At 40.8% G+C, this 117,778-nt stretch overlaps 7 protein-coding genes and 1 long non-coding RNA gene across 12 annotated transcripts; 4 read left to right on the top strand and 4 right to left on the bottom strand.

Annotated features, from left to right (window-relative positions):
* Window positions 1-3,420: 3,420 nt before the first annotated feature.
* arsb (arylsulfatase B) lies at window positions 3,421-14,864 on the bottom strand (the record flags this gene model as incomplete). The annotated part of the gene is made up of 8 exons (XM_079551405.1): window positions 3,421-3,680; window positions 5,830-5,955; window positions 7,783-7,853; window positions 8,605-8,848; window positions 10,168-10,375; window positions 11,361-11,551; window positions 13,307-13,493; window positions 14,604-14,864. 8 exons carry the CDS (start codon window positions 14,862-14,864, stop codon window positions 3,421-3,423), a joined length of 1,548 nt encoding a protein of 515 aa, XP_079407531.1.
* Window positions 14,865-16,886: 2,022 nt separating this feature from the next.
* Window positions 16,887-26,681, bottom strand: dmgdh (dimethylglycine dehydrogenase). The gene is made up of 16 exons (XM_079552052.1): window positions 26,523-26,681; window positions 26,161-26,329; window positions 25,436-25,534; window positions 25,194-25,358; window positions 24,629-24,833; window positions 23,251-23,499; window positions 22,971-23,169; window positions 22,733-22,902; window positions 21,027-21,180; window positions 20,363-20,528; window positions 19,813-19,943; window positions 18,985-19,202; window positions 18,755-18,912; window positions 18,598-18,657; window positions 18,357-18,491; window positions 16,887-17,414 (listed from the first exon to the last, which is right to left on the bottom strand). The coding sequence occupies exons 1-16, from the start codon at window positions 26,642-26,644 to the stop codon at window positions 17,190-17,192; spliced, it is 2,625 nt and encodes an 874-aa protein (XP_079408178.1). The 5' UTR covers window positions 26,645-26,681; the 3' UTR covers window positions 16,887-17,189.
* Window positions 26,682-33,039: 6,358 nt separating this feature from the next.
* Window positions 33,040-35,379, top strand: LOC306960048 (betaine--homocysteine S-methyltransferase 1-like). The gene is made up of 8 exons (XM_079552315.1): window positions 33,040-33,127; window positions 33,273-33,405; window positions 33,482-33,594; window positions 33,742-33,933; window positions 34,009-34,156; window positions 34,460-34,642; window positions 34,710-34,938; window positions 35,012-35,379. Exons 1-8 carry the CDS (start codon window positions 33,107-33,109, stop codon window positions 35,184-35,186), a joined length of 1,194 nt encoding a protein of 397 aa, XP_079408441.1. The 5' UTR covers window positions 33,040-33,106; the 3' UTR covers window positions 35,187-35,379.
* Window positions 35,380-36,372: 993 nt separating this feature from the next.
* On the top strand, window positions 36,373-52,160 carry jmy (junction mediating and regulatory protein, p53 cofactor). The gene is made up of 10 exons (XM_079582957.1): window positions 36,373-37,677; window positions 44,012-44,185; window positions 48,137-48,287; window positions 48,537-48,706; window positions 49,423-49,588; window positions 49,665-49,855; window positions 49,936-50,022; window positions 50,749-50,835; window positions 50,912-51,398; window positions 51,479-52,160. The coding sequence occupies exons 1-10, from the start codon at window positions 36,802-36,804 to the stop codon at window positions 51,787-51,789; spliced, it is 2,700 nt and encodes an 899-aa protein (XP_079439083.1). The 5' UTR covers window positions 36,373-36,801; the 3' UTR covers window positions 51,790-52,160.
* A 477-nt stretch (window positions 52,161-52,637) lies between these two features.
* On the bottom strand, window positions 52,638-63,255 carry homer1 (homer scaffold protein 1). Of its 2 annotated transcripts, XM_079582904.1 has the most exons (10): window positions 62,883-63,255; window positions 58,676-58,832; window positions 57,521-57,652; window positions 57,359-57,451; window positions 56,312-56,362; window positions 55,896-56,038; window positions 55,115-55,274; window positions 54,932-55,042; window positions 54,778-54,858; window positions 52,638-54,680 (listed from the first exon to the last, which is right to left on the bottom strand). In XM_079582904.1, the coding sequence occupies exons 1-10, from the start codon at window positions 62,885-62,887 to the stop codon at window positions 54,492-54,494; spliced, it is 1,122 nt and encodes a 373-aa protein (XP_079439030.1). In that variant the 5' UTR covers window positions 62,888-63,255; the 3' UTR covers window positions 52,638-54,491. The 2 variants fall into 2 exon arrangements, with proteins under 2 accessions (XP_079439030.1, XP_079439031.1); XM_079582905.1 differs by lacking the exon at window positions 56,312-56,362 and having other exon boundaries at window positions 52,640-54,680.
* A 10,913-nt stretch (window positions 63,256-74,168) lies between these two features.
* On the top strand, window positions 74,169-76,070 carry dtwd2 (DTW domain containing 2). Its single transcript, XM_079551280.1, has 6 exons — window positions 74,169-74,372; window positions 74,661-74,751; window positions 74,887-74,981; window positions 75,062-75,254; window positions 75,321-75,449; window positions 75,548-76,070. The coding sequence occupies exons 1-6, from the start codon at window positions 74,206-74,208 to the stop codon at window positions 75,725-75,727; spliced, it is 855 nt and encodes a 284-aa protein (XP_079407406.1). The 5' UTR covers window positions 74,169-74,205; the 3' UTR covers window positions 75,728-76,070.
* A 164-nt stretch (window positions 76,071-76,234) lies between these two features.
* LOC306959222 (cytotoxic granule associated RNA binding protein TIA1-like) lies at window positions 76,235-83,849 on the top strand. 4 transcript variants are annotated; one of them, XM_079551274.1, is made up of 12 exons: window positions 76,246-76,463; window positions 78,409-78,505; window positions 80,100-80,198; window positions 80,967-81,021; window positions 81,125-81,212; window positions 81,281-81,356; window positions 81,436-81,541; window positions 81,624-81,719; window positions 81,798-81,882; window positions 81,986-82,124; window positions 82,203-82,348; window positions 82,422-83,848. In XM_079551274.1, the coding sequence occupies exons 1-12, from the start codon at window positions 76,438-76,440 to the stop codon at window positions 82,558-82,560; spliced, it is 1,152 nt and encodes a 383-aa protein (XP_079407400.1). In that variant the 5' UTR covers window positions 76,246-76,437; the 3' UTR covers window positions 82,561-83,848. The 4 variants fall into 4 exon arrangements, with proteins under 4 accessions (XP_079407398.1, XP_079407400.1, XP_079407399.1 ...); XM_079551273.1 differs by having other exon boundaries at window positions 76,251-76,463; window positions 82,200-82,348; window positions 82,422-83,847; XM_079551272.1 differs by having other exon boundaries at window positions 76,235-76,463; window positions 81,986-82,348.
* Window positions 83,850-100,035: 16,186 nt separating this feature from the next.
* LOC306959233 lies at window positions 100,036-101,517 on the bottom strand. Its single transcript, XR_013792608.1, has 3 exons — window positions 101,298-101,517; window positions 101,126-101,209; window positions 100,036-100,085 (listed from the first exon to the last, which is right to left on the bottom strand). It is a non-coding gene; the product is annotated as an uncharacterized lncRNA (long non-coding RNA).
* Window positions 101,518-117,778: the final 16,261 nt, after the last annotated feature.

Genomic DNA, 117,778 nt, shown 5'->3' with positions numbered 1-117,778 from the left:
TTTCTGGAGTTCTCAGATTATGGACGTGGCATGTAAACAGCATAATCTGATATATCTGTTATAATCTGATGTCTTTCTGATCTTTCACACGTGTGCATAAACTAAACAGGAATATACAGCAAAAGATATTATGGAAAGACTGAAAGTATTTTGGTTAAAAAATGAAATAAAAACACAAAAGTTGACAATGAAATAAATGTATAATTTGTTTGTGGAAAAACTAGTTTGTTTCCAAGTCATTGAGGGGCTGCACATATGGCAGATTTTTACTCCATCCTCAGTGTTGCGAGTTCAAATCCCAGCTATGATTATTTACCGTTTATCAACTCCCTTCTCTTCACCCGCACATTTTTAAATAGAAGCCATGACCAGGAACATTCAAATTAATGTAAATGTAATGTAATTAACTATGCATTTACCAATGACAACCAAAGGACACTGTAGGAACCAAACGAACAAATGAAGCAATGTCCCATGTGTAGAATGAGCCCAGACCTAAGTGCTGCTAAATGTCCACACTGTCATTCAGAAGGTTGGTATTTCGGGCCAAAATACCAACTATCTCCACCGTCATGCACGAGCTTAACGACTGCAGTTATGCATAAGACCTGAGGTGGCAGTAGCGAGTAAAACACTTACTACTGCCATCTAGTCCCTTTAAGCCACGTGGCTCATTTGCATATAGTCTGCTGTGAAAGAAGACAGGATTTGGTGGAATATTTGTCCAGAGCATGTTATTTCTGTGACGGCGCTGTAGCAGCAGAGTCGAGGATGAAACAGTACATTTATCTTCAGTCTGTGTTGTTCATGTTTGAAACTTTCAGAGTCAGTGATAATTGACAGTGAACAGTGCAATTTATAAAGAGTTGTTTATTTGACACATCATTCAGACATTTGTACAGTTGCTGTGATTATATTTGTCTCGTTGGTAATTGTCATTAAAGTCCTTGCAGTGCGAGGGTATGGAGGGTATGGAGCGCATATTGCACGACGTAGCTTCCTGGTTGTTCCCTCCGCTGGGTTAGGAAGGTCTCGGTCCATCTCCACCTGGTTCTGCAGGTAGGGCCTGATTAAAGGGAGGGGCTGGGAGATATTTCAGTTGCTCTAAAATATCTGCACCGGCACATGTAGAACCCAGAGTTTTGGATTCTCTCTTTTCTGAAGAGAATGTAAACGCATCAGATCTGATTATTGGTTTATCAGATTTTTCTGACCATGTAAACGCAACCAGTGTGGTGCCTCCTCCACAAACCAATTACAAAGCCATGCTATCTTGGCTATCACATGACTGTATGCGTTAATATATAGGCCATTCCTTTATTACTTCACAGAAAGCAGCTGAGAAAGATTATATTTCTGCCCCGTCTCATGTTTCTTATTTGACAAAAACGTATGCCGACACTCATTATTAGCCCAGATAAGCCATTGCACATTTTGTTACATCTCTGCAAATTGTGCAACTGTTCTGAGCAGGATCAGAATATACTGTAGTAATGTGCTATAGTTTTGTGGTTCCACATCATACAGCACAGTCAGAAATACATAATTTTAAAGAACAATGGTCTCTGTTTCCTCTTCTTTGTACACTAATGGTGCATTATTCAACTTTTAATGTAGAAAGAAAACACTTGATATTTGTGCGTATTTTACCTATTTGACCATGACCAAGCGGCTGTGTGAGTGGTCCGCATGGCGCCTTTACTTTCCATCACAGTGGTTCTAGGACGCTCCAGGATCAATTGTTTGGAAAGTTTTCACTGCCGACTCTCACCTGAAAACCTACAAAACAATTGATCCTGGATCGTCCTAGAACCACCGTGACGGAAAGTGGGGCGACAGTGGCGCAGATGGTAGAGCGGGTCGTCTCATTATCGGAAGGTCGGGGGTTCGAATCCCACCTCCTGAAAGTGCACACTGTCGTAGTGTCCTTGGGCAAGACACTTCACCCACATTGCCCCCAGTGTCTGCGCACATTGGTGTATGAGTGAGTGGATCCTTGCTGTAAAGCGCTGTATAAGTTAAGACCATTTACCATAAAGGCGCCATGCTGACCACTCAAGGTCAAACACGCACAAATATCACCTTTTTTTGCCACATAAAAAGTTGCCTAATGCACCTTTAAATGGACAAAAATGTGCATAAATTGTGTTCCACTATTGACCATGAGTCCTGATCATTTAGAATATGTACAATCTAATATAAAATAAAACCAGTTTTATATTTATAATCACTTTTCATTACAAAATGATGTAGAAAATAAAAGATTTGACAGTGCTTGAAGAAAACAAAAAGCAGGGCTTATGTTGTGTGAGTCTTAAAGTTAAGTTTCAGGGGGAACACGGTAATTGCTTGCATTTTGCTTGTCTATTTACAAGAATGTCACATGACTCCTTTTAAATCTTATCTTCCATTTACAACATAACTCAATTTCTATGGCACAAGATAGTGACGGTCACTATTCCCGGAATGTCCATCTGAACTCTCTGTGCTCTGTCGTGGCCTCTCTTCATTAAGGGACCTCTTAGTCCTTTTCAAAACTTGCCGAACTGTTGGATTTTTTCAAAGCTCCAAGTTTAACACATTCTTCTTTCACATACAGAGAGCACAATATTGTTTGGAACGTACTGCCCAAATAGTCTTTTCTTAAATGGATTCTGGGGTAGATAACATAAAGGCACAAACTGTGACTGAAGCGGCACCTGTATAACGACACATCCAGCAAATCCCACAAGTGATCCATCCAGAGTCGCTTTACAAGGCACGCCACACAGGACTGAGTCAAAGAGCAGGACTATGGGTGAAAGAAGCTCTAAAGCAGCTTTTAAAAGTATGCAGAGAAGGCAAGTTGGGGCACTGAGGTTATCAGCTCATAATGAGAAGAGACGATGGAATAACAATGTATATGTATAATAAATGTGTTAGATAAATGGTAAGCATTTGCTAACATCCTGATCCTGAAGTCATCCTGAGGTTCAAAGATTAAACAAGTTCATTGCTTTTAGAATGAAATAAAGACTCTCACCATCATTCCTATATTGCTAAAACCTCAGTTCATATTCCATCTGCCACCCAGCAAGCCTTTCGAAAGCTAATATACAGGATTCAGTGGTTTCTGGCCAACACAAGGGCTTAAAGAAAATCCTGAGATATCGAATTGAAAACTTCCCATAATAAATATTTACATGAACATCTTGTAATTTGTACAGGATAGAGATGATCATTCAATCACCTGATCTTATGCAGCTTTCAAATCTTAAAAGCGTTAAAACAAATGATTAATCAATAAAAACACTTGCACTCTTAATTGGTGCAAAAAAAATCTATCAACCGGTATCATGAGCCATGAAAAGGTTGGTAGTCCAGACTGCCGTTATGTGCTGGTTGGGCAAAAACATATGCACCCTAATGAGTGAATTATTGCTAGGCCCATGGTCCCCAAGCTCCGTCAGGGCCTGGGTCGCACTTGGGGTCATCATCAGGAAAGGTTATTGGTAAAGCCTGTTTCTGATAGGCGTAGAGTCGACTCAGGAGGTTGTCCACTACTGAAGGAAACTTTTCAGACAGCTCATTTCTCTCCTCAGGATCTTTCTCAATATCAAACAGCATGACAGACTTCAGTGGACCCATTTCAAGGACATTTGACTTGTTGTCGTTAGGCTTTGGGAACCAAATGTCACAACCTGTAACCAAGACCAACAACAGTACATTAATGAGAATATTTCCCAAAACCCATATAGAGCTCAACAGTCCAGGCTCCTGTCTGGTGCCGGAAGTAAAACTCTGGTTCAAAATCTCCATAGACTTTTCCAAATCAAGGGTTAAAAAGAACAAAAGCAGGGAATCAGTTAGGTGGTGACTCATGGACATTAGATTTATCCAAAACGTTAAAAAACAAGGAGCTACAAAAGCATTTTGCCGGATTCTCAAGTATTTGGTATTTTCTTGGTTTTTCACTGGTAAATAGTTAGCACATGGTTGTCAAGCCTTTGTGGTGCTTTTAAACTCTCAGGGCCTGATTTACTAAGCCCGGTGCTACATTGCGAGTTGCAAAATGAGCAAGTGCTATTTCATGGGTGTGTTGCACCTGATTTACCATTAAACATTGTGCAAATTATTAGTGCTGCAAATGTGAGATGTGAACGAGTTAATAGCATGAGAGGCTCCGCAAAACTGTTGCTGCTCTTACTGAGCGCCTTTGAGGAAAGAGCCAGTCGTGATGGATAAAGTACAAAATTCCATTGATAATATTTATGACTTTATGAAAAACAAATAATAATTATTACAGCAAATCAATCTTCTTATCTGACTGTTTGGATTTAAAGAAACAGGCAAAGCCTACCGCCCAGACTTGAGTCCATCTGCTTCAAATATTTTATGTCTATATTTAAATACTAGTTGTTCTTGATGTTTACACTGCGCTGATGGTGCATGGTTGGGCGCAGGGGGAGGGGAAAACAAAACAAACCCTGAGGCTCTCCGCAGATCCACACTGGTTTGAGCTGAGGAGCATCTCAGGTGTGGAGCCCTTCAGTGCACACAGGCTACGGCCATATAATTAGGAGGTTTTTATCAAAGACTCCTCGAGAGCGAAAAGAAAAGAAACGGGACAGCAGGAACATGCGCGGCTCGACGTTGGAGACGCCCAATGGGATGAAATGAACAGGCGAGAAGCGGAACAGGACTCATGTCTTCTTCAGTATCGTCAATATGCTGCACACAGACCCTGTGCTCTTCATAAGGACTTTAAAGGACGTTCAGATGCTGTTACTGCTCCAGTTCAATGGAATACTGGAGAAAGCCAAAAGACTTGCAGGTAATGTGCACGTTCTTTATAACCCCATACACCATTAACACAACACTATTTTATTTATCTTTGTAAATGAGCCAAATACAAACATTTCAAAATGTTATTTTAACCCCGTATTGGTGCGCAAACTGCACCATATTGTCCTGCACAAACGTTTATACCTTTTCTCACTTCTCAAACATGCTCACTTTTTGAAGTCAATGAGTCAATGAGATGACATCACCCACTACACAATATCATTTGCATTTTCTCCAACTCAATTTTTGCACATTGAGACAAAATTGACATGCGCAGCGGCTTCAGGTGTATTAGACACAACTGCTTTAGTACTATCTATCATGTTTGCATGTGTGCAAACGCTTAGTAAATCGGGCCCGTAATATTAACCCATTTCAAAAAGTCTATGGAGAATATGAATGGGAATTTTACTCCCGGTACCGGGCGGAGCCTCAACTGTTGAGCGCTATTGGCTCATTGCACGACTCGGCTACGCTCGCTCCGATAACCTGAAGTTGTGAGCGGCAGTACCTCCTGTTCATTTCTAACTACAATGATCTTAGAACCATTTAAACAAGCATGTTTTCTAAAGATTACGTGGTGGGCAGCAAATTCCTGGTAGATGATCACTTGGTGCGTATGAAAAACTTCATGTAGGATGTAAATACTTCACCGTAGGACATCTACACTAACATGCAACAAATTACTACAGAAAAATAAATAAAAACTATAGGCAAGACGATTGTTTTTGTTCATATTTGTGGCACTATTTTAATAATTCAAGAAATTATTGTGAGCCTTTAGCTTCAAGACACACTTGCCGCCCAAGTATTTGTAAGAAAGTAATCACCTACCAGGAATTCGATGCCCTACCATGAAATCTTTAGAAAATAAAAACTAAAAAATACTAGGATAATCTGAATAGAAATGAACAGGAACAGGAAGTATTGGCGCTCACAGCATCAGTCATCAGAACTAGCAAATCGTACAAGTCAATTCACTTGGAGCGGACAGAAGACACAGACCTGGATAGCCAGTGAGAAGTTTCCAATTGGACGATCGAATGGCTGCGTGAATGGATACATTGAAGCCAGAATAAGCCCAGGAGGTTCCCTCGTCCGTATAAGATGACTTGCTTTTTATGCCAGGGCCTGTAGGAAGAGGACAGGGCAGATAACGGTCATCCATTAAAACAAACAAAACTGCTGAATGAGGCGATATTGGATATTAAACTTCACTGTGGATTTTAAACATCCACGAGGGTCAGATACTTAAAAATAAACATCAGAAATATGGGCTGCTCTTTGAAAAGCAAAAGAAGCACAACCAATGTAGCAAGGATTTAACAAGTTCAAAATCAAACTGTCCTATTATCAACAGTGAATGTTTCCTGAGAGTTTCAAACTCTGGAATGGGTTGAATATAAAAACATAATGGCAAGAGTGAAGTCACGCCGCACTATATCTAGCATAATCCGCACACACTCTAAATGGTGAATAGTCATAATGTTTGTAGTGCTTTCCATTAAGGAACTTAATGCCTTTGATCTGATTGATTAATGTGTTAATTGTAAACTCTGGATATATAGTCTGATCAGGTACGATCAGGCTAAAATAGGAATTAGGAAAAAACTCTATAATGAAAACACAGAAGTCAAATTCACCTAATTCTTCCCATCAGTTTGCCTTGTTCTGTGCAGTGTCTAGAAATCATTAGGTCCTTGTGGAATGAGCTATTTCTGCTCTTTCTGAAAATACTTCCCAGAAGTGAGCACATGTGTCTGGGGTTTAAACAAAGAAGAAGTGGCCTTGGCAGTATTTTCAGGTTCACAGTGTGGTTGACCTCAACAATATGGTCCTGATTAGGCAGATTTGCAAGTATTTCTTTTTGCTCTAGCACTGACAAAAAAGTATGTCCTCACATTCTTTGCATACATCTAACCAGGTCTCCAAGTTTCACAAAAGTTGTCGTGTTCTAATTGAAGCTGGTTTTATAGGCGTGATCCACCACAATGACGTGACTCGAGAAATTAAATACATTTCCGATCTGAGCGTTTTTGTGGTCCCAGAGAAAAAGGCTCAGGGTGGATTTGACCTTAAAATCACTGACAAAGAGATAGAACCGCAGTTTTGAAAAAAAATATAATCAGTGTTACCAGTTACTTTGAAAAAGTAATGATTACGGATTACTTCTTTAAAAAGTAACTTAGTTACTTTACTGATTACTTGTTTCAAAAGTAACCAAGTTAGATTACACATTACTTCATTCGTTTCCGTTGTAAGATTTGTATTTTGTCCAGTAACAACTAGACGGCTAAACTATTTAGAACACGGTCTAAAGCTTGTTTGAAAGATGGCATTGCATCTGCTGCTGTCATGTTGGATTCGTAAATAAACTTTTTTTTTTAATCCCTAAACAAATTACAAGCTTCCGTATGTCAAATAGCACGTTATTATCTTGCCGTGCCTCCTCATTCTGTGATCGGTCCCAAATCCATGTGAAGATTTCGGCCAATGGTCCCCAGGCTGCTGTGCAGTTCCAAATGATTCGGCACTACATGACTGCTGATTGAGTTGTATATATCTGTATTGGTTTATTTGGTGTGACGGTGCATATTAATGAACACACCATACCAGATTGTAGCCATGGGCTAATTTCCATCAATCGTAAGTAGGGATTGGACGATAAACGAAAATATCGCTTATCGCGGTAAAAAAAAATAAAAAATTAAAGTGAGATCATTGTGCTAGAAGTTAATCGCTTAATACACCCAGCCATCCCCGCTGGAATCGTATTCCTCACTCTACCGGTCGAAATAACCTGCATTCAAATGTTCAAAATTCAACACTGTTGACGATTTTCAACAGTCTCTCAGACACTGTGACAGAAAACGCAAAAATATAAGGCGCATAATTGATATGGTTGCTTAATGACAAAGTGAAGCAGGATGGGATAACTATGGTAGAGCATGAACTTACATGGACCAAGGTCTTTAAACAAAGGGTCAATGTTGTGCAGAAGCTCTAATCTGGGAGAGGCGTGTCCTTTGCTGTAACACAAAAGCACATCCAGTGTTAACAGAACACCCTATCATTGTCCAGCCAGGAGGTCGGGAGCGACCAGCCCTTTAAGTAGCTCCCCAGAGGATTTCTACATCTGTACATTTATGCCAAAATGTACATGACCCAGTGTTGGGTAATAAATAAATAAACAAATATACACATGCAGTTAGAATACGTGTTTAGAATACGGTTTAGAGTTACTGTGTACAGGTGCAGTAACCATTTCATTTGAGGGTATTTAGAACTGTTACTTTTTACTTAATTTCAGCTTCATCTTGTTGGCTACATGATTTTAATCTTACATAAATATATAACGCAAATCAACATAAAAGTATTCTAAGTATTCAGAACACAGTACTGTGAAGTAACAGAATATGTTACAAAATACATTTTAAGGTGAGTATTCAGTATTCTGTAACTAAATACAATTTCAAAGATATCTTTGTTCAGAACAGGTCGAAAACAATCAGCAAATCGTTAGCCACATAGCATAACTGCCTAAGTCATTTTGTATTGTTAAAATGGCAATAAGAGAAAAACAATGTGTTTCCTATAAAACGTCTTTTTACATGTTTTCCAAAATCAAAACAAAAATGAGTTGTAATGCTATGTGGCTAACTAAATGTTTTGGTAAATATAAACAAACTCTCCAGTGTGAGGTGAACTTGTTGTATGCCCTTTTTGTTATGTAAAAGAAAAGTCTGTGGACGCCTGCATGAGCCACTTCACATACATCACCTGATAGTGTTCCAGACGTTGAAACCATCCAGGGGTTTACTGGAGTTGGTCCTTCCTCCTGCCAGTGCCACTAGTGTGGGCAGCCAGTCTGAGATGTGGATAAGCTCTCGACTCACAACGCCTGGTCGATTTAAGAGAGGACTAGCAACAAAGCCCACTCCCCGGACACCACCTTCCCACAGGGTGGCCTTCCTCCCTCGTAGGGGCCAATTGCTGCCACCATACAGGGTTTGACCACCGTTATCTGTTCAAAAGGAGGATCATGAATCAGGACAAAAATATATACTTTTAAGACACAGGCGATGAAAAAAATGTCACAGGTGGGTCTCACAATGATGAAAAAAGTAGTCTTCAAAAAGTCATGACACATTGATATTTGTCCCTTCAGGCATTAATGAAGTTTGAATGTACTGTGAACCAGAGCAATGAAGATGAAAACAAAAGTGCTGTCTCCACATCTGTCATAAAGCATCTCTTTTCTAAAGCATTTACACATGCTCGAAGTCTCAGCTGTCATTAGGCCGGCGGGTCGACCAGTGTAAACACGCGGGCCAATCACAGTCAAGTCTCACTTCAACAAATCTGGGATGAGTCAGCAGCAACCAGTGTGCTCTATAATGCCTTTTCAAGGGACAAGCCAACTCTTCAACCTTTCCATTATCCTGAATTCATTTGCGAACAGAAACAAATCAGTGAGACAATCAGCAGAGAATCATCAGACTGATTTCAGTCAATGACTCATTTTTTTCTGTTTAACTGTTATGAAATATGGCCATAACAATAAATGGTAAATGGACCCAACTTATATAGCGCTTTTCTACCTTTATCAGGCCCAAAGTGCTAAGGCACCAGTCACCTATTCACTCTCTCATTCATACACCAATGTGTGCATACACTGGAGGCAAGTAAGGTGAAGTGTCTTGCCCATGGACACAACGACAGTGTGCATTTGTGGGTGCTGGGATTCGAACCCACGACTCTCCGATCACGAAAACACCCTGACTAATTACATTATGAGCAGTATCCCATTAAGAGTTCAATAAAGAAACTTTTTTGTAAGAGTTTTGGAGGCTCTTGCACAGAAGCAGGAAGTACTCTCCAGACGGATGCATCGCCCGCCATATTCGACTCTTCAGAAAAATGTGACTGAAAGCGAATAAAAGACCAACTACTGCAGCCCCAACCTTACCAGCCTCAAACTTACACTTATTTTTACTTTTCTTTGTTGGCAAGTCCCGCTGAGATTTACATTTTCTCTTTCAGGGGAGTCCTGGCCCTAGAAGGGATCCTATTGTACATGTTTTCAGGAGAAACCGGAGCAAATGGAGGAAACCTAGCAGCATGTACATTTTTCTGAGAAAATAATTTGCAGTTTGACCAAGTTTAAAGAATCACGTTTCAAAAACTGAGAGGCATCGCCCACTGCTGGATTTGTGAAGTGGTGCATCTATCAGGGAATCAGAAAGTTGACATACAAACCTTACACACATCGATAAATACATACTCAACTTTACGTGTAAAATAGCATTTCACATATTTTTGAAATACTGTTAGTGATCATACCTGTTGAAAAGATTAGCACCGTGTTTTCCCAAAGCCCGTTTTGATTAAGAGCCAATGTAATATTGCCAACCGCTTCATCCATAGCAGACACCATGCCAGCATAGACTTGCCGATTGTGGTCTTTAATGAAACTATAGGGCGTCACGTAGCGCTGTGGGACCTGCAGAGGTGAGTGGATGGCTTGCAGTGCAACGTAGAGGAACAAGGGCTACAAATAAAGAACAAGAGACAAGAACTGTATGAACAGAGTTCACAGGATTTCCATTAAAATGGCGGCAGGTTATAAAGGAATGAAAGATATGGGTCGTTCTACTTTTTTCTATTAATCCTGTTAAGTTAAAAATATATACATAAAAGAGAGAAAGGGGGGGAAACATTTTGGGCAGAGGTAAATTACCAGAATACATTACAGCACATGCTGCTCGCCGCTTTGGAAATAGAGGATGTAGAGATGTGCTTGCATCATTTTCATTCTAAACTGAACACTAAGTTCCAGACTGAGTGTAAAAACAAATAACATTTAGGGCTGGGACAATATATATATTGCAATACTTAATGACAATTTGCATAATGAGTCTGCTGGTCTCTTAGCCATGCAGTCAGTAGATGATAAGACTTCAGCCTGGGCAGGAGAGAGGGCGGCACTACCTTCATGCACTTGATGAGCCAACACTATGACACAATTTGAATATTTGGAAACAAGGTTTATGACATTACTAAGCCATACTTTTAATGTGTCTTTACTAGGGCTGGGTACCGTTACATTTTTTATTTTATTTTTTCGATACCGGTTAACGATACTTGGCTTTCGGTTTTTATCAATTATTTCAATATTAGTCTCAGGCAGTGAACATGCCGTGAACAACACATTGGCTTTTAAATCCAGCTAGCCTTGTAAAATAAAGACTTTTTAAATATTCTTACATTTTTTCGTGCATATTTTTTTTATGCATTTTCCCCCTTTCTCCTTTTGAATGCTTACTGTATTGCAATATGAATCCAGATATGATAAAGCATTGTAACGACTTCAAGACAACGTGAAGAAACTTGTCATTATTTTGTTTTGCCACAGACACACTGGTAATGTAACTCTACTCAAATTGTTTTTGACAAATAGTAATCATTTCTTGGAAGCCCAAAGGTCACTTTTTGTCAACAACAGCATTAAGTTCTACTCTAAATATGTGTTTTACCTTATTAGAATTGTGATTTTGGATTATGTTGACAGCCCTTTCACTAAACAGCTCTGTGGAATAATTTCCTTTATATGCAGTGGCCACTTCTTCTCCATCTCTCAAGTCCAACGCGCAGCGAGTTTGATTCAAAGTGGGTAAAGGAACACACCGATAATGGCTGTAATAATCCTCACTGCCAGTCAGATATCCTGAAAACATGGACAAAAGGCATTTCAGCTTCAAAGTTAAAGGGATATTTCAGGATTTTTGACATAGGGCCTCATTTCCTAGTTATCCAGAGTGCTGTTGATTTCTGGAGATTTTTTTATTTTTTTTTAATTCATGCAGTCTTTATATTTGAAGAGTTTCGTGGCGCGAGGCTAGTGCTAGGCTAGTGCATGTCTATGGTAACTAGTAGCCTGCATTAAAAACCTTCAAAATCCTGGGGTCGTCCTCCAAACATTACCATATCTGATTTGTAGAAAACTCCTTTGTGAATTCCACGTGTAGTAATGCGGCCGCAGGTAAACAAACTACTGTAGATCCGGTAACCGAGCAGATCACTCCGCCGCTGCCTAGCTTACAACCAGGAAGCTGATGCTGCTCAAATGTAAGTCTTTTAAAAGCAAAATGGTTATATTTCAAAAATGATTCAGTCAACACAGATATTTATGTGATCAGTCTGGTGTTATAAGTGATTTGCCTCAGGTGCACTGTGCTTGGGTCAGACTGTTTTTAATGCTACTAATTACCATAGACATACACTAGCCTAGCACTAGCCTAGCGCCACTAAACTCTTCAAATATAAGGACTGCATGAGTTAAAAAAAAAAAAAAAAAAAAAATCTCCAGAAATCAACAACACTCTGGATAACTAGGAAATGAGGCCTCATTTCCATTTCCTACTTATCCAGAGTGTTGCTGGTACCTGGAGATATATTTTTTTGTAGTTCATGCAGTTCTTATGTTTGAAGAGTTTCGTGGCGCTAGGCTAGCGCATTCCTATGGTATCAGCTAGCCTGCATTAAAAACAGTCTGACCCGCTCCACAGAGCACCTGAGGCAAATCACTTATAACGCCAGACAAATAAAACCATATAAATGTCTGTGTCGATCGAATAATTTTTACCATTTTGCTATTAAAATACCTTATATTTGAGCAGCATCTGCTTCGTGGTTGTATTGTCATGATTTGTCTTTTGTTCCTCTGTTTTGGTATGTTTTGTCTTTGGTCTTGTCCTGTTTTATTTTGACATGTGTTCTGTCCTTGTGATTTAGCTTTACTTCCCTCGTTACCTGCCTGCCCTGCCCTGATGTGTTTCACCTGTGCCCCGTTTCCTCTTGTATTTATACCCCTGTGTTTCCCTTGTCCTTTGTCGCGTCATTGTCTATGTCAGCCCCGGTCTGTTTCAGTTTTGTCATTTTGGTTTTCATCGTTCATTAAACATTGCCAGTTTTTGTTGCAGTCCTGCATTTTGGGTTTTACTTTCTTCACTCCACCACCATCCATGACATGTATAAGCTACGCAGCGGCGGAGTGATCTGCTAGAAAATAGTCCCTCAAAATGTGATCATTCATGTAATGCAAGGTCAGCTATATTCCAAAAATTATTCTATGGACACAGACATTTATATGGTTAGTCTGGTGTTATAAGTGATTTGCTTCAGGTGCTCTGTGGAGCGGGTCAGACTGTTTTTAATGCAGGCTAGCTGACATCGTAGAAATGCGCTAGCCTTGCACAAGCCTAGTGCCACTAAACTCTTCAAACATAAGAACTGCATGAATTACAAAAAAAATATATCCAGGTACCAGCAACACTCTGGATAACTAGGAAATGAGGCCCTATGTCAAAAATCATGAAATATCCCTTTAATATTGATACTGGCGTAAAGAAATCAGATAGATGATAAAACCTATTGATATCAGACTCTATAAAATAAACAGCAGGAGTTATTTACACATTACCAAAGTACGAGTCGAAGCCCCTCCGTGTGGGGAGACAGTCTTTCTTGTACATGCCCAGGTGCCACTTGCCAACCATGTGTGTGGAGTAGCCGGCTTCTTTCATCCGCTGTGGCAGTAAAGTCTCATCCAGCGGGACACAGTACGGCTGACAGGGCCAGATGATCTCGTGCTGCATCCCAGTGTGGATCTTACAACACAAACACGGATGACAACAGACTCTGGTTAAAGCTTCTGCAACAAAAAGAGGACCAACTCTTATGAAACATGTGCACACTGACACACAAAGTTTAGGAGAGTCTGCTTTATAGATAGAAAATAGAGATTAGCAGCTGTACGGAGGTGTGTAGTACTGTAGTTACTCAGGTACATGTACTTGAGTAACTTTTTGAAGAAATTGTACTTTTTAGAGAAGTTTTATTATACGATACTTTTGACTTCTATTTGACTGAAATTAAAATTAAGTATCTGTACTCTTACTTGAGTAAAAAGTATTGTTACTTTTTTCCACTGAGTACATATTCAAGTGGCAGATGCTTCATTTTGATCTTTAAAGTAGATGTAGATGGTCTCGCGCACCTTGCTCTTAAGAATTATTAGTTTTATATATGGTGGGACTCGATTAAAAAAATGTAATCGAGTTAATGATGGCCTTTGTAATTAATTAATCGCAATTAATCGCATTTAAACATAATTTATTTATGGGTTGTGTTTGTTTTGTAGAGGTATATCTTATATTCTTCTCTGTATTTTCCTGCATTGTAACTCATCTGAAGTGGAGATGTGAAGCCTGTGTGAACATTTCAAACACTTTTTGGAGAATGATCTTTTTAAATAGGTTTATGTCGGCGCTTAACTGTGTGAATAAACATATCTGACACTCAAATTGTGTTTGGCTTTACGGGTTGTTTGTGCCTAAGCAACGTCTGCAGGAAAAAAAAGAAACTGAAGTGTTGAAAGTTAAGTGCGATTAATTTCGATTAATATTTTTAATCGCACTAAACCTTATGCAATCAATTAATCGTAATTAATCGAAAAATGATTTTATGTTTTGTTTCACTCACTATGTGGCGTCATTGAAAATAACTTTTTCGTTAGTAACTCAGTACTCACAGTACTCAAGTTACAATGTCTCCAAGTATAGGCTACTTTTTTACTCTTATCTAAGTAATTGGGTCCTTACTTTTTACTTGTAGTACTTGAGTAAAATCATTTAAAGTAACGTTACTCTTACTTGAGTCAGTATTTTGGCTTCTCCACCTCTGTGTCATAAATATATAATATATACTGTGTAACTTACTTGGTATCTCCCCGTCATGAGCTGGTTCCTTGACGGAGTGCAGATCGGCTGGACATAGTAGTTTTCCAGGCGGACACCTTTCGCTGACAGATAGTCTAAATGCGGGGTTTTAATCTCAGAGCCGTGGTAGCCGACATCGTGCCAGCCATAATCATCGGCAAGAATAAAGACTACGTGAGGCTGCGGAGCCGCTAAACCCGCTGTGATCCAGCTGAGGAAGGTAAGGACGAGAGGCGCGCTACATTGTTCATGAAGAGCCATGTTCCCTCTATAGAAAACACCACGCCTGCAGTGCTATAGGGACAGCATTCTGTAGCGTGTATAGCAGCAGTCTAAAATCCATAACCATTCAACTAAAGTACAAGTGCAAACTAAAGAGCCCCCTCCTGCAAACTTCCGCAAATGAGAGTTGAAAACGACTCACCTCGACTAAGCAACCAATCAGCTCCCTGCACTGGTAAGATCACGTGACTTAAATAAGGAAGCCTTCATGCACTTATGTTATGCCAAACATAGATATAAAGGCCTTTATATGATATTGAGTATAGTCAAAAAGCAGTTTTGTTTATACCTAAAACATTTTAAAGATATCTTAAATAAAGTTGAGTTTTAGATATATCTAATTAGAATTATGTCTAGTAAAAATGAGGTTGTAGATATCTCAAACTAGAGTTATTACTAGTTGTAATTCAGTTACGACTAGTAATAACTGAATTACGACTAGTGAAAATGACATCACGGATATCCATAATGACGTCACCCATAGAAATTAATGAGAAATAGGATGTCATTTACACTAGTAGAAATGATGACATCCAAAATTATATTGAGTATAGTGGAACTATTATTGCAGATATCTGTAATTATAGTCTTTACTAGTGAAAACTGAATTGGATATATCTGCATTACATATCCAGAATTTTGATTAAATGTTAAAAGGGCCTGCCATGGTACCACTCATTCATCTTAATATGAGGAGACATGTTTCAAACGTAATTATCTGCGTTAATGTGCCTCTTCTTCATGCTCCCTAACAGGATCTAGTGTTTTCTGCTGGGAACACATAGACTATATCCAATGACATCTGTTGCAGCGATAGTACCACTAAGAAGTAAGGTTAATCCATGGAAATATGTGTCAGATTCAGATTTTTTCCCCCCAGTGTACTCTGTCTGCATTCATGTAGCCTACAATTATTTATATATATTTTTAAAAACATTATTTGTATTCATATTTTCAAACCCTAAACTGTATAAAAGTGAAAGGCTGTTGGATTGAAGCGTCCCCGGGAGGAAGTGTGGTCAAAGCAGGATATAAAGCAATATTATTTATGCAAATGTCCCTCACATGAAATGGGAAGGAATTTGACATCTGAAAAGTCACAAATTGTGATCACTCTCAGTCTCAGCAGCCCTGATGAGCTTCGTCAGTGTTGACCATAGACCGACTTCGCTTTTTTCAGGCTCACTGCTGTAATGCTGTTTCACCACCAGATGGCGCCAATACAATGTAGTCCACAGTGTGACACAAGTGAATCATCTGCTCATCACTAATATACAGATGCTTCAATTGGTAAGCCTATTGAAATGATTAGTTAATGACGTCACTTTAAACTAGGGCTGTGTAATATTTTTAATTCTTATCACGATTACTCACTCTTGTGAAATTCGATTAATTGCGAATAATATTTCTCTACTATATAAATTTGAAATAAATGTCCAATATAAAGCATTTGATTATTGATTATTATCGCACATTTCATTTACCAAATATTCAGTTTCATAATTATGGGAAAAGCCCAACAGTTACCAGGATCTCTTCTGCCCAAGGCTTGATAAGTCACATTTTAGATAAATTGTCTTTGGTGCTTAACAAGTCTCACAGAATCTGCAAACTTTTAGGTTCATAAAGTAGAGTATATGGGCAAAACTTAAATATATATATTTTAAATAGCATAATTACCAGCCTTTTTGATTCATGAGTAGCTCTGTCGCTTTTGTTTCATAAAAGTACCTCATCCTGTGCAAAGATCGGAGACTCATGGTTTACAATATGTAGTTAATACAAGTGCTTTGTCTTTCAGGTCATGTGTGGCTCAGATACAGAAGGGCGTTTAGTCAAAACATATGATGCGATTAATCACGATTCATTTTGACAGCCCACATTTTTTGAGTCTTTGAAACAGTCATGAAGTCCCCCGACCCCATCCCAGATTTTAAAAAATGAATAAAATACAATGTCAAAGACGGAGGGAAAAAAAACATTACAATGTCCTTTTATCATCATGTATCAATTATTAACAATATCAATTAATAAAATAGATTCATATAAAATATGTGTGTATTGTACAATAATGCTACTGCTGGTTTAATTCTGTTATTTGCCACTTTAGGTCCTTATCAAAATCAACAAAGCAGAGTATAGCACATAAACAGACAAAATGTAAACTCTTTGTGGAATCAACACCATAAAACAGTTTTGTTTGGTGAAGAATCATCGCTAATAAAACATTACTTTCTTTTTAAGACGTTTCCTTCAAAATATGGACCTCTGTTCAATCTACTACAACAATCTATGTAATTAACTCTAAACAGCTGGTTTTGCTTTGCTCTTGGCCTTTTTCTGCAGCCTGGTCCGTGTGGGCTCAGTCAGGACCAGTGGTTCCTGAATGACCATGGCGGGATATTTTCTACCCAGTAGCTCAACCTCCACCTTTTGGCCCACACTTGTCAGGTCTATGGGCAGATAGGCAAAAGCCAGGCTCTGTTGGGAGCTGTAGCTGTAGGCTCCAGAAGTTGTATTGCCAACGACCTAAAGAGACGCATAATAATAATCCATTATCAACATTTCATAAATATCATTAAAGGTATGGGCCACCGTTTTTAAATAGAGATATGTTCTTACCTAAGCTTAGATGAGGTTCAGTAATATTACTAGGCCTTGCAATATAGTTCCCGCTTAGAAAATCGCCATGTTTAATTTTGTGTGACTATGGATCGTGTAAAGGCTCATGTGACCAATATTTAAAGGGGGGTATTATGCAAAATCGACTTTTTCAAGCTTTACATCATGTTATTATGTCATTCCCTCATTAAAAACATGCCTGAAGTGTTGCCTTGGCACATTCACGTATTTTTGAGTAATCTGTAAAGACTCTGATGGCGGCCATTTTAGGGATAAGTTTGCCTGAGTCCTCCTAGGAACGCCCCCACCTCCTGGAGACGCCTCCGAGCTTTCGTCACCAGCCGAGTAACCAACCACTGCTCCTCAGCAGAACCCCCTCCCCACTGATGCCACAAGACAGTGTGTGGAGGGGGCGTGTCGGAAAGGGTCAGAGGTTCTTAAAGAGACAGAGGCCTATTTCAAGACATTCACTGCAGCCATTTTGAGAGAGCAATTTTATACAAGGCAGTTATTCTAATTTACTGCATTTACAGACCAACAGAAGGTTTCGTCATCATTGTAGTGTGCTATAGACTGGTTCTATGTGATTGAAAAAAGCATAATACCCCCTCTTTAAATAGGAACGTGGAAGAGCTTGGTAGCTTCTAACTTCACCTCTGTTTGGAGCCATAGATGAGAAGAGCTAACGGCGTCTGTGCTGTTTACGTGACTGAGGACACGCATAAAGACCAGCTACATATCAACTCGTCCAAGCTAAGGTAAGAACATATGTCAGTATTTGAAAAGATGGCCTATTATTTTAATGGTTAATAATCATATACATCTTCATCTTCATTCAGTGATGCCTACCTTGTCATTGAGCCAAATGGTCTCATTCCCCTCAGGGTCAATGTCATCTGTGTCAACACTGATGTACGACAGCTTTCTCTTCAGACCTTTCGCTTTTATTTCCTGAAGAGCAGCCTTGCCGATGAAGTCAGCAGGCTGAAACAGTTTATTGCAGCTTAGTTATTTGCTCACAATTATACTAAATAGCCTCCTTAAAAGCAAGACCATATTAATATAACACATTGTTTTATCTCTACTGTACCTTGTTTAGTTTGATGAAATATTCCAGTCCAGCCTCCAGAGGGTTGGTGTCACAATTCATCTGTAAAGAACTAAATGCTAAAATGTTCTAGTCCACAGCCTAGTTACGATAAGGTGAAGCTGGTTAATCCCTCAAAGCAACATTAATTGTGAGTTACCTCAGCGCCCCAGCCCCTGAAGCCCTTTTCCAGTCTCAGGGAATTCATAGCATATGTGCCAAAATTGTCAATGCCATGAGCTTTTCCGGCTTCCATAATGCCCCGGTACACTGTTGCCATGTTCTTTTGGTCAACATAAATCTCCCAGCCTAGTTCACCTGAAATATGCAAACATGTGATACAAAGAACTGCTTCATTTAATTCAATGTGTTAGTGCTTTGAATAATTACCTGAGTAGGAAATCCTAATAGCCTGAACAGAAACACCCGCGAGTTCGATTGTCTTGCATTGGAGAAACTTGTAACCAGTGTCACTCATGTCCTCGTTGGTGAGCTTTTGGAGAACTGCACGCGAATTGGGTCCCGCGACACCAAGGACCCCTAGATCGTTTGTTATATTTGTGATCTCAACATCATATCCGCCCTCTGAAGCCTCTGTTTCTATCCACCTGGAGAAAAAAAAAAAAAAAAATGCAGTAGATTTTCATCATCTCTACCCTATGAGCCTGATTTACAAACCAGCGACTAAACTGCAAGCTCTTAAAGGTAGTAGTTAAATCAGGTGCAACACTATGAAATGACATGTACTACTTTATCATTAAACGGTTTATATTATTAGTGGCTCAAATCTGATACAAGAGTTTGCCCTGTGACCTTTATCAGATAAAAATGTAGCTGCTCCTGATTTTTGCACCACTTTAGCATGAACTATCTATTTTGCACATGTGCAAATGCTGAGTAAATAAGGCCCTCAGTCACAAACGCCACGTTGCATGACCTCAATGAACTCTGCAATTTGTTTGCCTGCCACGAGAGAGCGCTTGTAGCCTGAAATTCAAATGGACCAGCTGTATAGTTGAGCAATGTGGTGAAGAGTTGGTCACTGAGGGAATAGATAGGAATGTCAAAGTATTGCTTTGCAACTGGAGAGGCGCTGAGGCAACAACTGAGAGCAGTCATTTTCTTCTTATTCTTGCAGGCACACAAAGCATGATGGTAACTGAATGTATTTTAGAGCGTACATGTACTTGTACATGTGCAACCCCTGAATGGTTTTACCTGAGGTCATGCAGCTCTGACCCGGAGCCTGTGATCAGCATAAACTCTCCTGGTGAGGGCTGGGTGATGGTGACCTCTGCAAAGACTCTCCCAGAGGGCGTCAGCATGTGGCTGATATTAGTTTGACCAACCTAGGAACACAAAAGAAAAATGAATGAGGGAGAGGCAAATCAAGCCAAGCTCTTGATCAGTGATTTTCAACTATGTGAAGAAGCTGGAGTCTGAGTCATTAAATCATATTTAAATCAAGTACCACCTCATAAAATATATGACCTTCCAAATACCAACAGGTCTGTGTAAGAGAACAATTTTTGATACATTTCACTAAATTATATCTACACCAGGTGTAAACAATATGCAAAGCAGAAAAACAGCTAACTTAACTCCATTACAAAGCATACATGAAATTACATCTGATTAAAACAAAAAAATGAAATGACATGGGCCACAGTTGGAGAAGCACTGCTCTAGAATACAGTAGAAATGTATGAACAAAGAAGAGTGTATTTGTGCGGAAGCATAGCATGAGCTCAGTCATTAAAAGCTCTACCTTGGGCATAGTGTTGGCAAAAAGACGGTCCAAGAGCTTGTGGGAGTCCTTTCCTTTCACTCTAAATTTCCCGAACGGTGTGAGGTCAATTACTCCCACTCTCTCCATCACCAACTTACACTCTCTTCCAACTGGTCCAAACCAGTTTGTGCGTCGGAAACTGGGCCTAAACACAGAATCATAAATGTAATACACGGTGGACTCTTTGCGACTTTGACTATTGCTAAGTTGGGACATACGGACAAATTAAACTGTGACGACAAAATAGTACAACGAGTGAAGAACATTATGTGCATGAGCTCTCAAGAAAACACGCCTTCCCTCCTCTCACTTTCCATCCTGCTCGCTCAGCTCTATGTGAATGGTTTACGAAGTCTCTGTGCATGTTTATGTGGTCCACATTAAAAACCAATGAACATATACTGTATCCCAACATAGCCTGTATACAGTATCTTATGTATAGTATGTGATATTTCAGGTATAAGATAATCTCCATAGGAAATGAATAGGATGTGATTTACTGGCGCTCACAACTTTAGGATATGGGCAGTAGTGTTCTCACATTGTGCAATGAGCTAATTCAGGAGTTAAGCATTTAAAAATAAACACAGCCATAAATACACAGTAATAACTATTACATCTTCTTTGCCATCACGGGTCTTACTTATATCCAGTGTCATCTCCGGATTTGTAAAACCAGTGAGGTTGTTCCCATCCAGCATGAAAGCCCATGGAGCATTTGCCTTTTAGCAGATCGTAAACACCGCTTGTCCGCTCCGTTGGTCTGCCTTCAAATCGCTCCTCCTTTGGGTAGCCCACTACAAACATGACAGTGATGATGACAAACTTACTCCCACTTAAGCAAAATACAATTCTGATTGAAAGTTTAAGAGCAGTTCAAAAATGGCAAATATTCACATTTTGCAGGGTTGGATCTTATCACGGTTCCAAGGAGAACTTCAATATGCAACAAGGTCTTGGTTTTATAACGCTGTTCTGGAAAGGCCAATCAGATACAGCATGGCTCGGTTTGGCCCTCTTACTGTCCTGTGTAAAAGCAAAATTGAGAAATTGGTCCGAAATGCCATGAAGATTAATGGCAGGAAAGAGTATCCTTCTTTACAAACACTCTTTGAATCCTCGGCCATGGTACAGGCAAAAAACATTCTCAAAGAACCTTCTCAGGTGCTCTTTAATGAATATGAGCTTCTACCATCGGGGAAATGATGTTGGGCTAAAAGAGCCACGAGAAGCAACCGATAAAACAGTCTTTTATTCCTGTGGGGGTTGCTCTTCGCAGATAGCACTTTGTGTTCGAGTCTTTTAGGTTTTCTTATTGCCTTGATGAAACTCTGGGCAACATTGTGGCCTGAATGTGTAACACATTCTGTTGTAGTGTGATTGTTTTGGCACAGCCATAACATTCCACATTCCACTGTTGAAATGATGCTGAATGAGCAGACTGTGGTTATTTTTGTATTGTTAATGCCCTAATGTCATATATTGTTATTGTATGAACCACAGCATGGCAAGTCCAAGACAACTTTTCCTATTGGACAATAAAGTTTATCCTGATCCTAAGAAAAATGTTGCATAAAATGTCTTGAGTAAAGCTTAAAAATTAAACTGAAATAATCCGTTTTGCATCTCCGGATTAAGAACATTTTAAAAAGAAAAAATCTGTACAATAATGTGGATTCTGTGTCATTTTTTGTCAGGTATTCACACTGTCATAACGTCCTGATGGCAAAGGCTAAAAAACGTTCTTGTTTTGAACGTGGTCGAGTTGTTGAGCTGCATAAACACAGCCTTTCACAGGGTTCCTGAACTCTCAGGGTTATGGAACAAAAAAGTGGAAGACCCAAACAAAATTCACCACGATTGGATCTAAATCCAATGACAGCAGTTTCAGATGCCCTTCGTGAGGTCATCTTCACCACCTGGAGAACTGTTGCTACTCATCTCCTGAAAACGCTGGCATCAAGCATGTCACAACACCCATTGTTTGAAGTGATGAACAGTAACTGTCATCATTACGGAGTTCGTTGTTTGGACTTTTGTTTTGAGGGAATTTCGTTTCGTGCGTTTGTTTTTTTTCTTCTTTCTTTAGGTGTGGTGGTCCTCAACGTTTGATCAGCAGAATAACAGAAATTAAATGTTGTTCTAAATTAGTTTTGTCTCACTCACATTTCTTCTTGTTGCATATTGAAGTTCTACCTGGAAACTTGATAAGATCCAACCCGGCAAAATGTGATTTTTTGCCATCTTTCAACTAGTTCTGATTGGGACTGTATTAGGCCTAAACTTTCAAACCCATAAAAAGTGTTTTAAAAATGTAACCCTTGTGAAAACCTCAGATTTCTTACTTACCCACGTTGTTAAAGCCATACGATTCTCGAGCTTTGGCGCACATGAATGGTATGTCCGCCCATTTGCCATAGCGATTTGGGTCACACTCAATTAAATCATAGGGAGGTTCTCCGTTCCTGATCCAGTCACTCAGGAATTTCCCGATACCACCTGCATGAATGACTCCATACCTGAATGAAGACGATCACAAGTAAGGTACTCAAAAACTATCTTTTAACTTCTATCTCTACAAATGTACCCGAATCCAATAGCAGTCCAGTAGTTAGGAACTCCTTGGTGTGGCCCGACCATAGGTAGCAGGTCAGGAGTATATGTAATTGGTCCAGAAACAATGTTGATAATATCAGCCGTCTTCAGCACAGGGACCATCTCCATAGCCATTTCAACATGCTCCATTATACGGTCAAGATCTGACTCAAACAGTTCTTTACCAAAGCCTACATATCAAAAAGACGGGAGAAACGTTACAGTTGGTACAAAAAGACGGTTTAAACTTAAATGATGTTTTAAAAACTAACCTGGAGGTACCCCTTCTCTCACCCAGGAGTCCTGCAGCACCATTTTCTCCATCTTCTCATATGGACCAAATAGAAGGCCATCTCTTTCCTGGCGCAAGTAGTAGGAGGCCTCCAAGTCTCGGATCACCGCCAACTCCTTCTTCAGAGCCTTCACCTCGGGCACTGTTGCAGTTACTACGTACTGATGATGTACCGGGATGGTAGGATGATCAAAGCCAATCATCTGACCCAGCTCCCTGGCCCAAAAGCCTAGCAAAACATGCACTTGATTAATCACCTTCATTTAACAAGTGACAAAGACGCATATGTAGCCGCTGCTGCCCTGCGGCTGACTGACAGAACCGTGGTTAACCTTTGGATCTGAGGACGAACGCTTAAAGAAATAAACTTCATCAGGAAAAAAACGAGAAAAAAAATATTCTGTGTGAGTTTGATCCTGTGAAGGGCCAGGGGAGGCACTAAACAAACAACATTAGATAAGAGCCCAGTCAGTTCAGGCCAGAGCTGGAGTAAACGGGGCCTGAACACAGGGTACTTTCACTTGGGGGTTGGGGTGGGTTCTGAAATAGGCCAAATATTTTTTTATTTTATTTTAATAGAACACAATAGCATACAACACTATTTGTGTAACTTAAACTGTTGCATTTGATAAACAGCCCAGTGTGGGACAAATTGCCGACAAATCTGTTTTATAAAACCAAATGCCTCTTAGACGAATGGGCCATATCACAGAGTTTTGATGCAGACTTTTGCAGGACTGGTAACAAACTGGGGGCTTAAATCCTGGTCAGAGTACAAACCAATGGACAGCCATTCTATATCCAGATTTATGAAACTCGTAACAGCAAAAAACTGGGGGGAAATGTGTTAGGAGGTGTGCTGAACCGCTGCACTGAGATTGGATGAGATCTAAACTGCTGGCTTGTTGGGATTGGCTGTTGGACACAGAGAGGGCAAAAGACCAACATATCTGGTTTCATCTGGAGTTACTCAAACACAAGTTTAAAAATATGCAGCTAAAATCAAGATGAACACATCTACAGAACAACAAATCGTCTCTTGTTTATGGAAAGTGTTTTGAAACTTTCTCTTCGACAATTCCAGCTGCTTGCTGAACAGAGGGCAATGTAATAAACAGGAAAACAGCTGAACTGGAATAGTTTGAGTCAAAACGTTAAACCAACGTCATTGGTCAGTTTAGATTGTGATGGTTTGATCAAAGGTCTTTTCTTGTGACTCTTTGGATAAGACCAAAGTTGCACATTTGCAATAAATGTGACAATTATCTTGTAATCAGAAGGCACTGAATACATCAATGGTAAAATCAATGTCAATCAATCAATGTTTAACTGTTGGGGAAAACATACATGTGCTTTACCTGATGCGTTAACAATACGGTTTGCGCGAATGGTCCCATGAGGAGTGTGAACATCCCATTTGCCATCAGGAGTAGACTTCAGCGCCGTCACCGGGGCCGGATTGTAAATCTGCGCACCGTACATACGAGCACCAGCTGCTAGAGCCATGGTGAGGGAGTATGGGTCTATGTGGCCGTCACCCGGGGTGTATAGACCTGCCAACACCTAAGTAAGAACAACAGTCAGAACCACCAATGGGACTTGCATCCTCTACAGCAGTGGTTCTTAACTAGTGGGTTGAGATCCGAACTTCAATAGAGGGTCCTCGGCTCCAAATACCTTGGTCAAAAAATCCTGCAGATAATTATTTTTGTAGTTTCTGATTAGACCAATGCTTGAAGCAGCAAAAATATTGTAATTTTACCTATGCTTCAAAGTGATAAACTGCAAAAGAGTTAAGTTTATTAAGTGTAAATAAATATGATTAGGTTTGCGGCTTGACATGAGAGGTTGAAGATGGATTCTGAACCTACACTAGTTTAGTACCACTGCTCTACTGTAATGATGCCACGGCCATCGTCAGACCTTGTCCATGTTCAGGAGTGGAAACAGCTCATGCACTTTCTCTGGTCCAATGAAGTACTGTTCTGTGACATGCCAGTGCGTCCGTGTCATCTGATACTTCATCTCATCGACACGTGCAGCGGTGGCAGCTATACGGACACTGCCTGGGTTGTGAAAACCTACTGCCTGAAAAAATAAAAAACATGTTCAAAATATAGTCTTGATATCTGTAAAGAAAGAAGCTACAATGTGGAAAACAGCACCTGTCCAGTCTCAGCCTCCAACAACTCGTACAGTTTAATGCTGTCATAGTGGACTTTCTTGAGGTTGATACCTGGGTGATAGTACGTGGTCAAACCGGCCTGCAAGTCAACACAGAAGCAGACAGATGTTTGAAAAACCTCACTCCGTGCTTCACTTGTCTTAAAATGTCGTTCAAAGAGGTGTAAAGTGATCCTGAGATACTGATATCTCGAACATGCACTAAGTATATTTATAGCACTGAGGAGCAGTTCATGGAAGTAAGAAGAAGTTATCCATTAAGTGGGTCAAGTCCTCAGATGCCTTATAACATATACAGTGTAGCCTATTGTAAACATATGAATGTGTCATTGATCATCTTTATCCAAACAGACCTATGAAATGAGTGATCACAGAATTAGAAACTATGGGGGTCATTGGACAAGACAGGCGTTGAATAGCGAAAGCAACCCGGAAAATAGAATGTCGCTCTTTGTAGACACGTTAAACCAAATTTACCGTTTGAAATGATTCGTATTACAATACTAGAGCCTCAAATCTGATAAATGAGAGAATGCTGCCGATCCACTTTTGCATGTGCTACTTGTTTTGCACATGGGCAAATGTATCACATTTAATGGGGTTTGTGTGCATGTTAGGCTTTGTTCTTATCAGAGAATATAGAATACATTTAGGGTTTAAAAACTAAAATGCTGTTGTCCGCTGTGTGTGGTTGTGAATGACATACAGCATGCCAGGTAGATCCCGCAGTCAGCTCAGTTTTCTCCAGCAGCACCACATCCTTCATGCCACTTTTGGCCAAGTGATAGGCAAGGCTGACCCCCACGCAGCCCCCGCCGATGACCACAGTGTCTGCCGTGTCTTTCCATCGCTTACCCAAAATTGAAGATGTGTCACTAGAAAAGATAGAGACACTTATTTGATTAAAACAGACAGTTTCACAGCCCACGTGACACACTTATTTTCAACAATAAATAAATAGACTAAATACAGAGGCTACGTAAACAAATACATAGATGAGACAAAACATGCACATTTGTAGAAAGTTGTGGCGCGTGCATTTCTATTTTAACTCAGGTTGTGTCTCACCTTTGCCCAGATTCACGTCTTGAAGTGCAGCTTATAGTCCGCAAAGAAGAGCGAGAAATCGCACTGCGCGCCGTCAAATCCCTCGGCAAACGACTTTTGAGTAAATGTAACAAGCGCGACATGACGAAGCTTAGAATGAAGAGCGCCCTATAAAAGTCAAAGCATTTCCCTGTAGTCTGCTTCAGTCATGCTGCGCTACTTGCTACAAAGCTGCCACTTGTACACAAGCGCATTGGCACGCCCACAAGAGGACACAAGTCAGTTTGAGCTGGACTAAACCTAGTCCGACTCAACCCGCTGCCCCTATGTGGGTCACAAGTGGAGACCGGGGCTGGTTGTCGCACTTTCCCCCCCACGTCTCATCAACAGAATGTGGCATGAGGAGGAACTGCAGGTTATTGGTAGAGCTGTTGTCAGCAACGACAGGCCTGGGACAGTGCACAAAGCAGACACAGGTTTGTTTTACCTTAAGTAGGGGCAGAGACAGGACTTTTAACTAGGCTATAAAAATATAGTTTTATTTAACACATTTCTTTTTAAAGGTGCATTGTGCAACTTTTTATGTGGAAAAACAAGTTGATATTTGACACTCCAGGATCGATTGTTTGGAAGGTGACAGACCCTCTCACCACAAAACCTACAAAACAATTGATCCTGGAGCGTCCGAGAGATCAGTCAATCAATCAATCAATCAAACTTTATTTATAAAGCGCTTTTCATATTGAAAGGTATCACACAGTGCTTTACAGATTACAATATTTAAAATAATACGCCTGGGACAACCTCCCATATATATATTTTATATATTAGGATTAAATGAATAGACTAGTCAGTTAAAAGCTAAGCTAAAAAGGTGGGTCTTGAGCTGTTCTTAAAAACATGAACGTTCTCTGCAGCCCTGAACTCCTCCTCAGGTCGTTCCAGAGGCGAGGGCCGTAACATTGGAAAGACGCCTCACCATGAGTCTTTTTGTTGACTTTAGGAATAGGAGACCCCTGCCGGACGAGCGAAGGGGCCGTGACGCTTCGTAAGGTAAAAGCAGTTCTGAAAGACAAATGGTCATGTTCGAAGCAGCCAGAGGGAGAAACAATTATTTACAAATCCTGAATTATAAATAGATTTCTACTAAATATAGACACAGAAACATGGAGAAGAGCAAAGTGATTCAACAGTCCAAAAATACTAAAAAACGGACAATGCTAGCTAGGAAGCAACGCTAGCTTCATACTACATGGTAATGTTAGCAACGAGTTTGTTTTTGCTGTATTTGCTGTGAAAAAAACATCTGTGTGGACCCAATTTTGGCTTGACTTTATTGGTGTGTGATAAATATGTTTGTATTCTGCCAGAAAATGGTGAAAAAGTGGGAAAAGTTGTGATTCCATGAGAGGTTTTCTTGCCCCTAGGCTAAGCCACGCCCCCTTGTTTGACATGTTGGCTCTGCATTGAATGCTTTTGGCTTTCTCAGTCTTCTCTGATCCTCTGAAATGGTGCACCACCTCCTGGGTTTGTCCCTGTTGATGAGCGTGGTGTCCTGCACTGGTCAGCTTCCCCACCTTCTCCTTCATCTTTCTCCTGCAGCTCCGTCCGCTCCATAACTGTCTTTCACCATCTCCTCGTTTGCCCCTTTTTTGTTTCCTGTGGCTCCTCTTGTGACGCCTCCACGGTGCTGCAGGTGTGGGGGCTCTCAAAATAAACAAATCCACCAAACCTCCACATATTTTTTTTATTTAGTAGTAATACTAGTAATACTGTAGACAGATACACATACAGATAAAAGATTAAAGATACAAGATACAAGAAAAGAAGAGAAAAGAAAAGAAGAGAAGAGAAGAGAAGAGAAGAGAAGAGAAGAGAAGAGAAGAGAAGAGAAGAGAAGAGAAGAGAAGAGAAGAGAAGAGAAGAGAAGAAAGACAATAAATGCCATCAAACTGGCTAATATTTGTTGAAATGGGGGCTTAACGGAAACAGAAAGCCTTCCCCAGTCTCGTGAAGAAGCGAGATGACATGGATTTTCGCCGGTTCTGGAAGGCTCCCAGTTCAATCTTCAGATGTTTGACCACATCTTCTTCGAAAGCCTTGGTATCTTCAGCTGCAGCCTTCAGGAGTGCGGTGCCAGAGCCGTGCTCTTGCACCAGTTGTTTAGCTGCTTTTTTCCCAATTTTTTGCAGGTCTTCTAAGCTGATGTCGCATTCTTGACCAATCAGCAGTTCCTTCACCATCTCATTTAGGTTCATCGTCATATGTACACTGTCTTGTCTGTTCTGGGATCTGGCCAGTTCAAACACTTTCTCCACCAGCGCGTGACAGAGAATATAGGACACTGGACGTCCACTGGAAGAGGTAGGCGTATCACTCTCTCCAGGAACGTCCTCTCCAACATGTTCAGGTTGGTCAGCTTTAGTGAGGACGTAACACTCTGGACGTTCACTGGAAGAAGTTAATAAATCACTCCTCCCAGGAACGGGCACGCTGTCCTCTTCATCCCTTCCTTCTGGATCAACACCAGCCATGCTGATCACGACAGTGAATCTAGTTCTCTTCACAACTGATTGCTTTCCCTCATTATTGTTGTTCGGTACAATGTTCACATCAGTTGTGTCTGGTAGACTGGCCTCTCTTTTTTCTATCTTGAGTGCAGACTCTGTACTGCAGACATCCAACTCTTTATTAATGAGGTTTGTTTCCACCCCCATGAAATCCAGCAAGGGGTGGACTTCTGCTAACAGCTCCTGCAGTTCACGTGTGAGCTGTGCATTCAGGTCATCTTCTGAAGGCCAGTCATAAGCCTCAGGTGACTGTTGCTCTTCAACAGTTTCCGTCTCTTTCTGTGGCACCGCACTAACTAATTGTGAATAGTCCATCTGAACCTCCAGCTGAGTGTCATCCAGGGAAACGTCTGGTTCATTTTCAGCTGTAACACAGACAGGTTCCACAGTCTCCTCTTGGATCAGATTCACTGTTTTTTCCTGAGGTGGTGCTGGTTCGTCTTCAATGGCAGCTGTTCTGGTGCTTTCACTGACTTCAGATGCTTCTTCTGGGACAATATCACTATCTGAATCCAGTGATAACAAAGGTCCTTCCAGTTTCGCTGCTGCTTCAGACTCAAGCAACATCCCTCCAGCTAAGTCGTGTAGGACATGCTCTGGCATGTTCTTGGCATCTTGGCGAGCTGTGGATGTGTCGTCCTGAGCTGTCATCAGAGGTTGGGAATCCTCTGACTGAGAAATGCTATCATCTGGACATGCATCTTTATGTGTGACCTCCAAGCAGCCCTCTTGAGGAATAGGAGCCGAGTTTTCTTGGGTTATAAGTAGAAGCTTTTCATTTGTGTTTTGGGGTTCAAAACACAGAAAGCCGTAGCCATATTTGTTAAGCACTTTAGATGCAGCGTTTCTTTGGGCTTCTTTCTTGGAGAGCCCAGCCCCTATCACAGTTTCTCCTGCAACTGTTAGGCGAACGTACAAGACCCATGGGTAAAATGTTTTGTCCACATGGTCTACAGTGTATTCTGCGGGCTTTCCTTTCCATTTCGTGACGAGTTCATGTAGACACGTTATGGGGTTGTCAGACGGCTTAAAAGTAGGTAGCTCTTTCCACAGCTTGCTCTTCTTCGATGAGTTTCTGCCCAGCATTTTCTCTGGGAGAGGAATACTGCGAAGATCTGGCAATATCTGCTGTGCAGCGTGCGTTTTGGCAATACCTTTGGTCGGCCCTTGTGCCTCTGCAATGAATCTTCCAACCGTTAAACGGAAGTTGAAGATTGCCTCATGGATTGGCCCGTCTCTTTTGAGCTCCAGAAAACGAGGGTTCAAGCCATGTTGGGCTGCTAACTCAAAGACCTCACAGATCTCATGCTTGTAATTAACGTCAAGCTTGGTCTGTAGGGCCATTGTAAATCCTTGTGAATTCTCCATTTTTTGTAAAGTCTTGTGTTCGCGTTTCTGTCGTGAGAAATTCGTCTGTTCTCGGCAAAGGCTTTGCACTGAATGAGCTCGCAATGAGAAGCTGTTCACAATCTGCTAGTTTGGTGAGAATTCTCGGTGTTGCTATGACATCATGCTGAGATGGAAGCATGTTTTGGAATGACATCATCAGAATTATGCAAATAGGCATCTTTGGAATGACATCATCACTGACATCATCTGGAGACAGGAAGTGATCAAGAGAAATACGATTAAACTAAAACTAGCTATTTTAAGTGTAAAACTACAACTAAAAAATGTAGTCTTGTTGTGGCTTAAGGTGCAAGACCAACAGGAATGACATTTGAGATTGAACAAATAAGCTTTATTTGATATTTCCAACAACAGTTAAACATTTGTTTATCGTTACCGCGGCAACAGCTCCAATGGAAATAGATAGGAATCTAACTTCCTGTCTCCAGCTAAGCCCGGAGTGTTTACAAACAATTAAAGGGTCTAAATCAGGGGTGTCAAACTCAAATACACAGTGGGCCAAAATGTAAAACTTGAACAAAGTCGCGGGCCACCATTGAACAAATGAACCTTTTAATATGGACCCAAACAAAATTTGCTTTAACATTGAATATGGAACAAGCAACACTTATTACTATACAATATATAACTTAATAGTCCAGATAAAGAAAAAGAGAGAATAAAACCGGCCCAAGGACAGACCCCTGTGAAACACCGCCAGAATCTAGACAAAAGGATTTGAAATCATCTAAATTTACTACCACGTACTGTTTCCTGTGGGACAGATCAGATCGAAACCACAAAAGTGCTTGATCAGAGATGTTAAAGTCAACCTGGATATCAAAATCTGATGGTTTACAGAGTTAAAGGCTTTCTTCAGGTCTAAGAAGACGGCCCCAACACCAGGACTCTTGTCAAGCAGACCTTTTATGTTTTCTGTTTACACACACAGGGCACTGTCGGTGGAGTGATGGGTCCGAAAACCGAAATGTTGAGGATGTAATGGACGTTTTCCAGATGGGCCGCCTACAGTCTGACTACCCACTTCTCCGCTATTTTTGATATAACGAGAAGTATGCTGATAGGCCTATAGTTGGACATGTCCGTTTCTACACCTGATTTGAATATCGGTGTCACTGATTGCCTTTGTCCAATGAGATGCGTTAACATCACCTCGAGCCTTCTTGGAGACCTTGGGGTCATGCTTCTGATTGGCTTGACGGTCCGTTTATGACTGACTTGGGATTAACGCTGGAGGGACCGTGTCTGTGAGCTGGCCTGGTGTCACCTTGTGATCCCCCCAAAAGAACTGGAGGAGGTGTGCATGGATAGGGAAGTCATCTCTGCTCAGACTGCTGCCTCTGTGACCCGGCCCAGGATAAAGCGGAAGAAAATGGATGGATTGATAATTTGAACTAGCAGTTAGATTTTTGAACTGTATGATGCAGCAATTCATGAAATGCCCCCCATAATACCCTCTCTTAAAACAAAATATATATATTTTATGTATTAACACTTGGATTCAAGGGGAATTAGTTGAAATAGCCTAATAATAAAACAAAAACAGTCTGCTATATAGACATGTTTTGTTGAGGCAATTTGTGCCTTGAAAAACAAAATCAAAATGAGTCTGATGAAGACTTCAAAAAGAGGCACCACCTCGTGACATCAGCAGGTGGGTGTTTGTGTGTGATGTGGTTGGGGGAGTAATTATTGGCCGTATTTGCTTGATTGTTCACTCATAAAAAGTGCAAGCCAATATTATTATAACATTATTTTATTTGTGTTAATTTGTTTGTGTTGTATGCATGCTGGTTGTCAGTCAACAAATAATATAACATCATATTGATTATAATAAATAAAAAGAATCCCCATAGCCATTCTGTTGCATATTCTGATACTGATTCTGAGTAACCCTTGTCCCCTGCCCTTTTTCTGAGCGGTCCAGGCCTGAAGGCGTAAAGGCAGCAGGTGTTTAGTCCAGGTGAGCAGTGGTTATTGGATTATTATTGGATTCAGCCCTCCATCTTAGAACCTCTGGCCCTCAAGATGACTTTGAGGAACATAATTGCACAAATCAGAGATCAAATGCCTGCAGAAGTACTCTAGAAATGTGAAGAATCAATTTCAATCCCTTTCAAATTTCTGAGCAAAACATCCAATTAGGCCAGATGTACAGCCCGGGCATTTGTAGAAAGTGATGCTTACTTCGGCCTACAATTGGAGGGTCCGGCCCTAGGTCTTATAACGATGAAGAAATCTGGCCCTCCACCAAGCAAACCGGGTCTGCAGCTTTCCCCTACTCAGCAAACTTGCCTACCCCGATGTAGGCTATGCTAAAAGGCTCTTAGGTGCACTGCACATCGGTCCCTGGACATTGTGCTATATTGGCACAAACTGAGGTAACATTTATCTTGACTAATCCTTCAAACAAAACTTAGACAAGAGTGGTTAAAAATGGGATGTGGATTATGTACATTGATTTAAATATAATTCAATGTTATGTAAGGAGGAGCGGGTGGAACCAAATCAAAGTGACATCATCAGAACCGCCTCATAGCTTATAAATAAAGCATGGATGCTTGCAGAGGTCCTTTCCAACTCACGAGCTCTGACTGAGTGAGAAGGCCAGTCTCTGCTCAAACAATGGCACCCACCGGGAAGAAAGTAAGTGCGCTTTCCCTCGTGCTTTGCGGTTTAGTTGCGGGTTAAACACGGAGTCTTGAAGCTGAGAGTTTATTATATTGAATGAGTGCTTCCCGTAATCTTGCAGTGCTCTCCGGTGATGCGTTTGTGCACGTGTACTTTTCAGGGTGTTCTGGAGCGCCTCGATGCTGGAGAGATAGTTATCGGAGACGGGGGTTTTGTCTTCGCGCTTGAGAAGCGGGGCTATGTGAAGGCCGGGCCTTGGACCCCTGAAGCGGCCGCGGAGAACCCCGAGGCTGGTGAGGACCGAGGCAGACGGTTTTTTCTTTAATAAAACACTGTAGGCCTATTTGGACAGCTCTGGTTTGATTCCAGTACGGCAGCTGCACCGGGAGTTCTTGAGGGCAGGCTCCAATGTCATGCAGACATTCACTTTCTACGCGAGCGATGATAAACTGGAGAACAGGGGCCACACTCAGCGCTTCACTGTGAGAAATTTACTAGAAGGCTGCCTGCAGCTGTTCACGCATGCCTTGAGTCACAAATACCGATGGCATCTTGGCAGCACTGTGCGCAACTACAGGGCACACATTTAAACCCTCCAAACATAATATCTTCCACGTGTGTACCTGCAGGGCCAGCAAATCAACGAGGCAGCCTGTGACCTGGCCCGGGAAGTGGCCAATGAGGGGGATGCTCTGGTGGCAGGAGGCGTGTCCCAGACCCCTGCTTATCTCAGCTGCAAGAGTGAGAAGGAAGTCAAGGCTGTCTTTCAGAAACAGCTGGATGTCTTTGTCAAGAAAGATGTGGACTTCTTGATTGCTGAGGTGAGTGGGGCGTGTTTTATGTTGTCAATCTGGGCTAATTCAGATAACTACAGTTTAATGTGTGCCTGTCTTTAGTACTTTGAACATGTGGAAGAAGCAGAGTGGGCAGTGCAGGTTTTGAAGGCCACAGGGAAGCCTGTCGCTGCTACGTTGTGCATTGGACCAGAGGGAGATTTGAACGGCGTTTGCCCAGGAGACTGCGCTGTCAAACTTGTCAAAGCTGGTATGGCTTGCTCTATAAAGCTATACCTCAACATCACTCTTGCTTGACACACACACGCCTTGTGTAAATGATTTAAGATAAGATCGCCTTTATTGATCTCACAATGGAGAAATTAACCTGTTACATTCAGCTCTCAAACCCTCAGGGTGTGCTAAGTAGACATTTAGTTTGTGGATCATCAGTTATTGACAGAAGGTGACTGGCACCATCTAGTGGCAGAATAAAAACTTACAGGCAATGTGTAGATGGAAACTGACAATACAATAGTTTGTCTTTTCTGACTATTTTTTTGTTTCTCTTTAGGAGCTGACATAGTTGGCATTAACTGCCATTTTGACCCTGAAACATGTGTAAAGACTGTGAAGCTGATGAAGGAGGGGGTAGAAAAAGCCGGGCTCAAAGCTCACTACATGACCCAGCCTCTGGCTTATCATACTCCTGACTGTAACAAACAAGGCTTCATTGATCTGCCGGAGTTCCCATTTGGTACCTATCTTTATTTCCTGAAAAGCCTCACATGTCACACTTTTAGACTAAAAATATCTGCTTTTAGCTCTGGAACCAAGAATCTTGACCCGATGGGACATGCAGAAATATGCCAGAGAAGCGTACAGTGCTGGTATTCGTTTCATTGGAGGCTGCTGTGGCTTCGAACCCTACCACATTCGTGCCTTGTGTGAAGAGCTGGCAACTGAAAGGGGTTTTCTTCCAGCTGGTTCAGAGAAACATGGCTCTTGGGGCAGTGGCCTGGAGATGCACACAAAGCCTTGGGTCAGAGCTAGGTAGGGGTTTTGAATGCCCTTATAACAAAATGACGATTAAAGAAAGTTATTTAACATTACCTTTATTTTACAGGGCTCGCCGTGACTACTGGGAACAGTTGCCTCCTGCATCAGGTCGCCCTTATTGCTCCGCTTTGTCTCGGCCTGATGGCTGGGGTATTACCAAGGGTCATTCTGATCTGATGCAACAAAAGGAAGCCACATCCCAGGATCAACTGAAGGCACTCTTTGACAAATCTAAGCACTAAACCGACGTACAGTGACTGCCCTAGTCATCATTCCCTGTGTTTACACGCAAAGGAGATGGAAGAGGAACTTGTCTTAAGAACCATTTAATTGAAATTTGAATCAGCTAGATTGTATTGCATTTAAGAATGCTATAACAAGACTTCTATCAGAAGATTCTTTACGCTTCAAGAGCCTGAAACAATAAAATGTGAATTAGATGTCTGTAATCTGTCTGGTTTGTGGATCTTGCTTTTACGCTCACTGTGGTTTAACCATAGACTTTAACACTGAAGTGTTTGTTTGTTTGTTTACTTTATTGTCCCCGTGGGGAATTTGTTTTTGGGAAACATTTCGGTCGGATTTACACTTAATCTGATTTTAATGCAGATTGTGGCACTATTATTGATAGAAATGTTTAGCTACAAGAGATTGGCGAGTTTGTGGATCAAATCTTAAACCAAAAAGCAATATTTCTTTCGAAACAGTGCGTCACACGTGTGCCCCTGCCATCCCTCTGAAATGATGACCTCAAACTCTCTAAAGTCCTCTGTGTGTGTGTTCTGTGTGTCTGTGTGTTCTCTGTGTGTGTGTGTGTGTGTGTGTGTTCTGTGTATACAAATGTAGTTTTCCAGCGCTCTGAAAAAGGTCAAGAGTAACCGACACTCAGGTGACACATTCTGAAGATGTTATGGGGCGAAGGAAAAAAGGAGTTCAGATAAGTTTTCTTGTTTGAATTCGTAATTTGTAACTTGAAATTATATGGATAATAACCCACTTTCTAGTTGTTATACCACAGGGCTCTATGGCTCTATAGATGCAAACGTCAAGTAATAAAACACTTTGCCCAGAAGATGCTGTTTGCTCAAAGCTGGAAAGCCGAGGATTCATTTCAAAGTGTGTTCAAAACAATTGCGTTGATTCTCTTCTGAAAATCTTCTGAAAGAAACACCTGATCTTGGTTAACCTGACCTTAGCCTAGATCCACATTTGTAGGACATTTAGATCCGCCACATAGAAACTCTGTGTTGTCAGATGCAAACCCTGCGCGCACATCAGTAAGTCATTAAAATATCGTGTGTGTGTTTTGTTTTTTAAATAAACGTGCTTCCAAGCGCAGTTTCCGCACAGAGCCTGAACGCCACACACTTGGGGGAAGGGTTAAGTCCCGCCCCGGATTTGACAACACGTACCTTGACTGCTTGTAAACAGAGGCTCACACGTGACTCCGAAAGGCGAGCGGCGGCGCAGCGCTTTGTTAGAGCGGACAAAGAGCGACGCGGACAGCCCCAAAGTGGTTTCAGGTGAACCGGGCGACCGGGGGCGATGACAGCCCGTGACACGCGCGCCAGGGAGCACTATATGCCTTTTTAATCGCGCTGTACGTGGAATAAATGTTGAACTCTTCGACGTCCGCGAGAGGAGACAGCCTCGTTTTTCATCCGCGCTCGGGCAGCAAACAAAGCTGGGACATCTTTGTTTCGTCAGCGTTTGTCACTGGACGGTTCACGCGCGCCAGCACCGCCGAGCTTTCGTCCGGGGCCTTCTGTGTTGTGCTAACATCAGTCCTTAGCCCGGGGATCCGAGGGGATTTGTGGCTAACGCTAATCTACGTGTCCCTTTTATTGGCTGGATGAAATGTCATTCACCATGGAGGATAACTTGGAGTCGGAGTGGGTGTCCGTCCGACCGAAAGTCTTTGATGAAAAGGAGAGACATAAGTTTGTTTTCATCGTGGCCTGGAATGACATCGAGGGAAAGTTTGCCATAACCTGTCACAACAGAACGGTGCAAAGGAGAAGCACTTTCCAGGACCCTCTGCTTGAATGCAGCCCCGTCGACTCGCTTCCTGCGCACGGCGCCTCCGTGGCAGAGAAACACAACAAAAATGGAGTCAAACCCAGCACCGATGAAGAGGCCAAAACGAGACCGCATTCCTTCCCAAAAGGCAGATCAACAAAAGGCGATTCGTGGGACAAGACGCCTCCCAAAGCCGCGCGCTCCAAAACAGCCGAGCACGTTTATCACAGCATGGGCTCCTGGGACATCGTGGTCGCCCCCAAATCGGTGGACATGGAAATCCTGGAGCCCGTGGAAATGCAGGGGTTGTTGTCGCCTGTGGGTGTCGAGCCGGAGGAGAGTGAAGCCTGCGGGCTCGAGGACTTCAGCTGGGCCGGTCTGTTCTCCTTCCAGGACCTGCGCGCTGCCCACCTCCAGCTGTGCGCCGTCAACTCGGACCTGGAGCCGTGTCTCCCGCTGTTCCCAGAGGAGCAGTTCGGCATTTGGGCCGTGGTGTTCGGAGCCCAAGCCCTGTCGCAGCGAGAGAGGGACGCCCTGTGCTACCAACTGCAGGTGTACCTGGGTCATGCCCTCGACACCTGCGGCTGGAAGATCCTGTCTCAGGTGCTTTTCTCGGAGAACGACGACGCGGAGGAGTACTACGAGAGCCTCAGTGAACTTCGGCAAAAAGGCTACGAGGATGCTCTGGAGAGGAACAAGACACGCATGCAGAAGGTATTTATGTGTGTCCTGCTTTGGCTTGTTTGTATGACTGTCCCACTTCAGGTTGTCCAGCCTTTGACCCTCCATCACATCCATGTTGAAGATTCATTGATTGTGGAAACATAATGTCTATTCTGACTGGTTTATGCAGCAGACACACGTTCTGTACTTACCTTTCGACTTAAGGCGAGACACTGCAGGTGAACAGGGAAAAAATGTATATTTACAGATATCAATTTGAAACGTTTGCTGTAAATCACTGGCATAAATGTGAGGAAAAAATGCATTGCAAGTTTTCTGTCACTTTATCTTTTCATATAAGAACAAGGTGTTTTATGCCTAAAATGCCCCAAATTTCCCATCTTTTTGCCGACGAAATCTGAATAATGGATAGAGCTACATTCAAATTTGTTGTTTCATTTTATTGATAAATGAGCTGCCAAGACTTTTTCAGAGGGGATTTTGGATTTCTTGTTTAGTTTTAAAATAAGCAGTTTTTTAGTGAAAAAATGTGTTAAAAAATTAATTTTCGCCTTATTTTTTGACATTCAAAACTCAAAAAAATGGGGCTAGGGATTAGATAAGAAAAAAACACCTCTGAAAAAATCTTCCAAATATTGTTCAGTCCAAGGCTGGAAAATTTGAAGTCTTTAGGTCCGACTGACGTGGACATAGTGTCGCCACAATGACAGAAAAATGTGTTTTGAGAAAAAGGCCCTTGAAATTGCATTGTCCCATATAAGCCTATGGGGGAACATTGAATCAGCGCAATATTTAAACATGTTATTGTGAAGATTTGGCATATTTTCTGTTTCCGGGTGAAAGCTTGTATGTTCAGAGACCAATTTGGCCCAAAACCTGAAAACTGAAAAAAATAAGTTTTGCCTGTAGTGTCTCCCCTTAAATACTATAAATGTGTGCTATGAGGATAAACACTTAGTCTCTGTATGGTCACTCCTGAGAAAACAAACAACAAATGTGTTTTAAAGTTGAAACCTTTAGACTATTATAGGCCACAGCAGCTCTTTCTCCTCCTCTTCCTTTGTCCCCCCCTGTGATCTACCATCTGTTGCTGCACAGTGCACACTCACATGGCTGTAATATGATCCTCTCAGGCCAGACATCACATGGCAGTTGGCTGAACACATGGAGGGAGTTCCGCGGAAAACGCCACAGAACAATTAAAGGTGGAGTTGGTTGTTTCCGCAGCTGTTTTTCGAGATTCTGTTTATCTTGAAAACATCAGCTTTCAAACGGTTGCTTCCAGTGAAACGCAAGGCCACGCGTAGCTGCTTTAGTGCTATTCAATATGTGTCATTTCCTTTTTCAAATGTTTAAACAAAATCTGCCATCACCGGACGAGGACTGGGCAGTCATTTTCAGGAATATTTAGATAACGGACAACTAGATCATTCAGATATCGGTAAGAAATAATATGTAGTGGAGGCATTTTGAGCAGTGAAATAAAGCTTTTTTTAATAAACAACAAGCCATGTAGGATTTCTGGTTCCTCGTGTTGTTCCTGCTCCTGCATCATTATCACCAACTCTTAACTTAGTTTAGAGCAATGTTAATTTTGACAACATATTTTATTTTAGTTTTAGTCTTTTGACTAAAATGTAACTTAATTTTAGTCGAGATTTAGTCAAAAAAAACTTTTCAATTTTAGTCTAGTCAAGTTTAGTCAACTAAAATTGCATGTCAATGTAGTCGACTAAATTTAAGACGAATTTAGTCGACTTTGCATTGATGATATTCATTATAATCATATTTCTTCTTGTTCCTCTGCTTCATGGAGCTGCTCCACATGAACAAAACTCAGAGCTGCTCCTTTAACAGAGAATTTACATGATCTGAGGCTCTTTCAGACGCTCAATAGACGTTTGGATGATTTTAGTCTCTCCTTTTCATTTTTATTTAGTCTTATTTTAGTCGACTAAAATATCTGGACATTTTAGTCATAGTTTTAGTCTCATGAGAAACTTTTAATTTAGTTTTAGTCCAATTTTAGTCGTCAAAAATATCACTTTGACTAAAATTAAGACTAAATATTTTAGTCGACGAAATTAACACTGGTTTAGAGCGATGATGAGGCTTATTGGAAAATAATTGACTAGCTGTCAGGATGTAATCTGTTATTAGCTGTTTTGTTTTTTTTAGACGATGATTAGCTAACTTTGTTTCTTTCACGCCAAGTACCTCCTCAGGTAAGATTTAAAAATGTTTCCGGTTTAGTGGAAGTGTCTCTATGTGCATCTATAAATGTGACTTTCGGTACTCATCAGGCTTATGTAGAAACATGAGGAGCTATTGAAGGTCTGGAGAGGAGACCCTAGCTTTAGTGGTCTGGATTAGTGACTGTGCTAATTAGATACAATGCAAAGTCTAATCTTCTCATGTATTAGCATTGTCCAGCCTTTTGAAGCTGTGTTACAGAATATACTCTGTGACGACCGTGTTTTATTATGTATTCATTCCTGAAAGAGTGAAAGGTTTTCCGTTTTAAGTCTTTGCATTTTACCGGTGTCTGCTCGAAGAGTGTTTTTCAAATGGCATCTATGCAGACACTTTAATTGAAAAGCACCAGAATAGCTAAGAGTGCAGACAAACTGGAAGACTTGATGACAGGGCTGCACAAACCGTACTACAGCATTCCTTATCATTCTGCAGACCTCGCTCGATATAAACTATAAAGCGGTAAGTGTTGCACAATATGTGGGGTTCTTTTAATTAAAGACCCTGTAAATGTTTTCAAATAAAAAGCGAGAGCTAGTTAAAGGATCAGGTCATACTGAAATAAGTTCTTATCTGAGCTTAGATGAGTTGATGTGTAACTGTCTGGTCTTTGTGCGTGCGCTCAGTCACGCAAAAAGACCAAAGATGTTGTTAGCATTTAGCCTCTCCTCTATGGGGCCAAACAGGGATGAAGTTAAAAGCGACCAAGCTCTTCTACATTTTTCATACTTAAATACGGTTACATGAGTACTTACACGATCCAAGTCTAGTCACACAGAATTAAACATGTCGATTTTCTAAGTGGATAAAAAGGGTGCTATATTGTAAGGCGTAATAACACCTTAGGAGCACTTCTGCATCTGCGCAGAGAATTGACTGAATGACTGAGCGCATGCACAAAGACAGGCACACATCAACTCGTCTAAGCTCAGGTAAGAACATATCTCGGTGTGGACAAACAGGGGCCTGTTCCTTCAAGAAGTCAAGTCCTAACTTTCACACCTTCCTGCGGCAGAGCAGCAAATGCTCACAAGTAGGGAGAGTGGGGTGGGTTGGGCCACATAAGACATTTCTTAGCTTTAAGTTATGTAAGAAAGTAAGTGCTTTATTTGTCATTGTATAAGCGTACAACGACATAGTGTTCAGGTGTTAGTCCTGAGCTGCTGTGACTGAGCCGCACCGCCTCTGCGGGCCAACTTGACCCGCATGTTTTTGGAGGTCAGGGAAATCGTAGCACCTGAAGGAAACCTGGCTGGCTGCCTTCAGTCTCCTCTGATCCTCTGAAACGGTGCAGCGCTACCTTTGTCCCTGTTTCAGAGCGTGGTGTCCTGCACTGGTCAGCTCCACCTCCTGTGCAGCTCCCTCTGCTCCACGACAGTCTTTCACCATCTTCTGGGAAGAGCTTAGCAGTTAATCTGTTTTGTTCTCCAGTCAACGTCCATTAGCCAGAACAATAGAAGGCAATGCATGTGTGGCTTAGCTGTCTCGCCCGGATACCTCCTTGTTTGTCCCTTTTTTGTTTCCTGTAGCTCCTCTTGTGACGCCTCCTCTGTGCTGCAGGTGTGAAGGCTCTTGGTGCCTCTTCAGTGTCTCAGAAGAAGACATTTTTAGGTCTCAAATAGGTTTAGCTGATAAGCTAGCTGTTTACTTTTAAAAAGCTGTTTTCTTCAGGACCATTATGACTCTCTGCAATAAAAAAAAATACACAGATCCCCACAAAAACACGGCAAAGCTGTACAAAAGTATCCAGTAAAACAATGTGGAACACAGAAACCACAAATGCAGTTCGCAGAAGGCCAAGGCTTTCAACATCTTGGCCCGACACTAAGTACGAACACTCTCCAGAACCATGAGTAAAGAAGAACTCTAACCTAAGAGGCTTTAATAGTCAACAGAAACTGAATACATTAAAATTATTGCAAAGACCAAGTGGAGGGTTGGGTCACTATTCTGAAGGATTGACAAACTAATATTTATCTATGACCGGATGATATCTTATAGAATTATTATTGTTAATTTGGTAAAAGTTAGAATATTGAAACATGAAACATAGAAAACTATATCTTTTGAAACAAAACCCAGTAAACCGTAGTGTTGGTCATTACTGAACTTGACTTACCGAAGTTGATAACCACTAAGATCTACAGGAAACGTATCAGATCTGTCTGTACGTCCGATAAAGGGGAGCTCAGCATGGAAACAACGGTCTCTGGATTAATGACTCTGGTTCTAATAAGATCTAGGTTTGCAAACAAAACAGAAGATCCACAATAACAGACCATCCAGCACTTCTTCAGTCACTCTTCGTTTGGGACTTTACCAGAATATGTCATGGACGCCTCCACAGTCAGACATTTTAGATTTTTCCACCTACAGCCAAAAACCACCTGACATTTAGTCAATGATCAAGAACCTAATTAGTGGTTAGATTATACATATTAATTCTGGAAATTAAAGTTTAAGTTCTGCAGTGTTAAAGCTGACTCGCCGACCACCAAAAGTTTACAAAAGTTGGTATGTTCTTGTTCTGTTGCTCTGGTTTACTCACATTTCAAGCAGCTGCCATTTAGCATTCATGAACAGTTAGTGACACCGCACTCTGTGACCATGAGCTCTCAGTTTAGCCTGATCTCTCTTTTTAGCTCTAAAGCAGTGGTTCTCAACCTTTTGGAGCCGCGACCCCCAGAAAAACACAAGACTGTTTCATTAAGGCCAAACCAATGTCACACAGAAGTTATTTACCCGCAGTGCGGATCATTCACAAGGTTGGTTCCCTAGAACAGTGGTCCTCAACCTTTTGGAGCTGCGACCCCCATTATAACAGGTAAAGGGATTCGTCACCCCCCGCACGGGTCACACCGTGAGAAATAGGAACATTAACCTACATAATTCTTAAAAACCAACGAAAAAAAACAATTGGCTGAAATAAAATTCATCAAATTATACAGACAAATAATGGCCCTCTGGTAAAATAGCAAACACATGCTACAATAAAACATTAGATTATATGATAATGAAAATATGTATATTTTATCTAAATGATCTGATCTGGGGCGACCCCCCAAATTTGTCTTGCCCCCCTTGGGGGTCCCGACCCCCAGGCTGAGAACCACTGCTGTAAAGCACTGAGCGACCCACTGCTCCCCATGACCCAACCCTCCCCACTCTCCTCCACTATCCTGCACAAGGGTAATTGTTTTAGCATGTGCTTCTAGATTATTGTGTTGTTTGCTACATCACAAAAACAAGTAAGTCAAGACAAACATGCCAGTGTTCCTAATGCTCAACGAGACATTTTTGCTGTGAGTTATTAAAATAAAGCATTTTAATGCAGCCAAACATATTTGTTGCTTGACCTGCTTAGCTTAACTAATGATGTGTTGCACTGAACAAACTAAAGCCTAAATGTTTAACATAGAGGTCCAGCAAACTAGCTCAGTGGATTACTGTAGTTGGCCAAAGCAGGAATCAGATGGTTCAGGTCAGGGGTTTTCCTGGAGACTGTCCGGGCAGGATTTGGGATGTGGTGGTTACCATGGAGACGTGGTCCAAGGTAAACAGAAGGAGCAGTGTTCGAGCTGAATTGTGCAGTGTCTGCCCAGCCCAGACCCTCAGCAGGGCTTTAGAAAACCAACCTGAAGTTCATCTACCGGTAATAACAGCCCCATTCACGTCTTTTGCCTCAAGCAATGTCGCGTGTTTCATTGCTTTACATTCAACTTTGCATGTGCATATTTCAGCATTAATTGGAAGAGGCATACTGTACTGTGTGTAGTCTGTAGTCAGTAGGTCAGTGTTACTACGACATGAAACATGGGCATAATCTGTGGTCATACAATAGATGTGTTGATTGTTTCTATCACAAGAACAGCATTCCGTTTGTAACTACTTAGAATTGGAAACATATTATTAAAATCATACTTACTGACATCCCACACGGCCAATTAAGTCTTGTCTTAGTCTTTGTTTTAACACGTCATTCTTTTTTGTTTTCAGAACATTTACATTGTGCAGACAATTCTTGAGTCACCAGTTGATCTGTAAACATGGCTGTTGGAACCTAGTGGAAATAATCTAATGAATAATTGCTCTGTTATTGTGCTTCTTGCAGGTTTTGGAAAAGCACAAAGCAATGAACAGCATGGTGGAGCTGTTACAAGTCTATCCTGAAGAGGATGAAGCCTACAGTGAGCTGTTGGAGGCGACCACTCAGCTTTACCACTACCTGCTCCAGCCTTTCAGAGACATGAGGGAAGTGGCAATGCTGCGAAGACAACAGATAAAGGTGACACTCGAACACATCTCTACTACTGCACTGTAGTAACAGTCAGTAAAGGCAGAGCTTTAGTTTGGCCTTAACTATGACTTTGTATCTGGGGGCAGTGGAGGGCAGAAGATCAGTCAGAGGGGCTCTTTGTCCCCGACCAGAGCAGCTTAACAAGCAGCACCAGTATTACTACTGCAACTGCTAACCCACTTACATTCTGCACACCAGACACAACCGTAACACAGTGATTCACCTCCTGACTTCCACTTGTCTGATCTGTATGTTCAGATTCTTTGTAGCTGAATATAGACGGGGCCACTCAAACATTTGTATGTTTAAAATGTTTTTTTAATATAATTCCAGCTTTATTCTACAAGGTAGTAGAGAACTGACAATGAAGGAGATGGATAATAGATGCTAACTACAGTTGAGTCTAGTACTAGTATAGAACTACTACTGTGTCATATATTCCATTTACAGGGACTAGATGCACTGATGCTTTAGTCCAGAAAAAGGACCATCTGTCACTGTTGTATCTATAAACTACATAACACACGGTTTGCTGATCCAGCATTACTCGCTTACCGTTGGTTATCAGGGAGTGTACTGTGTAGTGTTTTAAGTCTGAATACTTTTATGTTTTAGACAAATTCTCAAAAACATGCATACTATGCTCCTGAGGTGAAACTCAGCACATTACTACTATAGAGTCATCCAGGGCTGCAAGGTTTATCGATATCAAATTGCAATCGAGGTTTTGACTGCTGCAATAACCTAATCTGAAGACACTGAGGGTTTTTTTTCCTTCTGTTTCTGGCATTTGAGTGATGGATGTTCACCAATCAGAAATGTGGAGCCTCTTATCTCAGGTTCAGCTGCAACAGATTAAAGTTTGTCTGAGTTTCCATAAAGAAGATTCTAAAGTGTTAAGATAGACGCTTTGTGATTCCATCCCAGACTTGTTTTAGTCACGTGGCTGTCCCCCAGGGGTACTCGATGTCGAGGAAACTCCTCCAGAAGAGGGCGCTGTCCACATAAAGCCAAATACTTTTGAAAGTAGATCATTGTGTATTGTTCTAATGTGGGGCAATTTGAGCAAGAATGTTGTTATTTGACAGTATAAAAGAAACACGATTCCCTTCACTTGTCACTTTAACGTTTTTTTGTGAAAATCATGCAGCCCTAGTGTCATGATCCTGCCACCTGCTCTTTGCCGAGTCGAAAACAAAGTATGCAAATGAATGCTTTATAGCAAAGGCAGTTGCCGTGCCTCTCACTGGAAGTCAGAGGTGAGGTGAAAAAGGCAGCGGCCCAGTTTTAGTGGCTTGCTAATTACTGCTTGGCTGGTTTTACCTGCAGGTGTGAATAAACACGTTTTCAGAAACACAATATAAAAAAAACCTGTATCTGTATGTTACTAAAAAGTAAAGTGTTCACTTGATGGATGTGTCATAGAAACGCACTGAGCAGGTGAACAGTGAAACATGACCCATCTTTATGCAAACTTTCTACCGGCTCTCAAATAGTTGAGCTGTTTGTTGGACGGTAACTGACAGGACAGATGACGGGACAAGAACAAAGGGAGTTCAGTTTTTCCCTGAACGGCACTGTATTGTGAGCTGGTCCTCGTTGCACATGGGTGTCACAGTGCTGGTGTCCTGTTTCCTGCCAGGTCAGAGGGCAGACATGAATTAGAAATGTGGTTTCCTTTTCTGGGATAATGTTAAAGCTAAGCTCCAGTTACTGTTTCACACTATTATAATACAGCATGTGTGGTGGTGTGCTGCCAGACCTCTTTTTTTTTTTAAAGCTTTACCCTAATCTTCTGTCATTATTATCGGACGAGCCGTCATGTATAGAAATGTTATGGACTAACTCAAACGATTGTCCTATTTGTAACACTTCTGAGATTCTAGACATCTGTGCTGTGTCGCTAAACAGCTACTGATAACCCTTTCTCTTTTTGTGGTTAGTGGGAATGTAGTGCTCTGAGCAGTAATAATGATAGGCATGGTGGTGCTTCACAGCTAGAAGGTCCCGGGTTCAATCCCCGGCTGGAGAAGGCCTTTCTGTGTGGATGCATACTGTATGATCTCCCCTTGTCTGCGTTGGTTTCTTTCTTCTTAAAACATGTACAATAGGCTATAATGAATGAGAGCGCGTGTGTGAGTGGGTGGTGATGTTTAGAGGGACTGATGGCGCAGATTGACAGCTTCACGTCCATCACTCGCCTCAGTGAATGAATAATGACTACAGTGTGGCGCTTTGAGAAACTGTGTTACACTTGTTACCCACTGTTACCGTGGGTAACAGTGGGTTCATCCTTTGGCCCACTGCCTGTTTTAGTAGTGGCTGCTCCATGGATTTATTGCAGCATATCCCACTGGGCCAAAATTATTATTATAGTAGCAATATAGATAAATAGTAGATATGGCTACATGAACTTCAAATTGATACAGTTATACACACAACAACAGTATGAACATAACATTCTAGTTTATTTTAAATTTATTCACTTTTTTTATTTTTTCTCGAAGCTGGACATGTATTCAGCTTTGCATAAGGTGGTTGATGAGGCATTTTACTTACTGTTATATAAATGTACCAATTATAAATCACTGACCTACAGCTTCAGCTGCTGCTGCTTTACTCTTGTCCTTCTCAGACCAAACTGAAGCGTTTACATAGTAATTGTTGCATTACATTTTCACATTGGTTTACAGTCCCCTAAAGTGTGATGTCATCTCTCCTCCCACAACTGTCCCGCCCAAACTCCTGCCTACTCTGGTCCTCACGTGCAGCTGGACCACACACCACACTGATGAAAAACAAACTTACTGACTGAACCAAGTTCTCTGAGGTTTGTTTGTGAATATTTTCTTAAAAACACGCATCTGGGTCAAATGGATATACTCATGGTTCTATGAACTTCACAAAGTTGTAATGGCAACATAATAGGCTGCCAACATAGAAGGGGCCACGTTTGGCTCATGTCAGTTTGCTTTGAATGGTGTGATGAATGGTTTATTTTAAAGCAGGTGTTTTCTGTTCCTTTATTGTCATTGACAGTTAATCAAACAATGAAATAATGAATTAGCAACTCGCTGTTGCCAGGACAAGAGTGAAACAAGACAATATTTACAAGACCAAGGGAAATACAGATGATGTCACAAAGGGAGGCAGTTCATGTAAAAAGTTAGCACACTCGTATAGCTGTTGGGAAAATGCTGTTTTTCATTCTTGAATGGCACAACTTTCATTGCCCCTGAGGGCAACAGATGGAACAGTTCCTGGGAGGGATAGGAATTGTCAGACAAACTTCCTGGCTCTGCTGAGGTGGCGTGATGAGGCTATGTCTTTTAGAGAGCAGGGAGGAGTCTTTCTCACAGTCATTTTCTCAGCCACCTTCATGACTCAATGCAGAATGTTTTTACTCTGGAAAGCTGATAACCGTCCTTACATTTCATGAGAGATGACCTCAGTGGTATGTGAACAGTCCTCTCCCCGTCGAGAAAACTCACTCACACACACTACTCATCATCAGACCAGTCAGTCACTTTTATCTTGTTGACATCACTACAAGTTTAATGTGCAACAGTTCAGTCTAGTTAAGGCTGCTGCTCACAGTTCAGAACACTGTTCTGTCCTCTTTCTTCTATCTAATAAACCCTACAGGCCAAACATTTCTTACATACACTATTACACCACTGTAAAGTCCAGCAGGGTCCAGATGTTCACAGTCACTGAGGGAACATTGGTGCAGTATGATATTTGCGTATAATTCAGCCCCTCAGCAGCGCTTGTGTGTTAAGTCTTACATTTGACTAGAAGAGCACGAGCGGTACCTTGTTATTTTAGTTACTCTCCCACGATATACCTTTGGCCTCACTAGATATTGTTGCATTGTTGTATGAAGTAAAAAGAGAAAGAATGAAATATTGACCCTTGACCTTGTGGCCCTTCCCCCAGATATCACTTGAAACGGAGCGCCTGGGCCCTCGCCGCGTGGAGAGCCTCAGGAAGGAGGATGAGGAGTGGCAGAAAAAGGCTCATGCTGCTGTCATGTCAATTCAGGACCTGACTGTCAAGTTTTTTGAAACCACAACTCGGGCCCAGAAAGGTAAACATAAATAATGGCATTTCCTCACATTCTCCAACTGCTTTGACCTTTGAAACGCCTTTCGTGAGTGTTTGTGCAGAACAAATCTTTGTCTTTCTGTTTGCATGTGCATGGGTTTGCATGAATGAAAATAAAATCTGTGCTCTACAATTAGTCAATGCTTTCAAGCTCAACTGGTTTACTTGGAGGCATTGTTTCAAACAGCTGTAGTCTCACATAAGTGTTGTTGTTTATGCTGTTTGTTTGCAGCTTTATATGAGCGGATGAAAGCTGATCAGAAGAAGTTTGGAAAATCAGCATGGGCCGCAGCAGTGGATCGCATGGAGCGCCTGCAGTACGCCGTGTCCAGAGAGACTCTTCAGCTGATGAGGGCCAAGGAGATCTGCTTGGAACAAAGGAAACACGGCTTGAAAGAGGAGGTAAACGATTAATGAGTTGATTGCAGTTCCCTTGCAGAAATCATAACATTTAAGATCGTTGCAGCACTTTTCAAACACTCTCCCTGAGATCAGAAGGCCAGCTCCAGCTGTGGTGCCTAAACGAGACACCAGAGGAGACGAGGCCTTCACTAGAGTCAGTCCTGAGCTGGGGAGCACTCGGTTTGAAGTCTCGTCTTTAGACCCACTTTTATTTCAATATTTTTAGCACCTTGTGAGTTAGGAAGTCCTCTGTGTCTTTTATCGTTCTGATATATTTTAAATTATCATTATTTTTTCTATTTATTTCTTTTGATCAATTTCTTTGTATTTATTATCTTATGTTCTAATTTTTTTAAATTGCTTTTAGCCCATCTAAAAGAAAACCTTAGCATATAAACAGCGCAGTTGATTTTTATGTGTGAGCAAGGGATAAGAGATGAGCTCATTGGCCAGGCGTCATTTATCAATTATAAACTTCCAGGACTAAAACAGTGGAAACTAATTTAGTGAACTCCAACTTATAAAGCAAGATCTATCAAACTACTGTAGATGTATGTAGATGCTGGAGTATTAAGCAGTTCAGAGTTTGACAAGATGACGATGAATGAACAATGTTGATCTGAAGTAACGAAGATGTGGACTGCGTTTATTGACTGCAATGGTCATTGTTTACACTGAGTAAGTGTTTTACATGCTCTACATGCTTTGCTTCCTAGATGCAGAGTCTGTGCGGTGGAGAAGATGCTATGTTGCGTGTAGATGAGTTGGAGACATTGTACTATGAGCTGCAGTTGCAGCTCTATGATATCCAGTCTGAGGTTCTGCGCTGTGAGGAGCTGCTGCTCACTGCGCAGCTGCAGAGTCTGCGCAGACAGATGACTGGTGAGGAGGCTTCATTGTTAGGGTTAGGGTCCCAAATATTGAGGATCTTTGAAAATGCTGCTCTCTGTTTTACCAGACCGTCAGGATGAGGTGGTGTATTATGATGCTTTTGAGAGTCCCGATGCCATGAAGAGTGTTGATGATCCTGCAACTCCCCCGCCCCCTCTCAGAGAAGAAGAACTGTGTGTCCTACAACAGAAAACAAGGCAGCTCGAAGCTCGCAGAGGCCGTATTACTGCAAAGAAGGTCTACCTCAAAAATAAAAAGGTTAGTTTGGACAACAGAGTAAAACACACATTGTTTGACTAACAAGCTGTGACAATCTCTAATACTTTTAATTTCTAAAGGACATTTGCATAGCCAATCACAAACAGAAGTCACAGCAAAGACAAGTTAGCCCTGATGAGAGCAGTCAAGAGTCGGCACTTCATCAGGTAAGAACCACATGTTTATGAGTCCAAGCAGTCTGCGTCATATTGTCTTTGTCCTGAAGTTCCAATGGACATGCTTCAGTGGTTACAATTATTGAAATGAAGCAGAAACTAATATATTTAAAAATAGTATTCCATTGTATTGATATACAGCATGATATTTTGAAATTAATTGTTCATGCGAGTTTCTGGCCTCCATAAAGTCCGTCCTCAGACACACACACCAACACTGTTCCAGCCTCAGCGTCGTGGGTTTAAGTCAGGGCTCTACAACCTTTAACATCCAAAGAGCTATTTCCAACCATTTCACACCAAATAAAACTCTCAAAGAGCCGCAATAGTTTTAACGTTCAAACTGACTAATATTATTGTTGATCTGTTTAGAAGAATACAAATATATTCACAAGATGTATTGAGCACATATACGCAGAGAACACGGTGTGTGACTTGAAGGAATGACAGCGGCGCTGAGCCAGAAGTGATCGTAGTTTCCAATATGCCCTATTTCACAACAGATAGTTTTTCTCCAGGTTTGGGCATTCACTCGTGGCTACGCCAGTGGGACAATGAGCCACTACAAAGAGGCCGACCCCTGGTTTAAGTCCTGGCTCTAACAATTTGCTGAATGTCTCTCCCTGCTCTTGACCCTGTACTGTCCTATCCAATAAAGCCTCCGGGCTGCGATTCCTTTAAAAAATAAAAAATAAAAACTCACATGTTTTGTTTCAGAGAGATACTGAAGATGAAGTACAGTCTAGCGCTCTGGTGAGGCAGGAGAGACAGCTCACACTTGACAGACTTCGCAGCCTCAGACAGGTGGAATTCTCTGCTAAAAAATGTAATAGTTTCCGACTTGTTTCAGTTTTGGTGACATTCTTATTTTTGTCATTAGCGCTATCCTGGTCAGGTGACTCTGAAGTCTAGCCGACTGCGTATGGGCCTCAATCAAAGGAGGAGAGGTCAGGAGCCTGTTATGCAGGTCGCCAGCGTGCAGACTGATGCCGATGTCCGGTCAGAACTTCCTGCTGCTCTTGTACCAGAGACCTGTGGTCATGCGTCTTTACCCCCAGCCCCCACAGTGGTGGTTGCTTCCCCTACGTTCTTCTCTTTACCACCTCTCTCTTCACCTCCTTCTTTGGGCCTCCTGCCGCCTCCTCCTCCACCTCCACCTCCTCCGCCACCTACAGATGAGCAGCTGCAGGAAGTCCCTAAGGAAAAGGCCTCTGACAGTCTCGTGCTGCAGAAGCGCAGTGACTCTGAATGTCCCTCACTCTCACTAGCTCCCTTTTCACCCCGTTTCTTTGATAGCAGCCAGCTGTTGACAGCAAGGAAAAAACTGAGGAAGACTTCATCACTGGACTCATCACAATGGAGAAGAGGTCAGCATGACATACATCTGTCAAATGTGTATGTTCTAAAAGTGCCAGAATAAAACACGGCATGTTTTTCTCATTTACAGCAAGCTCCCCCATGGATGAAGTGCTGGCTTCACTGAAGAGGGGCAGTTTTCACCTGAGAAAGGCTGAGCTCCGGGTCTTGGCCCCTGACCCAGATGTTGACAGCGACAATATTCTGGCCCAGATCAGGCAAGGAGTCCGGCTGAGAAAGGTGAGAGCACGCCCCGAGCAGCAGCGCCATGGAAAGAGCTTCTCCCATTCGACTGACGCCCTCACACGAAGCATCCACGAAGCACTGAGGAGAATTAAGGAGGCCTCGCCGGAGTCTGAGTCTGAAGACGAAGGCCTTCCTTGCACTGATTGGGAAAACTAGTTTACTAGACCAGCTTTACGCAGCTGCACGGGTAGATGGTCACAGAGAACAAACCTAAGACTGCTCTGAAGTAACATTGGTACACATTCAATATAAGCAGTACATTCTTGTAAACTACTACAGGATAATACTTTTATACTGCTGAATATATGAGAAAATGTACCACTACAGTATAAGATGATATTGACTTTCTTGACCAATACAACTTTGAACCTCTCATTCCGTAAGTCCTCTGTACTTAGGCTTGCTGTAATGGGTTTGTTTAGGTAGTAAATTGTGCTCTTCCCCCAGGTAACAACCATTGTAATATAATCATATGTACTGTAAGCATACTGTAATGTTGTGGTATAATATCTACCACCGTCAAACATAAAATTCACTTTTTTTAAACAGTTGCTTTTTATGTTTTTTTAAATGTTTTTTTTTTTACATCAGTACTGTAAAATGTTCTGTTTGGAATGAAAATCCTTTTTAGTGTGTTTACTCTCACGCTTTTAGGTTAATAGACTGCAACAGCAATTCCCAAACATTTTGTTCCATGTCATAATATTTAACACAGGATCTAACCAGAACTAAACTGTAGGAAGTTTGTCCACACTGGGTGGAACCAGGACCAGGAACAAGGTCTATGTGAGAACTAAAACAGACTGTAGTTTTCCTGGCGAAGTTAAGCTCGTGGAAACGATGAAGTAGAATCAGCCCAAGTACCACCTGTGGTTCTCGTAACAGTGCGAAAACTGCTCGACCAGCGTCAGAGGGAAACTACGAAGAACTGAAGTCAATTCTTCTGCCTTGGCCTGTCCTTAAATGTAAATGTATATTGTACTTTTTTTACAACACCAAGAGCAGACTGACACACATCCTTTGCTTAGATGATGCTGTGCTTCTTGCTGTGACCAAATCAGTATTTTTAGATAAACATATTACATTTGATCCGTGGTTGAATTTCAGTTCCAACATACTTTAAGATTGATTACCGTCCTCTGTGGTGAACACATGTAGCCTTACGTTTTTGTTCTGCGTTTAGTTTGTTTCTACTGCCTGTACTTATAACTGAAGTGGAGTTTGTCATGTGTGTTTACCTTTTGGTGAAATGTTTTCTTTTAGATGTGGAAAAAAACCCACTTTAGCAACATTTGTCAACTGCAGATCACGTATCTGTTCATTTATGCTGCCATATTGTGCATTGTACGTATATTATTTCCATTTTAGCCATTGGCCACATGTCTGTACTTTGTCTCATGTAAAGTGTGTCTTAAACGACATTATGCATGTGACTTGTTGACAAACCCATTACAACACAAGTGCAATAATGAAGAAATCTTACAAATGTTACTGTAATGAAGTGTAAATTCCAAAAAATCTATAAGCATGTCTAAAAATGTATTTATTAAGCCTAATTTCAGAATTTGAAAGCATACAAATGTAAATGTACTTTATACAGTTTGTTGCATCTTACGTTGTTTACATGTAGGACACGTCTTTTTTTGGCCTTTTATTGCCCAATGAAATCTATTTTACTTTCTGAATAAAATTGTTTTAGAAACTCATGAGCAAAGTTCCTGATAGAAAAAAAGACACTTTACAATGTTCAATATATTTTACTATAAAAAGGAGTCAAACTTACATTGTGTTTAAGCTTGTGATGTAATCAACATTTAAAATAATTCAAATTCTCTTTAATGCTGGAAAAATGCATTTTTCACTGTGATACAGTCACTCAGATCTCTCAAATGTACCAGAACAAGCCCTTAAATATTATGTTTCAGGTAGACATACTGTTCCTCAAGCATTTGTGACATTTTTGGCAATAGTAAATCCCACAAAATGTACCTCAGTTTGCTACCATTGATCTGTGCCAAGGCAACTTCAGCAGTTTGCAAACCTTATTTGGCAAAATAATATCGTATGCATTTTAACCTGCAACCCCCTGCTGATACCGTCGATCAATATCTAAAATATTACAATGTCAAAACAAACAGACACATACTGTATGTACCAGACAATATAACTTAAATATGTCAATATCTTTGACAACTTGTGATATTTGGTTGTGGTAACAATATTAAAAAATACTTAAAGGATTTAATCATTATCAAGTTGCAACAAAACAGTAGGAAAAAATAAGTCACACAGCATTACAAGTGCATTCTGATATTTGTCATTTTAAAATCGTTATATAAAATAATTTTGCTGAAGTCAGATCTTTGTAGGGTCTCACTGATGTTGCAGCCTTGAAGCAAAAAACCTGAGCACCCATTTAGTATTGCTAATTGATTGAAAAACAATGTAAAAAATATCTTTCAACACAGCAGATGAAACAGTCCTTCAGTGAATAGTAAAAGTGCCTATAACGGATGTGAGAAAGAAAATAGTAGGAAGAAGTCGGCCATCAAGTTTGTCAAGCATAGACAGTACTCATGTTTGGCTTACAATAAAATGTGTGTACTGTTTCTTGACAACAAGTAATTGGCTGATTATGAGCAGATTTAGAAATATATCTTGATATTGGTATGTATTTTTTGCTGAGGCAAAATCAAACCAAGCTTAATTAAGGGTAATTGTTGTCGATGTGCGACGTGGTGCTGTAACTCCCAGCATGCAGTAGATGGCGCAAGTGATTACTTTTTTGCTGCAATACCATGGCATGGTCAAAGGTAGCAGCAGATCCCTCTGTGTCAAAGTGCACATACAGTTGGTGTTTAGCTGGTTTCTATGAGTTTGGCCAATGTGTCTCTCAACTCAGTCAGTTCAAAGATTTTGGAGTCGAGCAGCTCGAGCAGCGAGCGCAGGCTGTTCCGGAAGGCCTCTTTCTCCTGCTGCGTGCTCTCCAGACGCTGCTCCAGCTCACTCAGCTGGGCCTCTAACAGCTGGTTACGGCTCTCTGTGTCCTGCAGCAAAGCATACATAAAACATCATAGTCGGAATAAAACCAGTGCCGCACATACAAACACAATGCTTGTATTACTTATGAAACTTTACTGTCACCTGCAGTTTCTGTACGAGTGTGTCTTTTCTGGAATAAAAGACATTAGAACTCTCCACTTCAGCTTTGAGTCTTTCTAGCTCCTAAATAAAAGACAAAGAGAAAAGAATAAAATATGAAGTTTTCATAGGAAATTACGGTTCACTTTTCAGGTACCTCCTCCTTGTCCTTCAAAGCCAGCTCTAGACCCTCTATGGTTTTATTAAGTTCAGTCTTGTGCGTTTTGATTGCTGTTGTTTGGCCACTGACACATTCCAACTCTGTCACCTGTGAAAAATATACAATCATATCATTATCATTTCTATAATTTAAATGTTTATTGCCATTGCTCAGGAGTACCCGTTTGTGTAGTCTCTCAGCTTCTTCCTGATAAGCCGCCAGCTGCTGTTTCCACTGTTTTACATTGGCTGTGGATTCCAGTAAGGCTGCTGTTAACTTGGCATTATTCCCTTTGAGAGTCGCCAGCTCAGCCTCCCAGTGTTTACTGACGCTGGATGAACTGAAGTTGACACATATTTATTAAAACCAACAACACAAAATATCAAAATGTTGTTTTTTTAAACATCAACGTATGGGTCAAATGCAGAGGGCAAATTTAGTGGCATAAAGACCATCAGCAACATTAGTTACAGCAGGATAAAGCTATGTGAGCATGTGAACTTCTCCCCACACGAGAAACTGGTGATTATCAGATGTCAGTTACCCACAAGCCTTGGCCTCATTGTAACACAAACCCACACGGGCGCATGAAGACTTCCAAATACCATGTGCACCAGTGGCTGCCACACAGAAGCACAGACTGTACATTACTTTGATTCAACACGGCTAAAAGCTTTACAAAGCCACACATAGAAATAGATCATCTTTAATGCATGAGACAATGTGCTGTGAAATCACACATCGTTTAGTCGATGTATAATTCACAGGACCCACATTAAATGTAGTGTTCCTACAAAGGCCGAGAGAGCCTATTAATAAAGAATCGACTTGACATAACTTACACTTTGCAGTCTGTTGTACACACGTTGTATTTGCCTTTATAAAGCCGCTCTTATGCGACAAAAGCCCGTTTCAAAACAGGAAAACATTTCAAGACGGAATTACCAAAGAAAAATCTAACCTGTAAGTGGGGGGCAGTGCATTTTGGGTCGTCTCGGCCGTGGTTTCAGCGTGTTGTGTGTCAGATGTATTTCTGTCCTCATCAGTACCATTCAGAGTGCCAGGGGCCAAAGAGGACTGCAGCGATTCACCTGGAGCTGACTCCTGAGTAAACAGAAGTACATCATCTATTAACAAAATTCCACATTTAAGTTCAAGCCAAACAAATGTGCAGGATAATCTTGTTTGAATATTAGATTTCATGACACTAGAAAGTGCGGGTCATTTGGGGTTTTGTGAAGGGAAAACACATTTCTGTCGACAAAAGAGTGAATGGATGATGTTGGTTAATACTTATTTAGACGTTTGGATTAAAGGGTTGGTTTAGGACTATATGAAGGATGGGCGTAACAGTGATGTCCTCACTGTAGTATTTACCTTCTTTTTACCAAGTTTGACGGGCAACGTGTTTCCTCTAATGGCAACCTCCTGAGGAGCAGTGTTGTGGAAAGTAAAACATGAACACTGGATGTTAGCTCAGTGGCTTCAAGTGGAGTGTCATTGTTCTATTCAAAATTATATTTATTCTCTTATATTCTCATACCAGTGTTCAACAACAATATTACACACAATGAACAATCTAAACAGAAATCAGATAAAGAAATTGTAACTCTGGCTTTCAACAGAAGATGAGTAGAACTTTGTTGTTTTACAGTGACTTGATTGTATATACGTTTGCCTTTGACCTGCACCTTAGGCCAGGGGTCTCTCAAATAAGAGATGAAATAAATAAAGTACTCTAATAATGCGGGAAATTCTTTCAGTTTTAGTTTTTCTCTACAGGACATCCCATTAGGTCATACGTAATGTAAAACATTGGCATTGGCATAAAATGGTTCTTTACTTCGGGCTACAATGGTGAGGTTCGGCCCTTGGGCAGTGACGGTTGTTTTAAATGTACATGAGCTCTGAGGAGCGCAGTCAGAGACACTAATGGACTCCTGCTCACCTCTCTCATTTCCCATTCTCTTTGGATCATCTTGCCTCATCTTGGTTGGATAACCTGCTCTTAGTTGTTTAGGGTTTATTTCAATAGGAAATAAAATGTTCTCATAAAGCAGCTGTATTTTTCAGGACTAATCATTTCAACTTACCACAAGTGTGTGACAACGAAGGTTCACAGCCATGACTGGCTGGAATGGGAGAGACCTGCTGTCAATTTCATTGAGTTGGATTGGTTTTATTTTTCATATATGTATGTTTCTAAAAACCTTCAAATTTCTATCTTAGGTTAATAAGGCTGGAAGTCTAAAAACATCTACACTGATTGCCCCACTATAGAACAGGAAGTGAACTTAAACAGATGTAGTAGCTGCGCCATAATCAAGAGTGAGAAATTAAAGAGGGGTGTTCACTAAGACAACAACAAAAAACAGTATTTATGATTCCTTATGATTCTAGGTACAGGTACAATGTGCACGTTACCTGTGAGGGACTGCCCGCTAGCCCAGTCTTCTCGTGAGACTTCTCTTTGGCTAACCTGGCCGCTTCCTTAAACTCTGCAAACTTCTCTGCAAACTGCAAGATGATGATTTTAATAAAAAATCAGAGACAACATTAATGTTTAATCCAAGCATGACTCCTGACTTTAACCAGGTGGCTCTCCGATGAAAAGCCCAGTCCATAAACAGTATTAGCCCGGCTGTCAGCCCATTGGCCAAACTTCTGTGATGTCTTTGTGAAGGTCATGTTTGGAGTGATGGTGCTGTTAATAATTGCCTGAGGGAGAAGAACCAATGATCAGCATAAAAGCAGTAACTTTTAAAGAAACCCACAAGTAACATGTAATTCGGCTCAAATACCCGATTGAGCTGGGAGAGAAATTGTGGTCACTTCTAACCTGGCTATTGCCAGACAAAATATCACAAGTGATGTTTAGTCTGGGGACCACAAATTAATTTTCTCACAGGAGAGGTGTGGTTAACGATGTCCATAGTGGTTTATTGGGCGCTACGAATATCTATCATATGTGTCTGAACGTAGCCCACAGCCAATCGCATCATCGTATCAGACGACGTATGACGTAAACACTGTAAACTTTCAAGCTAAACTATTTAGAACACGGTCTAAAGCTTGATCAAAATATGGAGTCGCTGCTGTCATGTTGGATCTTTAAATATATGTTTTCTTAAAAATGTTTTATCCGTAAATAAACTACAAGCTTCCGTATATTGAATAGTGCTTCATCGTCTTGCTGTCCCTCCTCGTTCTGTCCAAATCCATGCGAAAATTTCGGCCACGTTTCGGCCAGTTCGAAATGATTTGAGCGAACACAGCAGCATGGGTATTCCCAGGCTAGGTCGCTTCCGCCATTAATCGGATTATGATATGATATATATATATATATATATATATATATATATATATATATATATATATATATATATATATATATATATATATATATATATGATCTCTTTATCTGAACTTGTACACAAGAGTATGACCTTGTAATGATCTCAACTACTACCAAAATATGAATGGAGGGTTCTGACACACAGCCTTTTCACAGGATTCATTTGGAAATCCTCTCTTGGTCCCCCACTGTAAACTCAAAAGGTTGACGCCTTGAGAATTTTAAATATTTGTACCAAATGTTATCCTAGCATCATCAACTAAACAATTTTGTGCTAAATGGAACACAAAGGGCAGCACTACAGTAGTAACACTGCAGCCAAGGAAAAATGATATAATATTGTAAACTCTATGTATCAGTAAAAATAGATCATGTATTTCACCCACCTTAGAGCCTTCCAGACTGATTATACGGTAAACATTCCTTGTACTATCAAAGAAGTAGGAGACGGTAACCGCATGTTTACTTGTGGGAACCCAGTTTTTCTTGGTGCTGGCGTCAATTTGGAAGACGTGGGCCCGTGAACTGAAGATTGGTTGCTCTCTGTCCGCAAAGAAAGAAACAAAATAATGAAACAGATCAGTCATTCTGAATCTATGTTATTTATCCGGAATTGACAATGATTAAGAGGATGAAAGAAATAAACTAAACATATTTGACACCAAGAGAAGATTCACTTTAGGAGGAAGGTCAAGATTGCATTATTCTTGATATTCTTGAATTTGAGGTCATGATTTTAGTTTGAGGACAGGTTTATAATTGACTCTATGAGAAAAATGACCCGTGATTCTGAACGCTTTGAGGAGTAAATGACCAAGATGGAGGGGAGGGGGGCATCAAAGCTCTGTGCTCGTGTGATAGAATGATGCCTTTATACTACAGTAAGTCTAGTTGACAGAAAGTGCATTGAAATGTGTGCTGAGGCTCTGGAATAACAGAGATATGGACCATAAACTGCATCAAACGCATTCTGACAGTTAAAAGGAAAAATCTGCAATAAACCTGTCCTCCATCTCAATATTAAGCACTTAGAGGAACCGGCCACTGGTTTTACACACTGACATATGTTCTTACCTGAGCTTAGACGAGTTGATACGTATCTGGTCTTTGTGCGTGCGCTCAGTCACGAAAAAAGACCAAAGGTGTTGTTAGCATTTAGCCTCTCCTCCTCTCCTCTATGTGAAGTTAGAAGCGACCAAGCTCTTCCACGTAACTATACTTGGATCGTGTAACTACTCACATAACCGTATTTAAATAGGGGAAACATGGAAGAGCTTGGTCGCTTCTAACTTCACATAGAGGAGAGGAGGAGAGGCTAAATGCTAACAACATCTTTGGTCTTTACGCGTGACTGAGCGAACGCACAAAGACCAGACGGATACGCATCAACTCAGGATGGAAAAAACGGCGGCCTGTTCCTTTAAGAACGCATTTCATTGAGACAGTACCTATCTTGAACCAACTGCGTAAGTTCAGTCTTTTCGAGTCCATCAAGCTTGCCATCAGCTGGACGACTGAGCGCCAACACACACAACACAACATGGGGCGTCTATAATTATCTTGAGTAGGGCTGCACAATACGAGAAGATATTACAATACCTGAATATTGAGATAACATTATTTATTTTACAAAAGCATTTTAAGCCGGTGCGCCCCGTTAAATTCAAACAAAGATGATAAGCAGTCAAGCAAAAATGAAATTAGGGCCAAAACAAGGTTGAAATTTAAGCAACTTACCAAAAGAATGACTAAAACAGACCCTTTTCACTTTTTTGAGCCCATTTTAGGCTGTGTTGTTAATCCCAGTCAGGTAAAATATATTGCAGCTTCTTGTGGTACAGATATTGCGTCACTTAAATGATTTGGCCATATATTGTCTGGCTTTAGCGAGAAACATACTGGAGAAACGTGCAGAGTGACATCTGATACACCCAGCAGACACAACACTAGTGCGTCAATATTTGCAGCACTAAGCAGCGTTTGGCATGGCAGCGATTTGAAGCCTGTGGCACGTGTCACATGGGCTGATGACAGAGACGGGTCCTCATGGTTTGGTAAGAAAGGTGCTTTATATTTGAGTTGACTGGTTGGTTTGCGCAAGCGCCGCTGTGAAACGACGATACCAAATTAAACTGGTGCCAACATGTACAGAGGTGTGGCCACTTAAGACAGTCTCATTTAAAAGATTGTATGTTGCATAAAATAAATGAACTCCAGTCACGTTTCTCTTTCCATGTAAGCAATTTAGAGTTCTCAATACACAAATACTACTATTTTTGTATAACACGTCTAGCTTGTTTTTTTATTTGAACCCATTCTTCTACAACCAAGATATATTTCAGCAACACTTTCCACTCTAAAAAAAAAACATTGGAGCTGCAACTTGGATGGATTGTTGTACCTCTATAGTTTACTTACAATAATGAAACCATGACAAAAATGATAAGTTAGAGGCATTGCTTGTTCACAGTTGCATTCAGACTTAGTAAGGGCTAAGGCTGTGTAATTTATGGAATATTAATCGAATTGTTACTACATCAGTGGTCAATCTCCTTTTTGCATGGTGCTTTTTAACTGTCACTGTTTCACTGTTTGCAATGGAGATGAATAAAAGAGAAACAAACTATTATGTGCTGTAATAATGCTACCGGGCAAACTTTCATTTGTCGTTTAAGTTGATTAAATGCCACATGAACTAGATTTGAAAAAGCTATATTGAATATTAAAAAATAACTTCAAAGGAAAAAAAAAAATCAAGATCAATCAAACATTAGGAGGAAACAATCCATTTTTTGCATATTGCCCAGGCCTTGCAAGGGCACAGGAAAAAAAACCTGCATTATTAATGTAGCTGATGTGTTGCCAGAGTAACAGCCATGTGACTTTGGCCTGAACATTTTCCAGCTCCCTGATGCTCTCGTGCTCCTGAGCCCAATCCCATCCCAGTGTGCCAATCAGTTAACTCAGCGAGGCAGCAGGGCTTGGCACAGCTTCACTGTCCACTTCATATCACCCATCTGCTATAGGAAGCATAGGAGTGTGCCTACTGGCTTTTTATTACACATTGTTTTAAAAGCCTGTGAGAACAATCAAATTGTTGTCTGTATTAAAGGTAGTGTATGTGGGGCAAAACATTTAGTAAATATCCCCAGATATGTGTGTATATAAGTAAACATGTTCAAACACTGCCTTTACTGATAGCAACCGTAATGTTGCCAATTGTCTAAGTTATTGAAAAATGAACAATAAACATGAGCAGTACGAGCTCCCGATAGTCGACTGTAGGGCAGTGGAATTAATCAAACCTTTATCCAGGTTCCAGGTTCAATAAATATACAGTAAAATTGACACTATTTTGGGTTAAATAAAAAATAATGACTGTGTGACTTTGTAGACTCTTTAGAAGTGGCCCACCAACAGTTATCCTTCAGAGAGTGGTGAGGACAGAGCAGAGCTTCTGCAATGGCTTCCACAGGCCATAAGACTGTCGAACAAGTGCTGAAACTATGGTTCCCAGCTGCCTCCTGTATAGTTTATCTGTTTTATGCTGAGATTTTTCATTTATTCATATATATGTTTAGCACTCATGTAGCATTGTCATTTGCAACGGTATTTTGTTGTAAGTGCACAGCTTTCATGTTTTAATGACATAATAAAGCTATCTATCTATCTATCTATCTATCTATCTATCTATCTATCTATCTATCTATCTATCAGCTGTGTATAACATATCAATATTGAGCAGCAGAATGTAAAGACACCACATGCTTCCTTTGTTGGAGAAATTGATTTGCTCACTGGATTACTGCTGCAGGAGGAGGTAAGCAGTTCACCCCCAGCCACAATATGACAACAAACTAATCACATGCTACATCAGATGCTTTCATGTGGAGTTAAGAACTAGGTCGCTCTTGGCCAGCAGGATCACTACTCATCTGTAGGCTTCTACACACTGTAGGAATTATCTGATGTGTGGAAAGGTCTTGGGGAAATGTTTCCACTTTTGGCAGCACATAAAATCCGAAAAAAGTAATAGACCAGCTCCTGCATAACCATGTAATGTAGCCTAAGAAACAGGTCCAGATCTCTGTCATCACCGTTTGTTTACATCCTAATCTTTTTGTTCCTTTAATCTAAAATGTCAGACGTAGCTGCATGAGCATTGATGCATGACATGGGGGTTTAACCAGCATATGTGACAGCTGTGTCATTTTCTTAGTAGTATTAAATTAAAGGAATAGTTCATCGCTTTTCCACACTGAGATATGTTCTTACCTGAGCTTAGACGAGTTTATGATCTTTGTGGTGCTCTCAGTCACGCAAAAAGACCAAAGATGTTGTTAGCATTTGGCCTCTCCCAATGTATTCCTATGGCTCCAAAACGGGTTTGAAGTTGGAAGCTACCACAGGTACGTATCAACTCGTCTAAGCTCAGGTAAGAACATATCTCAGTATGGAAAAACGGTGCACTATTCCTTTAAGTTTCTATGGACATGAAATCCGACTGAATACATGATTCGTTCGTGTTTGCCCATGGCCTGCAAGTGCATCGTTTCAACATGTTATCGTACCATGCCCCGACAACGTACATACCCCATTTTGCAGAATACGGTTGCTAAACAGGGAACCAATGATCCTCTCGGTGGGTCTCTTGAGGGCGACGTGAACCGACTCGAGGGGCTAGCTTCAGCAACTGATCCCCCTTTGGCCACTAAAACCTAAGTTGTGACTTCTCAGGAGCCACTACGGCGGTGATCTCAGTCCGACATGGCACTTCTCTGTTCCGTCCCTTCTTAGTTGCATAAATAACTGGGTTCATCAATGCCAATGAGCGAGAACAGTCAGGGCGCTAGCAGCTGTTAGCATGAAATCCTCCCACAGTTACTCACATTAAGGATTACCGAGATGAACGAGCTGGACGGTTCTAGCTGCAAGACGGGTGTGATTTATTTATTTTCCCTCTCTCGGTCACCCAAAATGTAGAAGTTGTGATGCGTTAGGCACAAGAGCTGGAAATAACACGTTTCTCCACTGGCCGGTGTTGACTTGTGTCCTCTTCTCGCACTATGACCCGTGACCACCGGGGATGAATGAAGAAGGTTGCATGTTAGAAAATCACGTCTCGTCCCGTTGTCGTTTATAAATCCAAGCTGGTCGCTTCTGCTCGTCCTATGTGCCATTCATCACGTCCAAAAACGCGGCCTTACCCGTCCCACCTCGTAAAACATAGCCTACATGCTCGAACAGCTCGACTCCGATGTTTTTAATGCAACATACAGCAGGCATTACGCTACTTCTGCGAACTCCGCGTCCGGCTTCATGCTGCTGTCTCTCCAGAGAATCAGCAAACACAGACGATGTTGTGGATAATCTGTGAAGTCATCATTTTGAGGTTAGACCAGTGGACATTGTGTGATATGATGCTGATGTTCTCGTTCCATTCATCAACAGAGAAGTTCATCCTCCCCTGCTGGATACGTCATCACGTAATGCGTCAATGTCATGATGATGTCCCCCATATTATGGTTAGTGCTAGATCGTATGCTCCGGAGGGACAGTCTGCTGTGAAAACGTGAGATGTCATAACACAAATTAAGGTTAGGGCCAGGGAAATGGTTAACCTCTTAACTCCCGCCTGAACCGAGAGGAGCTTTTTCCTCACGTCATCAGATCAGCCAACATTTTTTTGTTGGGTGTTCAACTCATTTTTGTAACTTTTTTGTAATTTTTTATCACATTTTTGTCATTTTTTTGTCACTTTTTTGTCACATTTTTGTCATTTTTTCGTCAATTTTTCGTCAATTTTTTGTCACATTTTTTGTTACATTTTTGACTTTTTTTGTCACATTTGTTATCAATTTTTTGTCATTTTTTGTCATTTTCTTTGTCAATTTTTAATCAATTTTTTGTAATTTTTTTGTCATTTTTTCGTCAATTTTTTGTCAATTTCTTATGACATTTTTGCCACTTTTTCATAAATCTTTCGTCACTTTTTTGTCAATGTTTTCTCGCTTTTTTGTCACATTTCCATCATTGTTTTATTGCTATTATCACTGCTTTTTTCCAGAAGCTTTTGGATTGGGGTAAAGCCAAACTGGAGAAAATGTGCTCGGTTCAGGTGGGAGTTAAGGGGTTAACTTTAAGGATTAGGGTTAGGATTAGGATTATTTGTATTTTTAGACAAACCAACTCATAGATCTATACAAACTCACAGCAGACCGTCCCTCCGGAGCATACGATCTAGCACTAACCCCTATATTATCCACCTCTCCTTTACATGTTCCATAATAACCAATGCATTTAGGAAGGAAGGTGAAACTTACTCACAATCACAAAAATATCCATCACAAATATGATCTGTTTCAAGCATGCAAATTAAAAAATAGAAAAAAATGTTGCCTTTTTATTTTATATGGGAAATATCAAATTCACAAAGCAAAATTTCAAAACCATTGTTTTTAAAGAGGGGGTATTTTTTTTCAGCCACATAGCACCAGTCTATAGCGCACTACAATGATGACGAAACCTTCTGTTGGTCTGTCAATGCAGTAAATTAGAATAACTGCCTTGTATAAAATTGCTCTTTCAAAATGGCGTTAGCAAATGACTTGAAATAGGCCCCTGTCTCTTTAAGAACCTCTGACCCTTTCCGACACGCCCCCTCCACACGCTGTCTGTGGCATCACAACAACACTGCGCTCGTTGTCTCAACAGTATTGAAACGGGTGCGTACCGATGTTCCCCGGGTCCGATGTTCCCCGGGTCCGATGTTCCCCCACTTGTATTGACGGGGGAACAACGGACCCGGGGAACATCGGCACCTCGCATATTAAAAAGTCCCGATGTTCCCCGGGTCCGATGTTCCCCCGTCAATACAAGTACCAACGCTGCATGCGATCAGGGTAGACTTAAGCACAGGCATATTGAAGCGCTCTTCATTCATCAGGCAAAACGTAAAACAATCATCAGCAAATATAAGTAGGCGACTCATGCCCCAACACTACGTTAGCCTGTAGTGTTCTCTGGAAACGGTCACAGCGGAGGGTGCAAGAAGGGATGACATGTCGAGGCACAAGGAACTGGTACAGTTTTCCGAACAGAGCGCACGATGCAACATCTGCACAGAGACAGCCAGATGTGCGCGTCCTGCAGATAGAGGTGCAGACCGCGCAGATGTCTCTGTCCTGGGAGAGGCAGTGAACACTGAATCATCAGGACCGTGGGGTGGACTTGGACAAAATTGGGTGTTCACAGGTCCACCCGCGGTGCCGCGTAATTGTGCCATAAGCCCCGACCACTTTTCCTTTGCTGCGCTTCCTCAGCGTTCTCATTTAATATAGGCTATGGATCGTTTTCATGTCAAAAAACAGCGGCGCAAATACAGTTCAACGTCATTCAGTGTCAGTGGCCTCAGTGGTGCCTCTCAGAGCGTCTGATGGCCAAAGCACAGTGCGTAATGCGCGCATGACAGGCGGCGGCACTGGGAGAGGAGTGAGGACGCAATGCACCACTAATTGAATGTGTATAAGGCTGGAGTGCAGCCATCAGAACAAACTTGCTGAGAGTTAGGAGCGGCTATGGCACGAGCCGCTGCACTTGGCTCTCCGCACACCGCGTGATGGACTACGCTGGGGCTCACGGACAATCACAAGAAAAAAAAACATGGATTTACGCACGATCGAGCTACAACAACGAACCAATCAAGCAGGTTGCGAGGATACACAGGGGTGATCAGTTTACATACAAGAAAAGCGGCTGTGGGTGAGTTTGGTGTTGCTAATTTTAGACTTATAACATGTTATTAAGTAGCCTAATCAGTAGGCTAGTTATGAGCGAAACCAAGCCGCTTGTTGCTCCATTATCCGCGCGTACAGGGCCGCTCTGTGCCAAGCGGTGAAGAGAGAGGCGGGGCGCGTGTTCACTGCTTGCATCGGTCGGGGAACACCGGACCCTCCGGCGTTCGGAGGGTCCGATGTTCCCCGAGGTACGGGGGAACATCGGACCCGGGGAACATCGGGCCGACCCCATTGAAACGGGTGCGTACCGATGTTCCCCGGGTCCGATGTTCCCCGGGTCCGATGTTCCCCCACTTGTATTGACGGGGGAACAACGGACCCGGGGAACATCGGCACCTCGCATATTAAAAAGTCCCGATGTTACGATCGGTGCATTTTAATTTTTATTGTTGGAAAGGAGCTTCTGTTTATCACTTTGGGAACAATGGCCACACGGGATATTATTTGGAGACGAACCTTCCACACCGGACGCTTGGAAGAGGCTCTTGCCTGAAAAATAACTGCTGTTTGGAGGCTATCTCTTTGCATCTGCCATGCCCTATGGATCTCTAACTATACCCCCATGGACGACACCAGGATCTGCAGGAGCCCATACGATTCAAAGACGGACATTATCTGTGCAGGTGGACAATGGTTTTTCGAGGTTACCCGTTAGCTTGTTATAATCGACTACAGCTCATTGTTGATGAAAAGTCTGCAATAAACCACAAATGTGTAAAGCCAGGCTCATTGTGTGATCATCGTAAAGGCTGCTTCAAGTAGTTGCCTGCTTTATTGACGTTATTTGTGCATAATATGCTGCCTGTTTTCAATGAATGTTGTGAAGGTGAAGGTTGTTAGCTTGTCGCGGCTAATAGTACCTTAGCTCCGGGAGAAAACCACTCGGCTACGACTCACTGTAGATGAAATGTGAGCAATAAACTACACAATCAACAAGCCAGGCTCCGTGTGTCATCATCATAAAGGCTGCTTCAAGCAGTTGCCTGTTTTAGTGACGTTTTCAATGCATAATATGCTGCTTGTATTCAGTGAATTTTCCCGTTAGCTTGTCGCGGCTAGCTTGTTTGCTCCGGGAGAAAACCACTCGGCTATGACCCATTGTAGATGAAATGTGAGCAATAAACTTCCAAATCAACAAGCCAGGCTCCGTGTGTGATCATTGTTAAACGGTTCTTTATGTGTGTGGTGGTTTTATTGACTTTATTTGTGCATATTTCTCGTTTTCACGTGATGACTCGAGGTTTAGCTTAGCATTAGCTTTCTCCGGAGGCTCTGTGCATCATCAAGGCCCAGCGCAGAACCAGACACTGAAATAAGTGTTCTTGTCACCGGTTTTAATCCTGGGTGTTCAGGTAACAGAAACACTGATGTGTGTCTTTGTAAAAGTCTGCTGTGGCTCCGGTTCACAACACATGAAGCTAATCCTCCATGATGACTCTGTTTACATCTTAGGGCTAGACACTGCGGGGAGGGGGTTCTGCTGAGGAGCAGTGGTTGGTTACTCGGCTGGTGACGAAAGGTCGGAGGCGTATCCTGGAGGTCGAGGGCGTTTCCTGAAGGAATCAGGCGTTTTATCCCTAAAATGGCCGCCATCAGAGTTTCTACAGATTACTCGAAAATACGTGAATGTGCCAAGGCAACACTTCAGGCATGTTTTTAATGAGGGAATGACTTAATAACATGATGTAAAGCTTGAAAAAGTCGATTTTGCATAATACCCCCCCTTTAAGTACTTTTAGTTGAAATAAGGAACTACATGGACTCAATAAAAGACCTAACCAACAAAACAGCAATATACCTCTATAACACCTACAAATTCACTACAGATTATTTTTGTATTTCGTTTTTCTTTCGAAATGTCATTGTATATACCTGATTCTCGATGCCTCACAAAATCAGTGAAATGTCTGTTTATGTACATTATGTATACATAATGTAAATATTGTAAATGATAATAATAATAAAAAGTTATGTCATATTATCTTTTTTTATTCTGATATTAGTTTCAACAGGGACAAAACATTAATTAAAGATGCTTTCCACCGGATTTAGATAGCAATTTAGATACATTTAAATATCAATCATGCTTTTTTTCTTTTGGTGAAAACAAATATGCAATCTTTATGACACTGAGTGAGTCACAGAATTAATTGTATGTTCATTAATAATTTGATATGATAATTATGTATTGGCATCAGCATTTTGAGTTTTAATGCACTTTTTCCTGTTGTCTTTACTGTTTACTTCTGAGTGTGGTCAGGTGAAAGAGCGCTTCACATGTGCTCGATTCAAGTTTGACTTTTACAGCCAGCCCTGAGGGTTCCTAAGTTCAAATGTTATGGTGTTTTGCACCTGCTTTGGCTCTTCTCCTCTGATGGCTCACTTTGAGTGCGCTTACAAGAGTCATGGTTGTCCTTACATTGTAACTCCAATTAAAAGCAGTTATATGAAAAAAATGATGATGGAAAATGAAAAGCAGGCAGTAAACTTAGTATTTTTGCTTTGTTAGGCTACATTAGGATTTTGATCTTCTTATTTATTTGGTAGATTGAAAACTGTCAAGAGACATCAGATACAACAAAACTATTAGCCAACTAAAATAAATAAAATAAACATTTACATTTGTAACTTAGAGATAAATTCAATCATTTAGACGAAGTAAACAGATGATGGTTTAGTCATTACATGTTGCAAATACTTGAGCTGAAACACTGTAAGACTTTCTATTTCAAGATTACGCTGAGTATGAAAGGTTGTGTGAAGCAGTCGTCTACAACAGAGCAGTCGCTTTGCCTCGCTGCGAGGGCATAGAACTACTTATTTACACTATCGTAATCATGGATCCATTAACAGAAGACTTTTCACGGCCTGAAGAAATGACAATGTTGACACAGGAAGATATATCTGAAGAGAACATTGATACTAGCGATGACGTGGAACATTTACAACATAGGTAATAACTCATTGAACTGTATATTGTTATTACCTGAATTCTGATTGCATTAAAAAAAAAAGAGATACTTTCTGTGGTTTTAGAACTACATATTCATGGCTCCTTTTTTGTTTACCTTAACCCCAGTTTCCTTGAAGCAGTTCACGATGAAAACATTCAGCCGAAGATGCAGTGCCTGATGATGGACTCGTCCTTCTCCATGGTGACCGTGCAAGGAGAAGACAGTGGCATAGAGTGGGAGACAAGTCCGAGTCGCAGCGCTACACCATGGTCATCTGAGGCTGGAAATCTCTCTGGAGATTCAAGCACTCCTGCCATGGGTCCTGCTTCTTCAGGAACCTATCCTGCTGGCAAAATAATCTTTGTCATGGATGAAGAATTCATCTTAAAACAAAAGAAAACAAAAGAGAGAGGTCAAGGAGCTAAAGGCAAAGGAGACATGCATAAAGGAATACTTTTAGGAAGTTCTGACAACGTCTCCGGAAGGCCTGAACTGGTTAGTTTTTCTGAACCCAACGTCAAACTAGATAGTGAAGAATTTGAGGAGCAAATAGCTGATCCCTCTGAAGACAAAGAGCAGAAGTTATTCAGACTAGTGTCCGAGGGCTCTGAAATTCTTAACATTATAGTTCCCTCTAAAGTGGCCACAGTAGATGAGGAAGAGAGCAACGAAATGTTGGACAATTTGTCATATTTAGAAGCAAGTGCTGTTTCTAAAGCTCATGAGGAAATCCATAAACAAATAATTGAACTGCAGAATGAGGGGCTTCCAACAGCAGAAATTGCCCTTGCAGTTCAACCCCCTGTGGGTAGGGCTTCGATGCATCCACCAGGCGCCCCAGTACCTAAATCCTCAACCAGAGAACATGTTAGTAATGTGGATTATTTTGAAGCATTCACTTTGATTGAAGCTCCAGGTGGCCCTGCTGTCCTTGAACAAGAGCAGAAGAAAGCAGAAGAGGCTCCTCCAAGGTCGGAGGGTGACCTCAGTCATGCAAAAGGCACCTGCAACAGTACATTATCTTTAGATGAGACAAATGCAGAGAAAATGAGTTTGGTAGAAATAACTAGTGAACTCCTGGATGACGTTTTTTATGGTAACACAGACAATTACTGTAAAACAACTGACAGATCTGGTGATAATAAAAGAAAACCTCCTAGACTGTCTTTAAAATCCACTGGTTCCATTTTATTTGGAAGCCAAGAAGATGTCTTAACGCCGATCTATTTACCAGAAGGACCACCAAAGATAATTGACCAAATTTTGTTGGAAGAACCCAAAGCCATGGCCTTTCTTTATACAGACCTTTATGAAGAGGCAACAGGCAGTCGAAAAAAGGAAGAGGATACAGAGAGTGTGTCTTCTGAGAAATCCTTTCACAGCAGGCATTCAGACAGAGAAGCCAGGGGTTACTTAGAGAAGTATGTTCTAATAGATGAGACACCTGCATTAGAAGTAGAACAAATTGAAAAAGTGCAATGTCCCGAAGGCTCATCCCGGACATTAACTCAAGATTTGTATGAATTTGGTGATATGGCGGTGTCCAAACCCGACGTTCTATTACCGGATGAAGAAGTAACAGACTTCTTCAGATCCAGCGCCAATTCATCTCCATGTGCCTTAGAGCCTTTATCTCGTTTAGCTGAAGATGATGAAGCTCAAACAGCAACGAAAGACAAAGCAAAGACCACAAAAAAAGTTGTGATAGTGGCAGAAAAAGTATCAGATTGCCCAATAGATTCACTCAGTGAGTCTCCCATTCATGATGCTGATTGGGAACGCACTTTTGATGATACCCCATCTGGGCACGAGGAAGTAGGCTTTGTCCATCAACAACCAATACAGCAATACACGGATATGAAACTGCCTGTTGCTCCTCCAAGGAAAAAAGCATCATCACTTCAGAAGTCTTGCCTTGACTTGGCGCCTCTGACTCCCGTGAACACACAAGAGGAGACGGAGATTGGCCCAAAGGAGGCGCGTGAGGAGGAGAAAGAGACAGCGGATGGGGAGGACATAGAGGAGACCAGCAAGTCCTTGAGTGAGGCCACCTTTCCCCAGGAGACAATGCCATCTGATGAAACTAGTGACACAACTGATGGACTAAATAAGCCTGAAACAGAAGTAACTGTGAGTGCGTCACGTGATGAAGGCAGCACAACTTTAGGTGAAAAAAATGAAACATTAGAGCAAAATGATCCAGAAGGGGCTGACCAAGTGTCAACTGAACTGACGAACGAAGAGACATCAAATGATCCAGTCAAAGGAAAAGGGCAGTGTATAATTCTATAGGCTATAGGCACAATTAGGGCAACACACAGTGCTTCACAAATATACAAAAGACTTTTGAAATACAACTGATACTAATTAAAAAACAATAGTTTGGCGCATGTTTGCACAATTGTTATCCTGGATCTGTCAAGTAAAAAGCTCTACATACACCATTTAGTGCTTGTGTCACTGTCACTGGACTTTTAATAGTTTAATTTTTCCTGAATATTCATTTGATTGACATGATATGCAGTGATGATTATGATGCGGTGAGTTGCACGTTTAAAGGCACTATTCATAACAGCATGTCAGAATTAAAAATAGACCTCTGTTTAGTTTGAGTATACTTATTATTATTTATAATTATTATTTACATGATTCATTCTTATTACACAGCAATTACAACCCAAAAGGACTAGGCAGAAGCAAAAGTTGCATTCCGCCTATACCTTACATTTAAATAACTTAAATTTAGTTGAGTCTATTCTAATTTCATTTTATTTTTATTCTCTTATTGTTTATATTTTTGCCCCTTTAAGCTTTTTGTTATAACTCATTGTACATAAGATACCTCTATTTACTATTTAACAGTTAACTATTCTGCACACCCTGAGTGTTTTCCTTGACAGCCGAATGCAACCGAATGTAAGTGAATTTCTCCATTGTGAGTTCAATAAAGAATTATCTTATCTAATCTGATCTTTACATTGGCGGCTTCCTTGTTTCACGTGGGGAATAAAACCAAAGTTCCAATAATAACATGCTTGTAGTACATGAAATTGTCTGTCTCTACTCTTCAGTGAGGGTTTAGGGACACCTAGTGGATATAGGTCTACAAACTTTTTTTTTTTTTTTTTTTTACCTCTGTGTCTTTTGTCACTTTTTGTTTAGAGGATAACATTAAATCGCTATTTATCATACTGGGTCAGGCTGTACAGTCGTACTATCTCCGTCATAGCCTTGACTGTGAGGCTCATGCGCCCACTCTCAGCCACTGAATGCTTGCGTATCAGTATGACGCTCTGAGAGGGTATTTATCCCTCTTCTGTGGAAGCATAGACAGACTTGAATGGTAGGACTAGCGCAATGTCTCGAGTTCATGTCTCCGGGTTCCGCACCGCACCGATAAACTTCTCCTGCATAAGACATCCAGACTGCTGCCTGTTATTCATCTATCCTCTCGAACACCATTGTTATTTCTCTAACACTTTTGTCAGACTATCTACATCAGAGAGCTGGGACAAGTAAAGACAAAGAAATGTTCATCTCTAATCCTCTAATCCTAATGTCTGATTAAAAGAACTTTGCAACATTTTTGGTTTATTATTATTATTTCGTTTATACATGCATACATACAGTATACGTAATACATCAAAGTATAAGCCAAATAATATAATTTTATTTCATTCAGATGTTATTTTACCTGTACTATATCTTGCGGACTGATTGACTGACTGACTGGAGATTTTAAACATACAAAAGTTATAAGTGGAACATTCCAGGCTAGGTCCCCTGCTTTGTCTGACAGAGTGAGGTCTTAATCACACATACCTTGTACCGAATAGGTGGCGTTCACTATTTAGACTGTGATGATGTCATAATGTCAGGTGGAGGGCAGGGGCCAATACAACTCTATGGGAGAAATGCAGTTTTTGTAAGAAAACTCCAAAACGAAAATTGTCTTTCCTCATCAGTATTTGACAGTGACTGGATTCAGAAACCTGACATATTATTCTTATGTTTGAAAGTCCTTTCTATTGGCCAACATCACACATCACGTTTTTGAGTATTGTTACCACTTTTGGACGCCTTTCAGAGAAAATAATTGGACATTAGGTCATGTGCTGAAAAGAGGAGACAATGAACTTTGAAACAGTTTAATGTTTCATGGATTCTTCCAGTAGTGATTGAGATATTAACCAAACACTAAGACAAAAAAATCTGCAATTCGCCAGTTACCACAGTTACCATAGTTACCGTCATAGAATTTTCAGTTGACCTCCACCTCAATTTTAAACTATGGGCTCTTCAGAATGTTGTGATGTCATGTGAAGGTTGGTATAAATAAATAAATAAATTTTGACCAATCAAAGGAGAGAATCCTCCGTTAACGACTTCAGCGTGTTCACCATGTTCACCTATTGTACATGTTTTGAGTGGCAGGGGACCCCATCCTGGTGGATATCAAACCCAGGACCTTCTGTTATTGCTTGCGCTACTGTGCCACCCTGCTCTTTTTTTCTGGCAGATCGGCTATTTTATTTCTCATAGCCTACATGTTCTAATTTTGTTCCTTGCAAATCTGCAAGTTTTCTCTAGTAAAAATGTCATATTTTCCAGGTAGTTTTGCATGTTTATAATCTCACACATTTGTGTCTTTTTTCTTTCAAAATTGTTTTTCCCCATGTAAATTTGTTTGTGTGTTTAAAAATCGTAATTCCTTGTAAATTTGCTAGTAGCCAACATCTTTTCCTCAGAGATTTGCATGTGAAAATCTTTTTCACATGCAAAAAAAAAATCCCTTTTTTCACAAAACAAAACAAAACAAAACAAAACAAAACAAAACAAAACAAAACAAAACAAAACAAAACAAAACAAAACAAAACAAAACAAAACAAAACAAAACAAAACAAAACAAAACAAAACAAAACAAAAAATAAAATAAAATAAAATAAAATAAAATAAAATAAAATAAAATAAAATAAAATAAAATAAAATAAAATAAAATAAAATAAAATAAAATAAAATAAAACACACAAAAAAAAAAATCAAAACAAAAGGCGTCTCTTCAACGTCATTCCGCCGACCGTGAGGATAGTCAGCTGACTTGGTGTTGCGTTTAAGTGTAGTCGGAAAAGTGAATCTTTTGCTAACGTTTAAGTAGCGAGCACGGCAATGGACAATGGACATTTTTGCTCACCTAGCCATTCAGATGAAACTGAGAAACAGTCCCGTGCCGAGTTTTCAGCTGAGTTAGAAAACGGGCTTGAGGACGCCTTTGCTGAGCTCACAGTCCTTCCTGTTGAGACAGAAGACAGAAGACCAACGTGCTCACGCTGTCGGTGAGAGCATTAAGCTAGTGCTAGCATGTTATATTCTGGACATGTTATCTTAATTTCTAACAAAGATAAACATTGTTTGGGTCATCATTGTACTTCAAGTCTCTCTTAAAATATAAAAAGTAAAAATAAACCTAACGTTGAATAGATAAACTTCATATGAATGTGTTTGAGTCAAAGAAAAGTAGGCTTGGAATCAAAGTAAACAACAACCGTGCTAATTGGTTTATGGTGTCATTGCATGGTGAATGATGCCCTGATGCATTCGTGTGCCTCTCCTTTCTGATGTAGTCGCCCTGAGAAGGTCTGTCTTTGTCCTTTTCTACCACAACAACCCCTTGAGGTGTCCACGTGTCTATATATAGTGCAGCACCCCAATGAAGTAAGTTTATTTTATTTTATTTTATTTTATTTTTTTAAAATAATGCCAGTACAATTTCATACTAATACTTTCCTACATGTCCACTATAGCATCCATGCTACTTGTGCACTTACCTTTTGAACTGTGACTTTATAGGAAAGCAGAGTACTACGCACTGTGCCTCTTCTTGCAGCATGTTTGCCTCAAGGTAAATGTAATGTGATTGTAGGAAGAAGATTCAGTGAGGAAAGGTAAGCAGAATTTAAAAGTCAACTTTTATTTAACATTCTCACTCACTCATTCACCTGTTCTTTATTTTCCCTCATTTTAGATATCCAGATCTGGCCACTGTTTGTCAGGATAACAAAACACTGATCTTGTATCCTGGACCAAATGCTCAGAATTTGGAAGAACTTGAAGAAGTAAATCCTTGTAAAAGATATAATGTTATTCTAATCGACGGTACCTGGAGCCAGGCCAAAAATATGTTTCTAAAAAATAGTATGTTCCACTTGCCCAAACAGGTAAAACCCAAATGAAAAGTAAATGAATTAAAGGGTCAGACCTTTAACACACCATTTGCATTCCAGGTACAGCTCAACAGAGTTCTTTCCAGTCAGTACGTGATTCGGACTCAACCCTCGAACATTTGTCTCTCTACATTAGAATGTGCTGCTGTGACCCTCTCCATCCTTGAACGAAATGACAATATCCAAGAGGTGATTAAAGTCCACCCTACGTTTAAAATGTGTTCACAGCTTTCCCAAAAGGATTGTATATTTCAGCCTGCACTAAAACCCTGTATTTTTGTCGGTAGGTCCTGCTGAGGCCATTAAGAGCCCTTTGCTCTTTTCAGTTGCAACATGGTGCACAAATTCACCACAGTAAAGAACATCTTCTTAAGACTGGCATGTACGACAAACCTATGCCCAAGAACAAACGCAAGATCAAAAGGATGGAAAAACTGGTCAATGACCGGCATATTTGTCCCAGATGACAAATGGGTATCATGAGTGCGCCTGAGATGTGCAGTGGCCCTCAGGCAAGACTGTAAATATTTCTTAAGTATTTTTGATTGCTGTTAATATCGGATATCCTAATAATATACTTGACCTCGCCTGAATCAGGTTAGATTTATGAAGTGCCTTTTTGTACAGGTTTTACTAAAAGGGTTTGGGATCTATTGCATTACAACTGTTTTAATACAATAAATCCTTGATCCTTATTTTGTTTTGTTGCTGGGACACTTTTGATTTGATAATTGTGGGAACAGTTCAAGAAGTTACTGAAACACACATTATATATTTCCCGTAGAGCAAACGGAATGACTTTTTTTTTTTCAAACAGAAGATTAAATGTAAGCACTGTATAAGAAGTCACGCTCACTCTTTAAGATTGACGGAAAAAACGATAGACGTGATGTTGCTCTGTGGCTGTTAAAAGTGTTTCCTTGGTTTCTTACGCAAAATAAACATTTTGTCATGATTCCGTGGTCTTGTGTTTGTTTTGGTCACGTTTTGCACATGCGTTGGCTACTGCGCATGCGCGTTGATCTCCCCACCATTTTTGTCGGCACTCTATTGTTCGCCTTGCTAACAACGGCAGTGGATCAGTTCATACAAAGACATTTAACATACTGTATTTTACAGACACATTGCAGTAAAACGCGAGTTCGTCTGGGTTGCGACCTATATTCGGCCTGCAACAATGGACGATGACCAGCCCAAAACCCTGTGAGTGTCTGACCGTTAGCTAGCCTTGTTCATCACAGTAACGTTTGCGACTTGTCAGGACTCGAGCTCGAACCCGGCTTTTTTATATAGAATTTGACGTGATCGTTTTTGCTATTAGGTCTGAATTATGCTCACGTTCCTTGTAAGGCTCGTGTTTAATGATGTGTCATTATACATTGTGTGTTTTGTAACTACATTTATTAGCTCTGTAATTGGCTGGTTAGTCTACAAGTTATTATGGGCACAGATGACTCCAAAGCTATGGTATATAAAGATAACATACAGTCATCAGAGTTTATGCTGTGACTGTTTCCCATAGTTTCCTCATGGATCAGAATATGACAATGCTTCGTGCAGTGCATATGGTGGTGCGTTCACATTATGCCACAGACTCTTCACGAGAGATAAACAAAACACTGTCATTGTTCCCTCGGTACGTGTGCACACAGCTTGCTGTAATTTGCTGATTTTTTTTTTTTTTTTAAATCTTTGAGAACATTATTCTTAACACATTATTATTATTATTATTATTATTATTATTATTATTATTTAAATACAGTTTGTGAAGTGTATTTGTTGTAGACAACAAAAACAACACTGTTCTCTTTTCTATGCGCAACACAACCTAGGCTTCAACGGGGCAGTGAGGATGAATAAAACAGATTTTAATCTTCTTACAGACCTTTGACATGTCTACGGATGTTAATGTAACAAATTCAGCACATTCTCATGTTGTAAATGAAAATGTACCATTATTTGCGTATTTTGGGCATATTATTATTTCTTATGTCCATTTCAGAATATTTGCAAGTCAATGGCTGAGATACCCACTCAGATCAAATGTGCAATTTGAATGATAGTCCATTATTTAGGTAATGTAATGAATCATCTGCAAGCAGATAAATGATGCCTGCATAGGGTACACTGTCTGACTGCCATGTTCTGACTGATGAGAGGTTGCTGCAGTTGTTCAGGTCTATATTCACCAACGCAATGTGCCTAAAGAATGAGCTCGACTGACGACCTGCTGAATAACAGGTTATTCTATCAGTGGACATTTTCTCCCCTGACGGCATGAGCATATTCCAAGATGACAATGTCAGGATTCATCGGGCTCTTAGTGTGTGAAAGAGTGGTTCCAGGAGCATGGGACATCATTTTTGGTCATCAGAGTCGAGATCGTTGGGATGTGCAGGAGAGGGCTTTGCACAGTGGTCACACTCTCCCATCATTAATACAAGATGTTGGTGAAAAATGAATATGACCCTGGATCTTTTCTGATTTCTGAAGTTTAATAAAACAATGCCACAGTACATGTGTGCAGTAATCAAAGCTAAAGGCAGCCCAGTGAAAGACAATTAGAGCGTGTGATCTTTTTTTGTTGATTTTTATTTTTGGTCAGGTGGTGAAAAAACCTGCTTGCTCTGTACCTCTGGCCCAAAGTGCATTATTTATTATTTGAATTACTGTCATACACATTTAATTCAATTAACTGAAAAGCTTTTTGATGATGTAGGAAACAATGCTATGTTTTACAAAGTTTGAGTATGTACTATTATTTATGATTCATCTTCATTTGATTTTCATGTTTAATATTTATCAGTGAGTTCCACAGTGTATGATCTAATAGTGACACATAAGCTAATAGGTCTGTGCTCTTCATAAAAGAGAAGAAGCCAAAATCAGCATTGGAGGCCAGATTCACAGGAGTTCTACAAACTCCCATCAGAGCTCACTTCAGTGACTGTTATGAGACATAACCAACTGTTTAATTTAGCTCGGGTTGGATTTCCTTATTAACCTCTACCACAGTCTTTGGCAGGGCGGTAGGGGAAACACTGCTATACCTGCAAACATGTTTTGAAATGCACTCTAGTTTCAGTTTGGACTGAACAAAATGCACTATACATAACTAAAATATATCTTTATATTTGTGTTTGTCTAGGTATGTTGGGAATCTGTCCCGAGATGTTACAGAAGCTCTCATCCTGGAGTTATTTGGCCAGATTGGACCTTGTAAGAGTTGTAAAATGATTGTAGATGTAAGTATTCAAGAAGCATAAGATACAGAGGTAAATAGATATGTAGCTGCACAATGAAGTATATCAGAAAAATACAATAAAATCAATTTGATGTTCAAGCATGCAGTATCGATCATTTCAGTTGTGCTTTGTCAGAGTTGTGCGATCTAATTCAATTCCAATTCAGGGACATGATGCAGAGCTTGAGCAAGGGGACGAACTGGAAAACAACATGGGAAATATCTTTACTATATGATCACTAAGGTTCTATTAAATTTGTATTTCCCGCAAAAGTTTTTATGCACTGTGGGAAGAAATAGGGCGGCACAGCGGTTATCACCACTAAAATACAGGACAGTACAGCCCCCTCTGGGATTTGAATACATTTGTTTGTTCGTGAATGCAGGACAATGGATGGAACCCGGTGCGTGTCTACAATCCAGTGTGGCATGTTCATATACATGAGTTTGATCATCATGCACTGTCTCCACCAAATACTGTAAACAAACAAATCATTTCAAAATCCCACAGATATAAGAGGAAACACCAGGGCTGTTTATTGCCCACAACAGTACCATACAATAAGTACTGTATACCAAAACAGAACCTAAGAAACACACAAAAAAAGTCTTGATACAATATATTGATTAAGCTGAATAACAAAACACATTGAAACATCAGACCCACAAAACCATTTATATCACAACACAATAATTGTGTGTTGTTGTCCTGGGTTCGATCAGGGGGGAGACTTTCTGTGTGGAGTTTGTATGTTCTCCCCGTGTCTGCATAGGTTTCCTCCAGCTGCTCCAGTTTTTCGTATCACAGTGCATTATCCTGACCAAATAAACAAATCAATTGATTAATGAAAATTGCATTGAAATAGATACAATACAAAAGATTATTTGTATGTTTTTTCAGCAATGTCAGTCATCAACAATAATAATGTTAAAGTTCCTTTAAAATGCTTTTTCTATTATTTCTAATTGGACCGGTGAAAAATATTCAGCAGCACTTATTATTGAGGCCATTTGAGCTCTGAAATGTTTAGAATGAGTCCATTGAGACCGAGGTGAGACAGAGTGAATATGCATTTACTTAGACATGAAATTATATATGTCAGGAAACAATGTTGTAATTCAGCCATTCCCAAAGTGCGTTCCGGGGGCCTCCAACAGTGACATTAAAAAAAAGAATAATAATATAATATATAATCATATTTTTTTCTAAGAATGAATGAGTTTGACGTTAACTTAACAGATATTTGTTTAATTCTATATTTAAAAAAATATATACATATATTGGCCTATAATCACAATTACCTTGTTATGTATAATTATGAGAAATGAAAATCATTACATATTCTTTGAATCGAGTGAATTCATGATGTTGGGGGCCCCTGTGGGATCGTTGGATAGACAGGGGGGACACGACGTTCTGGACTGGGAAAGGCTGTTGTAATTGATGAAAGGATTCAACTAGTTGACTTTAACAGAATGGGCTCCTAGTAAGAGTCTGATCAGCACAATCTGCTGCCCTTATTCAATCATTGACCCTAATCGTAAACTATAAATGTTCTGCTCTGACCACATTTTCTGTGTCCTTTCCATTATAGACTGCAGGTCACGATCCTTACTGTTTTGTGGAGTTTTATGAGCATAGACATGCCACAGCCACTATAGCAGCTATGAATGGCCGGAAAATTTTGGGTAAGGTAAGCTACCATTTTCTCTTGTCTGAGTCAACTGAAGCAAAATATCGGTTACTGTACTTTTATGAAAAAAGATTGGACTGAGATGTTGTTGGTTCATTGCATTTGATTGAATCACGTTACACAATCACGTTGCAGACAGTGAGGATTTACAAATCTGTTTGGTTGTGTTGCAGTAGGCCTCATGTTCACTTTGGCACCATGGGAAAAAATGTATAAAAGTCCATAATTTCAAACACATCTTGAGCTTCACTGTGTTTATGTTTAGTAATACATTTTGTTGGTTTGATTGAGGCCCCTTTTTGTTTCTTCTGTGTTCTTCTGGCAAGTTATTTCTATATACATTCCTCAACACAATTTCACAAAACGACATTCAGTTGAAAATATTTTATCCTCAACAGGTATTGAAGGACCATTTGAGGAGTATAACAAGTTCGTAAAAATCACTTATTTGTAAGTCCCTTGTTATTTGGACCTTACCTCCTACATTTTACTCCAAATTTTTACTGGTGTGACACAGAAGCTTTCCTGATTAAAACGGTCATCCTTCTCTCTCCTCTCTATCTTAACTTCTGTTGTTTACAAAGGTTTGTAAAAGTGAAATGCCAAAGCTGTTTTAGCTGTGACAAATGTGAACGCTAATGGCATACCAAGAAATAGATGACATAACTGGTGTGAAGAAAAGAAATCAATAATCTTTTCTTAACTTGAGAGCTTATTTGACTCATTTGCGCCCTTCCCTATTTTTCCTCCATTCATTTTTTTTTGCAGGAAGTCAAAGTTAACTGGGCTACCACACCGACAAATCAAAAGAAAGACACAAGCAGTAAGTATTGCCATTAGGGGTGAATATACTGTGTGTGTTTGTTGTAAATGGCCAAGCCTAACTCTGTTCATTGAGTTATTTAAGTGCATTTATCATATTCCAGGTCATTTCCATGTTTTTGTGGGTGATTTGAGTCCAGAGATCACCACAGATGACATAAAAGCAGCGTTTGCTCCATTTGGGAAAATATCGTATGTTATTGTTATTTATCCACAGACATACCATATAAATGATCTAATTTTCCTGTGTTTTCCTTCAGGGATTGTAGGGTGGTGAAAGATATGGCCACAGGTAAATCAAAAGGCTATGGTTTCGTTTCCTTCTTCAATAAATGGGTAAGTGCAAGGCCACTTAAAACATAGCCTAGTAATCAAAATACATGAGTTTGTCCTGACAGTGTTTCTGTGTTTTTAGGATGCAGAAAATGCCATTCAGCAGATGGGAGGGCAGTGGCTGGGAGGACGACAAATAAGGACCAACTGGGCCACAAGAAAGCCTGCTCCAAAAACGACGAATGAAAGTATGCTTTGTGAAAATATTTTAATGTATTATTTGGGCTTTTGTTAAAATTGCGGCATCTAATTTCAACATTACCAAAACAGCAAATGCTAAGCAGTTGTCATTTGATGAGGTGGTCAACCAGTCCAGCATCAGCAACTGCACTGTCTACTGTGGAGGTGTCACATCTGGTCTCACTGGTATGTCACACATTATTGGCCTTATATGCATAGTACCAAATCATGTACCAAGTCCCGCATTTATCCTTCTCATTATAGAGCAAACAATGCGACAGACATTCTCCCCATTTGGCCCAATAATGGAAATCCGTGTTTTCCCTGACAAAGGCTACTCATTTGTTCGGTAAGCTGATGTTCAGGTTATATTTTTATTAATCCAGCTCTTGTCTTACAGCATTGCGTTTTTGCAGAGCTAAAAGTGTATTATGTCTTCATTCAAATCGCAGATTTAACTCGCATGAAGCAGCGGCTCATGCCATTGTTTCTGTAAATGGTACATCAGTTGAGGGATTTCTGGTCAAATGTTACTGGGGTAAAGAAACAACAGACATGGGCACCCCAGTACAGCAGGTACAGATGCCACAGGTAAGCAGTGAGTGTATGTTTGTATTGGACTATGGCATATGTAAGGAAGATGTAACTTATATGTGTGTGTACCAGCAGACCACTGTGAGCTTCGCAGCACAGCCCTATAGCCAGTGGGGTCAGTGGTATGGTAACACACAGCCGATTGGTCAATATGTTCCCAATAACTGGCAGATGCCAGGTTATGGAGTCTATGGGCAGACCTGGGATCAGCAGGGCTACAAGTATGTTGAACTATGGTACATGACATTTTAGTTCCTCACTGGATTTACTCACTCAGTCTGTTTTCTGCTTTAGTCATTTAGCTGCAGGAGCTGGATGGACAGGTGTAGGGGCGATGAACAACGGTGGCATGGTGGACGTTGTGCAGGGTGTGAATGGGACAGTGCTAACTAACCAGACTGGTATGGGAACTGCTGGCTACCACACCCACTGAACTCTGGCAACAGGAGTCCCTCGTTCCAAGTCTCTGAGGTCACAAAACCCGTACTCTGAACAGAGAAGAGATACTGTCCATACGATCTCTCTGTTTCTACAACATTTTCTTCCATCAGGAGGCTGGTTCAACATTTCCTCAACATAATCAGACGTTATCCTCACCTACTGCCCATGTCTGTATACACCTATCCACTAGGAAAACAGTTACAGGTCTTTTTTTTCTGTGCCAGTATCTTGTTTATGGTTATTTGTTCAGATGCCTCAAATGGCCACAAGTCAAACATGTTTTTCTTTATTCTTATACTTTCTTCACAGCATGCCAAAGAGCAGTAACAAGTGAAGTCAGGATGGTCCAGGACTTGTTTTTTGGTCATGTTCTGTATATGGGTCGTTTCCTTTTATGAGAGTTGATGTATTTTCGACTGGGAACATTTACAGTTACAGAATGCCTTTACTCCACCCACCCATACGAGTGTTAAACAGAGGAGAGCACTCAGGGTGTCCTTTTCTGTGACAGGTTCAACATCTCTGAGTTCATAACGGATGATGAGAAGGGCTGTTGGACGTAACAAATCAAGAACATTTCCGCACTCTTTTTCTCACTTTTGGATAGACATGAAAGAGACGCTCATCTGGTAAAAACCTGTGTTCAACCCGTGCATGAACTGCTCTTATCTAAATCACAATGAATTATGCTGTTTTGTTACCAGGAAAATATTGCAATTGGCCTTTTCTTTTAAATGACTTCAAAATGTTTGAATTGAAACCATTTGTTTAAGTTTTTTTTAACTATAGTTGCAGTGACACCATGGAATCACGTCACACGTCACTGTTCATGATTGTTTATACAACATTGGGTCTCTCTTGTTTTTTCCAAATAAGATTTTTCATATATAAAACAAACCAGTTGCAGGGATTGCCGCCACTCTTACCTTACTTATAAGCAGACAAATGTTGCATAAATATTTAAGGGTATTGTCACAACTTTTGATAAATTTGTGTTTTGCATTCTTCTTCATTTTTATGTAAATAGCCAGTCTGCTCAAATGTGTAAAAAGGACTTGTACTGCAAAGAACTGTTCGATAGTCAAGTGCCGCTCCATATTGTAGAAACAGTGGCAAATTCTTCCAGTGGCTTGGAGGAAACGCAGCATTGCTATGCAGTGCAAAATAGCATAGTTTGATTTTTGCACTGTATCCACCATTATGTTAATAGCTGGAAAATCCACTATTTTGCCTTAATTGTTTCATTAAAAATTAGTATTAAAGTTGACAATGAAAAGGCAGTGCCTAAGAAATGTTTGGTGTGGGTTTGTGTAGTTTTATGCAGCCTAATTATATCCCATTGTTTTCTGTTTCTCATTAAATGATGTGTCTTTTTTAAAAGTTATTTACCACATTGTATGTTTTACTCCTATTGCTCGACTCACACTGCCTTAGGCTACTTTAAAGGTTGATGTGTACCTGTCTGGTGTTTACGTGTGCCCTCAGTCACAGTAATAACACCAGGAGCACTTCGATGTCAGCAGTGATGTTTTTAATGTTTTTCATATGAAACCGGTGTTTTGGGGGTCCATAAACGAACACCAGGTTCCAGAGTGGAAAGATCTGAAAACGCTCGTTATGAGGCTCCATCGTTCCCACGTCTCTGTAACTTTTCCTAAAACTATGACATCACAGCGCCAGTGTTGTGTCTGTTATCCATGATCTAAGGACCTTATAATTACTTTTCTGCATAATCCCTAATAGTGGCCCTAATGGCACTCCTCCTGACCTTGGCTTCTTGTGGGATTTTGTCAAACCGGTTGTTTCTAATTTGTATTTTAAAGTGGATCCTGAACTTAAATTTGAGAAGCAAATCAGCGCAGTTGTTAAAACCCCAGGCTGTCTTAAGGAGCAATGCACGGTATTAGGAACTGGGGTGCGCAACCTTATCAGCACAACAAGTGTTCTTTCTTCATGATATCATCTATTTTGTGAACAGCATAACAACCCCACAGCATGATGATGAGATTTTTGTGATTTATTTATTTAGTAGTATTTATTTAGCCTACGTTGGTAGACCTGGGTAAATGTATTTGCCAGCAGATGGCAGCAAACATTTGCTGCTGACAAATCAAATGAATAACTAGGTTTCTTTTATGTTCAATATGTATCTTCAGGAGTAATTCATTTAAGTGTCAGGAGGTCAGGACAACAGACAATACTGTCACAATGACCTAAAACAAGCAAACAATAATAATTAGTTAAACCTACATGCTGTGCTATGAGTTGACACTTGTTAACACACTCATGATGACATGATGGCAATCTGTGACAGCAAACATTTGTGCTGTCCTTTACAATACATAGGCCTGTTGCCTCGGTCATTATAAGCTTGAGCGACAGTCGAGGAGGAGCTGGTTAGCTCTTCAGCTTTACCAATCAAGTCAACAGAGTGCCTGCCCAATGACCTCTGTCGATAGGAAAGTTAACCAACCAGTCAGTATGGGTCTCATTCAAATCAACAGTTCAATCCACTACTGTTTGCTGATGTCAGTGACTGTGCTGCACTCCATATTGACTTATATTAGTAGAGGGAAATCAGCCTGGAATGATGGATGAGTGAGGTAAGTGGGTTGTATCATTTGTTTTTGCAAAAGATCTACTTGAATTGCCTCAATACGTCTTATCTCTGCAATCTGTCTATGCTGTCATCTGAAGCCTTTCTGTGATGTCATCCATGTGAAACTGGCCCCTCCTCTTTTGGTCTGGCCCTGAGTGAAGGCTTCCTGATTGTGGTGCAGAGTGGAATCATCAGCAGATCCATCACAAGGCCACTGCCTGAGGAAACACAGGCCAATTATGTCCATAAATAATAATGGGAGCGTGCATCTGGCATGATGAGTGATGGCCTTTCTCACACCTCATTTACATGGATCTTGTGTAGTGGCCATCCGCCATTTGCTTTTATAGCCTAATGTTCAGTAAATGAGACTTTAAAATCCTAACACATGATCTATGCCACAAACATGGAAAGGTTTCTCCTTCCAGATTGCACTAAAGTATGCCTCATGGTGTTTTGGTACTTTGGGACTTTACTGGTTGAGCTTACATCATCTCCTTTTATGTTTAGAATTGCTATTATGCCCTCAAAAACATTATTTTTTGTTCTTCATTGTGGATTGCCACCGAATATAACATACACATGGCCTCAGACAAATCAATGCGGTTAAAAATAGGAGTGAGTGCATTTAATCAACATTTAGGACAGTTTTGTTAGTGCTTAACACCTTCATTCAGGATTGGAAAGTTGTCTCACAATGGTTGTAAGATTATGAGTTTACCAGGACAAAACAAAGTCTGCTGAGCGGCACATCTGTCGCCGAGGCCATCACAAACCTGCTCACTCTATACTGAATACATGTGTTTCTATCACTTCACAGGCCTGTTTCAGCCACAACAACAATAGATGGCATTGTTGGTGAATAGATCTCTTCCCCAATTCTGAATCTGACGCCATAATTTCTTTGCCAACTTTTGTAACAGATTACAGTCAATACATGTCATAGGGTACAGTACTACATAGTGTGTGTGTGTGTGTGTGTGTGCGTGCGTGCGTGTGTGTGTGTGTGTGTGTGTGCGTGCGTGTGCGCGTGTGTGTGCGTGTGTGTGTGTGTGTGTGTGTGTGCGTGCGTGTGCGTGAGAGGCAGTTTCTGGGATCTGGAGAACAAAAGGCTGCACGTGTGTCATGGAACTGATAAGGGTGCTTGTTAATGGTGTGTTGGGCTAGATTTCATTACCCCCTTCAGACTCCTCATTAAATAAACATTGCCCTGTGACATCCCTCAGACAGGGAGAAGAGGCATCACATTTTTAGTGACTGCGAAGAAACAGCAGCAACATAATCCCTTTTCGGCAGGCTGTAATTTAAGGACAGTAAAGTCACACACAGAATCTGAGGTTTTTGATTAGATTTGAGCTCCTCTGCTGTACCAGGGAACATGACAGGAGTGCTTTCTCAATGCTCCACTACTGTATCTTAACCTCAGCTGTTTTGGAAATTACCTGTCTATATAGCTTTAGTTATTCAGTTCATATTTTATTATTACTCTTTATTTGGTTTCTAAAAGTGTTTAATTATAGTATTGTACTTCTGTGACACTGCAATTTTTCTCTTTGATATTTTTTTCATTGAATTAACAATTAGTGGTGTTCATAAACGGTCTCCCATCCAAGTCTTGCCAGGCCCTTCCCTGCTTAGCTTCCAAGGTCTGACGGGATCAGGCAGAGCAAAGGCGGTTTGGCCAATAAACAATTCAATTAGTTTTTATTTGGTCAAAGGTTTGCATGCACTGCTCTCACAGCTGCAGCCTATAGCTTCACTTTAAATCAGATGCACTTGATAGTCAATCAAAATCATCTAAAAACAGTAGGCTAACAGCTGAGATAAAAACAAATAATCCTGGTAGAAGTCCCTTACAGCCAGTATTTTTCTTCAAATCTACACTGCCAATAGTAATCTTGAAATAAGTACAATTTGTCTTTGATTTGAGAAACTAATTTCAAGTAATCTGTTGCATTTAAATTAAGGAAAACATTTACAACCAGACAGGACAGGACAGGAATTCATTTCACATAAAATTAATGTTTTCGCCTCAACACTAAACCTAAAGGCAAACTCTTATCTTTTCAGATTCAGAGCAATATGCGTTATAATTCTGCTGTCAATCTGGGCATATCATGTGAAGACCAACTCATTTGTGTGAACTATCGTATGCCCAGTAGCCTGTTACCAATCCCTTACTTTGAGCTTACTCCCTATCCCTGCTTTTATTCACTCTGTCGTCCCTCCACTCCTGCCTCGACGCTCCTGTCTGACTAATCTGTGCCCTCATCCTCTCAGCATCTATCAGAGTGCTCTCATTGTTTTGGCATATAGTTAATTCCCGGCTCATGATTTATCAAATTCTTATTACCGCTTGCTGAAAGCCTCATTCATTGTCCTGATGTATGGTAATGATAGTCCCAGTGGCTGCCAGAATGGCTACAAACCCTACACTTCCCATGTCTCCTTCTGTAGCTTCTTTACTTTTCTGTTGGTTTTGCGAATGTCTGGGTCTGTCTTCTTATTCAAATGTACATTCATAACAGGTGAGACTTATCTTGTTCACGTTGTTTCTGGATGTTGCAATTTCATTTTTGGTTTAAGTCTTTTGGTAAAGGACTAAAAGGACCAGACTTTTTCAAGCAGTGGAATGAAATGTGTTTTGTCCTTTAGTAGACTAAAAGCAGACAAGTGTGGAAAAAGATGTTTGTGTGCTGTGCATCCAATTATACAAACTTCATATTGATGAACTAGCATGGATTTGTTGTTTACTTTCCCATGACTGAACCGCTCAAAGAAAGTTGTCAAACTGTGCCTATAAATGTGGAAAAATTGAGATGTTAAAAATGAGTTAAGAAAGTTAGTAATGAGTGTCAGCCACAACATTTTAAAACTCCCTCTTTCATTGTTTGTAAACAACAAGAAACTGGTATAGGGCCTTTAAGTCTTGATTTATTAAGCACAAGGTCTAACCATTACTTACTATTGCAGTAAATATTTTCTTATACTCCACTGTCAGGAGTGTCTATTACAAGCATTTATAAACAACCAGACATTGTACGCATGCCTTTATAAGCTTGTATTCAGGGGGAAAAAAGTACAAATTCCGTATAAAGCAATAAAAATATGAGTAAAAAAATAAAATAAAAAATAATCCAAACTAACCGTATACCTGACCCTAATCCTAACCTTAAGGATAGTGGAGTTTACAAAAGGTTCAGGCTTTAGTATGAATCTGACCAATCAGAGAGTCCATAGTCCCGTGCATTTCCTGTCCTGACAGTGGAGGCAATTTGAGAGTGGTGCCTGTGGCAGCAGAGAGCTCACAGTGGAGGTCTGCAGGCAGGACCTCTTGGAATAACTAACTGTACGATTGATGTTTAAAAATAGAAAAAAAGTGATTTTTCTGACAATGATGATTGTGATTGTGATTATGATTAGATGTTTTGAATACATTATTTAGTTCACGTTCAAGACAGGCCTTTGGGTGGAGTAGGACGAGCATTAGCACTACTATCTAGTCCTGCTCGCTCTGTCCTCCTGCTCCCGCCCCTGCTCTCCTCTGGCGTGTCATCTGTCTGCAGGCTGTGGATACTGGCCTCTCCATTAGAGCTGTGGCACCTCACCCAGACACCCCTCATGAACGCCAGATCAATGCTGCCAGCTCCATGTATTATTTGTCACTGCACTGCCCTCTGCGTAATGAGCTGGTCCGGCCCTTCCTTCCTCAGCTGTTTCGTCTGCACCACTTTGTTGCATGTTCCTGTTCCCCTGTACCAAAGCAAAAGGGTCTGTGAATGTATTTTTATTATATAGAACTCAACAGTTTCATCATGACAATGTTTCCATTTATATTTGAGAAGTTGTTTGAATTAAAGGTTGAGACAATTTGATGAAGAGCCCCCTGAGCTCAGTATTTTCTAGTGACCTATTGAGAGTATCGTGTTGTCCTTTTCCTACTTCTAATTACTTGTCTACCATAATCTAAATGATTTATATTATTTATTTATTAGCTCATCATGGAGCGTAGATGGATGAGGGTGAGCCTCCATTGTCTGTATCAGGTGGTCAAGGCGACTGGAAGTGGGTCACGTCCCTGACGTGTGTTGTTTTAGGGATCAGGACCACAGGGACCTTCTCCAGGTTGAGCTAATCAGGTTTTAGATGTGACTGACCACCACAACTCAATTTGCATTGTCATTTGCAAAAAAAACCTTCAAAATGAAGTGGTAGCAGAACAGTAGTAATAGTCATATTGCAGATGACTAGACTTGAGTATGTTTAGTTACAAAACTAAGTTCACTCTTGTACATTGCACTTGACCAAAGCTGATAGTGAGAATCAAATTATGTAAAAGCTACTGGCTAAAACGTCCTACACAGTGTATAACACAATTATATATTAAGTATATCTGTTTTTTCCTCTGTGCCACTGATGGACAGGAGGGACATGCACTCATTCATTCTCGAATAAATGGTCCCAGCTGATACCAAGACGTCCACTTTTGTAAGTATCATTATAATATTCTGTTACCCTTTGCAATGTATTTTACTCTCTATCATGTACTATGGTATAATTAATGATATTTGTATTCATTCATCCACTCCACAGTTGCACAGTGCTGTTAAGAGTTGGTCTTAGGAGTTCAAAACAATATAACCTTAAATTAGCATCACATACCGACCTGCACGAGCGTCTCAGTGCTGCCCCCCTGTGGTATACACGGTCTCCTCCGTGCTCTCCTTGGTCGTGCAGCTGGCCCATTGCTCACTGTTATTATTGGATTTCATAGAGCCAGGAGGGGGCATACATCACATCTCCCTCCCTCATTCACACTCATCCTTTCATTCATCTTTTTCCTTTTTAATAACTCCCTCTCTGGTCTTTGGCCATTAATAAAGATGAACTCACTCTGGTGTCGCCCTGTACCCTCATCTCTCTCACTCTGCCTCTGTCTTGCTCATTAATCTGCCCTCAGCTCAGCCGGCTTAATTTGCTGCACACTCTGTTGACCCCCATCCTCAAAGCACAGCAACCCAGCACCTCGCGCCAACGTCCTTTACGTCCATCTCTCAAGTTCAGGCCGCTTCTCTGTCCATTTCTTTACTCCTGACACAGCAGTCCATCACGGCGCTGCAGCTTCGGACAGTGCCAGCCCCCGGCTCAGTCGCCCCTACCCCAACAACACTGTCATTTGTCAGGAGGGAGAAGCAGAAATCACTCTCTCCACTCCTGTACTGGCCGCTGCCACTTATTGCACTATCCATCACACCTGGCGTTTGGTCAATACCAGTCCTTCCCTCTGCCTTCTCTAGTCTGCTCAGTGTTTCTGCTCACCTATATGTCTCACTGCAGCTGGAGCTTATATGAGAAAACATAATACTGTCATTCCCTGCCAAGGAAACAACCTATGCACACTATTTTGTACGTACCAGCAGCAATTACATAGATTTGATTGTGCTGTTGCAGATATTTAAATCATTATATCAATAAATATAATTGCCTGTTTTCAAATCAGGGTGTCATGTGCCCTGTGAGCAGCATGATGGTGTAATAAGAGTAACTTTTAAACTGCAGGGAGCTTTCCGAGGGCAGCGCCTGAATTTATAGTGTTATTCTTCCAATCCTTCTTCAGGTGGGACCCAGTAAATGAGGCCAGGCAATAACAGTGGCAAACAGTGGCTGTAATTCTGCTCTGAGCAGAGGAGTCATTAAGCACCACTCCAAACCTCCCAGATCTTAATGCTTTTCTAATCTCCTTTTCTGTCGCTAATTCTTTGGTTTCTATACCACCCTTAAACTATTTTCCCAGCATCTTGGCTATGAATTCAATTAGACTGGATGTATTGAGCAAACTCACCATGAACTGGTCTTTGCTGGCCCCTCTGGTGTGATGGGACGCTGATAAAGGAAATGAATTAAAAGATAAAAGAGAATAAATAAACAAACAAACAAACTGTGCCGTTATAGAGAGCATCTTATAGAAAAATGAGTCACTACACGAAAACAAAGCTGTTTTTAGGCCGTGCAGAGAAACAGTGCAGTGTTGACTTGTTGGTACACATGAACAGGACATTTTACACAAATCAATCGACTAAACATCCGATTTGTGCGGAGAATATTTTCCCTCGTTCTCTGTTTAAATGAACGGGCTTTGCGGAAGTGTCCAGTGGCGGGCTGACCATATGTCCATTCTGGAAGAGCACAGAAGGACCACTGGCTCTTAGCCTGGCTAATGGCAGACTAAAATCACAAGTGATATTTGGGGACCACCATTTCATTTCTTTGTAGGAGAGGTGTGGTTTACGATCGTCCATAGCCGTTTATTGGGCGCTACGAATGTCTATCATGCGTCTGCACGTGGCCACAGCCAATCGTATCATCGTATTCGATGACGTATGACGTACCCGCTGTAAACTTTCGAGCTAAACTATTTAGAACACGGCCTAAAGCCCGATATAGCTTGAAAAAGTGTCTCGTCTGCTGCTGTCATGTTTGATCCGTAAATAAACTTTTTTTTTTAAATCTGTAAATAAACTACAAGCTTCCGTATATCCAATAGCTCGTTATCATCTTGCCGTCCCTCCTTGTTCTGTGATTGGTTCCCAAAGCCATGCAAACATTTCGGCCATGGTCCCCATGCTGCTGTGCAGTTCCAAATGATTCTAGTGCACACAGCAGCCTGGCGTTAGCCAGGTTAACTGGCTCTAGGGCCACCGGTCTGGCCCCTCAATTTTCTCCTTAACCTCTTACCCCCTGCCTGAACTGAGCTTTACCCAAATCTAAAAGCTTAAAAGAAAAGCATCATAATAGCAACGAAAGCTGGGATGACAACAGAATAATGTGCTGGAAAAGCAACAAAAAAGAGACGAAACATGACAGAAAGAAGAAACAGAAAGTGACGAAAAAAATATAAAAATACAACAAAAACGTGATGAAAACATGCCAAAAAGCCACAAAAAAAGTAATGAAAAAGCAAAAAAAATTCACAAAAAGTGTGACAAAAAGTTATATGTCTTTGTGGAAGTGCGCGTTTACCCTAATTTGGGCCAGGCTGGTTAGAGTCCAGGGCTGTTTCTCAGTCCTAGTCCGACCCCTTAAGTAAAAATACTAAACTACATATGTCAAGTGATGATGTCATCACTCTACTTCCGGGTCTAACAGAGCTTTAGCTGTTTTCATTGTAGGATGTAGCTGATTTTAACCTGCTGTAGAGCCGACTACAGGGCTGTTTTTAAACATCTGATCACAAAGAAATATTACATTTACTCTGGATTTTCAATAGTAATGCTTTTCTGGCATTAATTATCTTTTTTTTTCACACATAAAAAAGGCTGATTGTATATATAAAAATATCTTTTACCTGCAGAAATAGTGAGCTATATTGTTTGAATTAGGTGTACAACAGTTTTCGTCCTTTTATCTGTTTTTATTTCAGCAGGAGATGTTGTGTGTTTTGCTGTGTTTATTAGTGGAACTCTCAGCAGTTTGGACCCAGGAGTCGATCATGATTGTGTGTTATGCCACACTACCTTCTTCTTTCTCTAACACTAAGAAATTGTAAAAGACAAAAAAAATGTCTCACTACCACCACTATGGCATTTTAATTTGTGTTAATTGTACCTTTAATATGGAGAACACGGCTCATGCTAGTGTGGTGTAGTGTAGAATGTGTAGAAAAATGCTTAATATAATCTCTCCTCTCATTTTTCTCTGAAGTCATGTGGCATCAATCGTCTCCTTGGCCAAATTCTTTAATCCCCTTTCTGCTAGGACAGAGTGGAGAGAGGAGAAGAAAGATGGGAGTGTCAGTGAGGAAGCACACAGCAGCTGAGGGTCATTAATCACTGTCAGGAGAGCCACAGAGTTGGAGAATAAAAAACATGAGAAATGTTGCACGACGGACATGGCAGGAGTCTCTCTGCAGATGAATCAGCCCATTTAACTACAAAGCTTTGTTGATGATACGGCCCATGACATCATATTAGCCTAATATGCCCAAAACTGTTAGCATGTGAATCTCATGCCCTGCCGTTGGATGTGCATTGAATTACTGCTTGTCTGGTCTCTCCCGAAGTCTGTTAAGTCCCAAGACAACCCGTCATCTCCTCCCTGACATGATGTGAGTGAGTGACAGAATACCTCCACTAAAAGTCTGGCAATTCAAAAAGTGAAAGTTTAAGGGAATGATGCGAATGCAATAAGTTGATATGAAACACAATATTTTCCTCAGTGGCACCATGTGTAGAACATCCTTATTATTGAATTTGGGATGTGCAGGGCACATGGGAGGATATATTTGTCTTGCCTTGAACTGAGAATTGAAATGGAAAAAGTAAAGAGTGTGATGAATGTGTTCTGGCCTGAGAATAGTGGGTGGTCTGTATCTGTCAGCACTGCTATTACTGCAGACAGCCGAGTAACAGGCCAATAAGCCACACTATCATCACCATCATCCACAGCAGATCCCTTTACAACAGCTCTCAGCTGTCTACATCTCGGGCCTGACAGGCCAAACATGTACTTACTCCGAGAGCTGCACTTCACTGTCTCACATTAAACTTTATTTAACTGCGGAACTATGCAGAAAGCCAGCTCATGCCCCTTCACAACTCAACCCTTTGCCTACGTTACTTTTGCTACACAAACACAATAGCCCCAACAATGCCCCCCAGCATAACATATATGAAACATATTTTACCCATTCTACGTCAAAGGTCTCCAACCAGTTGCTCGGGAGTTGGTTGCCAGCCCTTTCCAAGTAAAAGGCTTTTACAATTTCTACATACGCTCGATGAGTCAAATTTACAGTGCATTTTCTTTCTTCTTTCTTTTTGTGCACCAAACATAAAAGGTCCCATTTTTACTGAAATATCCTCAAAGCTGTAGCTCTCTGCTGTTTATTTTCTTAATTTGCTCACAGGGAAAAGAAAGTTGGAGTCCTCTGTCCTACTTTCTGAAATGCAGATTGATTTTAAGTAATACAATTGTCATATTAGGCTTCTCCTCCACAGATCCATTCTTGCTTTGTAGTAATAAAATAACACACAATGATAAAAAGGAGCCAGCTGAGGTGGCTCGGGCGTCTGTTCCGGATGCCTCCTGGCCACCTCCCAGACACTGATTATCAGTACTCGGCCTGGCTCTTGAAGACTTGAGCAGAGCAATGTTTTCCAGCTCATGTTAGAGCCTTTGACACCACGGCATTGATTTATGACTTCCGCAATGTGACACAGCTCGCAGACAGTGCTGAATAAGCTTGTATACGTTAGTGTGTGTTTGGTGTTGGAGCTCACGTGATTGATTATCCTGTCTGTCTTGTCTGTGGTATTTTTGAAATGTAATCTCTGTGAACAGCATGAGAGGTGCGAGACCCAGAAAAACAGCCCACCCCACACACAAGAGCTGTCCCTATGTCCCGGCCTGCAGTACATTAGCATGCCTCTAATGTACATGCTCGGAAATCGAATTCCTCTCGTTCTTGGATAAAAAACATCACATGGTTTACTACAACCTTAGTATAAAGCACATGATTCATCTCCAGACCAGATGGATGTGCCACCTCTGTTTTTTACAGGAGACTTTTATGTATTTTCTTTTATATTTCAACAACATAGAATACATTTAAAGTAACTAAGTATTGGCGACTTTATTCCAAAAGTCAGTCTTCTGGTAAAAAAACCAAACCAAAACAAAACAACTTTTCAACTCAATTGTTTCAGGAAACTAATAGGTCCCATTTAGGAAAGTACTGCAGCAGAAACAATCTCAGTCTGAATAGAAAGTTCTTAGGCCATAATTATTGCTCTGAAGCTTTCCAACAGCAACAGCTCTGCCACCCTCTTCATTTTTCTTGCTGCTTTTATGGTGCATATGCCTCTGTAAAGCTGATGATAAATGAGCACAGCAGATCCTTGGAGAGCTCGCACAGGAAAGAATAATGGGTATTTAAGCACACTTGTAAATTACCAACACATTTGTCTTGGACTGTCCCCTCAGGGATGTCTGACAGCACGGCACACCGAGTATATAAAGCTCACATGCATCTGTTCTGCATAGTCTTATTGGATCTGCTGACATCACTTCAATACAAACTGTCACGCCATGCACCATCATTCAAACAGGCTGACAACGCGCATAAAGCTGTCTCTGCACCTGTGTGTGTGTGCGTGTGTGTGTGTGTGTGTGTGTGTGTGTGTGTGTGTGTGTGTGTGTGTGTGTGTGTGTGTGTGTGTGTGTGTGTGTGCGCTCCAGTCTCAGCAGGTGTGCACAGGGTCATGGAGAGTACACACTGATGTTCCTCACTAAGTACCACAGACAGGCATGCTGACCGCCCGGGGAGCCTCCACTGCGCTGTCATTACACACTCACATGCTTACATCAGCTGCACACATGCGGCCGGGGAAACGCGCCCTCACGCAAAAGTTTATGACCTTGCTATCGAGGGGGACAATGCGATGTAAGAAACTCAGACAAGCCTTTTATGTTTAGTTTAGATCAGTCAGGGCAGTCAGTTTTGGGAAATATTAGGGATGCGTGACAAAAATATATATATTTTAGGGCTGTGCAATTAATCGAAATTCGATTACAATTTCGATTATTACGCTAAACGATTACAAAAATCGCATTTGTTTTTTTTGCAAAGCAGACTTGCATTATTTCATGGCGCTGGGATTATTTTCCCTTCGCATTTCACGTGCCACGGCTCATGCTTTTGCCTGACATAAAAACAAACAGCTCTGTGTGACGACGTCATCAGGCCGCGCTGCTCAGTTTACTTGCGCAGGTGAGAGACCACTCCTTAATCGAGGCATACTGGAAATCATTTGTACTTTTATGACTGTTCAGAAAATATTCAGCATCGTTTTTTAATTAATAAATATCTAAATAAAATAAAACAAATAATCGTTTGAATAATCGTGATTTCCATTATGACTAAAATAATCGTGATTGATATTTTTTCAATCGAGCAGCCCTAATTTATTTGATTGACTATTGCTCAGTCAATACTATTGCGATGTTTTACCGAACCATTTCAACACAATCGAGACAGAACGAGAATTGGTACATCATGAACCACAATGAGGTAAAATGGAACAACATTTAGAAAATCGTGACGAGCACTGAACTTTTTCACATTTTTAATTGGATGATGTTGAATATGTTTAAAGGAGTTTGAAAACCAAGACTAAACCAAAGGAGGACAACATTGTCTTTACCATATTTTCCGGACTATAAGTCGCACTTTTTTTTTCAGTTTTGCTGGGAGTGCGACTTATATCAAAATATGCAATTTCATGTTTGATATTTTCACACTGACAGCCACTCGAGTGCTTGTGTACCAATGTCTGCTTCTGTATGGTTGTGCAATGACAGATAAAAGCACTTACTTTACCACTGAAAATTTAAAAAACTGTAAAGTGTGGAGTGAGCGAGAGACCTGTGAGGGACTGGGGAAAAGCAGAGGTTACTCACACCACAATGAAGAAAGCTAAATAAGCTAATCATGGGCGGCCACAGCGAGAGGAACGAGTTCGCAAATAGGAGCTTGAACAATGTGCCGCTGGGAGAGGCTTGTCAACGGTGCAGTTATGACTTATATATGTATTTTCTTCTTCACTCTGCATCTTTTGGTTGGTGCGACTTGTAGTCCGGAAAACACAGTAATTAGAATGGTAAATGCTTAACTTATATAGCGCTTTACCTTCATTAGGCCCAAAGTGCTTTTGAAGCAAGTCACCCCTTTCATGTACCAATGATCACAGACACTGGAGGAAGGACCTTCATCGTGAGACGACCCGCTCGACCAACTGATACAAAATTATTGAGGAATGCCATCTTTGTATTCCTGTGTTTTTCTACTTTCACAGCACTCTCAAAGCACATTGACCCACGCACACACACACACACACACACACACACACACACACACACACACACACACACACACACACACACACACACACACACACACACACACACACACACACACACACACACACACACACACACACACACGCACACACACACACACACTTGTAAATCAGTACAAATGGGGACCTCAAGGCAAACTGCTCCATATGGGGACCCCATATTTTTTAAGGGAATAGAGCCACCAAAACCACTCTCAAATTTTTTTCTTGAGCCTTGGGCTCCAAATGCAAATTTTGAACCAAAATCTCCTAAGTTTTCTTTTTTATTTTTTGTCCGGTAATTGGTGACTTTTGGGGACCTGTCTATTATGTAGTACCTGAAACAACCACCAGATGGCAATAGTGGGGAAAATGGTATTTCTTGTATTTTTTGTTATTTTTGAATGTTGGTAGATAGGTTAACAGGAAAAAGGAGGAGGTTTAAAACAAAAAAATCAATGCCCAACAAATGTTCATTAACAATGAAATATTTATTTACAAAAAAGTGAACATGGGTCTGTCGCCCAACGGTTTGCCAGTTATCATGTTCTTCAACACGAGTAAGTTGGGGGGAAAGTTTAATAGAACTCTTGACTAGAGACCTGCAACGGGCGGGAATTCTCGAGACTTGCAGGACTCGACACTAATTTTGTAGGATCGGTCAGGATTCATAAAGCCTTAGGCGGGAACGGGCGGTCAGACCAAAACATAATCCACAAAATCCATTCCTGTACAGGTCTCTACTTTAGACTCTTGCACAACTTTACGATTGCACAACAGTATGAAAACTCTACCTCTAGCTGTTACTTCCTGTATTTAAAGGAACAGGCCACCGGTTTTCCATACTGACATATGTTCTTACCTGAGCTTAGACGAGTTAATGGGGCGACAGTGGCAGATGGGGCGACAGTGGCACAGATGGTAGAGGGTCGTCTCATGATCGGAAGGTCGGGGGTTCGAATCCCACCTCCTGAAAGTGCACATTGTCGTTGTGTCCTTGGGCAAGACACTTCACCCACATTGCCCCCAGTGTCTGCGTACATTGGTGTATGAATGAGAGTATGAATGGGTGAGTGGATCCTTGCTGTAAAGCGCTTTGAGTGCCTAATGTAGGTGGAAAAGCGCTATATAAGTTGAGACCATTTACCATTTACCATTAATGTGCACCTGTCTGGTCTTTGTGCGTGCACTCAGTCAAAAAGACCAAAGATGTTGTTAGCATTTAGCCTCATCTCCACTCCTCTATGGGGCTAAATGGGGTTAAGTTAGAAGCCACCAAGCTCTTCCACGTTTCCCATATTTAAATACAGTTACATGAGTAGTTGCACCTCGACATCTGCGCAGTAAGACGCCAAAGTGCTTCTTAAGTGTTATTACGCCTTACAATATAGTTCCCCTTTTCATCCACTTAGAAAATTGACATGTTTAATTTTGTGTAACTATACTTGGATCTCACATAACCATATAGGGGGAACGTGGAGGAGCTTGGTCGCTTCTAACTTCACCCCCATTTGGCCACATAGAGGAGAGGAGGAGAGGCTAAATGCTAATGTCTATGGTTTCACACATCAAATCACAATCAGGCTCAGGCAAGAACATATCTCAGACTGAAAAAACAGTTGCCTGTTCCTTTAAAGGAATAGGCAACTGTTTGTACATACTGAGATATGTTTCTTACCTGAGCTGTGACGAGTTCTTTAGGACCTGTCTGATCTTCAGTCACGAAAAAACACAGCGCAGACGGCGTTAGCATTTAGCCTCTCCCTCTCTCCTCTACAGCTCCAAAACAGGTCAAGATAGAAGCTACCAAGCTCTTCCACGTTTTCCCTATTTAAATATGGTTACGTGAAGTGTTCCACTACAAAGTATAATTACACACAATTAAACAATGTGGATTTTCTAAGCGGATAAAAGGGGGAACTATATTGTAAGGCGCAATAATACCAGGAGTAGTTCGAAATCCGCGCAGTAATCTTCACTTTCCTGCACAGTAATCTTCACTTTACTGTGCGGATGCCAAATTACTCCTGGTATTATTACGCCTTACAATATAGTTCCCCCTTTTATCCGCTTAGAAAATCCACATTGTTTAATTGTGTGTAATTATACTTTGTAGTGGAACACTTCACGTAACCATATTTAAATAGGGAAAACGTGGAAGAGCTTGGTAGCTTCTATCTTGACCTGTTTTGGAGCTATAGAGGAGAGAGGGAGGGGCTAAATGCTAACGCCGTCTGCGCTGTGTTTACGTGACTGAAGATCAGACAGGTCCTAAAGAACTCGTCACAGCTCAGGTAAGAACATATCTCAGTATGGAAACACGGTGGCCTGTTCCTTTAAGGATCAATAAAAGCCAAAAAAAATATATACAACAGGACAACGTTTTCTTTAGCCAACTCTTACAAAAACGGTTTCTGTCATCGTACCTAATGTGTCATAAGCACTTACTTACTTACTTATTACTTTCTTTTACAACTTTGTCGTCTCCCAGCCTCAATCCGGTTTTTGACGTAAAATTTGACACCCTCCCATGTCCTTGTTTGAAGTGCCCCAGCAGACTCTTCAATACATTGGATGCACTGCGCCTTACCAGGGACCTTTCCAGACTGAATGTTGTCCATGAGGGTTTCCTCTACTGCATTCACTTCCTGCACTGTCCACGGTCTCTTTTTTCCTTTAGATCCTGGAAGATATGCAAAAACTAGAATCAGAACACTTTTTATTGCCATTGTTTGAGAACAGGTTCACAAACTAGCAATGTTTCTCAGTACAATCGTGCAACAAACGTAGAATTCAGGTAAAAATAAGCTATACAAACTTTCCATCTACAAGGCCATAAGGGCATGCAGAAAAAAAAAAAAAGTAAAATATAACAAGACGACAACAAAGACATAGACATGACTTACTATGACTTTACAGACAAAAACCAATTGTATTGCAAGTAGTTGGAATGAGCTTTACCAGTGGAAGTAGACATTTCTTCTGTTGGCGTCCGTGTCTGCAGTCCCTTTCCTCCCGTCTGTCCTGAGTGTTCAAGACAAGTTATTAGTAAACTAAACTAGTATATAGCTAAACATTCTCCTTTCCTTGGTTCTATGGGCATAAAGAAATCATTGATTTCACTCACCAACATGATTTTTTTTTTTTTTATGTTTTTTTTTGTTGTAATTACAGCTTCAGCTTTATTTCTGTCCCTTTTAAATTAAATGTATGAATTGTGAGAGCAATATATACATGGTTCACACAGTAACTAATGCCAACGTCAACACGTGTTTGAAGACCCACAGAATAATAGAGACATTGCTCAGCATTGCCCAGAGGGGCCGGGGACTTAGCACAAGTTCCTGGATGTTTCTCCCATAAAATGTATCATCACTTCATTCTGCAACACTATCACACATTTCTGACCAGTACCAATCCTTCCACTTCTGTTGCTCTTGTGTTGCTCGCTCCAGTCTCCCTCTCTTTACTCCTCCATCCCTGTCTTGTATCCGTTTCTCCTTCGTCTTCTCTCCCCCTTCCTCTCCCATTTCTACTCCTCTCACTCCCCTCCTCCCTCTCATCCGTTAGCCTCTCTCCCCTCCACCTGTCCCGTATCTCTCTCCTCAGTCTCCTCCTCTCTCCCCTCCACCTGTCCTGCATCTCTCTCCTCAGTCTCCTCCTCTCTCCCCTCCGCCTGTCCTGTATTTCTCTCCTCAGTCTCCTCCTCTCTCCCCTATGTCTGTCCTGTATCTCTCTCACCCGTCTCCTCTCCCCGGTCACACTCTCTCTTCTTTCCTGAATCTCTTCTTACCGAAACAAACAGCCAAACTCTCTCCTTCATTGATTGTTTAAAATACCTGGAAACTTCGAAGAAAACCCAGGGATATGATCTTCACTTCCTGGTTGAAGGTTTTGGAGTGCAGGCTCTCCCCTCTTCCTGGTTCCTGTGGACATAATGAGATTAATCTAAGCAAAATACAGGAAATAATTGGCTTGTTTTCTTGTCCTTGGTCTCCTCCCTTTGTGTCCTTCGCCTCCTCTCCCTCTCCCCCACATGTGTCAAGTGTTACTTGTTCAAATACCTGGAGATTTTGAAGATGACGAATCTGGGGCTGAGATTGGATCAGTTTCATCATCTGATGCTTCTGTGTCTTCCATGACCCCCTCTAAAAACAAAAATGAAATGGTTACCAGGACACTTAATAGATAACAGGAAGTAACAAACAGTACATGACATTGTGAAACTTATCTTACCTTGTGGATCTATATTTATTTGATCCAGATTCTTTCTATGTGGTTGTTTCTGGTGGGCAGATGAATCGTCGTCTTCACTGTCTGTGCTGCTCTTTGTGTGATCTGGGACATACTCATCTTGGCTGCCTTCAGATGTGGACATGTCATCCTTTCTGGGGTTTGACTGAAAAAGACAAGACTCAATTATGGATTTGGGCATGCAGTCATTTAACAGGACACAACCTGGACGCAACTAGACCTGAACGTGAACAGGTCTGGACAGGAGACCAGACCTGGCTTGTGTCCGAATGTCCACCCTAGTCCCTAACCCCTCATTCACTATATAGGCCTGCATTATATAGTAGTGTATAGTCCACTCATTCTGTTGGCGATTTGGACAGAAGCCACTACTTTCTCCGAGCTGCGCGACGTCACATGCACTGCGGCTGCAGATTTCTTTATTTCTTTTTTCTCAGAACTTATTCATTATACAGAGAGACCTTTTTTTGACGGGTTGACCTTGCTAAAGTTTCTCCATGAGTTGAGTGGCTGAGCTAAACATCAGCAAAATAAAAAAAAATGCAAAGTCAAACTTATTTGCTATATAAAAAAAAGTGTTGGGAAAATATATAACTTTCGTGGGATAGAGTAATCTGTTTTGCGCATAATCTGTCATGTGGACAGAGATATTTGTTTATATTGCTGTAGAAAACTCTTTATTAAAATATCCGGTTAACTATGGGGCGTTATTTTTTTCCTTATATGCACAGTTTCCCCACGTGACGTCTTCCTGGACAGTCAGCCAGACGCTGGACTTCTTGTCGCTGATCGTTTACGTTCACAATTAGCAGGTTCCCACACAAATGTAGAGAAGCTCAGGATCTGGTTAAGGACAACGAGTTACTGATGGAGTCACAGAAACGTGTTACAAACATCATGTTCGCTGTGAATCTGCCCCAAAGGAAACGCCAGCTGTCGTAAGGGGCGGAGCTTTATATTAGAGCTAAAGGCTAGTGTTGAAAAATGATAATATAACATGTAAACAAGTAAATATAATTTAAACTAACAGGACGATTCTTTTTTGCGCAGGCTCGTTCCAAACGCCTCGCTAGTTTTATTTTTTATTTTGCGTTAGCCGCGTTAGCCTCAAGACAAAAACATCCACGTTATGAACACGGAGTTTCCTCCAGTGAAGTCGTTACGTCTCATGTAATATTTTCTAACCTGCTCCAGTCACATCTGAACTTTTACTCGCTGTCCTTTACCAAATCTTAAGCTATTGCTTCATTTCTGTGGGACCTGCTAATTCGGACAGGAAGGACAGCGTCTGGCTGACTGTCCAGGCGGAAATCACGTGGGGTCACTGTGCATATAGCCCATTACCCTGCAGTGTCTTGCCTTAAACAATATTGTATGCACAGACTTACAATTTGAGGTAGTGATGTAATTTCAAAGTTTTTGTGTGTTTCCTTTGTGAGCCACTCTTCTTGTCGGGTCACACAGGCATTGTGGTGATTTCTCAATGTCTGCAGCCGACGAAAATATCTTACTTGTGACTACAAAACAAAACAAAAAAATCACTCGCTGTGTTTACATGTATCTGCCCTATAAACAGCATGAGACTTAAGGTTAAAACGTTGGATAAAACATTATGGCCATGTAGTGGTATTCCTTTTATACATGCATTAAAAAATGAATGAATAAATAAAGCCTTTTCTATACAGTACAGTGGTTCACAAGAAGAAGAAAAAACATCTCACCTCAGATTTCCCATGTCCCTCTTTATCCTTCGACTCATTCATTGTTGCTGAAAAAATAAAGTTGAGTTAACTATGGTAGCTGTGAACAATCTTTGCTTAACGTCCTGAGATCTCAGACATAGTCTATTGTCCCATTGTTAGATGAGTTATTTATGTTTAATGCCTCTGTGGCAGTCTCAGCTCCACTTCCCACAGCACATGGTGCTACAGCAGCTTCTTACCACTATGCTAAACATGTTCAATGTTATGGTTATTCTCAAAGCTAAGACTGGGTCAGACAGAAAAGTTATGGACGACCCAATGCAAAAAAATGCCCACCAGTATTGTGGAGCTCAAAATAAATGTCTAATTACTTTACACCAACGTTTTAACTGTATAATGTATTCCTTGTTAAAGAAAAGTGAGGCCACGTGAGTCTGGTTTTGCTAATGTACAACTAGCATGAGAGCTAACCACCATGCAGCTAGCTAATCAAGCTAATATCCACTAAACTTTTCAACAATCTAATCTAAAAAAAAAAAAGAGCCTCATATACCTTCCTTCAAGTAGACAGTTGAGCAAAAAATAAGTCTGTCTCTTTATGTATTGTGGTAGAAATGAACAGAAAAGCTAGCACATTGCCACAGTACTTAGCACTGTTTTTGAAACGTTTTTGAGCACATATCTTAGAACATGAACATTGCAAACTAATTTGTCATCTCTAACTTAGTTAACTCTCAAAAAAAGACTTACCAGTTTGTTGACTGTAGGCTACGTGACATCTGTCGTGGACGCAGATGCAGAGAGATGCAGAGCACGGGTAGTGGCACCACTAGCTCCTCCCCCGCAATACAAAATGGCGGCCAGGGATTTTGCAAACCAAAACAAACCAATGCTAATTTTTTAAAGAATATCAAAAGACAAAGGGTTAAATAAATTAGGCGAAGGAGGAATGGCATTTTCACATATGCCTACAGTGAAAATTGTGCCTGTGTCCACAGGCTACTTAAAGCCTTAATATCCAATTTATTTTTAGCATTGATTTCAAAAGAAGAATTCAATATTAAGAGTTTTAAAGCATGATGTCTGCTAATCAGCTATGCTCCAACTTTTGGACACAGAATAAAAAAAATTAAATTGAAGATTTGTCTAAAACTTTATAAACTGAAAAGTTTTTCAATGTAGTATTGAATGTTTTCTTTCTTGTAAAATATTGTGCAATGGTCGGTAGTTAGCACATAGCTGATACCTGTGTGTCACGATGTAGTCAAGCCACCATTTTGTATAATGAGACAGTTTAGAGATGAACATTATGAGGACCTGTTTATCCTGGTTTGTGTATCACGATGTAGTCAAGCCACCATTTTGTATAATGAGACAGTTTAGAGATGGACATTATGAGGACCTGGTAATCCTGGTTTGTGTATCACGATGTAGTCAAGCCACCATTTTGTACAATGAGACAGTTTAGAGATGAACATTATGAGTACCTGTTTATCCTGGTTTGTGTATCACGATGTAGTCAAGCCACCATTTTGTATAATGAGACAGTTTAGAGATGGGCATTATGAGTACCTGTTTATCCTGGTTTGTGTATCACGATGTAGTCAAGCCACCATTTTGTATAATGAGACAGTTTAGAGATGGACATTATGAGGACCTGGTAATCCTGGTTTGTGTATCATGATGTAGTCAAGCCACCATTTTGTATAATGAGACAGTTTAGAGATGAACATTATGAGGACCTGGTAATCCTGGTTTGTGTATCACGATGTAGTCAAGCCACCATTTTGTATAATGAGACAGTTTAGAGATGAACATTATGAGGACCCTGTTAATCCCAGTTTGTGTCATGATGGAGCATCACCACCAGTCTGTTGTTATTGTTGATAGGGATGCACCGATACTACTTTTTTCTAAAACTGTTATGAGTACTTTGACTTGAGTAGCCTACTTGCCAACACCGAATACCAAAACGAGTACCATGCATTTTTCTCAAACATTCTTGTGTATAGATGGATTATAGACTATATCATAGCAGACTAGTTAGTAGTTACCCATTTACCTGAGAAACGTAGATTTAGTTATATGAGAATCTTACATATGCTATTTTATTCTTTTTTTTTTATTGAATATAATTTTCATTATTATTAATCATTTTTTCCAAGGCTTAATTTGTCATTTGTTTCCTGGGTCCTGGATACCTGATACTATCGGTGCATCCCTAAATGTTTGTTTTCTAGTTCGTTTTAATGGACCTCTCAGTCTTAATTGTTCTTTAAACGTCACTATTGTAAACAAAACAACAATATTAACAGCTTTAATATAGCTCCTTTTTCACAAATTGTCCCGACCGGCTCAATGAGGAAAGCAACCAGAAGGGCGGTTAAATACCAATTTTATTACAAAGTTTAACTCCAAAAATGGCAAAGGTGGCTGGGACTGAGCTGAGCCACCAGGCCAGATGCAGCCAATCTTAGGGGACAGCTGAGAAGCCACACCCAGTAGCCATGGGGGAGGGTGGAGTACCTGCATACAAAGAGGTGAGAGGGAGGAGCAGAAGCAGGACACAAGTCCCTCCCCAACACTCAGACAAGCCAATTTATAATTCTATTTGTCAATCCATCAACTGTATTTGAAGAGAACCATTCATACAAAATAACTCAAAGTGCTTTACAAATATTCACGCAATGGTTAATGACATAGATTTAATGACTGATTTAGACTTGATTCAAAGCAGCCAGCGCTGTTAATAAACACCCTTGTAGTGAAGATAAAAAGATAGAGGCCGCTATGAAAGTTCATGGGAGGCAAATGATGTGGTGCACATTGAAGTTGGTTTCACGTTGGATGTTGGATATTCACTTCCAACACTTTGGTAGGCTACTGCTCTGGAGACACCTACAGCATGTTCCACACAGCCCACAGCTCTGGTGAAATCCTGTTCATGTGAAGCCTACATAAAATCACATTTATGGCACTTTTCTACCTTCATCTGGTAAAAATCGTGGAGGCAAACAATAACAGTGATCGCTCCTAGGACAGGCTATAGATAGACTCAGGGCAGATAAAAGTCCCTCTGCAGATAGGGCTGAAGGCTGAAGAGAACATTTATTTTAGTTTTTATGATTTTCTTTTGGGTTGTCTGTGTTAACAAATCATGTTAACATTACGCTTATATTGAATTAAGTTGAAATAATAATCATTAAACGATAATGGTGGTGACTGTGGCACAGTTGGTAGAGCGGGTCGTCTCATGATCAGAAGGTCGGGGGTTCAAATTTGCGTACTGACCTTGTGTCCTTGGGCCAGACACTTCACCCTCCATGCCTCAAGTGTCTGCGTACACTGTTGTATGAATGAGAGAGTGAATGGTTCCTTGCTGTGTGCCTACAGTATGTAGGTGGAAAAGCGCAATATAAGTTACCATTTACCAATAAAATATATCCATTTTAGTTTTAGCAATGGTAGCTAGTAACTTAAGAAAACCAGTTACCGTCAAGCCCTAAATATTTCTCATATCCTGCTTATTTGCTTTTTTTTAATTGCATGTTACATTAAGAACAACTAATATTTTCATGTATTTATAATGTAAAAGGTTACAAAGGTTGAAGTTGTAATAAGTGCAGTGCAACAGCAAACACATGGTGGTGGTGTTTTGTGGGGACTTGATGATACACACTACCAGAACATGGTGTCATATGAGGACTGATGCAGTACCAGCAGCCACCTTGTGGGGGCGCTGTTTTGTGGGGACCTGTGATACACAGAACCAGAACATGGTGTCATATGGGGACTGCAGTACCTCAGTGTGTCCACTAGGGTCGCATACACTCACACTAATTCAGGTTTTGGACATTCTGGGGACTTCTCAGGAAAAGTACATGGGGCCCATCTTGAGGCCATTTCTAGCCGTTTAAAAGCATTGTGCCTCTGGGGACCTCGAATGAGGTCCTCATAAGGTTTTAGGTCCCCACATGGCTGGTGTGTATACAGGTGGACGTCCCCACATGTGATGCTTTACAAGAACACACACACACACACATACATACACACACACACTGGAGGCTTGGTGGGCTCTAACAGCGACTAACAGAAATGTTGATATTTCTGGAAAAAATTCAGTTTGATTGTGTAAAAATGCATTATTGTAAAAAATCGATATTATGATTTAACTGCAAACTATAAATATGTTTTAAATATATATATTTATTGTATTTAATTAGAGTGCACCAACATGAACAGAAAAGTCACTGTGCAGTTTGCAACAAAGATTGTTTAAGATAAGATAAGATAAGATGATACTTTATTGATCTCACAGATGGAGAAATTGCATTCGATGAGAGAGCATCCGGCAGCAGCACCCATTCAGTGCGCACCACTCTTTTTCCACTCTTTTTTTTCTTTGCTGAAAGATCGTTGTGTCGCGGCCGCCATCTTCACTGTTTTGGTCACAGGAGGAGCACTGGTTGATGGGAAATCCGTAGACGATGACCACGGCGGTGGAGCTCTTGCGCTTGGCCACGATGTTCTTGGCCACACAGGTGTAGTTGGCCGTGTCGGACAGACGCGCCTGCTTGATGATCAGGTTGTGGTCCACGGTGATGTAGAAGTTCCTGTCCTCGGCCGGGTCCATGATCTCGTTGTCCTTCAGCCACTCCACCCGCATGACCTTGGAGGATGGAGAAACTGTAGCTGCCCTCTGTCTCCTCTGATCATCTGAAACGGTGCACCGCCTCCTGGGCTTGTCCCCGTCTCAGAGCGTGGTGTCCTGCACTGGTCAGCTCCACCTCGTCCTTCCTCTTCCTCCTGCACAGCTCCCTCCACAGTCTATCACCATCTCCTCGTTGGTCCCTTTTGTTGTTTCCTTTAGCTCTTGTGACGCCTCCTCCGTGCTCCAGGTGTGGGGGCTCTTGGTGCCTCCTCACTGTTCAGTGTCTCAGAAGAAGATGTTTTAAAGGAACTATACGGAGTTTAAAAATTTATAAAATAAGCATTTTTCTCCCCCTACATGTTCCAGCCATGTCCTAATGTGTAGAATGAGCTCAGACCTGTTCTTCACAACTGCCTCTAAAATCCTGCACTGTCACTCAGAAAGGTGTTACTTCAGGTCTGAAGTGCCGTCATGCACAGAAGCTGCAGTTACACGTATGACCTGAGGTGGCAGTAGTGAGTACAAAATGGCCAACTTGTATCCCTTTAAACATCCAAATTATTTATACTATATTTTGATTAAGCTAATAAAACAGCAAAAAATCCTGAGGTTACTGAGGCACATTTGTTCGGCAGTGCCTTCTTCTTCTAAGTAGAGGGCAGAGAGCTCAAAAATAAATAAATACAAGAAAATAACCTAAAAAAAAAAATCTAAAATTTTTCTTTTTTTTTTTTTTCAAAATGTGAATCGATTTTACCTACTAACTCGATTTTTAAATCAATCGATTTTTTCCCCAGCCCTACTTGTAATCGACCTACATAATCAATCTGGATGGGTTCTCTGCAGACTCTTTGACCACACTTGAGACATAGATACAGACGGCATCTTTGGAATTGCCCAAATAGTATGGTCATATTCGAAGCAGCTGAAGGGGGAAAAAAAACTAAACTTTCTCCCATTACCCCACCAGTGCTTTGACAAATCCTGAATTATAAAGATATTTCTACAGAGACATGGAGGAGCAAAATGGTTCTAAATGCTTAAAAAACAGACAATGCTAACCAGGAAGCTGACATTAGATTCATGCTACATATCCGAACTTTAGCAATGACTTAGCGCTGTTTTTACACAATTTGCCATGAAAAAACATCTGTGTGGACCCGGTTTTCACTTGACTTGTTTGTGTGTGATATATATATATGTTTAAAGTCTGTAAGCGGCTAAAAACGGCTAAAAATTGTGAAAAATTGTTATTCCCATGAGAGGTTTTCTTCCCCCTCAACAAGGCCACGCCCCCTTGTATGACGAGTTACCGAGTCGACTGTTTTATTTAGATCATTCACTTGTTTTGCCTACAGGAAAAACGGGAGGGATTAGTGCGCGATTACAGCTTTGCAAAATTCAACGGAGCACGTGTGCCTTGACTTTGCTTTGACTTTTGCTTGGACTGTTTCAGGTCTTCTTGCCAAAAAGTGGATCATAACACGGCTTTATGCTTCCTCTAACCACAACCTGCTGACGGCCTTCCAGAAAAGCCCTCCGATCCATCATGTCCCTTCATAAACAGCCATTAATGTTTATGACAGGTGTGGTGACATGTTTACGACAGCATTATGTCCGCTTTACGAGGCCACTGTCAAGCCCGGGTTTACGAGCGCGCGCTGGGAGAGGCAGCGGTCCCTCCGAGCCTCGCCACGCGCTTAATCAGATGCTCTCAAATAAAAGCTACACAACAGCACTTGGCAGTCGTTGTTAGTTCGTTTGACAAGACCAAGCATTAAACCTCCTCATTAAAGTCAGCTCTGTTCCTCTGGGCTTTTATAGGAAAATCACTATTCTCAATTTGCTTGCTCTTGTAAAAGGTGTGTTGCAGGTAATGTTTGCGGCTTGTGAAGGTGGTTGAGTAACAGCGCAGTATTCCCCGCGCGCGTGCTTTATGGCGCGTTGTAAAGCTGTTGGCGGGCGGACAGCGGCAGCATCTTTCATCCAGCTAATTTAAGAAAGGCAGATAAAGGGGGTGAATTATAGTGTTGTGTTTTCTGTATTAAAAAACAAAGAGTTTGGTGGTGCTATCTTGTAACAGGCTTCTTTTTTTCCTTTGACTTGACATATGTTTAAATAAGCGCTGGGAGTAGTTTTTCACATAAGCTAAAAGAAGATATATTATTATGATATTGTTAATGTTGACAAACTTTATAGTTGTCACTTGACATCATTATCAGCACAATGATTGTAAACAATCTCACTTTTGCTTCTGTAATTAATTCCAGAGCGTGAGCCAGTTGCTAAATAATTTTGTGCAGAACCACTATGAGGCTTGTTGGTAAATCACATCGTGGACACTGACAGCTGACTAAAATTACTAAAGTTAGAGGACATGGCCAGTGGGATGGAGTCAGGTGTGCAGTGCCCATGGTAGAGATCAAGATTAACCGGTTTTACGATTACCACGATTGTAAAAGGATGCGGTTATCCATGACAAAAAATAGAAGCCACCGCTGAAATTATTATTATTATTATTCTATTTTTTTCATTGAACCAAGATAAACATTATTTGCAACAACAATCCAGTGAGCAAGAGCACATTTTAATGGTCTTAAGACACATTTAAAGAGGAAACAGTCAGTGTTCTAACTCTTTACTATCATAGGTCTCGCCCAAGTGATTCAGAACAGACTGAAGAATTCTAGTCAGTCCATTGGTGAAAAAAAAGTCACAAAGAAACCATAGAGTATTATTTCAAGTTACCAGTACCGTTACTATTGATACTTTGTAAAACACATTTCCGTAAATTGTACATTAAATATTACTGCAGGGATTACAGTAGCCTACGTGGCTATGACACATTCTTTAAGTCCAGTTTTCCAAATGAAATGCAGTTTCTGACTGAAGTGTTAGTGGAACACACGCACAGTGTGTTGTGATGCTACAAAAATAAAACACTTTTGGTTTAACACTCGGTGAGAGTTATAAGTATTATTGAGTTATCATAAGTACCGCTGAAATTATTCACGCTGACGTACTGGCCACTGCACGTCACAAACAGCGCGTAAACTCACCGGTATAGTTGAGCAAGGCAGAAGGGCACTCTCCTCCAGTGTTGTAGACACGGACGGCATCTCGTCATAGAAGGGGGCGTGGCCTCGCCAAGGGGGAAAATATAATATTTTGGGAAGCACAGTTGTTCACTCCTTTTAGCCATTTTCTGGCGAAATATGAACTTATTTATCACATAGGCCTACAAATAAAGTCAAGTGTAAATCGGATCCATATGGATGTTTAATCACAACAGATTGTTGAGTAGAAGAGAAAAAACGGCAGTCATAGCTAGCGTTAGCATTAGCACCATGCATTAGCGTCATGTTAGCATTCTCTGTTTTTATGTATTTATGGGCTGTTGAACCACTTTGCTCCTCTCCATGTCTTTTTATTTTTATTTAGTAGAAAACTATATTCATAATTCAGCATTTGTTAAAGCAGTTTTTGAATAATTAGAGAAAGTTTAGATTTTTCTCAAAATTGTTTTCCCCCTTCACTGTTTTCAAACATGACCATATATGGGGGATTCCGGAGATGCCGTCTGTACAGACAAAGTGGTTCAACAGCCCATAAAAACAAAAACGGAGAATGTGAACTTGATGCTTCATGTTAGCATTGGGCTAATGCTAACGGTTAGCCAGCGCTAGCTACAACTGCCGTTTTTTCACTTCTACTGAACAATCTGCTGTGAGAAAATATCCATTTGGTCCCGATTTACACTTGACTTTAATTATGTGTGATAAATAAGTTCATATTCCACCAGAAAATGGCTAAAAAGAGTGGAAGTTGTGTTTCTCTAAAGACTCTATTTTCCCCCTCGGCGAAGCCACGCCCCCTTCTTTGACGAGATGCCGTCTGTATCTATCCACCTAAGAACGATTGAAGTCAGGAGCGTGGGCCCTCTTTAGTGATCCTATAGATGGCCAGCTCATTGTCGTTGATGGACATCCGTCATGCAAATCCTGTCGTCGGAAAGTTGCAGCAAAAGGCGGCAATACGTCGAATATGAGAAATCTTGGAGATAATCCTTCGCTTGTCCAAGTCAAGGTAACGAGCGGCATAATTCCGAATAAAGTTGTCCAAATGTTCAGAAATAGCCGGCACAACTGGCTCAGGATATAAACAAAACGCTAACGCGCTCCATTCTAACAAACAGAAAGGAAAGTGAAAGCGATGCACATGTGGAAATCAGCTGTTCAAGAGAGTCACTTTAGAAACATGTTTCCTTCGTCTGTTCATCGAAATATCTGACAAGCATTAAGTGGCAGCATAACTTTTGAGAACATTTTAAACTTAGCCTAGATTGTTATGGTCATTATAAAATTAATACAAAATAATCTTAAAGCATTTTTTTAATTTTTAGAAACAGTGAATGTTTACAAGTTCAAGTATTAAAAAGCATTTCCCTTTCATTCTGACGATAATCTTGAATAATCGTAAAATCACAACATTTTCTCTCACAATAATCGCACCGTGACTCACAAAATGGACACCGTGACACCCCAGCACATGGCAATTTGACTTTGACTTTCGCTGTTGTGAGATGAAAAAAATACAAGATTAGTTCTTTGACATCAGCCCTCTGCACTGGAGGCTGATACGACGCACAATGTAACTATCATCTTCAGCAGTTGGTCTTAATCCGAACCACTACCTGATAAGGAATATCTCAAACCTGAACTCAGACACAAGTGCCCTTCTCTGCGCCCCATCCAGCACTTTGCAAACAAACGTAAGCAGTTTTATTGAAAGGGTAATCCGAGACTGATTAATGACCCAATAATCAGCTGTAACCTGCAATAAATCAGCCATGGATCAATACGCCCTGTGCTCTGCAGCCGTGGCCAGATCATTACCCTGTCAGTGTGTAGTAGCATTAGCATGGGCCAGAGCCAGGAGGACTGCAAGGAAAAGTGTCTCCTATATTAATGTGTGGAAACAGGATTGATACAGAGGTCATTTTTTTTATTTCAGCGGTCTGCTCTCCACCTGACGTCCGCCCCGTTCTTTCAGGCTGATGAATTAGTGTCGCACTGCTGCAGTGATAAAGATGGAGAGAGGTGGGCTGCATGTTAAATTATGATAATGAAAGCACAATTAATGACCTGCACAGGCATTATTCTTCAGCCTTTTGGCCATAGCTGTTAGCAGAACCGGAGCGGTGCAGTGCTGGAGTTGGTAAAAGTCTCATGCATAGAGGCCTATTAACTCAGCAGGGAATTAGAATACTTTATAGCAGTGAAGCTGAAACTGTCTCCACTGTGAATAAAAGTAAATTATTGCTATTAAGACAAATGCCAACAGCTTTCTTCAGAGAGGTTTTGTTTTAAATAAAAACTGGATTAATCAAAGCCAGTTCTTGGGCAACTGGAGGGAGAAATTGGGAAAAAACTGCACGCTCAGCTGAATTGGGAAATCTTTATTGCTGGATGTGCAGTTAAGTATACGCTGGGAACTGGCAGCATCCACGCCATAAATCATTGTGTTTCTAGTAACTTTCTGTAAACCTTTCCAGTAAGATGTCATGGCATGGGCTCATTGTCACATAAGCACGTCTGTGACTGTATGGTAGAGGGTACAAATAAATATACTTTAGGATTAATGATCAAATTAACAACAACACCACCTGAGAGATGGCTCCAGGACCAAACAACATAATGACCCCTGCAGTAAGGCTGCACAGGTTCATGGACTGAAGAGCACAGGAGACAGTGTATTAGAAAAACATCATTTCTTATTTTGACAATTAATTAAAATATTTGTTGATTGTTTAAAACATATTATGACATGGTCTGGGTGAATACATAAGGATTAAACAACGAGGAGCCGTGCATTAGACGGTTATAATGCACAACGCGGAGTCAAGAACACCACGACGCGCAGCGGAGCACTCCGCGAAGTGCATTATAACCGTCTAATGCACGGCTCCGAGTTGTTTGATCCGCTTATACCAGGGTCCCACAAACGTAACATTTATAATAAATGTTTTTTTTCATTTACTAAACTCACTAAATATGCCAGACCACCGGGACTATTTTATGTGGGTTATTAGCCGGTCACTGAAGGCTCGTCTCAGAGCGAGTCATTCTCCGCAGCTATTACGAGGATCTCCACCAGGCGCAACCAAACAACATAAGCACACGCTGCATCGCCAGAATCACAACAGGACTAAGTCGGCACTTTTCCGTTGAAGTAAACACCGATATGCGGCACTCGTGGGCAGGAGTTATTTCACTTTTACGCTGTTTAACCTGAAGCTAGCTAGCTAGCTCAATGAGCTCAACTGTTTATGGAAACAGCTGCGGTGGAGTCGCTCACACCTGGGCCCCACGAACTGAAACTTTTATGATTTACTTTACTAATCCGCCAAATATGTTTAAATGCAGGATCATTTTATGTACGCCTGAAAATCATGAATAGTGCCTTAACCGTTTTCAATAGAAATGGAAAGCTCATATTTTATTAACAGTACCTAACCTAGCTGCTCACTCTCCTCTACTTCCCATTTATAAAGCGTTTTGTTTTGGCCCAAAGCGTTGAAATTAAACACAAAATCCATCTCATACGTTCCTGTCAGTCACTACGTGTTTATCTGATTCAGCTGTGTCATGTGTTGCTATGGCGATGCCACAGCGAAGTGATATCCCAGTGATTTAACTACGTGTGCGGTTATACGAAAATAATGCACCAGCCAATCAGAATCGAGTATTCACCCAGACCATGGTATAAGCGATTCTTATTGGCTGGTGGATGCTCCGCTGGTTAACACTCCGCTGCATGCATCGCCATAGCAACGCATGATACAGCTGAACATGAATGTATGAGATGCATTTTGTGGTTAATTTCAAAGTTTTTTGGTCAAAACAAAACTTTTGATGAACTAAGAGTGAGCAGGTTAGCCTACTGTTAATAAAATATGAGCTCTCCATTTCCATGGAAAACGGTTAAGGCACTATTCATTATTTTCAGATGAAACATAAAACATAAAACATCATCACAACATAAAATGATCCCTGCAGTTAAAGTGCATATGATGCATTAGACACATTTTTTGCTAAAACATAGTTAGCAGGATTATATTTAAGATTTTGCTAAAGATTGTACCAGGTTTCTTTAGTTTGGTGATGATTTTTGTGATGTTTATAGTTTCACTTCCTTATTGGACACCAACAGGAAGTGACATTGTAGAAGGTAAACAATTTTAAACTGTTGCCGTGCCAACCGTGTTAAGACAATGGGAAATGAGTGAGTCTTAAAACTGCTATGTAACCTTCTTCTATGTCACACAACATTGAAATAAATATAACTTTTCTGCCCAACATTTCTTAATTAAAATTGCTGTTTCCCTAAAATAAAATTATAATTATGCAACTGATCCATCTAAACAAGTCATATTGTCCATAGCACTAAAACCTGTCATATGCACTTTGAGGATATTTGGCTGGATTAGTTCAGTCAACCTAAAAGTTTCAGTTCGTGGGGCCCAGGAACTGAAACTTTGGCGCTCATTGAGCTACATGTTGCTAGCTAGCTTCAGGTTAAACAGTGTAAAAGTGAAATAACTCCTGCCCACGAGTGCCGCATATCGGTGTTTACTTCCACGGAAAAGTGCTGGTTAGTCCTGTTGTGTTGTGATTCTGGCGATGCAGCGTGTGCTGATGTTGTTTTGTTGCGCCTGGTGGAGATCCTCACTGCAATCAGACAGTGACCGGCTAATAACCCAAATAAAATAGTCCCTGTAGTTTGGCATATAGTGAGTTTAGTAAATGAAAAATAACATTTGTTATAAAATGTTTGTGGGACCATGGTATGAACAGATTAAACTACTCGGAGCCGTGCATTAGACGGTTATAATGCACTTTGTGGAAGAACTCCACTGCGCGTGGTGTTCTTGACTCCGCGTTGTGCATTATAACCGTCTAGTGTACGGCTCCGAGTAGTTTAATCCTTACGTAGTCTATCACGCATTCACTTTCACACAAACTTAAAATACAGTTAACCCAAAAAGTAACTGGGGATACAGTAGCACTCTACCTCAACACATTGGTCACGGACATGAAACATACACGGTAACATTGAAGATTTGTCTAAAACGTTATAAACGGCAAAATGATCTAAGTAATTTTGTCGTATTTTCTAGTATTGTTTGTTTGTTTCTTGTAAAATACACGCGCAAGTGTCTGTAGTTAGCACATAGCTGATTAGCCGGCACCGTGATGTTAAACTCTAAATAACTGACTTTTTCGAAAAGTCAACACTAATAATACATGGGATTTTTTGTGTCGGACCAGGACACGTGACCGGGGCGGGACTGTGGAGCTCTATTAAGCCCCCTATTGGCGCTGTCAGCATAACATCCTTTACTCCAAGCCTCAATAGTTTCCACTGATGTTTTGATGGCTCTACATAGGCAATATGCTCATGCTACACTTTCACATTAGTAAAGACAATTATATATATTGTCTTTACTATGTTATGCTGACAGTCGTTGTATACAATTTACATTTGCTGCTGAAAACAGTGTGACATGTTCACCATCCGTGGAAAAGAAGGAGCAAATCAGGTAAGTGAACAGCTCAGAGAAAGGCTTAAGGTTAAAAGGAAGTGGGGCTGACAAGGTGCAGAGGAAGGCGTGTGCACAGATAAGATGGTGCAGATGTAAGGAGCGGGGCGCAGGCACAAAGAGAAAGGTAATTTGAGAGAGAGAGAAGTAGAAGAGGTTGAGGCGAGCCTGACAGTGGGCCATTCATCCTCCATGCTAGAAGAGACAAACTGCTGGCACTGGGAGACAGGGCCCATAAATCACTCGGCAGTGCGCACATACGGGACACACATTCTTATAAGCAGTGAACAAAAAAACATCACGCTCCTTTTCCCCCCTCTGACCCTCAGTCTCACGAAAACTCTGTGGTGGCACTATTTCGGTATATATGTAACCGTAGACCTGTAAACAATACTGAGAAAGTTTTCAGACCTCTTTCAATTATTTGTATTTTATTGTGTCTCATTCATAAATCATATCACATCCATTTCTGTTCTATTGGTAAAATAAATAAATCTAAACTTCATAATGACATACAGTAAGTATCCAGACCAACTGCAGACCCATTCCTCTCAATCATAGTTCTATTGGTTTTGGGCATTTTCAAAGTTTATTATTGCCTGAGTGTAGATTTTCTAGGAATTAAAACATAGTATTGAAATATTTTGCGTATCATGATTCAACATGATAATACGGGAGTAAATCGAGGGGTATGAAGACTTCCTGAACTGTGTCTTGAAATAAGGATTCTCTGTCTGTCCTCTGAGGTTTGCCTGGGCACTCTCTCTGTGGCTTGCTTCTCTCCTCTTCCTTCCGCTCAGAGACTTCGCCCTGACCTCAGCGCTGACATGCGTCCTAACTGAGGGACACACACTGACCACTGCTGAAGGGGGTGGGGGGGTAGAGGCACAGATGGTTTGTACATTAAGAACGCATCGAGGGAAGAACATGTTTGGTCTCCCCGATTTAAACTTCAACTATAGGCCACTCATTTGCCCACGTGCAGTATTTGTGTTTCCCAGCCATAACTTTAGTGTTTAAGATTTTCCCCCAAAATAGAATGTTGCTAACATATAATGGTCCCACTCAGAGATTCAACACTGAATGTCAGCATTATGGGTATGAAACAGTTGGACTAATGATGGGAGAAGTTGCGGCAAAATTTAAGTAAACTGCTTCCTTTGCTTAAAGGCACACTGTGTAACATATGAACTACACTGTTGCCATCAGTACAAAACATGTTCCCAATGAGCAGCTCGACACAGAAATTGCTATCTTTGCAGTGTGTAATCAAAGAATGGATTTGGATGTGGTATAATTAATCTGAAAATATTAACTAAATTTTGCTTTTTCACTTAAATCAAGTTATTGTTTGCATTGGTTGTAACATAAGTACTTCATTATCATAAAAGCAGAATACATTTGTAGCCAGCTTGACATCTGCCTCTGTATAAAATGTTCTGAGACCTGCAATAAAATTGATATGTGGTCTAAGTGCCTATAATGTTTGCTTTAGTGAACCTAAAAG

Source organism: Gobius niger, assembly GCF_951799975.1.
Source record: "Gobius niger genome assembly, chromosome: 2".
Classification (NCBI taxonomy): Eukaryota; Metazoa; Chordata; class Actinopteri; order Gobiiformes; family Gobiidae; genus Gobius; species Gobius niger.
The sequence above is the reverse complement of the archived record's forward strand: the minus strand, read 5'-3'. Positions and strand labels throughout refer to the sequence as shown.

What these genes read in the sequence shown, in the direction of transcription:
- LOC306959222 (XM_079551272.1), top strand. Translation starts at nt 76,438, where the DNA reads ATGGACGATGACCAGCCCAAAACCCT. An exon ending in GCCGGAAAATTTTGGGTAAG is followed by an intron (nt 80,199 to 80,966) that starts GTAAGCTACCAT and finishes TTTTTTTTGCAG; the next exon opens with GAAGTCAAAGTTAACTGGGC. An exon ending in TGGGATCAGCAGGGCTACAA is followed by an intron (nt 82,349 to 82,421) that starts GTATGTTGAACT and finishes TTTCTGCTTTAG; the next exon opens with TCATTTAGCTGCAGGAGCTG.
- dmgdh (XM_079552052.1), bottom strand. Translation starts at nt 26,644, where the DNA reads ATGTCGCGCTTGTTACATTTACTCAAAAGTCGTTTGCCGAGGGATTTG. An exon ending in TGGACTGCTATTGGATTCGG is followed by an intron (nt 22,903 to 22,970) that starts GTACATTTGTAG and finishes GTCTTCATTCAG; the next exon opens with GTATGGAGTCATTCATGCAG. An exon ending in TATTAGGATTTCCTACTCAG is followed by an intron (nt 18,913 to 18,984) that starts GTAATTATTCAA and finishes TGCATATTTCAG; the next exon opens with GTGAACTAGGCTGGGAGATT.
- homer1 (XM_079582904.1), bottom strand. An exon ending in TAGCGGGCAGTCCCTCACAG is followed by an intron (nt 56,363 to 57,358) that starts GTAACGTGCACA and finishes ACTGCTCCTCAG; the next exon opens with GAGGTTGCCATTAGAGGAAA. An exon ending in TCAAACTTGGTAAAAAGAAG is followed by an intron (nt 56,039 to 56,311) that starts GTAAATACTACA and finishes CTGTTTACTCAG; the next exon opens with GAGTCAGCTCCAGGTGAATC.
- jmy (XM_079582957.1), top strand. Translation starts at nt 36,802, where the DNA reads ATGTCATTCACCATGGAGGATAACTTGGAGTCGGAGTGGGTGTCCGTC. An exon ending in TCTACCTCAAAAATAAAAAG is followed by an intron (nt 49,856 to 49,935) that starts GTTAGTTTGGAC and finishes TAATTTCTAAAG; the next exon opens with GACATTTGCATAGCCAATCA. An exon ending in GACTTCGCAGCCTCAGACAG is followed by an intron (nt 50,836 to 50,911) that starts GTGGAATTCTCT and finishes TTTTGTCATTAG; the next exon opens with CGCTATCCTGGTCAGGTGAC.
- dtwd2 (XM_079551280.1), top strand. Translation starts at nt 74,206, where the DNA reads ATGGACAATGGACATTTTTGCTCACCTAGCCATTCAGATGAAACTGAG. An exon ending in TAGTGCAGCACCCCAATGAA is followed by an intron (nt 74,752 to 74,886) that starts GTAAGTTTATTT and finishes GTGACTTTATAG; the next exon opens with GAAAGCAGAGTACTACGCAC. An exon ending in TGTTCCACTTGCCCAAACAG is followed by an intron (nt 75,255 to 75,320) that starts GTAAAACCCAAA and finishes TTTGCATTCCAG; the next exon opens with GTACAGCTCAACAGAGTTCT.
- LOC306960048 (XM_079552315.1), top strand. Translation starts at nt 33,107, where the DNA reads ATGGCACCCACCGGGAAGAAA. An exon ending in CGCGGAGAACCCCGAGGCTG is followed by an intron (nt 33,406 to 33,481) that starts GTGAGGACCGAG and finishes GTTTGATTCCAG; the next exon opens with TACGGCAGCTGCACCGGGAG. An exon ending in GCCACACTCAGCGCTTCACT is followed by an intron (nt 33,595 to 33,741) that starts GTGAGAAATTTA and finishes GTGTACCTGCAG; the next exon opens with GGCCAGCAAATCAACGAGGC.